This window comes from Labrus bergylta, chromosome 21 (genome assembly GCF_963930695.1).
Source record: "Labrus bergylta chromosome 21, fLabBer1.1, whole genome shotgun sequence".
In the NCBI taxonomy this organism is placed as follows: Eukaryota; Metazoa; Chordata; class Actinopteri; order Labriformes; family Labridae; genus Labrus; species Labrus bergylta.
The window spans coordinates 19,024,618-19,168,796 of record NC_089215.1 but is presented as its reverse complement, the minus strand read 5'-3'; the positions used below and the strand labels follow the sequence as shown (position 1 = coordinate 19,168,796).

Genomic DNA, 144,179 nt, shown 5'->3' with positions numbered 1-144,179 from the left:
CTCACTGAAGAAGCGCTGGCGGTACATGATGCGGACGTCAGCGTGGCAACCGCGGCTCAGGATGTCAGCAGAGTCGCTCATCAGCAGAGAGAAGCCGTCTGCGGCCATTGGACCCAGGTCAGCGTCATCGAGCAGAGAGAAGAGCTTCAAACACACAGATTAAGAAAAAAGTCAAATGAATGGTCTGAAAAGTCTACTTGTTCATTATCTCATCTCAAAAGGTATATATGTATTTCTTTAAAAGTCTGTAAAGCATATACTGTAGTATGAACATGTAGTTGCTCGAGTGCAGTTATAAATATGATTGTGTGTGTGTGTTGTTACCTTGTCAGTGAGGGCAGTAGACAGAGGGTGGTATCTGAGGAGTAGAGCCTTGGCAACCTGGAGACAAGAGCAACTTCACTGCATCATCAACTTCTTAAACCTACGTATACATTTTTATTTAGCTATAAAGCTCATAATTAAAGGTCACATATTAAGCAAAATACACTTTACATTGATTTTCTAACACTCGTGTCTCTAGTCTGTCGACAAACCCTCCAATTACAAGAGAAGTCCCTCCTTGAAAAGGAGGAGAATATGTGACCTTTAAACAATCATCAAATTAAAAACAGTGTAACTCTTACCCAGATCATGAGGGTGAAAGCCTGAATGCATACTGATGAAGATGCAGAGTCCAGCTCATTGCAAACTCTCTTCATCGTTCTCTGTATAAGACTGTCGAGATCATCGCCTGAAGGAGAAACAGAACAATCACGTCTGCTTTAAGATGACAAAGTGAGGCTCTCTGTTATTAAGAATTCATACATGTGACTGATTAAGAAACAAACTGACCCTGTGGTCTCTTATTAACCAGGCCAGCGAAGCATTTTGCAGCTGAGGTGTACGAGAGCTGGTGGCTGCAGGAGCAGCTCATCTCCTCCAGCTCTGACAGCAGCTGATCCATCTGAGGCACCTCCACCTGGATGACATGCACCACACTTAGCACAAAGCACCAGTAACAAGAGCGTGTTTTAAAGATTTACACATTTAAGTGTTGTAGCTGAGACTCACACTGCGAGGTAACGAACACACACATCCCATGAGCAGACAGACCATCTGAGACTGGCTCCATGAGTCTCCCTCATGCTACCAGGAAAACAGAATAAATACAACTTCAATAACTTTTCAAGGTACAAGGATGCATAATTTATACAAGCACGTCTTATCTCGACACTCATTTAGAAAAACGTCCATGTCCACAGATACCTTGAGCAGCTGGATGTTTGAAGGGAAGGAGTTGTCGGGCAGAAAGGAAACATCACCACTCAGAAAGAGAGACACAACCTTCAGCGCCGTCTGTTCCGCCAACCTGATGAGAGGAAACGCAGCGAAAAGGAAAACCACACAAACCTCATGAAAAATGTTCTGACAGATCTTTGCATAAACTAAAGGACCGACAAAACAAAGAGAGTGAAAGACAGACAGGAACGAGCAGCATGCTTTTAATGAATTCAAGAAATTATCTAAAACTTTAAGATGTGACAGCACGTTTTTACTGAACTTAAGTTAGTTAAACACGTGCTTCAACTTCAGCTATAAAAAGATGACTCAAGATACATATTCATGAAATAAAACTTAGTCTAGAAGAAAAAGGAAACTGATAACTTCAACATTAACCCCTTTCTCTCCGTTTTTTTTCTCCAATTTATTTAAACCTTGAAATATTTCAGCTGACTCTAACTGCTAAAACTATTTTCAGATTTTCTCCAAAGTTCACTTCCTGGTTGAAGTGTTCAAGGAAGAAAAGAGAGAAAAACTAAGAGGTGAAAGATTTGTACTGACATGGGCTGCAGCCTGGAGCAGGAAGTACTGATGACAGAGACCATGGCAGACAGGACGGACTCCTGAAGAAGAGGACTAAGATGACCAGATGACGTGTCACCTACAAGAACGGACAGAATATCAGAATTTTAGATGAAATGATATTCCTTTCATAGTTAGAAAGTGAGATTAATGTGATGAAGCAGGCATACAAATTGAGTTATTATGAGTCATGGGCTTAATACATGTTTATTCCTAATGTAAGTATTACACTGAGAGCAGAGGATTTCAAAATAAGACACTCTGTAGTTTGAACTTTAAGTAGAAGTTACTTGATGAGAAAGAAGAGATTGTATAAATGAAATAAAGCGGCTCCTCACCCTGCAGTGCTGCCTGGAGTGCCAGAGACAGCAGGCGCGGGATGATGATGTCATGGAAGCATCGTCCCGTCTCCTCAGTGTCCTTCACCTGCTCTGCTACCCTCTGCAAGCTGCGACACGCCAACACCACCTCCTCTATCGAGAAAGCAACACTTCCTGGAAAATCAAAGGACATAGCATTGTCATTCTTCTGGAGTTTTATGCTCTGATGTACGATTGAACTATGCTATCAAAGTGCAGCAACAGATGACACAGAGATAATCTAGACTTCTGTTCTTATTTTGGTCTTCCCAGACTTTTGCTTTAAATGTTATTAAACAAATTATTCTGCCAAAATATGTTGAGATTGTGATTGATGTTTCAAGGCAATTTATGAACAAATGTTCAATGATCAATAAAGATGAAAGTCTGTTGACTTCCACCAAATATTTAAAGTCCCAATGTAAAGAAAAACAGTTTTTCCTGGGTTTAATCCAGCGTTAAATGTTCTTTATCTGCCATTACCTGAGAGTCTTCACATCTAAATAATTGGAAATTCTCGTCCTGTAAAACATTTCTAATGTCTGATGACTCGTCCTGCACTCAGGGGAGTTCCATATTTCTATTTGTCGAAGCTAACAATCCAATCACATTCCTCCCAACATTAAGTCCCGCCTTCTATCATGTGATTGGTTATATCCTGGGAAATACATCATGACAGGGCAGTTAGATACTCTCCAAGTTCAGTTTTATGGGGACTTCATAAAAAAATAGTCTTCACCAGAATCCAGAAAAGGATCTCTCTGGACAGATTACCTGCGTGTGCTGAGCTGAGGACCTCCATGAGGACTGGTGTGCTCTCCTGGACCACACTGGGTTGAGTGGACACTGCAGCTAGGGCGGACAAACACCGCTGGCGCACTGCATGATGGGACTTCTGCTCAGAAGATACTCTGTTGTTGTCTTGATCCATTGGATCTGAAGTGAAGGAGAGGAAAAAGGTTTGTGAGGTATTTTCATGACATCCCCTGATGTTATGTTTAATTCTAAATTGAAGAAATATATTACAAGTTATTTTCCAGAGTGATAAAACAAGTGAGTGTGAAGGCCTATGACTTACCAGAGAACATCTCCTTCTTCAGTCTTGGGATCAGTTTGGTGATAAATGCTGCAGGGTGAAGCTCTGCTAAGGCTCCGGCACACTCCACCACAGCAAGACTGAAGACAAGGAGACAAAATGACTGTTACACTGCAACACAAGACCCTGACCCTTCATTTGATGGCGTCAATGACAGACAGACAGGTGGAAACTGACCTGACTCTTTCCTCCTCCTCCATCAGAAGCAGTCTGGTCAGGTGATCTACAGCGAGCTCTACATCGGAGTCCAACAGCAAACCTGAGAGAGACCGTAGATTAGTAATATTTGAAACCCTTCTGATGGAACCACTCTACTGTGAGCTTAGAGAGCTGATTGAAGCTCACCTGTTTGTTGTGCTAGTGAGGTGAGCACTGAGGTGGCTGTGATCTGCAGACTGGAATTACTCTCTGTCAGAGCTGAAAACACCATGCTGCACAGAGACGGACGGAAGGCTACGAACACACTCTCTTCTGGTGTGGAGGAAACACAGAAAAAAGACAAGTAAAGAATCTGGTGTGGTTTTAAACTTCCATCCATTTATTATCTATAATGCTTTTCCCTTACGGGGTCGCCGGTGGCAGGAGCCAATCCCAGCTGTCATTGAACAAGAGGCGGGCTACAACCTGTACTGTCCGCCAGCCAATCACAGGGCTGACATGTAGAGACAGACAACCAGCCACACACACACATACAGCTACAGATGAGTTGTGATTCTTCTTTGTTTGACGTAATTATATCCACACAATAACATCTGCCATGGTAATCAAATGCAGATATTTTATACTTTTTAGCTCATTCCTGTCATTGCGTTGCCAGTCACCAATTAAATAAAGCAGCATGTAAACTGGACTGTGGGAGGAAGATGGAGTACCTGGAGAGAAACACACATGCACAGGGGGGAATATGCTAACTCCACACAGAGAGGCTCCTGTCTGAAGGGGATTCAAACTAGGAACCTCCTCGCTATGACACAACAGCGCTAACCACTGCACCGCCATGCAGCCTGGTTCAACACTTGAGTAAAGCAAATTGTGCCATGAGCTCCAAGGCTTTATAGTGTTTCATCATGTTTAAGAAAGAGCAGAAAGAAAGTTCCTTAGAACACTGTCAGAGTACAAACACACAAAGACACTAAAAACTCATGATGTAAGATCAAGTGAAGTTTCATTAAGCTTTTGATTATCGTCAATGACAGAGTTTGAACTTGATTAAATTCAAACATGTGTCTCTGGTACAAGCAACGCAATGACAGGAATCAGATGAGCTATGGAACCCAAACAGTTTAAATATCTGTATTTCATTACCATGGCAGATGTTATTGTGTGGATGTGATTATTTCAAACGCAGAAAAATCATAACTCATGTGTAGTGCAATCTGAAGATGATTTTTATTGCTGTTCATTTGGTACAAGACACAGCTGTAAACAAGGTTGTGACCTCACTGAGTGAATACGATGACAGACTCAAACAGCACTTGCCTTTCTCTCTGGACTGGCTGCCTTTTACCGACTGGATGAATCGCTGCACAACCTCCAGTAGAGTGCGTCTGTGAGAGCACTTCACAAAGACAAACAGACACGTTTTCCACAGATTTTTAGAAACATGTAAATTCAAAAACTCAAAGTGAATGACCTCAGGAATTTGATCCAGATGTTAAGAGACAACATTCATCAAACTTCAACCTCATCAAAACTTCTTAAAATGAACACATACAGTTTATTTACCTCTGTTCTGCTGTTGTACTGCTCAAGTAGAGACGGCATGACAGCAGCTGTAATGATGTGGCTCGCCCTGTTGGAGGCGCTGCAGGCGGCCTGCAGGAGCTTAGCGCTTGGCCACACCAGTTTCAGGTCTGGCTCACACAGGTGATGTTTGCAGTCTGGAATGACATCACACTTTTTAAATACACTTGTTGTTTTAACATTGTACCGAGCAGGATACACACATTGTTCCACAGCGTTAAAAGCATTTTATGATGTAGTTTAAGTTCTTTGTGTTGTCAGGTGGGTTTCTTTATTGTCCTTGGTTGAGTGGAGTTAATTTCACTTTCATGTGGGACTTATAGCATCACATGATCTGTACAAGCAGTTCAGAAATAAAGACGTCAACCGTCACTGAGGCCTAATCTCAGGCCTATCAGCTCTACTTCTGTAGTAAACCCGCCCATTACCACAGCTAAGACATTATCACAACAGTTACATCAACAAAAAACTAAGATAGATATTCAAAAAGTTTTTTTTATTTTTATTTTTTACTGTTTTCTGTTATCCAATTTCAGGTGAACTAAAAACACCCTCTGGATGTGGTTTACCAGTATTTCTCTGGTCTTAATTTTTCCTTCAGTATGTGCATTTGTTAATAAACTCCTCGTGTTTATGTGCAGTCATTTGTCCGTTTTTCAGCATGCATGTGCACATCTGCTGGATTTGATGGCTATTCACCTTTAAGAACGAGTTCCAGGAAGGTGCAGAGCGAGTCTTCAGAGTCGGAGGTGAGGACTGAGCGAGACAGACAGGAAGTGATCGCGGTTAACGCGGCGAGGCCGGCAGCCTCGATCTTCTCACTAGACGTCTGAAACACCTTCGATGAAAACAGAAACAAGAGAGGAACATTGTCATTACATTATTGGATTGTTCATTTACTATTTACTATTTCATCTGATCTGAATAGTTCAACAAAAAGTCTTTTAAAGTCATTCTATGATTTATTTTGCATTTAAAAAGGTTAAATGCAAAAGGTTTTCAGCGCCTTGGGGACATCAGAGCATGAGGATTTGTTCTCTTTTATGAGGAGAACAAAAGAAAACACTGATTCATATCCGCATCAGTCCAGACTTCACTTTGCTTTTTTGCCTTTCCAAGTTTGAAAAACTGTTTGTGTTCCTTCCGCCGCTCAAAGAACTTAGCTGAGTGTCATTTCCTTTAGATTCTTCAATATCATTCTCAATTTAAAAAAAAAAAGATTTATTCTTGAGCTTTTTTTTTTTTTTACTGTATATGTATGGGAGTGGGGGACAGCGGTTGTTTGTTTATTTGTAACAAATGTTTAATGTCGTGTTTCATGTCTTTTGTAGCCTGCTACTGGATGCTTTGAATTTCCCTCGGGATCAATAAAGTATCTATCTATCTATCTATCTATCTATCTATCTATCTATCTACAGCCTCTGCACACTCCCCCAAACATTCTCACTTTTGATATCCATCAGTTCTATTGATAGAAAGTTATGACTCGTACTTTCAGAAGTCTGGAGTTCAAATAATGTGTCTACAATCAGAAAAACACAAGCTAACAGTTCTCAAGTTGTTGTTTTTTTCAAAGCAGCAAAGTAAAAGACTCAACTCAAACAAACTTAGTGATGCTCAATGCTTTCTACAAAGAGTCATTGACATTTTACCTCTCTGCGTAGAGACGCCCACAGACCCTCCAGGAATTCTGCCAGGTCCTTATGTTCATATCGTGACACACAGGCAGTCTGAAAAACACACAAGACCCTGCGTCACCTTCACGAGTTGTCCGTAACACACCTCTGCTCCGGGCCTCACAGCAGCAGCACAGTAGTTTTAATAAGTGACTGAGTTACTTAATAACAACAGATTTATATCACTCACATTTACAAACCTCTTGCAACAGGAAGAACTTTGGAATCAAATATTTAAACATCAGAGGAAATATACAGATATGGAAAAAGTTGATCTTTCTCACCAGAGTCTGCAGTGAGTCCAGCTTCGCACTCAGAACATCTGAATCCAGTTTCTCAATGATGAGAGGTAACAGAAACTTAAACAGGAGAGAAACAAACAGAACATGAATTCTATTTAGGCAAAATGGTGTCATAGGTTACGAGATCTCCATCTAACCCTTAAAAAAAAAAAAGCAAAATGTCAACGTAAACTGATCGTCCTACCTCAGCAAATTTTGGTGTCCCGGTGAGGACGTCCCTCAGAGTCTGGATGAGCTCCTCTTTGGTGATGCCGTGGGGGTCATTGGGAGGCTGATGTGGGTGAAAATGGGGAAATTAAAAAGTGAGGTTGGAATAGACAGTCAGGTTTTGGAAATGGATAGAAATCCTGCAAGCACTTACACATTTTGACAGGTGAAACCGAAGTATTGATTGATAATAACAACCAAAACATTTCTGTATGTTACAGAGCTGTCTCTCTAATGCCGACTTGATGATTTACATTTTCTAAAATGTTCTTTTCCATCATATTATGAGTCAAGACTTCAACTCTCTGATAGCTTCTCTGCAGCAGACACTCAAAAACCTCCAGAGTGCAGAAATACAGTCAGACACATTTCATAAGAGGAAGCCCGATTGCCAATTTCCACACAGTCTATGTGAGCTGCGGTCTGTCAGTGCCACAGTTTGTGTCGGACAGCGAGTGCCCTGCCCCACTGGATCTGTTTCTGGAGAGGGAGCACAGCCATGATCAGCTGTACACACATCACAGGTGAACTAGAAGATCACGCGGGAATCAAGAGAAAAAACATGCAAACAACATGTTGCTTTTGTCTTTCTGGAGGATGATGTATTGTTCGTTTGGAGCCTGTTCTGACCTAAATTTGATAAACTGATGGAAAATACGATCAGCAGTCTGTACATTGTGTTTTATTTTGAAATTGACCGGATGCTGTGATGATGTTGTTCTATTTTGTTCAGCTTGACACGTGCGTGCAGCTTACTCCGTCAAAAAATAGACTCGCAGCGTATTTAAAACAAAGCAAAGCGTGGTGGAGTGTTGCTGCTGGCACGCTCTGGAGACGGGCTGCGGCGCTTCCTGTGGAAACAGGAGCGTTGACTAGAGTGGCAGCGAACGCCGCTGACAGACTGTGGCGTGCACGGACTATGTGGAAACTGGCAATGAATGTATTTCTGCTCTTAAAGTGTCATGTCATCCTGTTTTATTGTTGGACATGATATATAAGAGAGAAGCTTTACTATAGAACAGGATGACACTTTAAATTACAAACCTAGTGTCTGTGATGTCTTTGGATATGTTGTCTAGTGAGGACATGATTGGTCATTATGTCATATAAATGGAAGTAATCATATCGCACGTTATATTGGTAGCATTTGGTGTCTGCTTTGTTCCAGAGAGCAGACAAACAATCACAGAGCCGTGATCCCGTCATGTGCATCATGGGAAATGTGCACATGCAGACAAAGAGACAGACTCTGTGTTATTGTTGTATCGAGGTCACAGGAAGTCAGTGATGACATTTCTGTCTGCTGCCCTCAGTGCTTTCGTCAGTTCTCAGACACAAGCAGCTGAGTAAACAGGGACTCACAGGGCTGAAGTCGATGGGGAAATAGCAGGACGTCACCTCAAACAGCTCCTCTGCGAATTTACCTGGGGCGACAGACAGGAAATGAAATCAGGGAGGACAAACAGACGCATGTTGAACTGTGTAATAATTAATGACAGAGTTCTAAGAAGAGGAGGAGACAACAAAGAGAAAGATGCTGTATGTGCGTCTGTGTGTGTGTGCACCCGTGTGTATTCTCACCTAGATCATAACCTCGATGGATGATGTTGTTGGCCACCTGGAAGGCCAATAGGAGATTGCGAGGATCTCTCTCTCCGTCCATTGATTGGACGAAGCCAAACACAAAGTCTGCACCCAAACCTTTCAGTTCTGATTACACATCAAACAGAAACACAAGGATTGGTTTCTAGCTCTAGTAATCGACTTTGCTCATTATTTTGAGAAAATATGACACCACAATCATTGGAACTTCTTCCCCTTATATCTCAATGAAGCCTGACTGAAAAGGAAATTATTTTTTTGCATAAAAACGGACAAAAAAAAAATCTATCACAAGCAGCAAGCAAATATTTGTCTGAAGGGGATTTATCAGTTGCATAGAGCCTTCATTTCCATTTAAATCTTTGTACATAAAAGGGACCATTGTTTAACACCCTCAAATGGAGAGACAGGGTAGTGGTCACACAAACACTTCATTGTCACTTCTCTATTTGCATCCTTCAGTTTGTCTGTGTAAAATCATTCCTCCCTCTCAAACAAAGCAGAAGGTGTGACAGCTCAGATGATACTACACAGCCAGAAGACCTCTGTGATTAGTCAGCCGACTGCTGAGATTTCAGCATCCAAAACTCACTCTCTATCTTCATTCTGCTATGTCTTACCGGCCTCTCTGCTCTCCATGAGGTTGATGAGCATGTTGTAAACGCACGCTCTCTCTGACAGCATCAAAGACTGGAAGAAAACAAACAGGCTGAGTCAGCTTTTTACCCACAATGGGAACGTTTGAGAAAGATTAAGATAAGTCAAGTTTACCAGCTAAGCATATTTTATAAAAGGGAACATATTTCTATATCATGAAGAAAACAAGAACAAGAATGCCTGTGTGTGTTCATATACAAGAATTCATGAGACAGTATGTCAGTTAATGATGCACTGCTGGTCTACTGATGTGCATTTTAACCTCTGGCCAATTACAGCAGATGAATATTAAGCAATCCTGTACAAAAACTACTTTTCTTTCAGCTGATTGGTTGTCTTTCTAGCTACAGAAAAAGTAAACAGCACTTTCAAGTGCTACACATAAGCTGCATGTTCATCTGACAATAACATACTTTCTAAGAAGTACATTAAAGGTCACATATTTCACTCCCTTTACAGAAGTTTAAACAGGTCTCAGAGGTCCCTAAAATATGTTCATGAAGTTTTTTGCTACAAATCCACTCCGATCCTGTATTTGATCATGCCTATGAACCCCTCTATTTCAGATTCACTCAGAACAGGCTGTTTTGTTTTTTAGCTTTAAATACAACACAATACAAGTGTTCGAACGCGCTCCTCTAGAAGGCTCTGGGTGGTTTGGGCTAACTTGTACCATGCCCTATTGTTTCCGAGGAGAAGGTAGACTCAGAGGACAGAACAAACACCTAGCTGTGGGAGTGTCACCCACCTGGGCGAGGGGTTACTAAATCTCCAAACGGCCTGTTTGAGCACGTTTTCTAAAAGGTGGATCAGGCAAAAGACGGAGAGGACAGACTTTTCTCATAGTTGGGGGGGTTTGTTGACAGACTAGTGACAAATATTAGTGTTCGAAAAACATAGAAAAATGTATTTTACATAATGTGACTCTTAAGGTTCAACTTTAACACTTTGCACTGAATCCTAAAAAGTCGATCATTACCTGGACATGAACATCCTGGAACAAAGACCTCAGCATTGACACCGCTGATCCAGGAGGCAACGCTGTACATTTTGTCTAAAAATAACAAACAAACAAACACACAATGATCATTAGTGCCATTGCAATCATGTTTGGAACTTTTTCAAAATGATTCCCAAACCTGCCAAACACAAACTACCGTGACACTTTGCCATTTGCCAATTTCATCAAGGAACTTTCTGATGTTGGCACTAAAACATAGATAACAGACATAAACACTAACCAGTGCTCTGAGCCCCTGTAAAACAGGGGGTGTGATGACGTAATGGTCCTTTAGACGGTTTTCATAGAAGGCAAGGAGAACTTCCACTGTGGAGAGCAGAGACACAAAGACATGTTGACAAAACATAACTCATGTATATACTACATGTGAACACCATCCTTTCTTAATGTCCTTAGTTCTTCCTATTATTAGACAGATATAGGGTTTTATAACCATAGTCAGGGAAGTAATATTTATGGCATTGAAAATCTGTCAATCTCTTAAAAACGGACAAAGACAAAGTGTACCTTCTCCCTCAGTTAGATTTCCATGGCACTCATGTAGAACTTCGGAGAGAAGCTGGACGCCTCTGGCCCGTGTGTGAGGCTGAGAGCTGGTCAGACTCAGGCTACAACAGGAAAAGACATGACAATCCTTATCAACTTTTTATTTAAGACTTGCTCACATTAATGGGTGCCATTAATAGAGGTCAGCAAAAAAAAAAAAAAAGAAAGTAGACATTTTCAAAATATTTGACCTGAGTGACACTGGCTAAAAGAAAAGCCTACTCACTTAGAGTGAGAGAGAAATGCATCTTTAATATTTAGTTTTGTTAATGTTATTGCTGAGTATATAGCAGAGTGTTGATATCTTACCCCAGAGCTTCAACCAGCTGCAGGACTGTGAAGAGTCCATCTCTTACACCTGAACAGAAAACTGAGTTTAGTGAATTGTAAATACAATCTCTGACAAGTTACAACTCATGATCAAAACTTAACTCTATCTAGTAGTTAACTACAGATTAACTAGCAGGGGCGGCGGAGTTCAAAGGTCCAGAGTTCAGTGACAGGATGCTACTCGGAAACAAATACAGCAGCTAGCAAGCTGCATGCAGGGACACCACACTGCATCAATATTCACTTTAATAGTCTACATGACAGTACCGTAAAACACTTGGGATGCATTAAATGTGTGGTGCTCTTGTGAAAATATGAGCAGACTATTGTCACAAAGCGTATCCGCATCTTATAATGAGGTTGTAACACCACACAGGATGTTGTGGCGCTAAGTTAGCTCGCTCACCATCATGCTGTGTTGCGCATCCTTTGAAGCGGCAGCTCAGCAGCCACTACGATGTTTTCTTTGCAACGAACTACTCTGAAAAAGTGTCAAGAAAAACACAAAGTCTTATTTACCTGTTGCAGTATCTTTGGCCTTGCTGTCCTGTAGTCCCGAGACATATTCTTCCACCAGAGACAGGAGCAAGGCACTGTCCGCAGCCATCGTGCCCATGTTTCACCAGAGCACGCATGCGCGAAAAGTTTATGGGTGAAACGTAAAAGTGCCTATTTTTACGTAAACCTTTTTATTAATAGGACGGCAAAGGGACATCGCAGTGTTAAATTAAGTATGTGTATGCTACATGATAGACAATATAATGCCAAAGTTTAGATTGAAAACTACATTTTTGTTGGAGTTTTTGGTGTTGCCTTCAGGTGCTGTCTGAATTCCCCAAAATTGGAAAGACTTCACGTAGCAGAAGTGGAATTATCTTATTATCTTTACGTGCGCTCTCTCTTTTTGCGCCATGTGTTGTTATATTGATGTTAACGACTAATATCCATGGTTGTAAATATACAACTATATGAAACCTTCTTCGGTGTCGAATTAATGTGTCGTCTCGTCCATTCATTATTGCTTTTCGCCTGACGTCAGAGAACCCAACACCTGACTGCTCGCTTGTGCGCAGGCGTGAAAAAAAAAAGTTCGGTGGCGCTAGCTTCACCGCTAGTTTACAAAGAGGGAAGTAACGTGTGGGGGGTTTAAAGAAAGGGGGTTGGGGAGCATTGTTACAGATTTGAGTTGGTGCCCCAATGGCTGCTGGAAACGGTATCTATCCACTACATAATGGAGAAACTCAACGCCAGAGAAATACCACGAGTGCGCGGAAGTTTGTGTTTATTGATGTGGTAGCTAGCTAGTGGCCCTGCTAGCCTGTTAGCGAGGTAGGTCCGCCGTGTCTCAGCTGCGGAACATCAACTTTTACAACTCGTTCATCTTAACTTACAAAGTAAGAGAGCTGACAAGCTGCCGGAGATCTCTTAACAGTTGAAAAAGTTCGGTAGATGTTGCACCGGCTTACTGGTTTGGCTATCCAACTCTTGTAAGGTTATTGCGGGCCACGGTGCTTCAGGTGATCAGCTCAGTGCCACTGTGTGCCTCTACAGATGATCAATCAGGTCGATCAGGACCCTTCCTACCCATCGGACCTAGTTAATCGCCTTCGTCAGTAATGGGCCCCCAGTTCAGCTAGTACAACGCGTGGAAACAATCAGCAGCCCTTTAACTATGGGAGGATGTGTGGGGAGATACTGGGAAGGCTGGGAGGACACACAGAGCAGAGGCTCGTCCAGGAACGGGGGACGAGGGGGTAAGTAAAGACTGTTCATTAAGTGTGTGTATATTTGACGTGCTTCACTTTATCTTAATTTTTATTTTATTTTAACACACACATATGCTGTTTTCTACATATATTCCATGCATTCATTTATTTAACTCTTACAATTTACAATAACTCTTTCCACAAGTGGAAGTGTAGATACCGTGTAATATTCTATTATTGTATTCTTATTTAACTGATGTAAATATGTTTGATTTTTTTAACTTCTATTTTTATTTTTAATAATTATATTCATGTTTCCTGTTTTCTTGAGCTGCTGTAACGCAAAAATTTCCCCCATGGGGGATCAATAAAGTTTATCTTTAGCATTTACACACCACATTGAAGTGTTAGTGCACATCGATGTGCAAAACAGCACTAGAGATGATAAAGACTCTCAATATCCACTCCTTCTTCTCTCCTTTGGACTCAAATGCATCTCAAGTGACACGTTGTGATTGGGTTTCACCTCCTTGTTTACCCTTGTTTGTCTGTATACTGCTGAACAGGTGAACTGAGGACTATTTTGGTACATCACTCCGGGTGGTCGTTGTTTAGGGATTCATCACAGTGCATACTATATATTCCCTGCATACATCTGCATATTAGCACGCTTGGAAAAATATGTATACAGACGTTTTTCTCATTTAGGTAGTGAGTCATGTTGTAAATCTGCAGTGTCTGCAGAAAGAACTGTCAACATCCAATACAGCAGAAGGACATAAACTGGTACAATATTGCCTTTTGGGGGAGTTTGGATAGCCAGTCTGTCTGATTGCTGGGGTCATATTCTTAGTGGTATGTGTAACCAAAATGCACTTTCAACTGTGTTCTGTTTGGTTTCAGCCAACCAGCACAGAGCGCGTGCGTGCGTGCGTGTGTGTGTGTGTGATAGCTGCAGGACAATACACTGGTCAGCTGCTTTTTCTCGCTGCTTGGGAGTATTTGCCGAACTTGCCAGCACACAGAATGTGTTACTTCCTTGTGTTTATTAAGTTGAGCACCAGGGCATATTCTGCAGACCCACTCTCACTGAATACTGCCAAATGCACCTCCCCTAAAAACAGCGTTTTCCATACATGTGTATAAAAGGTCAAGCAGTTTCCTCAACCCAGTCATTTCAAGCCTCACATCCAATTCTGCAAAGCTAAATTTGCTGTGCTGAATTCTATCTTAAATGTGATCGTAACCCTTTGATCACTTTACCACAGTGTGGTTTAAATGGGGAGTTAGCCACCAAGCAGAAGTTGAATAGCAACACTGAAGTTGAGGTTACATTGATTCCAAATATGACAGATATGTTCCTTGTTTACAAGAGGAACTTGAGGTCATGTCCAGTAATGACTTACCTTCCCAGAAGATAACATTCCTCTGAAGATAAACACGGGCAAACTGCCACGTTTTCTTCTTTTTACATTTGTCTCTGATAGAGACAGAGAGAATTTGGATCGCTGCTTCAGCACTTAGCAAGAATAAATGTTTCATTTACAGCCAGACTAAACTGAGTGACCGGGCGTCGCACAGCTGAGTTGGCAAATTTCTGCATAGTTTCGACACAAGACAACAATGTCAGTGATTTTCAGCATGACCTTTTTATAGGTTGAGTGATATATGGGGTCTTCACTTTCATCATATGACTACAGATTGGACATTAATTGATTTGCTTATGAAATAACTCAGGGTGGTGGGAAACTATTTGTGGGCTCTTCAGAGATTTGGTAAAATCTCTGCTGAGGTCAGATACTTGATCTATGTTACCAGACAGTTACACCAATACTTTTCAGCTTGTTTGCATTATTTTCACATTGAAGCTCCCTTTGAAGTGACTGTTAGGAGTCTTAAGGATCTGGTTTTTATTTGGATTCACGATTTGTCCTCTTTGTTTGCGCTGACTGTACTAATGGAAAATTTGTCAGCCTTTATTTCCCAGCAGAAATAGTCTCAAGTGTAAATCAGAACTATTGCAGAACATTTTAAGATGAAGTCCAGCTTTGTTCATTAGCTTCAGGGAAGTTTCGGGAGCCCCTTTCACCCCTGGCCATGGGGCCGCATTCCAAAATGAACATCTAGTTCAGATTTTGATATTCATAACCATTTGTCTGTCTCTGTTACCTGCCAGTGATGCCAATATTTGAAGTTAAGGCCATTACAGCAAAGAGTCCCAGGTTTCTGGCTCTGGTTGCAATTCCCCGCCCTGATTCGTAAGACACTACAAGCTAGGCCAGGCTTCGATCAGAAAGAACAAGTCCCATCATGTCCCACTGCGGCATTGACTGGCTTCTTTAATCAGACTGTATCTTCTCTGCCTGACACACCCTCGTTCTGACAGACCGCCATGTGAGATGAGGAGGACAAGTACAAAAGAATGCTCCTGAGATTTTAATCAGATCTTCACAATATGAAATACAGGTTTCCCTGCATAGAAAGATGTCCTTGCATTTGGATGACAGCAGCCGTCATAGTTTTGTATTGTCGTGTACATTGGATTACAGGCTGGAATATGATTTTATATATAGTGCGTCAAGCTGTACAGAATAGATGAAGTCGGACAAGGAAACGCTATGGTCAATTTCAAAATAAAACACAATATACAGACTCATGTTCTTATTTTTGATCACTTTATCAATATAACATCAAAACAGGCACCAAACTAACTGTTGTTTGAATGTTGTTACCGCTGCGCTCACGCTCCAGAAACTGACCCAGACGGGCGCTCGCCATACCAAACGCGATGGAACACAGTGCGCACAGACTCTGTGGAAATTGGCTTTAAGAGTCCGATTTTCCACTTTTTGAATGAGAAGAGAAATATACAGATTGGTCAGTAGATATACATCAAAGGTTGTTTGCCAGAAACTAAACCATTCCACTAATTTGCACATTCTCGCGTCCTCTCTCCTTGACTGACCCTGAAATCATTTTCCCTAATAAGGAACTATTTTCCAATTCCTTAAATGAGCGAGACGAGGTGAGTGGAGGCTCCTTGAGGAGCTCTGAGCGACTATACACTGATGTTTCTCCGGAAGTCTTTTGCAGTCTTTGTGTCAGACTGATGCTGTGAAGTGAAAGATTTCTCATTTGGCAGATTCCTCTCATCCCTCCCCGTGTCTCTTCCTGGCGTCAGTTTCTTTGCTGGGAGGCGTTAAGACTGGAGGGAGCGACACAAGTGAGGAACACATTAGTGAAATGAGTCAGACCCCTTGAGTGTTGGGTTTACCTGGAGAAAAAAACTTGTAATTGAACCGAACATTTAGCAAATGAGCTTACTTTGAAGACACATGTTCATAAGCCTCTATGGTGTCCAGCTTTATTTCCAATGTAATGCTGAAAAATTAAAGAAGCTCTGCAAAACATCAGCAGTCTGTAAGACAGGAAGTCTGGATGGTTGGAAGCTATGAAGCATGACATCCTCTGATTATAACAAAAGTCGTGTCTAACCACATCCCATTTATGGCAGCTGTAGCTCTTAGGACACACTCATAGCCAATCTGTACTGTGCCGAAGCACACGTCACCCCTAAAGTCCACCCCTAAAGAGTGCTCTGTTCCGTGCTCAAGCCTGTTACACTTCCTAGGCTCTGGCAAGGATGTCAGAGGTATGCTTCAGCACGGTACATTTTATGCACAAGCACGGGCAAGACATGAGGACGGCCTTCATTATCAAGGAATCCTTGAGTGTTATAGCTGTATCTGACTCAAAATAAGCCACAAAGTTAGTACAGTTCCTTTCTTGTTCTCTGATGTTCTCTGATGTGTGGACGCAGACTCGACCGCGCTTCCCTTTATTTTTCAGTCTGCTGTTTAGTAAACATAGCAAGCTTCATGATCACTTAAAGTGGTAAGTGTTTTGTACAAGAGGTAACCTTGCTGGTTTGCTGAGGCCCGGTTAGTCCTGGAGCAGTGTGACTGCAGGCCAGCGGGGGAATGCGAAGGGGGGGGGGGGGGGGGCAATCTGCGCTCTATATTCACTAAACCCAATGGAGAATTTAAAGGTCTTTTTAGTCCATCAAAGGTTAACAGTTGTATCAGTTCTTTGAAACATTTTGTGCAGTGATGGTTGGCGGAAATTAGCGAAAGGACACATTCCATTTTCATCTTGTCTGGTGAAAAAGTTCTAGAAGTAACATTATGTATACTACAAAAGTCTGTCTGTGTGTAGAGTACCTTATCTGTAGGTGCAGAAAGCTGAATGGACATTGTTGTGATAAGATAACCACCAACAAGGATGAGACTGCATGTGTTTGGTTGAGCTTACATCCTGAGTATGAAGTCAGCCTGTGTCTGGTAAAGAGTGCATTTCCCCTTCATTGATATGCTCCAGACGTGTTCTTTTATGTCTGCTTTTAAGAGGGAAAGTTGAACACACCCCAAATGTTTGACGTGCGTCATGTTTGGAGAATGTTGGAGGCTGTGAAATGTCTTCACAGAGCCAAAGCAATATTATCACAGCTGAGGATGGTTTCCCCAGGAGCAGGTCATTCTTGAACAACTCTGAGATTTTCTTGTTTATGACACACTTTATCAACACATATATAATGAACGGGATATATGATAGCCCCATCACATGGCACCTGCTTTTATGAGCCCAGCTGGAGGGAAACACCCTCATATTGCTTCATGTTTTCAAAGTGCATTGCCTGAATATCTGTGTCAGTGTTTTCTCATAACCTCGAGTTTGTAAGTCGGGGGTTTTGGTCAGTCATTTTCTCTCGTTGAAGAGTTCGGTTCACTTCCAGCTCTCGGCGTCTTGCTCTAGCTCTACCTCACCCTTTCTTCTGATGAATTCTGTCAAAAGTCCTGAGCTATGCATTTCAGCTCTTCAGAACACATAATATTCATAATAAACATAATAAACAAGTTTCAGGTTACATAATTTACATATTAAGCAATACTACAGGTCTGTTGGGCAGTGGGCCCACCAGAGAATAAACCTTCATAGAGGCAAATAAGGTGGTGAACAAACACATCTGGAATGACCGACACAAACACGACAATATTCACATAAATGTGTCGCTGAGAGATAACCAGTCGGAGCTCTCGGGAGGCATTGAAAGATTGAGGCTGAAATTGTAGGATTGCTAATAGAGCTGGGAATCACAGGGTAACTCTCGATAGGATATGATATGCAATACGTGGCTTGATAACAATAACATCACAATACAGCCATTCTGCAGTGATTGATATAATCAGAGATGTGATTCTTCCTGGTTTATCCGGAATTCTTAATTTTCCAACCTGAAAAGTTGATTTATGAGACTTTAAGTATCCATGAAAGTGATTCCCGAACATCATCTACTTGGGCAGGCCGCCCAGGGATATTTACGTCTGACTAGGTATACTTGCACTCTATTTTGCTTTTGTATACCTCTCTGATCACCATCAAAGTTCAATAAACTAATGAGCAAGCTTCATTGTACGGCTCAAATCCATTTTGCGAGTAGCGTCAGTGTGCTCTGTGGGTGATCAGATAGAGAGAGAGACATCTGCTGTTGGGTCTCTCCATTGATTGTGGTGCCACGTGTCTTGTTATGAACCTTCTAATGTCATTGTTTTAATTGTTTCAAGAAGCTTGTTGCTGCTGATGTTATTCTGCACTCTTTGTTATGCGATATCATCACAAGAAACCTCCCTTCACAAGCTCCCCCCTCTCACCTGCTCTGATATAGAAAAAAATACCTGATTCAATTTGAAATCTCCTGCACTCTGATCTACAGAGAAGAATCTGAAATAGGGAAATTATATCAAGATTTAATGCTAACCTGTAAGTTAGAGCTCGACCGATTATTCGGCCGCTGATAATGTCGGCCGATATTAGCATATGAAGTGGCTTGGTATCGTTATCACAGATTTGTGCTGATACTACTAGATTTAGCACTCTTTTAGTCTTCACCCATAGAAACCATATTCACAAACTAATGGCAGAAGCTGCTACTACATGAAGTGTCAAACTGCCCAACATTACTTTTCCATCCGCTTGCATTGACATGCTGATTGTGTATTTGGGGTTCAGCGTCTTTGACATATATGACTGCAGGATCAGGGGATTGAACTACCAAAATTTCAGTTGCGAGACAACAGGCTCTGCCGACCGAGCCACAGAAGTGCCTGCTAATAGGTGGAAGCAGCATGGCAAACTGTACAAATGTAACAAAGCCCAACATGCAGCACCTGGAAACTTTAGTATTTTACATCTCTGCTATAAAAGAAAGAGTCACTTCTGCTTCTGTGTTGCAATAGAACATATTGCAAAACTGGTACCAGTGTATTTCAAGGGATTGCATCACAATTAAAGGCAACAAATGTCACGTACCAAAGCTGAGGAGCCTACAGTGTGGGTTCCCTTTGAGACAAAACACACTTATGGCACTACACAGCGCTCCATAATTACAATATTTAAGTAAAGTGAGGACATTTTGGGTTTGGAGTTTTATTGATTGTACCCAAAAAGATATTTGATGATGTCATCTTGGACTCCATGTGAATATATTTCTCTAGTTAAGATCCATATTAGAACAAACAATTACACTAGACTGTCTTATACTATAGAGTAGATGTTGCCCTCTAACCTCGGTGTCCACCTGGGTTGTGGCGAGGAGTCCCCTTTGATCTACTGAAGGATTCACTCCCCTTCAAGTGATAATCCTACACCACCTCACATCCTTCAAGTTACTCCTCCTAAGCTCCTGCTCTATAAATAATTAGCCTGAAAGAAATGCAACCCTGTGGATGTTTGCTGTCTCCTCTTGTGCTGCTCTTCGTTTACATCAATGACTGGTGCCTCTCAGACTTTTGTAAATATAAGCTCAGACTAAACTTTTTCTTAAAAGTACTTGGCAAGCGTCTGTAAATATAAACTAAAGTGGCGGTAATTGGCAGCCGTGACGTTAGCATGTTGTTAAACTGGATTCACAGCGTTTCCTGTTAAAGAACTACTGGGAAGAAGATCTGCTGCTGATGGTTTTTGGTTGCCTACAAGTTGCAGATTTGAAATGTTTTGATATTTTACTCCTGACCTATGTTCAGATGTGTTAGTTTTCTCATCTGGTTCTAGCGTATTGTCTTTGTGCGTGACCCTCTTTCCGCCACTTGTATAAGTGCTCTCCTGGCCAAGGTGTGATGTTAATATTGAATGTCAGGAAACACAGGTAAAGTTACAAGACAGATTTAGGCTACACATGCTTCATGCATATTGCAAACTCTGAATGACCTCCTAATTTTAGATCTGGATAAGAGAGTGGGGTGAGGTGGGATTTCTGTCTCTGGTAACGGTTAACGTTTCTCTCTGCGGCTTGTTTATGAGTTTCAAGAGGTATGGTCCAGTCAGGTATGATTCATATGGGAACATCATGAGATTCATCAATCAATAATTTGCTGATACTTTATATTCTGATGTACACAAGAATCCACTGGTGACACTGAAAATGGAGACCTAAGCAAGCTAAGACATATCGCTTTTGAAAAAATACATTTCTGCCAACATTTAAGAAATATAGAGCTTTAGATTTAGAATGGTACAACAATTGTTGTTGTCCGTCCCAACCAGAAGAAACCCCAGGCCTGATCTTCCCTCTCTGCTCCTTCTCGTCACAGGACGGAACGAACCTCTGAAGAAAGAACGTCCCAAGTGGAAGAGCGACTATCCCATGACGGAGGGCCAGCTGCGGAGCAAGCGGGATGAATTCTGGGACACGGCCCCGGCCTTCGAGGGCCGCAAGGAGATCTGGGACGCCCTGAAAGCTGCAGCTGTAGCCCTGGAGTGTAACGACCATGAGCTGGCCCAAGCCATAGTGGACGGAGCCAGCATCACACTGCCACATGGTGGGGACAGAACACACTGACTAATCATTATTAGCAATTATTTTCTCTATTAGAAGATTTTAAATGGTAACTTTGTCCGTATTTCTTTAACACCCTTCTCCAGGTACTCTCGCAGAGTGTTATGATGAACTTGGGAACCGCTACCAGTTGCCCGTCTACTGTCTGGCTCCACCCGTCAACCTCATCTCAGAGCGCAGCGACGAAGATCCAAGTGACAGCCCCGAACCCCCTGTGGCCCCCAAAAAGGAATTCCAACTTAAGGTACAGCAAAAATATAGCTCTTCATGTTTTTTTTATTTTATTTTATTTTTATTGACTTTGCTCATTGTTTGTGTGTGAATTAAAGCATTCTGCCAAAACAGTCTTTGTTGGTGTTTTCCCCAGCAATATTCTGTGTTAGACTCGACTGTTAAAAGAAAGGATGAGATCTTTTTAAAATCACGAAAAACAATACGAGCACATACAGGGCAAGATCAGCAGCACAAAATGTGACGCTTTGTCCACAGGGGGCGCCAAAATCATAACAACCTTACACAGGGGTTGACATTAAGTTAAATTTGCCCTCCGGGCCACTGGTTTTCTTAGATCACTGGCCCGACCATTGTAGCCGCTGGCCCAGGAATGTTACTTTTGATTCGAAAAATAATAGTCACCAATTTACTCTTGAACCATTCTGATGCAAGATTAAATTACAACTTTTATTTAATTAATTGAGCTCTAATGATAAAAATATTTAGTATTTTTCATATATTTATGTTCATAAACATCCTTAGATCTTAGAGCTCTCTTAAGGGCTATTATGCTTTGTGAATAACTTTTATCTTTACCAGAATCTAGTCTTAAACTTTAACATGTTCCAGCTGTCTGTCATTGTGGCTCAAACTTTTCTCCGTTCTGTTTTCGTCATGCCCTGCTGTCACTCTCAACTCTTCCGGTGATTGTTTTCCTTTGAACGCTGATTTAAGCTCGACTTTTGTTGGGATCTGATGGTTTTAAGACCTGCGCTAAAATCTGTGTGCGAGTGCACAATTCGAGAGTAGCGAGCGCGTTTGCGGTAGGCTGCCTTTGTGACACACAAGCGCGTGCACGAGCGCTTATGATATGTTGATGCTGTAGCAGTTATTAGCGCAACGTTTAAAAGAAATGACTGACAAAACACCGGTATGACAGGAAAGCGCTGTGAAATTGAGTCTATTTTTCTTTTCAGGCAGTATTTTAACTGTCCCGAGCGGGCCAGCTGAACGTGCAATCAGCTGGCCCGGACTCTGTCAATCATTCATCCGGGCCAGCGGGCCGGTTATAATGTCCAGACCTGCCCTACACATACATGTTCTTTAAGTTTATTTTGAAATAGTTTGTTGTTGTGTTATATAAGTCATATCAGTCTGAATGCTACTAGTCAGTACTAAAGGTTAAAGTTCATATTTTCCACCAGAGATACACTTTGCCTGCGACTCTTACTGCTTTCAAACTGTTATAATATTTCTTCTTCTTTTAGGTGCGGCTCTCCACGGGTAAAGACCTGCGCCTCAGCGCCAGCATGGCCGACACCATAGGGCAGCTGAAGAAGCAGCTCCAGGCTCAGGAGGACTTCGACGCCACTCACCAGCGCTGGTTCTTTTCTGGGAAGTTGCTGACGGACAAGACACGGCTGCAGGACACCAAGATCCAGAAGGACTTTGTCATCCAGGTCATCGTCAACCCGCAGGCCCTCCAAACCCCCAAGCAGTCGCCGACCACCACCGCTGCCTCCACTCCCGCCTCTGAATAATCGAAAGATAAGAGGATAGAGGGAGGGAAACGTGCAGTGTGTTGTGAGTAGAATGGCAGAGATAAAAAAAACAAAGACCAGAGGTGCCTCCAATTGCTGGATTTTTTTACACCGCTACTTTTATTGAAATGAATCAAACTGCGAAGGTACGGAACTCATCTGGAATGAAAACATGAGGGAGAAACTTAGAAGTGCTGCTTTCTTTCATCTACCACATGTCATGTACCTTTTCTCTGTGTGAGTCTGCTGGGTTTGTTGTTCTAGTGAATCCAGTCTCCACACGATCTCTGAAAACAGCCGTCCTCTTTCTCTCTGAACCATCTCCCAACAGAAGCTCATCATGAAGCTGTGCAGCCTTCCAATCACACACATCATGCTGCACATCATGCTGCACATCCAGGCCTCTGACTCTCACCTGTATCTGCACTGACACTAACCAAGTGCCAAGGGAAGTATTCCTGGGTGGGTGTCTGTGTTGGTTCTAAAGCACATCACTACTATGATGCCCATGGACTCGGCACTGCAATCTTTTTATCCACAGAAACAGAAGAAGGGGGAGCAGAGAGGGAGAAACTGAACTCTTTTTGTCTCTCTTTTATTGAGGAAATATTATAAACTGAGCTTTTTTTGCACATTCGAATATTACTATACTTTTGTGGTAGTTTGTGTGCCTTTTTACAAGACAAAAAAAAAGGGTTAATGTCCAGAAAGACGCTGGTTTAGACTAAGACTTCTGTATTTTTTCAATTCAGGAACTTTGAAATGGATCCAAGCTATTATTGCTGCCTTTTTTTAATGATTTCATGACTCTTGCAGAGAAGAGAATTATTGTGTGGATGCTTGTTAGTGTGTATTGTGTTGTGTGACTGTGTGTGTGTTGTGTGACTGTGTGTGTGTCTGTTTTTGGGCAAAAAGAATATATATTCGGCCCACGTGATACATTTCAGTTTGACGTAGCTTACATAGACAAGACTGTTTCCTTGGTCATAGCTCTGCATTCAATCATATCATACACTCTAGGAAAATGCAAAAAACGATGGTATTAAAAGCTGCATTGTTGACCACTTTATAATCACTAGACCACTAGGGGGCAGCAACACAGTTCTGATAGATGTAGTTCAGGGCTGGGTCTCCCCCTTTTCTTTTGTCTCCAGCTGATAAATGTCAATCCAGCATTCATTCTCATGTCATGTTAATATCGAAACATTTCTGTTACATTTGTTGAGATAATGTTTGACTTTCTTCACCAGCAGGCGGATGACACGTGTTTAACAACTACATGTTTTTTCTTTTCATTTTTGGGGGATGGTCGATGAACCAGAACAATGAGCTGAAGACTGTAAAAGTTGTAAGATTCTCAGTGGGATGAGCAGAAAACTGAGACTCCTACCAGATATATTGTTGTTTCTCTAGTTCCTGAAAACATAACTCTGATGATGTGATGTTGATGTCATTAAAGACACATGTACACATTTGAAGCTAACATCTGCAGCCAGGGAGGCTCTGACTCTATCCCGTCCCAGCATGCCCTCATAAGGGGTTAACTGTCAGCATATTTTGGCCTCTGCAGGGTCTTATTTCCCCGTACTTGTTTTGATCATTTTCTCAAAATGAACCCAACTTTTTAAAAGTGAAAAACTTCACTCCTATAGTGCCCCTTTAATTAGCTGGAAGTCAGTCAAAGCAACAGTTTCAGATGTGAGTGGAGAGTGAGGTGGATTTGTGATAGCCTTTTCTGATAACAAGCAACGTTATTAATGTATCTGAAGATCTTAACTTTAAGTTCTAGTATATGTTTTAACCTGTAAAGGAAAGGCTGTGGTTTGTAGCTGCTCTCAAGACTAAAAGCATGGTGAAGCAACAATAAAACACCCTGCTTTTAAAGTGTTTAAATAGTTCTTAGGTGAATTCTTTAGGTAGAATATAGGACTAGATAAATTAAATAATGATTATATATATAAAGATTTACCTTTCAAAAGTCAAGTTACTACCCACAGTTACTCTTTGCACAAGCTATGTTATGTGTTTCTCAGTTTGACACTGGCCTTCTAGCTGAACGTAATACATAGATGGAGAGCTTGTCACCAACCACAGCTTCTGCCTGCGGACTCAAACATGTCAGCCACCTTCAAAATTACCTCGAATTGACCCAGGGTGAAGATCCCATGGAGCCAGACAGATATATATATAATCCCCACTCTCTCTCCCAGACTTCTAAATCAATCTATTGTCCTATCTCTAAAATATAGGCATGAAAGGCCCAAAATAAACCTGTTAATAAAATCCTCAGCTGTACTTTAATTCATACTAAAATGTTAGCATGCTAACACACTAAACTGAAATGATGAACACATCAGCAACATGTTTACATCTTCCGTGTAAACACATTAGAGGCATTTACATTTCAGATATTGGTCGTTTAAAGGTCACATTGTGCTAAATACACTTTACCATTGTATTCAAAAACTTGTGTGTCCCCAGTCTGTCTGCAAACCCCCCAAATAAGAGAAAAGTCTATTCTCTCCATCTTTTCCCTGCTCCTCTTCTCAGAAAATGTGTGCTCAAACAGGCTGCTTGGAGATTTTCCCTTTGTGGCATCACAAAGGGCAGTAACCCCTCCCCCAGGTGGGTGACACTCCCACAGCTAGGTGTTTGTTCTGCCCTCTGAGTCCGCCTTGTCACTGTAAACAATTGGGCAAGCCCCTCTAGAGGGGCGTGGTCAAATACAGCTCACTAACATTTAAAGCTACAGTCACAGAAACAGTCTGTTCTGAACAGGGCTGAAATAGAGAGGTTTATTGGCATGATGAAATACAGGATCAGAGTGGAAACTTCACACACATGTTATGGGGAGCTTTGAGACTTCTTTACACTTGTTGAAGAGGAGGATAATATGTGACCTTTAAATTAGAAAATATGAAAGAGTCATGTAAGTTTCAGATCTGGGTTACATCCCATAATATTCACATTCAGGTGAGAATCGAGAGCTGATTTGTAAATGAAGCCAGCATCGTCCCTTGCAAAGTTTGGATATTCTGTGTTTTCCCCGACTTTCTGGACAATACTTCAGCGTGCATTGTTTTCATCCACCGCTCCTGTCCTTCATATCAAAGCAGTTCTGTTCATGGAGGGAATGAAAAGCAGCCATCAGTGTGAAACCTAACTGAGCCACAGCTCATCACATCAAGGACATGTTTAAGTTTCTATACACTTTTCAGTCTTTGGGCTTTTTTCCACTCTGTTCTAGCTAATCACAATCTTCCGGTTATTTCTGGGCCTGTTCTCGTTTTTTTGTGTGTTCGATGGTTCTTCTGGGGACGTTTCTAAATCATTGTATGCAAACTTGAAAAAAAAAAAGCCTTTTTCTCTGTATGTGCAATACAATAGACCTAGACCTCATATCATTGTTTTGTTCGTCTAACTCTACAGACTTCATGGAGCACCAGCTTTGAGTATTGTTTAAGAAATGTCAAAGTGCAGGTGAAAGCCTGCTCTGCTCTGACACCTGTGTCAGATAATCAACTGTTTCAAATGTTCATGTTTGTCACTTTGAAAATGTATTTTCTGTCGTTGTATTGATCTTTACATTGACTGTCACCTTTCACAGAGTAATTATCTACACATTAAAATGCCTATACAAGTTTAATTTCCCCTCTGTGTTCATTAAGCACTCCACCCTCTAGTGTGAAGCTTACTGTGTCATTAATGTCGTTTCTAAGCTTTGTTGACAACTTTATTGACAACTTTATCGATAACGTCTCCTGTTACAGCTGAGGTGAGCAATGGGATGGTGTGTGTCGTCATTTCTTTCTCTGCCTTTCCTGGAAAAGTCATTAATGACCTTTGTTGAATTATAACTTTAGTGTGCAGCATACTAGAGCAATGTGAAACAAAAGGGTTTGGCACATTCAAAACACTTCATGAGGAATCTTCACATAAAGAGGTGTAGCCGTTAAGAAAACAGACCAACAAAACCATCCCTTTCCAATCAATGCAGCACCATCCACTTTATAGTGTCCTGGGGGGAAATAGTCTTGGACTCCAGTGCTGCACACATTGTTCACAGTAGAATCATTACATTAAAAGAATAGATCAAGCAACAATCCACATGTAAACAGGGAAGCACATACTGGTGTACCAGTATGAGGTAATGCGAAAAACACTTTTTTTTTCTCTGAATGTTTTTGTTCCTGAAATCTTCGTTTGTTTACTTAAAGAAGACTTCAGTAAAATGGGTGCCAGTAGCGTAGTGTTTAGTGCACGCACACCACGTACAGAGGCTGTAGTTCTCTAAGCAGGCGGCTTGGGCTTCAATAAAGAAACCAAAAGCCCAAAGATAAATCTTTAAAAAAAAAGAAAACTTCAGGGAAACATTTATCACCAAGATCATACGTTATGTACTCCCCTCACTGTCAACAGGCTCCATCCTGCCTAAATATGAAGCTGCTTATAAAAGCCATTATAAGCCAGATGTATTTTTACTGACTCTAAAAAAGGCAGTAAAAAGTTTACATGTATCCCTTCTCACCTTTATGATCTGAAATTCCAAATTCCAAAACAACATCAGTAACATAATCAATCAGTTCCTAACCAGCGTTTATGTTACACGTTTACTGCTGGTGTCATTTTCAATTATGTTTTTAAATTGTAAAAATTGAAAGAGAAGAACCATTAGCCTGTTATACTTTATCTTCCTACTCTTTTGATGTAACACAGACTGAAGCACTGAAACAAATAAAAACAAGCCATCAACTGGTTGTCCTGACTCTCAAGCAAGTCTCAATAAGTGTAACATTTATTTTTCACCAGAAGATGGCGCTGCACTCTTTAGCAAATATCACATTGAGCTGAGGCTTCCTGTATGGTGGTAGGAATGAAGGCAGAGAGAATGAACACACACACACACACACACACACACACACACACACACACACACACAGCTTTGTTTGTTTTTGCCTCTTATATAAATATGAATGGATCAGATGATTTACAGTATTTGTGTTCCTTGAAAGCACCACTCTCACACCTGAAAGGTTGGAAATGTGAGCCGTGGAAAAGTTGCATCTTCAACTAATGGAAAGAGGGAAAGTAGTGCTCGAAAAATTTCCCAAAGTGCATTTGGACCCCTTCAACCCTAGTGAGTGTGGGCAGGGCAGTTGCAATCAAAGGTCCCTTTATGGTCTATTAAATGATTTGGAAGGGCTCAGCTATTGACTGAATGTGTATCCCTAACATCTCACACAACTCTTATCTCATGTCCTGGATGATCTGCTGAGGTATCCAGTTACTGTAACATGCAGTAATCTTTCCTTTTGTTCTTTGTCTTTCCAGCCACCACCTTCCCATCATACAGAATGGTTAACTTACTGGTCTCTCTAGATGTTACTCTTCATGACGCTTCAGTTTCTGTTGCTGGCACTCTTTCCAACTACACACATGTGACTGTGAGCATCCGTGGTTATCATGATTACAACTTCTATCAATATTTCCCTCTCCTGTTTATAGCAAGCACTCTAGAACTGTAACATCCAACATTTCCTGCCCCTTAAAAGGCTTTATGTTGCTTTAATCGTTTGTTTACATGTACAGGATTTTCTCATCCTTACTTACTATAAGGTGAAAATGTCTGATCATTATTACTCTCATGCATGCAGCACATTTTGCGGCCACTAACATCCTTTTCTCGAGACACAGAATAGGAACATTTCAAGCAGTACAAATCTGTCTCAGTCTCTGCAAATACTGTCAACACAAGGTCTTCAGCGGGTTGTGGTACGCCGGGCCTGGAAAAAGCCCCTATTGACGGTGGAATTTCACAGGGAGAGCTGTGTTTGTGGTCACTCGGCCAGTGAGCCTTCATCTAAACTCTGTATGTTCTCCGACAGACCCAGGATGACCCGGACGCCACGACACCGCCCCACACTGGGTTGTTAATTGACTTAAGATCTCAATTTTGTTTGTGTAATTAAACACCCCACATCAAAATGTTTTGAATATTCATTTGTCTACCTCTTTTTTTTGTGTGCAGTGAAACCTCCCAAGTCGACAACATGAGGAACACACTAATCCTCCTGGGTGATGTGCAAAGTCCTGACTGAAATTTTAGAGGATTATTTGGAAATCCATGGCTAAAATGCACCAACTGAAACAGTAAGGCCAAGATTTAGCCCCTTTTCAATCAAGTAAAGTATTTCAACCCTGGCTGGCCCTTTGCAGCCTGTCATCATTGCACTCTCTCTCTCTCTCTCTCTCTCTCTCTCTCTCCCATGTTTCCCCCTCTCTTCAAAGGACGCTGACCAATGAATGCAAAATGGTGAAAAAAACACTTAAACCAATTTTTACACAAACAGAACAAACAAATCCAGCTCTTCACCCTGAACCACAAAACAAAGCTTCTTAAGCACTTTTCATTCTTCCTAAGTGAAATGTACTTGTCAGTATGGCGGTAAGTCTGCTATGTGGTAAATAAAAAGAGAGTACTCTAACATCCAAAGAAAGCAGGAATTGTCAGTATATGTCCTGCATCTGCACCTCCTCTGAACATATAGCTTTAATACTAAAGCTAACTCTGTTTCCAGTAAGGCGTCTAGTTTAACGGTCTGAAAGCTTCTAACTTCAGATGGCATGATTAAAGCAAATGCCATCACAGCTACCATCTTGCAGTTTTGCCATTACATGTGCTTCCTTGATTGGCCATTTTGGGCTTGTTCCAATAGTGAGTAAGTCCCCACTGAGGCTTAAATCAAAATGCCCAACGTTCAGCAGAAATGACCTCGTTATCCATTACTTAGTTCCCAATTGAAACAACTTTACAGAGGCTGAATTTTTTATACAACTCCTCAAATTGAATTAAGGGTTTAAGTCATGCAAAGCTAATCTAAGTGACAGGTGGCTGGCACCAACTGTGATTCCTCATCTTGGCTGTTTTTGTCTTGTTGGGGCGTCTTTGAGTCCAAGAAGACTGTGCTCCATTTGTGGTGTTTGAAAGTCAATTACTTGTTGACCTGTTCTGGGTTTCACATGTTAGAGAAAAGAACAGTTGTTTTAGGTTACCTAGAACATTCAGTATGTGAGAGAGCTTAACAAACTCTAGCCAGCTGCAACTACAATGACTTCCACTCAAAAAACTCTGTGTTAAAATATCAAATTAGCAAGCTAACATACTAGCGGGATACACTAGATGAACAGCTTTGATGAATTGGCTTTGTCCACTCTGCTAATCTCAAGCTTTGCCCTCTTTTTCCAGAATGGTCAACCCTGTCTCGTCAGAAAAAAGAAGATACTATGGTCACAATGCTAACCTCAAATCATAAAGCCAACCAACAGTCTGTAACCAATCCTCTACGATGCTACATCCACTTGTATGTTCAGACCCTGTAGCAGGTCTCCTATGTAAATGTTCTTTGAGACTTCTGTGTTGTTATTGGGGGGACCAATGTATGTGTTATTATTATTATACAGTCTATCGTTATAATTAGTGAGGGAGGCCTGACCCCTGACCCCCCAATCTACACCATGCTGTTATGTGTTGTATCATTCTCAAAACTTTCAATGTATAGCAGGAGTTTCAAAAAAGTCCAATCAACTCTTTATGAATCAAATTTCCGATAATCAACCAACAAAAGCTCTAAAAGTCAAAGTATTTGTTAGTGTATTGACAATTCTGTATGATTTCAAAGTATTGACAATCTTTTGTCAAACTTCCTTTTGAGTTTGACATCATACCTAATTCTACTTTCTACTTACACTTTTTATTGACTCACAATGTTCCAGCTTCATCATTTAGGAGATAGTTGCTCTTTTTTCCAAATTTAAATTCTCGACAAATCAAAGAAGAAACATTACCTGTGGATGACATCGGCTGTTTGGTGGATTTTCCATTTCCAAATCTGCTTTGTTTCTTGGTAGTGTTGAACACTTCGGAGGTGGAAACATTTCACTTGTTATCTTAATAACATTTTCACTGGGTAAAATACTTTTTTCTTCTCATTTATGGTTCCCATAGCAACTCCTGGAAAAGTGTCACGCTGGCTTTCTTTGTAACAAATCCCGGCATTAATTCTGCTGATCCCGTTTGGTTGTGTTGTGTACTGGATGTTAGTGAACCTGCAGTAATCCTCTGCCATGATTTACAAAAAACAGGAGGTCATTCATGAGTCATCAGGATGTTTATGAAAGGAGTGTGTGTGTGTGTGTGTGCGTGCACTCTTTGGGATAAATACAGAGGATTGTTATGCAAAGCAGACTTTTGTCCAGAATAACAGAGGCCTTAACCAGAATAGATGAAGAAGTAAAATCCTCTCAGCACAGGGATAGTTGTCTGGAGGGTGTGTACACGTGTGTGTTGGTGTGTGTGTGTGTGTGTGTGTGTGTGTGTGTGTGTGTGTGTGTGTGTGTGTGTGTGTGTGTGTGTGTGCGCGCGCTCGTAGGGGCTAGTTATGGCGGCTTTAAAGCTAATCCATGGACTCCTGCTTTCACCAGACTCTCATCCACTTACCTAAAGCTCAACTGGAGCACACCTAAACCTCACCTAATGCTATGTTATGTGTGTGTGTGTGTGTGTGTGTGTGTGTGTGTGTGTGTGTTTGTGTGCAGGACATGTAATACCTCCTACTGTAAACTGTAACTCTGAACCTAGTCACCCCATGGCCTGACTAACCACGTCACAGCACCAAGTGGGAGCATAGCCAATGACAGGTTACGAGATGTGGCAGGTGTCCAAGCTTTGTGTGGCGGGAAGGTGAGTGTGGGTGTGAGGGACAGGGACAGGTTAGAGGTCTGAGCGTTAATCTGAGACAACCTCTCATGTGGAAGACAAAGAGAATATGTAATGGAGTTGGAATAGATGACCCTGACAGGACTGCTCTGTTGGTCTTTCCTGGATTTGTCAGCATGTCACATGCGTCCACTTGACTGGGCAGGATTATTAACACTGAGTCTGAAACCCAATTATAAGCACTTTATCCAGGAACAATGCACTAACAAGGCAGCCTCTCCCTCTACCAGAGGGTAGACACACACACTCACTTTCTTCTCTTGCAGGAGAGACATACAGTACTTGTTAAATCCAGCGGAGCCAAAGTAACAATCTCCTCATTTCCAGTCCCTTACCTGCAAGGAGTCAGGGGGGCCCCCCAGCTGCTCTCTGGGCTTTTGCTGTACCAGACTGTGACTAAGAAGAATCTACCGGTCTTACAAGATATCAGACACTGATTTAGCTCTATCAAAAGCAGATACAAAGTCATAGAAGAGTCATGAATGGTGTGAGGAGTCAACTGTGATACGTATATATGAATATCCATAGTCCGTCCAAATTTGGACATGTGGGGCTCCAAAAATTGAAGAAGGCAATGTGGGGAAATGCCAGACACAAAGCTCTGACATGGGTTTCCACGAAACAAGTCATACTGAAGTTGACTTCATCAAATTTTTACTTACATTTTATGATTTGCAGCGAGGACCAGCCAGTCACAAGATATCGATATCTATTTTATATTTGAAGAAAACAAGCCTGGCATTTTCTTACCTAGAGAGTCCAATAAGTAAATAAATAAATAAATAAGTAAAAATAAATAAACCTCTCTACTTTAAAGCTACACTTTATTTATTTGATTTGTCAGGAAGTCTCTCATTCCAGTGTGGTCTACATGCAGAGAACAGAAACATGCTGAAGAAAAGCAATCCATCATATTCAACATCAGATCTGGTTTTCCTTTTTTTTCTTTTTTTTTAAACAGCTACATTATTATTGAATGATATTACAGATGCAAGTATGGAAACAATCCCAGTGTGGTACATTTTTGTGCTTGGGGGGGGTTTCAACTAGACCGAGACTCTGTTTGGCTTTACTACAAGAATCTTTCAAATGTAAAAAATAAAAATAAAAAAAAGAACTAAACCATAACCCTGAGGATGTCAAATGTTTGTACCAGCTTTTTAAGAAAGTAAAGAAAAATCAAATCTACGGTGTGCTAATCACTGAAAATGAACCGTGTCAAAAATAATTTAATTCAGAACATAAACTTTGATTTATTTGTTTATTTTCTACTTCCTCTCTTTTCTTTTTTGTAAAACTTTGTTTGCTGTGCTCTCTTATTGTCTTATTGATGGATTTTATAATTCCAGTTCATAAAAGTGCCATATAAATAAGGCTTTTTATTGTTGTAGTGTAATGACATGGATAAAGTGTACTAAGTCAACCCGGCCTCCCTGTTGGTGAACCAGACAAAGATGACTACAGCCATTTTCTTCCTCATATGAATCACTTGATTTTGACAGAAAAGGGGCAATTTCCTTCATTACCGCTGCACACACACACGCACACACACACAAAGGCATAATTGCCGCTGGCCTACATAATATGCTATCCAAACCGCATGACTTGTCAGGATAGTGGAAAAATGACAATTTATGTCACTAGCTTTTTTTTCCTATCAGGTTGCGCTGCTGTTTGTTTTCTCTCTGTGGTTGGTGATGACATCTGACATCTCTGAGGGGAAATTTGTGCTCATGAAGTTCAATTTACTTGGTTTCATGCTAAGTTATGATAGTTATACTAAAAGGGGAACGGTAAAATTGAGTTTGAGTGAGAATGCGTGCAGCGTTTGGTCATTGCCTGAGACTTCTCTAAATATTTAAGTCAGGAGAGACGAGTGAATTAAGAAAATTATTTATTACAATGAATAACATTGAAATGTGTCTTGACAGAAATACTTTGGCGCTTGGACTGTATGGGGTGAGTGATGTGTTTGGAGAATTACAATTCTGAGCGTCAACAGAATAAATCTCCCCCCCCCTGGAGTCCAGACCCTGGTGGTGGTGAAGCTGATGACTTGATGAGACAGGATGGGTGAAGATTTGACGGGCGATGATTCTGCGGTGTTGATGGGGAGGTGGAGGGGCGCACGAAACATCAGCATGAAGGAACTGAGGCAGAGAAAGAATCATATTTAAAAAGGGGAGCAGAAAAATAGGCTAACAATGAGGGAGGAACGCCATGATTGGTTAGATGAGTACCGCTGATGAGACAGCTGATTATCCAATGACAGCCCCAGAAAATGACAGCTCGAGAAAGACAGCGGAAACCTGAGTGAGCGTGCAAAAAGGGATGAATGAGAAAGACCTGATCATGAAGGCAATTATATAGTCCTCCTGACTGAACTTACACTACAGCTTCATATCAAAACTTTTCACCCAGTGTGTGCTGTAAAAACATGACCTGTGTCCTGCACAAGCATATATCTCGAGTGTTTTACAAATCACCAGCCTGATTGGACATGGTGCAGACACAGCTGACAGATTGTCAGAACAAGGTATATGACTTAGCACCAGTTGAGTTAAAAAAAAAAAAGGACAGGACACCACCACAAATTTAAAGTTTGAATTCTTACTATTCACACTGTTCCTGAGAGTTGATAGAGAATCAATACTAGTGTCAGATCTGATCTGTTCATCTAAAGCTACATCAACTTCAACTTATTAAAGATAATATTGGCATTAATTATGTAACTGGTTGATTGTGAAACTGAAAGTGGTTATATGACTGAAAGAAGTCACTACAATACCACAATAAATAACCCAGCACAAAACACAGAAGAAGCCAAATGTGTTGTTTCAAAGATTTGTTATTTATCATGGATTCAGCTGGCATCAGTACTGTATGAACAAAGCCTTTTCTTTATGCTAAAGTATTCTAACAGGCTCAAGACAAATGAGAGAGTATCAATCATCCTGTTATCAGTTCATTAATAGTCATCGGTGGCTCTGGCTTACAGCACAGCACGGTGACAGAATCTAGCTGCGTGCCCTGTAAAAAATATGCCCTCTATTTATTTCTACACTTCTGACCTCATAGTATTTCACCAAACTGAAAGCACGAACAGCAAGTCAGATGAAGGTTTCTCCACCCATGAATAAAAAGACATTTATTATAAGTGTTATTACAGTCTTCGTTTTATTACAATTTTTCTTGGTGTTTTAAGATTTATGTCTGATGAAACATTATTATTATTCACAGTGCACTGGCTGATGTGGGGTTTTACATCATTTGTTCTGCATGAGCCTGCTGTATTTTCCATGCAGTCATACCACACCTACATTTCTGCTTCAGTGTTTATTTTTTCTCACATTATAAATATGAACTCGGTCACAGCAATCTAGTGCTCTCTGTCACTCACTCTGCTCTCATTTTTATGACGGAGGATTAGGGCCAGGTTACATTTTTTTAATTTTTTTTATTTCGAGATTAAAGTCATAAATTTGCAAGATTAAACTTGTAAATTTACGACTTCATTCTCGTAAATTTACGGGTTAAATTATTATTATTATTTTTTAACTTGCCCCTAATCCTCTGTCGTACATTTTTGCTAAGAAATTAACTAAAATGGGAACTAGATAAGACACTATTGTTTCCTTTAATCATTACTTTGGCCCTGTCCAAAAAAATGCTGTGATGCTTTTTCAGCAGAACCTTTATACTTACATTTTTTCTCAACAACACAAGAGGTAATTGAAACAAAAAAAAAGAATTAGAAATGGCTGATGCACTCACTTGAATCCTGGGTTTTAATTACGTCAGTGTGGGATAGAGCAGTTTAATGCCTGATGAAGCTTCATGAGGCATACAGTTCTCCTCCATTTAAACTCTATTAGAATTATATAAACCTGGTAATGGGATTCATTCAAAGCAAGTCAGTACCTTCAGATTTGGGGAAATACATTTTGCACATGAGCAACTTTGGGGCACGGAAACCAGTCATAGTGTAGTGCTGCAGTCTGTGGGTGTCCTGGCTGCTCTGCTGGCTAATGTGCCCAACATGTAAATGTGAGACTGGTTTCCCGTCCTCTGGTTACATCATGCCCTCCATGACTCTGGTGGAGTCTCCTGTGTCTTTACTTAGGTCGACCATGTTTCCTTGTGAAAGTCTGGGTCTTTTTTCATGAAATTGATCTCAAGTGGAAAAGCCTATCAACTTTTATTTGGGAGGGGGTGCAGGGCAGGAAACAGTAAAGGCTATCTGTAACTGACTCATTTTTAATCCTTAGCCTAGGTTTATGTAATATTTCAGCCTAAGCTTGCAAGGATTTCTGTAAGAAAAATGCAACCAAACCAATCTGCATTAACATCAGCTGGCTGCAAATTCATGTACAATGTGCTTGTGTGCTTGTAGGCAAATTCCTACTGCTGAAGTCTCTAATACTGGAGGGTACCGGGTCCAGTTGCATCACCTTCATGAAAGCCCCATAAGTCCAAAATCCCGACAGTCCAACATCCCAAATGTCGACTACAGGAGGATGGGTTAGCAATAGAGATAAAGATAGCCCTGCAGTGACGGTAGCGGTTGATCCATGCATCCCAGACTTTCCCCGACAGAACCCCCAGAAGAATATATTTTTATTAGAAATATTGCACACTATTGTTGCTTTTCATTTGAATGCATAGCTGTATCTCGATTTTCTGCTTGTTTAAAAAAAAAAATCCTTTAAACATCACTTTTACCAGCCCATCCTTGTTTCTCTTGATAACCTCACAAATCAACTCCATATGTATGTGTGTGTGTGTGTGTGTGTGTGTGTGTGTGTGTGTGTGTGTGTGTCTTGGAACAAGCAGTGATCTGAGTGTATCTTTATTGTTCTTCCCACTCCCCACTCAGGGGGTTGCAGAGTAATAAAAGTTGAAGGTACATAAGTGCTGACTGGAGACAGTCTGGGTGGAGCTAAACATAACCTGGATGAACTTTAATGTTGCTTCTCAAAAGATTCTAGTAACTTACCATGTGGCAACACAGCTTGATCAAGAGCTCAATGTTGTTTTCCCAGTTTTGTGCAGCGGGGGACCAATTTAGAAAATCTGCACGGTTACGTTGTTGTCACATGAGCTGCACAGATTATCAAATAAGATTAGAAAGTAAAGAATTAAATGTGTCTGACTGTGCTTCACTGTGTAGGGCGGGGGGGAAACAGGAGAAGAAGAGGTAGAGGAGGGGATTCTGTGCCACACAAGTTGCCCCTGAGGCCTGAGTGGTCGTGTTGGCTTTGGCAGGAAGAGGGAGTAAAGAGAGAGGAGGGTGTGTGTGTGTGTGTGTGTGTGTGTGTGTGTGTGTGTGTGTGTGTGTGTGTGTGTGTGTGTGTGTGTGTGTGTGTGTGTGTGTGTGTGTGTGTGTGTGTGATGTGTTGTGGGGTATGTATGAGTGCAGGGGGGCTGTTGAAGTTGGCTCCTGGTGCCACGTTTACATCACAGAACTGTAATTCCTTTCAGTGCTGAGCAAAGCAGAGCATGGCACTGTGGCTGCTTCACTTCATTAACCCTTTTGACCTCTGTCTTTCCTGTTCATGCCCACAGAGTAACTTGATAACAGAAGTATTAAACCTTTTGGATCTTCTTTGAAATATCTTTTAAGCCCCGACCTCCTGAGTTGTTCTTGCTTTGCTGCTCAAACTTCCTGTTCTCACATGACACTTTCAATTTAAAGTAATTTACCTTTTTTTAGGTTAAAAAGAACATTACATATGATCTTGGTGAAAAGTTTTTTTTAAAGATTTTATTTTTTTATGCCTTAATTTAGAGACAGGACAGTGGATAGAGTCAGAAATCAGGGAGAAAGAGAGTAAGGAATGACAAGCGGGAAAGGAGCCACAGGTTGGATTTGAGCCTGGGCTGCCCGCCTGGAGGACCGCAGCCTCCGCACATGGGGCACGCACACCAACCACTGCGCCACCAGCACCCCAGGAATTTACCTTTTAAATACTTGGCTAGTTTGAAAAAAAATGGTTCCCTGATTAACTAAGAAGTTGAATAAAGCTGACAACAGTTGGTTAGTTTCTCTAATATAAGATATCTGAGCATTGTTAGCAACTAGTTTTTGAAAACCTTGATTGTTGCATTTTGACAACATTTCAGTATTTTCATATATTGTACAAGTTTATTGTGACATACACTTGTCTAAACAACATGCTCGCACACAAACATACTCATGTACTCACTCAAAACAAACAGACCACAAACTGAAGTCTACATCTCAGCTCTGTAATGACCCTCTTGGTGAATCCTTGTGAGATGAGGAAATTGCATGACATTAAGTGTAACAGGCTCCTTGTAGACACAGCTCACAAAATGTCTGTTATTGTCAAGTTTGAGTGACTGAGGAATGTTTCTGTGTTTTTCATCTTGTTTTTTTTACTGCCTTGTAAATAATGAAGGATTAACTGGAGGGTCAGAGCTTTAACATCCTTGCATGCAAAGAGAGTGTGATGTCACTGTACATAAAAGACAATTCAAAGCAAATATAGATGGATTTAAGAAAGTGTAAATTAATGAAAATGCTTCATAATTAAGCCTTGTGCAAACTGCTACTTTGTGGCATGTTTAAATGACATAAATTATAAATCCAACGTCACATGAACGTACAAATATCATAAACACCAACATTCAAAGACACACACACACACGCACACACACGCACGCACGCACGCACGCACGCACACACGCACGCGCGCACACACACACACACACACACACACACACACACACACACACACACACATTATCAGTGTTGGAGAAGAGCTGACAAGCAGCACATAGTTTGGTTTAGTTGACAGCCAGGTGTTATCAGTTCTGTGGAAAGGCTTGTTTTCAACATGAGATGTGTTAACCTCAACTCCCATCTGACCAAAAGATAAACAAAAACCCCCTGACATTGGTTTCTTCAGTGCATTAGATGACTGTTCAAAAAAACAACTTAGACGAGTGTTTTCTTATCTACCAGATCTGCAGTTAAAGCAAGGTTCCCTTTTTTAATGACAACATTATCCAGGTTTTAAATAGGGAAAGCGTTTTTGGGCCACTTAACCGTCTTATTTTCACCTTATAAATCTAATTTGGCAAACCTGTTAGCAAATGGTTTCCTATTTACACACAAAGTACTGTGTTAGAGTGTTGTATTTACCTGACTATGTCTAGCATTTATTCTCCTCCTTGTTTGAAAAAATAGAACAACAACATCTCATGAAGGCAATATTTAGCTATTCATTTACTTCACTCAGTTTGCTAGCTGTAGCTTTCATTAGCTGCAGCTTGTTGCTGGACAGGAAGCTTAGTCAGGTTACTCAGACATTTCATGTCAAAAACAAAAACCTGGTACAGGTAACCCCTTATTATTTGTGAGACTGAACCAAAACCATAATTTCATAAACAGTGAACCTAGCTGAAAGATAGAAAAAGTAAGCTAAAGAAATACTGAATTAGCTAAATGTTGCTGATACTCCATTCAAACAAGGGTGTAGTTCCAGTTCTGTTTTACCAGCCACTCCTACCACTCCTGAGGGTAACATTTCACTATTAGCTGGCTTTTTTTGTTGTTGCTAGCTATAGTCGCTATTTTGTACACAGTTTGTTGCTGGACATGTAGATTATATTAGGCTAATAAGACAACCTGGACCTCTTATACACTGAAGACAGAAACCATCATGAGCACTGTGACAGTTGCCTTTGTTGGAAGAAAACACATTTTTTACAGTATTTTGAATGTGCAGAGTGAAAACAGCGTTACAAGTTTTCCCAGTGTAGCAGCGGATAGAGGACCAGAAATGACGAATATGGTCATATAAGCTTTTTTTAACTGCCAAAAAAACCACCACGGCGCTTTCAGGATAGCTTTCCATCTTTCCAGCCTGCTGTTTGCACTCATAGCCGTAACCCTGGATACAAGGGGCATCAAAATACAGGCACAATGACAAATACCAGCATCTGTGTGTGTGTGTGTGTGTGTGTGTGTGTGTGTGTGTGTGTGTGTGTGTGTGTGTGTGTGTGTGTGTGCGTGTGTGCGCGTGTGTGTGCGTGGGTGTGTGTGTGGGTGTGTGTGTGTGTGTGTGTGTGTGTGTGTTGTGTGTTGGGTCAGTGAGGTTCAGTCTGGGCGGTAATGTGAGACCAAGATGAAACACTCAGCCATCAGCACATTCCTATGGGCCTCGGTTTTCTTCACTTTGGAAGGAGCGCAAAAAAGTGAGAAAGAGGGTAAAAAAAGAAAAGAGGAGACATAGCTTAAGAAAACAAAAAAAGAAAAGGGATCGTCGACAAAAAGAAGCTTAGAAAAAGAAGAAGAAAGAAAGAAGGGGATATTACAGAGTAAGAAAACCAAGCAGCAGTAAACATGTCAGCTGTAATAAAGGATGCAGATTACCTCCTCAGCCCACTTAGTAACAGTCATAATCACACAGCCATAACTCATCTACCTCTCGTTACAACAGCTTGCATAAGCCTGTGTATTGTTGTAGTCCTTATAGAATTATATGCTTTATGGAGGCTTTGCATAAATCCGCCTGCAGCCTCGCCTGCTTCACGACGGTGGTTGACAGAGGAATTTGCTTCCCACAAATATTGTCTGGATATCTGTGAACCAGACTAGGAGCAGAGAGCTGGCTTAGTGTGATTGTTGTGATGTGGCTGCATAACCGTTTCATAGTCCAGACTTTGGTTTGTTGAAACAAATTAGGCTAAAGAGAACTTTAAAAATCCTGCCACTCTCGCCTGGACACAACTCTGGAAATGCATGCAAAACTTTCAGTTTATTTTTATTTTTAGTTGTCATTTATTTAAAGTATCCTTTTAGTACCGTAGAAATTCTATACCATCATGTTGTAGTTGCTCCATACACAGTTTAATACATTTTGAGGGGCTTACTTACTATTACTGTTTTGGTGCTTCCAAAATAGATTGCACTTTAAGAGTTGTGGTATTCTGTGATTCATTAAGCTAAATATATATTTTGGCTCACATATGCCTTCTAAATGCATCAGAGTATTTATTTAGCTACTGAACAGCCTTAATGCCCTCATTTTGCAATAACAGAAATATTGCCAAATTTCTCAAGAACTTGTGTCATAGTCTTATAAGTCATGAGTATAAAAACAATGAGCATGTGATTGTTCCCCCGGCCTGCTGTTCCCTATTCCACTTGGTTCCTCAATCATGTTTCCTTAGCCCTAAGTCAGTATTCCCTTAGCCCCATGTTCCCTAACCAAAGTTTCCTTGGCCCTTTATTCCCTCAACTCAAGTTTTCTCAGTTCCATAATACCTCAGCCCTTTGTTCCCTTAGCCTCTGGTTCCCTCAGCCCAATATTCCCTTAACCCTTTGTTCCAACCCAATGTTTACTCAGTCCAATATTCCCTCAACACAATGTCTACTCAGCTCTATGTTTCCTTAGCATCATGTGTCCTTAGCCCTATGTTTCCTCATCCACTTATTCCATCAGCCCTGTGTTTCCTCAGCTCTATGTTTGTAGATTTGCTAGAGGTCCATTCAGTTAAAGTTTGATTATCTCTCCTTGCTGTGACATCCCCTAAATTGTTTTACATCTCTTCTTTTAAAACAGCAACGTTCTGAAAACTGTGAATAGATGATCGCATGCAAAGCCATTTTGTAGACAATAGAGCCCAGAAAGAATGTGATGGGCAGTGAAAAATTAAATGAGTTCAATCTGTGGCCTGAATATACTGACAAATACAACTCTATGTTTGCAATAATAATAATTAAATGTTCTTTTAACAGTGTGGGACATCGATTGTAACCACAAGGCGAACCCTTTAAATCATTTTGTCTCATGATGCACTTGGAAAACCCCTTTCCTCTTTGCTTGTGGTATTTCAACTTGTTGTACCTTGTTGTCCATTGGAAACCATTGGTAACCATTAAAAAAATACTGGGACTTCCTTCCCTTTATCCACAATGTTATTCGTTCTTTTGGTGACACAATCCAAGAATACCACTTTAGAGATCCACGATTTTGAATGGTCAGATACATATGTTGTTCTGTAGCAAATAAACAGTTTGTCTTGAATCTCTTGAATATTCAACAGTTAAATATTCTTTGGACACATTATGTGCATTATGTCATACAGTCACACGACACTGAGGCAGCATAAAAAAGACAAAGCGTTTGTTGAGAAGTCCTAGCTGCTGTTATTTTTGTGTTGTTCAGCTCTCCCTCCATCAGCATGTCTGTTTGGAGGACTCACTGCCCGTCTGCCTCATTTTCTCCATTTTTCTGATTCAGCCCATCCCTTTCAACATCCCACATCCTCCTCTCCTCTGCATGCAGAGGGGAAAAACGCAGACTCCACAGTAATTATCCAGCTGGAACTGCTCACCGGGCTTCTCTAGCTATATTAAATTCATTACCAGCCACAGAAACACGCTTTGAATACTCTTTTGGCAGAGAGTGTGATTTTGAACCATTTGACAACTTGATTGTTGGATACACAATGGCGTCCTCCAAGCAGAAATGGGAAGCTCAGATACACTTAGGTAAACTTCCATCAGGGCCCAACAGTGACATTATCTCTCAACTATTTGCTGTGCTCTTAGACAGTATGGGAGGTAGAGGTCGAAAGGTTAGCATTAAGCTTGTGACCGGAAGGTAGCCAGTGGTGAACCCAGTGGTGGAAAGAAGTATTTGGGGGAATTCAATGGAAAGCACCCTTTGCCTTCATCAGCAAAGAAGCCTCAGCAGGATTTAAAGATGAGAATACATGTCTCAAGCGAAACCACTTTCCCAGTTCTCTCGTCCAACTGGTTATGTAAACCTTGCTTAAGATGACTTAATATAGACGTACATGTATTCCTATGCTGGTAAACCTGTAAATTTATTTTCATTGGCCACTGTGGGCCAGTGGAAACAAACTTTGACTCATAAGAGCATCACAAATCAAAGCTGGGCATATCAGTTACCACTGTGGCTGTTTTCATCTCCACCAACTCCTAATTGGCTGGTTGCTAGCTTTGTGTGTTTGCTGTTTGGTGCTGAGCAGGTAGTGTGTGATCCTTTATCAAAACATCTTATTTTTTTCCTGGTTATGAAACTGATGGAAACAATGAGACGGAACTAACAGTAAGTTGTGTAACAAAAAGCAAAGCGACCAGTTGAGAGATTCTAAAACGCCAAGTTAAATTGAGAAGAACTGCAGAACTGGTTTTGAATTCTCTTTCTCCCTATCTAGGACAATTTTCAAATTGCAGTTAGTCATCTAATTGTTTGTTCAGAATACAACATTTGAATACTGCAGCTTTAAGAACAGATGTGCCAGCTGTTCCCTGACACTCTTGATGATAACAATACCATGACCTCCAGGAGGTTATATGCATGTTTCTATATTTTCATAGTTTAATTAAAATCCAGTTGTAAGTCAACATTCTTGTGGCACAGAGGACCAGACTCATTGTTAACATTAACAATGGCTCTGTTATATTTAAGTGTCCCATAGCCCTGTGTACAGAGGTTCTGGTTCTGTAAGGAAGTTTGTTGTTTTGTTGGCTTTGTCTTTTCTTTTTTTCACTGAACAAAACAACAACACCATATTGTGCCCTAATGTAATTTTAGATAGCTTGCCGCCAATCTGTATGCAAACGTGGCTTGATGTTTAAAGAAAACAGACATAACACTTTCCTGTCTGGCTGGTGTGTGTCAGAGTGGCAGTGGGCCGTGCTCAATACCACACTCTGACACTGAAGCAGTGGAATGAAATCTAGCCATAATTGACTTTAATTTTCACGCCTGATGTGCCCTCCCATTGTTCCTGTCTTAATGTGTCCCATAAAAAAAGCCGGTTAGTGCCGGAATTCTCACAGCAGATCATTTGAAGAGTCAAACCCAGTTGTAAGTGATCACATTGTTTATGGCTGCTTTACATTAAACTGTTCCACTCCAGGGATCTATTAAACATTTTATTATGGACATATTATGGAAAATCCACTTTTACATTGTTTCTTGAACATATATTTGGGTAACCTGAGTGTCTACTGACCCACAAAATGTGAAATAAACCCACCCAGTCCTTTGTTTGTAGTCTGCACAAGTCTTACAACACAGAGAAAAATGTTCCTTTTAAAATGTGCTCTCCTTGTGATGTCACAGTGGGATTCTGATAAACTAAATCCCCTCCCCTCCCCTGGTATCTCCACCCATGGACTCCATCCACAGCCTAGAACAAAACTTTTGTGCAGGTCCACCATTTTCATTCTCGCTACAGAGGAGTAATGTCTACCAGGAAAACTCAGGGGGGCGGGCTCATTTCATTTAAAGAGACACACACACCAAAACGGAGCGTACTGAGGGAGCTGGTTTATACAGGGTCACAAACCTCCTCTGCTGCTTGATTCATGTTGTATTTTGACCAAAGCACAGCACAGATGTCTCATTTAGACCACAGGAGACTGTTTGAAAAGGTGGAGAAGATGGGATGATATGTCCTCTTTAAGAGTATGCTAATTTTGTTGTTAGCGTTGGTGAAACCTAATGTTAAATATTGTTACTGTTATATGTTACACATTTGCTTTCATGTTATGCGTTAATGTTGCACTGGGCTTATTTTAAGGACTTGATTGAGGAGGCTTTCGCATCATAAGTGACTGCAATGGTTCTCAAACTTTTTCTACATAGCACCCCTTTGGCAGATGAAAATATTTTCAAGCCTTCCCCCCACCCTCACCATTCACATCGACACATAAAAATATATACGCTAATCACACTGTCAGTCATGCTCTATCCTAACTAATTCCTAAATTTTAGAATTGATCTCAAACATTGTCTGTAAAAATGAGAGAATTGAAACTTTAGAGTGAAAACAAAGTGAAAACAAATGGTTTAAGATGTAACAAAAGCAGTTATAGCTTTGAACAGTTTAAAAAAAATAAACCTGACGAACCTCCTGCAGTGATTTGAATAACTAGTTTTTGCTTGTTCTGTGCTACAGAGCTTCTCATGTCCTGGGTACAGCTGTGAGTTTGCTACTCTCACTTCATTGTCAATGTCCAGCTTTGATCAGTATTTTGTGTTGGTTGAGGCAACTTTAGACAAACGTTCGCATAGGAGGAATGTGGCAAAAGGACAAAACTATCCAATCTTTGTCCAGGTGAAGCCTAGGGCAGGACATCATATTTTCTTGTCTTTGTTTTGGTAGTTGTGATGTCTGGTGTAGATTCATTGTCATCCTTACATTTACCTGGAAGTCCTCTAAAATGTGCCATGCTATGCTAACAGTGCTCAAACATTGTTTTTTTTAGCCTTGTAGGCCAGACTTTGGGAATCACTGAGTTAAAGAATCATTTTCATATGAATATGTTAACAGAAAAAGAACCTAACTTGTCTAAAGCCAGGTATGCTGTACTTCTGACGTAGCCAAATGTGCATGTGAGCAGTACACAGAGCTAACTGTGAATGGTACAGTTATTCACTGTCCAAACCTGCAGGGGTGGAGCTGCAGGGAGGAAATTAGACAAGCGAAACACTGAGGTCTGTATTCCACATGGGTCAAACAGAAATCACACACTCTCCGGTAGAAGCTTTGAAGTCAACCTTTATTGATACTGTTAAAAAGATCATGTCAACCAACAAGTGAAAATCATATGTCTTTGATATCTGCTTCAGCACTGCTGGTGATTTGTGTCAAAACACTGATTAACATAACGTAGCTCATCTGATAGCTATAGAAACTTGGGAATGTCACTGACCATGCATCCATAATGCCTTTATTCTGAAACTCTGTGGTAAACTCATAGGCCAACAATGTCACAATCAGAACCATACATGTCTCTCCAATTATTATTCTTACAACCCTATAGGGTAAGCAAAGGTTAAGTAGTAATATCTTGTATGTAATGTGGTGATCAATAATGCTACACTGATGTGTGAAATCTGTTTCGGCTACTTTTTTTCCACATGACAAGAGGAGATAAAAAGAAAGTCTAACACAGGTGCAGTAACCTAAAACTGCAAATTACAACCAAAAAAAAGGTACTGTGTTTCTGTGTATTGTAATTGGAAAACAGTTTTCTAGCTGTTTCCTATTTAAAGGTCAAAAACAAACAAACAGGTATTCTGCCTGGATTTAAAAAACTTTATCTGTTACTCACGCAACAGAGCTGTTTAAGGACTTATGGGTCATTCTTTTTGTGAAAAATACAAAGTTAAAGGCAGGGTTGGTCATTTTTGAAATCTAGCATGATTTTGAAAGTAGCATTCCCTCAGTGCTCCGTCTACACCATAGGTCTACACCCGCCCCCTTCCCTCTGTGTTCCCTCATAAGCCACGCTCCTGGATTACATGCACGAGTGCCGTTGCTCCAGAAACCGACCTCATCTCATCGCTTGCATTGTGTAGGAACTACGTTGTCTTATGTCTCGTTCAGCGGTAAGTAAACACTAAACTTTATCATAATTCATGTTAAAAAAACTTTTTTACTACTCAAAACGGCCAACCACAAACTCACAGAATAAACAGCATCATCTGTGACGTGCTTTGAGTGTGGGCTAGTGTACGCAAGGGTTAGAGAACGAGCAGAGAGACAGGGAGGTTCATGATTGGTTCATCAGATTGGTACCTCGTGGCAGACATTGGTCAAAGTTTTTATAGACTTAAAACTGCTACAGATGACAGATTGTCTTCATTCCTTTTTCAGAGCACATTAATTACTAATTTCTGTCAGGACCTAAAGACAATTACAAACAAAATCTTAAAAAGTTTATCTGGAGAAAATGACCCACCCTGCCTTTAATGTGGAGTATTTAACAAATGAGTGAAGCAACCTTTCCACCTTCATTTGCTCTGCTTTAAGGCATTGAGATATGCACAAGGCAACACAAAGGTACATGACACAGTTAAAAAAAGATGTAAAAAAAATCACACAAGAATAAAATACCAGAAGGCACAGGATATAAATGGAGTACCAGCATTTTTCAACCTGATTTATACAACCCCCCATGAAAAAAAATTCATTGATCCAATCAATTCACCTGCTTGTTAGAAAGTGTAGAAAGCAAAATGCCCAGCAGCTTTTGCAATATTTAGGATTTTTGTTTCGATACACACAGCATCGATTCTTTGTAAGTTTAGCTGAGCGCTTTAAAGAAGCTGGTGTCCTTGACTTGTAACTGACTAGCTGTTCTTTCTAAATTCTGCGCACAGTGTCCGTCTTTGTAGTTGGACACCTTGTCGATATTCAAGTACTCTCCTCTGTTTCTCTCGGGGAGTCAAATAAATTAGATGCTCTTTGAACTGCCCTGCAGTTGCAATGTGACCGGTGATGATAAAACTGAAGACATAAAACACACACACATTGGTATCAAAGTACAGTATCATATCATATCGAGTATAAAGGTCTTAAACGAGGAGTTAACCTGATTACTTGTTGCTTGATTTCATGACTTTCATTGTCCAAATGCTAATAAAATACATACTGTAGTTGCCCAGCAGTCTATGTGCGCAAAAACAAATGACACAAAAATATATATATTGCTGTATTCTAAATACAACTACATGTAAAAGTTGGTAAGGACAACATCCAAAGCCTCAAAGACATCAACCACTGTAACATTCAAAAGCTCATCTCAAACACTTCCATAAAACATCTGTACACGTCCCCGTCACTTAAAGCTACAAACCACCACAACATTAGGTAACTGTAAATGTTTTGTATTTAAGGCTGGAATTTGTTGCTAGAAAAAAGAAATATCACAAAAAGGGATGAAAAAAAAACACTTTGGCAAAGAGAACAAATGGAACAATATAAGAAATTACACATTATCATGTCCTGTTTAGTAACACCATCTCATTGAAATCCCCAAATCTCTCATTCAGCGTCGTCACAGCAACGGAGGAATAAGCCAATCCATTCTGCTCAACGTCTGAACTCAGATTTTTCTTTTAAAACCTAATTTTCACCCCATATCTTGCCACCTTACACCTAACTCAGTAGTTGATAAAGACAACAAAGACATTTCATCCACTGCACTATTTTTTCTATGGACTCCATGTCCCAACATGCTTTGCTGTCCAGCAACAATCCTCCCTGATCTTACAACACCAACACTTTGTAAAAAATATTTCCCCGGATCCCCTCATTCTCCATCTGTTTGGGCCTGAACGTCAAGTCAAACTGCTTCGCAAAGTAACTTCTGTTGCTCATCAGCAAGTACTCAAACCTTTAAGAAACATATTCTCTCCCATGTGCATTGAGATCAGAAAAAAAAGCTTTATTGTGTGTTTTTGTAGTATTCCTGCTTCCCCCCCTAGAATTGGTGATGCTACGTAGTGGCATAATTGAAACATCGGAAAACCTTCCAAGCTACAGTTTGATTTGACTTTTCCCCAAACAAGAGACAAGAAATTAGAAGGACAGGTTGAATACTGCTGATCTTTGGCTTTAAGAGTTTCTTTGGCAGTGAGGACCAAAACCTTCCAACTGAAAGACCTGGTCTGAGCGCTGAGTCTTTGGTATCAAAGCTGGTGCATTGGGGGTGGGAGGGGCTTGTCTGTATGATTCAGGGTCGTAGGGTGGGTGGGGGACGTGATGGCGGTGGACAGGGTAGTCCCGGAGGTGTGCGGGCTGGTGGCGGTCCTGGGAGTGGCTGTCCTGACGGGGGGGATCTAGGAGGAGGGCTGGAGGAGGTGGGAGAAGAGGAGGGGGTAATGGAGGGGTAGTCGGGAGGCGGGGTCGAAGGGGTGTGGATCGGGCTGCGAGGTTTGGCCTTGGCTGCTGCTGATTCGTCTTTCACTCTCGTGAAGTTGATGCATCGACCCTGAAGGGAAGTGAAGAGACCAAACATTAAAATAAGTATAACATTGTTATTGTGACTTTATTGTCATGATGACGTCACCACTTAGCTTAGAGCACCAATACATCAAATAGTTGTCAGTGTGGACTGACCAAACAAGACCATCCAAACAAACAAATCCATTTTTACAGTTTGACACCCTGCTGTTGAACATGCTACACACACATAGACTGAAATACACAGACATGTACAAACAGGAGAGATGTCAGAGTGAGGGGGCCGCTCGCACAGGCGCTCTCCTGACCAGGAGGGAGTTCAGACCCTTGCTTGGCACAGTGCTCAGGAAATGATCTGGCACCTCTCCAGGTACCAGATACATTTCCAGACTTGGTCCACACCAGGACTTGAACCGGCAACCCAATTCCCTACAGACTGAGCTACTGCGGCCCCGATCATTCAAAAGAGTATAAGAAAAAACATCAGAAAGTATACACGTTGTGCATGTCATGAAACTTCACTGAAAATAAACAAATATCATTACATAGAAAATGTCAGTATGTGGTCTGAGAGGGACAACATAAACAACATAAAACGAGTTTTGTTGTATTGATGTTGAACCGGGTTGGTTGGACATGCAAGTAAAGATGTACACACCTCAACACACTTCCAGGTCCAGACACACACTGGTTTCTAACCTAAAGCACATCTGGGCTAAGATGGTATCAGATGACAATGTTAGATGCAGAATGTTTCAGTGTCTGTATCTTTCTTTTTGTTTGAGTGTGTTTTTTGTGTTTATGACCTCCTCCACCCTCATCATCAAACCATCGAACATTACCTCATGTAGGAAAAAAAGAGGGAAGGTTTTGGCTTCAGAGGGATTCTAGTGTGTGTAGTGTGTGTAGAAGGTGTAAGTGTGTTTAAGTAGATGGGGTGTGTTGGGGGGGGTAAAGGTTATAGTATATTTGAAAAATGTACCATTTTACAGTTAACTTATCAGACTGTTAAATAAATGGATTTGTTCCGGCAGAAATCAAATTTCACTCCTGAACTTCTCGTAAAAGTTTATACATCCCACAAGCTTCGCTGGAGTTCACAGCGGTCACTGTTACCATAGTAACGTGACCTGCCTCTATAACTGCATGTGGTAGGCAGCCAGATCGAAGTGAAGTAATGTTAATCTGCTGATGATGGTATCAGTGTTTGGAGCCGTGGGACCTTAGCTTACAGAGTGAATTAGAGTTTTGTTGAATGAGCTTCAACACAGACTACGGACAAACTCTCGGACCTGTGTTTAATAAAAAGAAGCTGTTGTCTTAAAAGCTTTTTACTAACGATAACCCCGGATAAAATGTTGAATGTACATAAACGAAAAGCTACACCAGACCACATTTTGTTTTGATTGATTTATAGTCACACTTGTGCAGATAAAGCTCTTTAGGTTTAAAGATAATACAGATGGGGAGAGAATAATTAAAGACCAAAGAGAAAACAATACCATAAAGAAAAGAATAATGATACACCTCACAGAGCAATTCTCCAATGCCACTCTTAAAACTTTGCCTCTTTTTCTGCAAGCCTCTTGTCTGTCTCCATTTAGCCGAATATCTTTACATCTACCACAGACAGACAGTCACAACCTATGGCACAACATCAAAACATGACAGTAACAATGGACAAATCCCAGTCATCTGGACTAGTACATAAACTGCTACAAGCCAAAACACAGCGTGAATCAACAGCTAAGAGAAGGCCAAGAATCTAGCAGCAACTACTAGCTTGTGGTCTGTCGACACTTTTCAAGTCTGGCATTCCTAGACATCGCTTACAAAAATGCTAGGAGGAGGATCTTTAAAAAGTTGGAAAAACAAGCAGAGAGGAGATGTGTTGAAGCTTCTTCCTTTGGACAGAAAACACAAATACTCTAAACTAACGCAGCACTCCATCCAAAATACACTCATGGAGAAACAAAAGAATAAACCATTTCTTACTTTCCAGCTATCGGAGATTACAGTTGGTCGAGTAGTCGTACCAAAGTTTGAGTTTAATGTTCTTTTTTTTAATTATCAGTAATGAGAATAATATAAAGGGACAATTCTTCTTGTTAATATTGAGGACCTCAAATATTCATGTATGAGTTTGCATCTGTCATCCTCTAAAAATGAATGAAAGAAGGTGCTAAAAAAGAGTGGACTGCAGATTGTCTCATCCCTTTAGTGGTGACATATTTTAATGTAAAAGTCTGAGGCGTCTCAAACAGCTACAATGATTTTACATCCAAATCGATGTAATTTGCCATTTGAAAAGCGAGGTGCGTCACTTTCTGACGTGAACGAGTACCGTCTGAGTCGCAGAGGGGTGATGACAAATGGTCGGTATGTGATGAGGTGGAAATGAGTTGGGCTGGTTTGTAGAGGTGACTGTGACAAACAGCACAACACAGGAGTGTGAAGTCATTTAGAGGATTTGAAGAAGCAGAAACCTGTTTGACTGAACATCTGCTTCTGATGCAGTTAAAAAGTAACTAATACTCTGAGTGGTTTTTGAGAAGAATACTTTCTACTTCTACTCTAGTATTTTCTTACACTAATAATTTTACTTGTAATTGAATAAGATTTGAGTAATGTAGCAGTACTTGTACTTGAGTACAGAGTTTCAGTATTATTGGTGTCACAGTGTGTGATTTCACAGTGTTTGGAGTTGTGGAAGCGCAAAATGCAAACGGGGTGTAAACACAGAGTGGGAGCTTCACATACACACACACTCAGATATGCACACACACAGCACTGTTCCTCCCTGCCAGCTGTTATATGATACATTACCAACATCCCTTCCCATCATGCCTCTGTTACTTCCTCTGATGGTGCATTGAGGTGTAAGACTTTGACCCGCTAATCCCCCTTTGTCTATTCCACATACACACAAGTGGTGACAGGGGCGTAAACTTTCGTCTATTCGGCAATATGTGAGCACCACAAGTTAGATAAGTACAACAGCTGGAAACAGAGGCACCAGTTAACCCTTTAAGCTCTCATCAACCTAACAAATCGTATCTGTAGCATTAAAGAGCTTTATGAAAAGGTTAAGAAAGGCTAGATTTTTACTGTGTTTTGATCACTGTGCTAAGCTAAGCAAACTAGCTATACGCCCTTTAGTGTATAATTGTGTGAGTGGTATGAGTCTTGTTGTCTGATTCCTTAAGAAAAGGTGAAATAAGAATTTGGCAAACTTGTCTTGTAAAAGTGTAGGCAGTGTTGCTCTTAGCCCTTACACGTTTATTAAAGAAAGATATATGGTGCCCTTTTAAAACAAAACCTCATCAGGGATTCAAAACCAATCAGAAGACATGACATGTTTGTCAGCTTTGTGCACTTTGGACTGTTAGCACCCAGCCGTAGTTTGAACCTCTGAACATTTTCTTGGGACTAAAAAAAGCAAAAACGGAAGTTCTCTACCGCTGACCTCCTTCATGTCTACAGTCTCACCAAGGTCATAAAATTGTCTCAGCCTGGCGTAACGTGTGTGTGAGACAAGGTCGGTCAGTTGGTGGAGACAGAGCTGGCAGTCATGTGCTTAGGTATTACCTCATGTCCTTTAGCCTGCTAAACGCTTCCCTTGGGAGGTTTGTGTTTATGTGAATGTGTGTGTGTGTGTGTGTGTGTGTGTGTGTGTGTGTGTGTGTGTGTGTGTGTGTGTGTGTGAGAGAGAGAGAGAGAGAGAGGGAGAGAGACAGAGAGAGAGAGCGAGCTCTGACGTCAGTATAATTGGATGTGGTTTGGTGACACACTCTTATAATGGATAACTGCTGTATCAAATGTAGATACCTTCATCCTTGTGAGGCTAACTGTGGTCAGTCACTGGTGAATTATATGGTTATACATACATGCAATGTGCACACACACACACACGCACACACACGCACGCACGCACGCACGCACGCACGCACGCACGCACGCACGCACGCACGCACGCACGCACACACACACACACACGCTCAGCGCTGCATCATACCAAAAGGAGCCTATGTTATGCAAACATGATGAAGGGTTACTGGGTTCACTGAAAGGAGAAAGATGAAGGGTGTGTGTGTGTGTGTGTGTGTGTGTGTGTGTGTGTGTGTGTGTCGTCAGTACAGTATATAAACATTTCAGGAGAGGCAATCAGAAATCAGGGCGATCATGGCTACACTGTACAGGATTGTGGCCAAGTTGGTCTCGAGGGTGACATCTGTCTGAAAGCCCAATGGAGAATCCAGATTAAACGGGACAAACTCTGCGTCAAGTAAAGTAAAGAGTGAGATTTCTATACGTTTGAAAGTCTAGCAGCCTTTGGGTGTGAGACTTTTCTCGACACACTTTGTTATGGTTGGGTTTGTGACAACAGATCTTTTTTCAGGTAACCCTCCTGAGAGGTGTTCAGAACATTACACCACATGGAAATGAGCTTCCCTGTTGACCTGCCGCTTCATTACTAACCACTAATGGTTTGAGGAGACGACATTATTTCAGCAGAAAGACAGACATGATTTCTTCTTAACTCTAAGCTTTGCGTCATGATGGGCTGATGTATGCAGACATCACTAAAAGCTTCACTGGAGAAAAGAAATGTGAGGACTCTAAATAGAACAGAAACCTTTTTTTCAGACTTTGGTAAAGATTGAATCTAAAGCTGATGGAGTCTTTTTTTTTGGTCTCATTTATCCAAAGGAAAGCTGTAAGCACAAACTTGTCTCTGTTCCTGTGTTGATGCCAAGACACAGTCTTAAATGTGGAATTCCTGTTAAAAGACATCATTGGAAATTTTCAGCTAATAGGGCATGGTTTTAACTAGAGCTTGGGACGGGTCTGATCAGCGGGACAGTTAGACGTGCAAAGAACAGGAATAGGAAAGCAGAAACTGCTGCTAACAAAAGAAACATAAATTGAGGGAGGGCGGGGAAAAGAGGAGAGGTGGAAGGTGATGAAGAGCAGATGAAGATGTGGATGATAAGGAAGAAAAGATGGTCAAGATGAATGTGTTGTTTGATTGTTTATCGACTACCTCTGCAAGGTTTTACTTGCTAAACGCTAAGGTCAGCATGCTAACCTGCTTACAGTGAGGACTCTCACATGCTGATGAGTATAATGTCTACTACTGTATAATGGTGTTATTTCAATGTTTCAGAGTGCTGAAACAGTCCTCTAAGTCATCAACAGTGTTGATGAGAGAAGAGTGGGAATAAATCACAAGAGCAAATTCACACATTAAACAGACTTTGCTAAATGTTACAGAGGGAGTTTGAAACATCACTGGGGATCTTTTTGTACTCGATGAACTCCCAATCCTCACCCCACATTTAACTCTCATCGCTGGTTTATTGCTAAAAAGGCTCTGAACATTAAAACTAAACCATGTGGCTGATCTGAGATGAAGAGAGATTTTTTTACCAGCTCACACGACGAAAAGAAAACCCTCCTATCGAGCTAAAAGGATGTGTCCGGGGGTGAGCTGTGGTTCTGCTTTCTATCCGATTTATGGCGTCTAATCCGAAGCAGGTGTGAGCGCGAGGCTGGCTCACAGGGATGGAGAGCGGCCAGCGGAGGTGTTAGCCAGCCCAGAAACACCAGGAGTGAACGAGATGGAAAGACAGGCGGAGGAAAGGAAGATGGGATGAGTAATGGGTTTAGATGACTGAAGCATTTTCAGACTGTAGACGTACAGGAAGTCTTTTAAATCTGAGACAGTTAGGAACATAGTGTTGGGTTTCTGAGGCCCTTTTAATTTTCACCAAAGGATTTGGACTATCAAATAAAACAGGGAAGGAATTTGACAGAGGCATGGCAGTCATCGCTTCAGTTTGGCTGTTTGCCCCCCCCCCTGCAACCACAGTGGCCCTGATGCCCTGTCTGCACTAACCCAGCTGATGTCGTCATTTTTTCTTCTGCTTTGTTTCTCTTTATTCAAGCTGAGACACCAGACTCAGCTGTGCAGATTCTAAATTCTTTTCAGGCAGCATCAAGTGAAATGTGTGGCACATCGCTCAAACAGCCGGAGTTAAAGCCCTGCATGAGCAACATGAAAAACACAAGTATAGTCTTCTACAAATCCCTGTACCCATGTTCCTGTACCCCAGTTTAATTCACTCTGTGGATTGTTTTACAGTCTTGGGACTTTGGATGCACCAAAGGCCAACTGTGCCTTCTATGCAAGGCTCTTAAGGGTGGTGTCTTATTTTTCTCTAAATCCCAAAAGCCTAACACAATTTCAAACTCTCTTTTAAGAAATCATTTTAACCATGTCAGACTAATCGTTTAAACTAACCCACTGTTTACAGCAGGCTCTTGTAAATGAGATTCTTAATCTCAGTGAGATCTTCTTTGTTACATTTTTTTTTTTCTTTAAGGCCTATGAATATTCTTCTGACAGGCTACAGGTGAAGAAAAAAAAAAAAATCTTCATGATGGCTCAAGATGTGTGAGCTGGTCTCAAATCCAGCTACAATGTAGTGTGAAGGGTAACAAAGGAAGCTCAGAAAGTCAAAAATCAAACAAAGTTACAGATTAAAGTATGTTGTAAGATGGTTTAAAGAACGAGAGGAGAAAGAGAGAAGGCACCTGAGGGTCATCACAAACGTAAAACCCTGCAGGAGGGATGACGTGGATCCATGAACATGTGGAGCAGTGAATGAGAAAGGGTGTGGATAAAAGATCAAATTCAATTCTATATTTTCATGATGCACTGCTAAGGAACTCACATGATCGCCGGGCTGGGGTCTCATCAGGGAGACCTGGTCGTACCCTCTGCGAAACAGAGCCCAGATAGCATCCAGTTTACCCTGAACACAAGAGAGGAGAGAGAGGGAGGGAGAGGTTAAACAGCTGGACACATCTGGACACCACACTCCTCAGCACCCGCTGTCCATAACTTAATAAAATCCTATTAATACGGAGTCTACTGTATCAGCAGACTTTTGGCCTGTGGTCCTTCAAAGCTGAGAGTCTGCAGGTTTGAATCCCAGACTAACACTGCAGCAGCTGATCCGCTGATTAGTTCCTTCCTCTCTGGTTGAGTCTGATTAGACACTCAGGTTTTTGGTGAGATTAATTTAAGACACGCAAAGTTTCAAAAGTGTCTGCCGCCAAGAGCAAAACAATGTGCTTTTACAAAGAAAAACAACCTGCAACGGAAGATGATCAAACTTTTTACAGGAACCGAGCAGCAGACTACTTAATTGCTACTTAGTAAATATTCCGTCATTTTCTGATGTAATGTTCATGTATTACGAGAAACTGTTTGAAAAACATTCAGAACTCATTATTTATAGACATGGTTACCCAAGAAGAGGAGAATTCTACTGAAATGTATCAGTCACGGGCTCTTGAGTCTTTGTGACACATCATTTAGCTAAAACTTCACTTTGAATCACTGCACTTCTGTTTGCAGGCCTTCCTTCGCCTCATTTAAAATACAGCATTTTGGTTGTAGTGCCTAAAGATAACATTAAGTCCTGCTACTGTATGAAAGGCCAGTGCTGCTGCACAGAGCTGTATTGTAGTGTACACTAAAAGCACAAACAGTCGTGACGCCAGGTTGAATACTGACTCTCTGTCTGGAGAAAATGTAATATATTTTTGGTCAAGTAGTTGGGAGTATTTTGTACTTTTTAAAAACTAATGATACACAAACGTTGCCAGATCAGGCGTTATCCGTCCCCGCTGTCTTGTGAAAACTTTGAAACTCCACTTTGTGATTGCTTTTATTTTTGAACCTCACTTGGAGGAGTGTGGGCCTCTCTGCGGGTTGAGAAAAGTCTGCAGACCACAGTTATTTGAAACTCACTGTGCAAGAGCTCAAAAAATGCACAGCGGTCAAACTGTAAATAGGGAAGATTTTAGAGTTCCTCAAAAGCAGATATTTTGTTACGGGACAGCACTTCTGCTGTCTGCTGTAGCTTCTCGATGTGTACAAAGTCAACTGAAAGCCAGCATTTTAAAGCCCCGCTGTCTGTTAGTCCTGAGAGGAAAAATGAGTGTGTGTTTACCCGAATGGGTGTGTACCACTTCCGGTTCTGAGGAGCCTTCTTGTTGTGAGATTTCTTAGGTTTGGGCTCGAAGGGCTCGTACTCCTGCTCAGGCATCTTCACCACGGCGTTCTTTGGCTTCTCCAGCTTGGCCCCCTCCTCTGTGGAGCCCTTCCCTCCCCAACGCACCTGCAGACGACATGGACATGCATCAATGAACAACTGAGTATAAGCAGTGAAAGTCATCTGAATTGTTCTCTTTTTGTTTGTTTCTTGTAGATTCAATCATATAAGTCAGGTTTCTGTCTTCTTGTCACCTCCATCCTCTTGATCCCTCCGATTCCTCGTCCTCCGTAATAAGAAGCATCCACAGTGGGCCACTTCTTCTTGGGCAGGCCGTCTTCATCATCTGACTCCTGAAGCACAAATAATGATGCATAAAGGACTCATTTTGACAAACTACTTCAGAGGCTGCTATCTGATACTGAGTACAAGTACAAATTGTCTACATTTGGTAAGTACTGATGAAAGCTGTTATGGGCTGTGTTGTGTGTACATGCGGATGATAATTACGAGAGTTGCTTTTATGAGTTGAAGCACTCAACAGGTAGCTCATTATTGTGATACTGATGGTGTTTTGGATTTCTTACCACAAAGAACTTTTATTCGATCTTAAAGACAACATTTTAATCTAATTTATAGATTTTATTTTGTGTTTTTTAAAGTTTGATATCGTATAAATATCAGGCTAACATCTCCGCCAGATTGTGTTTAAGTTATATTTTGACTCACAGGCTCAGGAGGAGGTGGAGGAGGGGGTTCTTTGATCACCTGTAGAAGAAAAGGAGATTCAGATTGTTATGTTTTCAAAAAAGACATAAATCACATCAGCGCTGCATGTCTCAGAGGACCCTCTTGAGGGCTGCTCTGTTTTTCTTCAGTTAAGACCCATTAGGTGCTTACTGGTCCTTTTGGAGTTCAGACAAACCCACTTGAACTCTGAACAATTTTAATTCAAGTGTTGTTTTTTTAAATTGCCCACTTCCTGAATGTAGTTGGAGTTTCTTACCACAGTGCAGCAGAGAGGCCAGAACCACCACATGAAGAGCATGGACAACAGGAGGAACAACACCAGCAGGGTGATCAGGAGGATGGTGCCATCGAACTGGAGAGAACACACCGAGGACAACACGGTCATTTCATGGCACATGCACAATAATATGTAACTAACAAGTGATGCCTGAGAGCACCTTCAACATCATTTAGACCCTGTGTCCACCTAGCATTTTTTTTTTACTGATCCCCAGCTTCTTTTTTCAATTGTTATCAATGAGGAGAGAGCGTTTGCAGCAGACAGCTGCAGTTTGGAGAAAAAGAGCAGCGCCTAACGTCTTTCACACGAGCGCTGCGCTTTTTTTGTGCAGCCGCTCCGAGCGCTCAAGTTGAACATTTTTCCAACTTTTCAGAAAGGTGATGTTGACGTCACCGGCGCTCACTTCTAAATGTATGATATTCCCCGTAGTTTTGCCGTGTACGCATTGTGTCTTTTACCCACATCCTCTTTGCTCTGAGTCTGATCAGGTAAAAAAAGATCTCAAATATAAAACATACAGTAAAGAGTAACGGAGCCGTGTCACTCATACAGCGGCTGTTTTCAACAGACTGTTGTCATAGAGACAGGCAGGAAGTGCAGTGCTTCTTCTCAGAGTACAAACGCTTCATGCAGGGACTCCCGAACGCCAGGTCAGCGCTTTTCTGCCCGGAAATTATGCTAGGTAGAAAAGAGGCCCCGAGTGTATTGAAAACTAGTTTCTCTATGTTGTCCCCTGAGCGCGATTAATGAAAGTAACAGAAGTAGTAAAACACTAAAAAAGAGCAGTTCTAGTATAAGAAACAGAAGAGGAAACAAAATGACAATAAAAGTAGCAATAAAAGTATAATCATTATTGTATGAGTGATTTTTCAGGGACTTATTTCCTTTCCTTTTTTCATACTGTCACTATTAAAATTCATGTTTTGTTTTTCTCGATGACAGAGTTTAGTATGATGTCTAACTGATGATTCTTAAATGAATCCATCAATTGCTCTGCCCACTTTAATCCAGGCAGTCCTCCATGAGCCAAACATGGTTCCCATTACAGACGACAAGGGGAGGATCATGTGGCCAGACTTTCCCTGATCTATCTTCCGGTAAAGACAAGGGGGGGTGGGTTTATCTGATCCCAGCAGCAGGGTCCGCCACAGAGAGAGAACCAAATGACCAAATCAGCAATTTTTTATTTTTAACTTCAACAAGCTGATGAGCAAACAATAACAAAAATACCATCACTGACCACATCTGCGTTTTGTTGAATATGTAATGCGTGTTGTTTTCTCATGCTATATGTGCACATTTTGTACACGGACCACAAAGGATAAAACGTTCTCAAGAGGCACTTTGGGAGGATTGAGCAGGGGGCTCAGGGGTTTGTGGATTTTGCATCATTTTTTTAATGGCTGCACGTTGTTTATAGCTCCACGCCTTCCCATCACTTGTCGTGCCTCCTTAATCTTGAGATGACTTCAGCCTATATGTTTCAGTTTAGTGGTAAGAAAGCATCTAATTGCAATGGTGTGTCTAATTGAACTCTGTACATCACGGACCACAACACAGTTGTTAGGATCCACAGTGTTACCGTGGAAATGAAGTCACACGGACTGAGGCAGAGCAGCTTCAAAGAGCATGTTTTCTTTGGGCTGGGTGGCGGTCTGCTGTGGCTTTGCTTCATACGTTCCAACATACTTGTTTTATTTCGCCATAAATTGACTTAAATTGTGTCTTCAATCTCAGTTTGGCGGGAACGACGCTCCACCCTGCTTCACACTGACACACTGTCTACATTTACACACCTGGGAGCTACGAAGCAGCTCCAACCCGGACGATTCTCTTTCCCTTTTCACATCCAACATGTTGAGATTGAACCATCAGCTTCAGGGTCATGAACCTGCTTCTTTAACCTCTCATCTCCTGCCACCCATGGGGGGGTTCAGAGGATCTTTTTTTGGGTGGATTGCTACTACACACTCCTGTGGTTTTGCTCTCAATAGAGGGGGGAAATAACAAAATTGAGAAAGGGAAGATGAAAGGTAGTCAGGAAACTTACTGCAGAGAACAAAACAACAGACTTTTAGGAAAAGGGTGAAAGAGAGGAGGTGGGAGAAGACGGAAGAAGAAGCTGGAAGGGAGGAACCATGCAATTCAAGAAGGAATGGAAAACCTCTTTTATTAAATTACAAACCAGCAAAATCGATCATTCTGTTTTTTAATTTGAGAAGCTTGAAGATATTCACTTCTAACATGAACAGTCTTCATCAGATGTACAATCTGCTCCGGTCCTTAAGAGTTTATGTTCTAATAGTTTATACTGAAGTACTGCTGCAGGTTAACTACATGAAGGAGGGCTTCTACTTACACACTCTGTAGTTGTGATGTGCACGTTGCTGCTGATGAAGGACAAGCCGTCGTTCATGCTCACCTGGAGATAGATAACCCTGAAAAAAAAACAACACAGACACAGAGGAAAAGTAAGATCATACTGAGATGAAACATTAAAGCATTGAGCGTATCAGGAGCATTTGATTTAGTCTGAGCATTTCCTCCTTTAGCTCTTTTTGTTTGATTAGAATGATGTCATTTGAACTTCAGTTAACTCCAAACAACGTCATTGAACCGCCTGCAAACTGTGAGTGGGTTTGTTAGAAGCGGATATATAATTTAAACCAACAGGCAACAACCACAGAACACAAGGGAGTATGAGCTGGAGGAGGTTTATTCAAGCTAAGAATAAAGTGATGCCTTAAACCGATGCTCACAATCAGTTTTTTTCCTTTCTAAAGTAACATTTTCCTGACTTTTAGCAGCTACCTAACCAGTAAAGGAGCTGATGAACCAAATACAAAAGTTTTCCACTGTGGTTAGAAAAGAAGAAGAAGAAGAAGAAGAGAAAAACAAACAGTAGGTATGATCTTGTTACCGACTGAGCTGCACAGCATCAAGGAGGTCAACTTGGGATAAATCAACGGATGGAAACAAAAAAGAAAAGGAAAGGAAATTTGTTTTTATGATTCTAGGCAAGTTGTGTATTTTTCCAAGACATGACAGCATACTAATGGCACTCTCAGGAATGAGAACAATCTTCAACATGAGCCCATTTTGAAAGCGGTCTGTGATCGGTACTGGGAGCTACTAAGTTCTAATTTCCTTTAATGAACGCATAATGCAACAAATGAAAACGTCTGTGTTCTCTCTTCAGTGAATAATCTCTGTGAAAGCCTGCTTTTGCCAATCCTCTGGTCACCCATGACAGAACTCTCAGGAGCTCTTAGCCTGTTAGGGTTTTTGGAACTGCTGAGAGGGTCTTGATGGTCTGAATAGTTTCCTCCTCGGAGTGTGGAAAAACAATTCTGAGAATTTCATGTGACCTCCAGTGGCCTCCTTGGAGCCAGTTCTCATCCAGAGCTTCAAAACATGTTGATGACAGGTATTCACTTAGCAGAAAAACACTCAAGTTCTTTTTAGGTAAAGGGCCATGACCTTCAGGTCTGGAAGATGAAAAGCAGACTGATAAAGCTGGCTTCACTCTGACTCAGAGAGCTGTCTGTCTGGTTTTCAGGAATACGAGCTCGGGATGGGGGGGGGGTGAAGTTCATTAACAACAACATACGAACCTTACAGACAACCACAGATATAGACAAAGGGACTGAACGTCCAAACAAGACTAACAGGAAGGAACAGATCATCTTCATATAAAAGCCATAAATACAGCAACAGTGAAATAACGAGAGAGGAACCACAATGCATGTAAATATTGTTGATCTCTACATGGCTGCTGTTTTAAGCCAAAACCAACAAAATGTTATTATGTCTGTTATGTTATGTGACAGCGAACATTATACACAAGAGGAGTAGGGTTGTTTTTGAGTGAGGTCACAACTATAGTTGAGTTTCATTTATTAAGTGATTTTCTAAAACAGTAGAGCACTTTATTTTAGAGTAACTGAACAGAAGTAAATATAATTTCTCTGATGATGATATTCTTGTGCAATTTATAGATATAAAGTAACATCCCTGTGCCAATGAGCTGCACACTGTAAGGCTTCAGGAATAATAAGTCAAATCACTTCTTTGTTGGTTTTGGGGTTTTTTTGTGGATAGAGCCACAGGTGTGCCACAGGTGTGATTGGAACTCGGGCTGCCCACCCCAAGGACCACAGCCTCCGTACATGGGGCGCACGCTACAACCGCTATGCTAACGGCACCCCACAAGACAAACTTTTACTAAATATTTCCATCAGAAGAAAGATGAGATTTGTGGACCGTCATTTCAGTTTGCTTTAATACGAACACTGAAAAGTATATGACTGAAAATTCAACGAGGAGATTCCTATGAGTCCACCTGTTGAATTGGTCTGATGTCTTGGGTTTGAATCCCTGAATTTAACTGATGATTAAAAAGTGGAAGAGTTTGAGACTGGTAAGAAAAATGTTAAGAAGAGATTAAATAACCTCAGTGAACTGACCAGTGTGAATTTGAGGATGTGGGGAGGAAATACTGGTTTGTAGAGCTCTCTGTCTGACAAATGTTAATAAAGGAAATAAACCAGACAGACGCTCCGAGCATGAGCACACATACGCACTTGAACTGGACACGCACTGGAGTTAGTCTGCTGCACACTAGGTGGTGTGTCTGCCTTCAAAGAGAACGCTACATTAAAAACTTGAACAGGAAGTGTGACATAACCTGCTTTACTTCTTCCTCTATATAACTGGCTAAACTTAGACGACATGATGTAACGTCTAGATTGACAGATAAACCGAGTGAGTACTAACGGAAAATAGACCAGAGTGCAATGCAGCAGTGATGACGGTTGGGTTGTGAATTTTGCATTGAAATGTTTTCACAAGCTACTCAAGTAGAATGAGTTTCAAGATATGAACATCGGCCAGTTAATCAAAAAGTGATTCCAATGGTGGGGGGCTTTTACCGAGCAGTTTAAGCACTTTCAGTCTGAAGGTTTTCCACCCTGCTGAGAATCAAGCTGCATGCAAACACGTGGCCACCAGGCTGGCTGCTGCATGGCTTTGATCAGCCGAAAGCTGGACAAGAAGATTGTTGAAAGAAAATAGAAGACTGACACGGGATGAAATATGGAGTTTGTGTGTGACAGAGACAAATACAGATACAGAGAAAAGGTGAACAGATGGGCAGACTGAGGAGGTTGGGTGGGTTTGAAAACAACCGCAACTGCAGAACAGTGGGGGGAAAAAAGAGCCACCGTGGCACAGAAAGTCAAGGCAGAGGTGGAGAGAGTGGACGGGGGGGGGGGGAGGGGGGAGGGGAAATAAGATAAGTGAGGGATCGGGGAGTCAGGGGTTTGCGGGGATGGGATGGAAAGTTTGGGGAGCTAAGGCAAAGAGCAGAACAAATATACACAGGCGGAGTTGACCTGGCTTAAAGGGAAGTTTAAGAGCAGCAGCAGGACAGCATGTACCCTCAGTTATACGACCCTTCTGTCAAACGATCGATTAAAGCGTCTAATCAACAAATCTTTCCTCAAAGTAGCTAAACTCAAATCCTCTCTTTCCACCCCACTGCCAGGGTAAATATGAACTGTCAAGTAGATTTATAACTTCAGTGGGTTTTTAAAGCGAGGGAATCCGTCTGTACATTTCAAAAGAAAGCCTTCACCAACACAGTTATCATTAAAGGTGAGGAGTGAGGACATTGTGTTAACATGGTCATCCCCTCCCTTCTTTTGTCTCCATACAGTACAGTAAGTTGAAAACCACTGTCCACTGAACCTCCTCCTCTTGTGGCCTGTTGTACTTTTCTCCTCATAAAGACTCTGGTCAGAGAGGTTTGTGGATTGTTGATTTTGGAACCTGGTGTGGCTCTAAAAAGAGAACCCAGCTTATACACAGGGACCCCGGCCAGAGCCAGAAAGTGAATGTTTGAATAAAATCACCTCAGAAGTTTTCTTGTTCTCATCCTGTCACCACCCTCTTCCCCTCCAGTGAGCCGGAGAACAAAGAACAGACTGAAACATTTCTAATGTGTATGTCAATAAACCTGATCCTGAACAGCAAATACTATTCAACATAATCCCATCTTCTTTTTACGGGTATATAATGAAGAACGACAGCTGGTTTTGCTCTCAAGAGATACGACCTGACCATTTTATCTAAGTGTGGAAAAATCAAAGACCTGATTAGAGCTTTAACATGGATGCAGATTCTCCAGAAGTATGCAGCCTCATCTTTCCAACATGAAACACAGAGTTCAGGCGACTCAACACAGGGGCTTGTTACTTGTAATTGGCACTTTTTAATTTGATTTTAATTTAACATACTTATTGGTTCTGTATTTTTCTACTCTGTTATTAAGAGACATTCACAACAAAGGCCTGAATCACACACATGCACAAACAGGCAAGTGGACATGCATTAGTGAAGAGATGTCAGAGTGGGGCTGCTACACAGAGAGCATGCCAGAGCTGTTGGGGGTTCGGTGTTTTGCTCAAGGGCACCTCAGCAGTACTCAGTAAGTGACCTGACACCTCTCCAGCAACCAAACCAATTTCCATACTTTGGTCCCCACCAGGACTTGAACGGGACACACTCTGGTTTCCAACCCAAATCCTTACAGACTGAGCTAATGCATGTATTAAACGATGGTTTAAAACCGTTAAAGATGCTTTATTTAAAGTTACTAGGACAACAGTCACCATCAATTAATGCTTAAACAACTTATTATTTCAAAGTGTATATAGTAACATGCTGGCTTACAGTTTTCTATGCACACACTGCAGATGTTGTTTGAAATAACCTGACAAATGTCATGTAATGCTCACTCTGCTATTTGACACAAACTCCTGGCTGATGTACAGCACAGGGGCTGTTTAGCTCCTAAATGTTTCATTTTATTCACCAGCCAGCCGTTCACTTTGTCTGCCATTTGGTGCTGGCAGCTATTTCTGTGTTTAGACCCGCATGCTTTGGCTGCAATTTAAAAAGAAAAACTGAACCCATAAGTCATTATGGGTTAGTTCCCAACCAATGGGGAGGCGTCTGAGACTTCAGTGGGGAGCGTGAGGCTCTGTCTGCTCTGAGGTTGTCAAAATATTTAATGCACACATTAAATATAATCATTTGAAAAGAAAAGTGGGAAATGTAAACAGAGGTGTATTGAGTTGAGATATTTTGTTAGATACAAGACCAAGTAAAAATGGTTAGCACTACCCCTGAACATTAGAGATACAATTATATCCATTATTAAAACAGAACACTTTGATAAGTGCAGCTCCTCTGAACGTATGGCCTACTTTTGCTCAACAGCTCTAAGATAGAGGAGTCAATGAAAAACAAAACAACAAAACATTTACTCTCTTTTGTAATGAGCATTAAAAAAAAAGGGAACAATCGGATGAGTCCCTTTAGATTTGTGAATTTCTTCTCTTGGCCCACTGGTGTCTATAAATGTCAAAACCCAATTGCTTCCAGTTGTTTTCACTGCTCTGCTTTAATTCAGGACAGAAGAAGGACAAATGCATAAATGGTGTACCACTGCATGTGCTGGCACAGCTTTAGAGCCCCTTATATTTGGCTAAGCTGTACTGGGATGTAGAAAAGAGGAATGTGGCCTCCGATAGGGATCATAAAAAGAGCTAATGTATGGCAGGCTTCTTTCACACGTGTATGCAAACATGTGTTCCTCCAGGTTTGAAGTAAAGAATATGATTAAAGATTCACGCGGACACCAGAGGATGTCAAATACATGTGCGGCTCTTTGACAAAACCTAAATACAAATGAAGTTGTAAACTAGAGGCACTTACTTCCCCACTTCATCGATGACAGGAGCTGGACACAGTAAAAATGTGTCCTCTACTTTGGCTGGCTTCTGATCTACAAGGGGGAAAGAAAACATTCTGGTAAACGTTCCTTCCTCCAAAGTAGGCTCATCAGTTAGCGCCTTAATATGTGATTGTCAGAGTATCATTGTAAACTACAGACACTCAATAGAAAGTTTTGTATAAGCGTGAAAGAGCTGCAGTCTGATCACATATGATTTAGAAGATCAGACAGATGTTTCTGGACTGAAGATTAGAATTTGACTTTATTTTCACTACATTTGAATTTATCTGCCATAAATGAAAATAACAAGGAAATGTTCTTCTTAAAGATATGGACTCTAAAGGATTTGTATTGAAAATGAACAACATTCCTGTATATTGTAACTCTCATGTTACACACTGAAAACAAGACAAAAAATGACTTAAACAGAGACTGGTGTAAACTTTGTTACAGAACACATGAGCTGTATTAAAGAGACAGAAACAAGCAGAGTGTAGATGCACTCACTGATTGTAATGGTGTCGTTGACCTTGAAGCTGCAGAGCACCTGGTTGATGTTCCTGGCATGGAGGAAACCGTTTCCTCTCACTACGACTTGGAAAGACTCTGGTTTCACAAAATGACAATTTGACGGTGTAAGTAGTCTGTGTTAAACTAAAATAATGATTTATTAGCTTTGTATCGTTAAGGAGACTTATTTCCAAGATGAAGAACATTACATTTCATACTATAATGAAACTCTAGATGACATGGATGGATAGAGCAGTAGCAGCTTATGAAATGAAACATCTGTCTGCCCAACCCCCTCCAGGATATACAATTTAACCCCTAAAAAAATAACACACAATATTGTTTAGTAATATTCACACAAAAACCAGAGACGTGAATAGAAGAGTTTATCTTCTCTGGAGTGGAAAAACATTTTTCAATTTGAGCCCACTAGCCATTCAAACAACTTAGTCATATGACTTTAATTTATGAATCCTAATTTGCTTGAAGTTTAGCTCGAGGAATCTGTACAAACAAAATACAACTTAGTGAGCTCTTCCTTCTGACTAACTCAGAGTGACTATGCTGACTGTAAATCAGGGAGAATACTCAGCTGTTGATGTATGAAAATGAGACTGAACCTGCAGGACTGCGCTGAATCGTACATCTCTCACTGCAGCTCTAACAGGAGACATATCTTCTGTTTCAAGTGAAATATTTTTCCTCCTGAAGAGTGAAAGTAATTTACTGCTTAATAAAAGGCAAACGCAGATGTGAAGAGCTGTAAAAGTTCCCTCTGCTTTTGCCAAAAGTATTCAATCAAGCCCTGCTTTTATCTGTTCATCGTCTTTTTTTAATGTCCTTTTAATGCTGCTATAGCTGTAATCATCTTTCTCTTGGCAGGACACTAAAGAGTGTTGTCCACTTGACTTTTCAGCCGTCGCAAAATTTCACCACTGCCAATCTCTCACAGCCAATCCCTTTAATGGCGCCCTAAAATATGATTCCCACTGCTGTTCCCTGTCCCAGTAGATTTCCTGTAAATGACCTGGATGCCCATATAAGGTCGTTCTTCAACCTGGGATTGTCATTACTGAAGTGAGAGACGGGGAAACTGGGCACCCAGTAATGAAATGAACACAGCTGAGGAATTGATGGGTGGCAGGTCCTCCTGGATGAGTCAGGAGAGACCCACTTCATTGTTTATGTGATAGTGTGTGTGTGTGTGTGTGTGTGTGTGTGTGTGTGTGTGGGTGTGTGGATGTGTGTGTATATGTGTGTGTGTGTGTGTGTGTGTGTGTGTGTGTGTGTGTGTGTGTGTGTGTGTGTGTGTGTCTTTAGTTCTGCACCTCCTGCACACACACTGGAAGGCTCCGCTGCCAATATTTCGATGCAGGATTTCTTGATGATCTGGAGGGGAAGACAAAAGACAAAAGACAGGGGTCAGACAGGTTTTTTTTTTACATTGATAGGGACGTAAAAGGGATTTTAAAAAAAAAATGTTATGAAAAGGAAATACAGGGTTTAATAAAGAAGGTCTAAAAGCTCTGTAAAATAAATACATTGAGTAGTATAATCTGCACATTTCTGAACTCCCCCTCATGAAATGTCTACTTGGAACACACCAACATCCCACCAGTAAACTTTCAACTATACTTCATCAGACCTGCTGAAGACTCCCTCGACTTCTCTCGGGACAGTTCTGCCTGGTTTGCATTAAAACAATCTGTGTAGGTTTGTTTTAGCTGATCCTTTCCTTTCCTTTGAATTCTTACATAGTGAAAACCAAAACAGCGACTGGATTCAACGACTGATGAAGGCTTGGGAGGTACTTCTTAAATGCACTTTCATTACAGTCACTTTTCTGTGTTTGTTTTGTCTATTTCTTCCTAAGTCATTGCTGGCGTCCAATGTAGAAATAAAGGGTATTTGTACTAATGCAGAACAGATTGTCGGTATATGCGCACATCTGTATTGCCTGCTTGTGTCCTTAAACTACAGAAAGGCTTGACTGCCCAGAAAAGAGTTTATTTACCGAATCAATGACTCCTCTGAGGGCGTGGAAGCCGCCCAACACAGGAAACACGTGCTCGATGGTGTCTGCGATAGTGGCAAGCTACAGGGAGAGAGGTAGAGACAAAGCACAATGAATGGATAATGAATTTATTGAATAATTATTTGGTGACAATTTCAGGGAAACCTTTCTACAGTAATAATCTCATAGCATCCACCATCGGGCAATGGGCCCATTTACAATCAGTCAAATGAGGCATTAACTTAGCTTCCATCCTGGTTTCAAACAGCCCTAACCAGAGGAAAACACTGAGCTCTCAAATTTCTTTCATGCGGAACCTGAATCAACCTCCTCATCCTGTTGTAGCCAATTGTTGAGTTTTATTCAAGTTTTAGACATTTCTCCAGTCCAGACTTGTGTGGTGGCCTTGGAGGGATTCAGGTCTAACAATCACTTCTTGCAGGAAATTTCAAATTAGGAGTCAAACAAATTGCACAAAGCACACACTGTAACACATGGAGGGAAAGCATTCTGGGTATTTCCCCAACTCTGGATTTCCTCAGCTCATGTGGTATGCCTGTAAAATGTAACATGTCGATTATAAGGAGAGTTGATCTTCAGAGAATTGTCGAGTCAGTTACCTGTGTCTCGTTGAAATCTTTCACACCAACACAGTACACAATAGCTCCAAGAGTCCTGGCTCTCTCTGCCTGTTGGAAGAAGAGAACATAAATGCGCTATTTCCTGAGAACTTGTACTCTCTCAATGCGAGTACATTTGCCTTTAAATGAGCCGTGTTGCTATAGAGCTAAGTCAGTGCAGCAGTTTCCAGGAAATCAGCCTCAGTGTGAGTGTACCTCTTGCTGTGCAGTGATGAGCTGATGTTCCTGCAGCTCTCCATCTGTCAGCGCGATAATCACACTGGCCGTGCCTGGAAGAAACCAACCCATACAGATATGCTTTACCCTTGACATGATTCAACTCTGGCATGAAGTAAGGTTTTAATTCAAATAAGGTTTTTTTATGCTTACCCAAGTTCTCCTGGTTAATCTGCTCATTTGCCTTTAAATGAAAAGACACATTGTAAGGTAACAGTTTTCATTGATATAACTCTGCAAAAAAAAAACCCAACAAAAACAAACTGGTCAATTTCTCACCCGCTGCAATCCAAGATGCATGAATGTGTCTCCACCAGGAATCTCTCTTTTCAGAGCATTGAGCCCTTTTCTAATGTCCACTCTGCAGAGAAGAGAGGCAGAGGTGTTTGTTTGGCACTGTTGTATTGTTTTTCATATCTGCTATTGAAGAAACTCACCCATCTCCCCTTTTTTCAACTTTGTAGATTATTAATTATTAATCCTTTACAGCTGTGTTTAAATTGTTTATTTAAAAACTAATGCAAACTTAAGACATCTCGATTGAAAATGGAAACCCAGTTTTAAAGGAAGAATGTGCAACATTTTACATAAATACAGCAGAAATTGAATCCTCTGTAAATGTCTCTCTGAGTCATGACTGTCTACAATGAGTGAGAAGCGTGAGGCCCGCTGGCTGTGTTGTTGTCTAAGTTGTGTTTACATCATGTTTACATGGAAGGGACGGCCTTGTGCATTAATCTGTTTAGTCAGGGACTAGAGAAAAGAAGAATAACTCGGACTACTCACTGCTTATTTTAATGTCAAGTAAGCGTTTTAAGATCACAGTCGTTCAGTGCCAATTTACATGCAGTGTGAAGCTAAGGGCTAACTAAAGCGTGCTAACATTAGCCTGCTAACACAACAATACAGACCACAGGCAATTGCAGCTCGAGCAAAGGACTATTTTGTCTATGGTGTTTAATTATGGTGCGTTCTAATGGGTAGCTCCTTCATGTGAACGCAAGTAGAGAGGGGCTGGTGGTGTGTCACTGGATGAGAGCGGAGGCTTCAGAATAGCGGACTTGTTGCCAACTGCAGTTTGGCTCGTTTTCATGCTGGTCCTCAAGGGCGACATCTACTGGATCAAAAAGTTGCACATTCTTCCTTTGACATTACTGGTCAATGGTGGGCTTTACCTTTCATAAACAAAACTTACACAAAAAATAGAGAATTATTCAAGGACAGAGAAGGCAGCAAGAACATCTGCTTTCACTCTCGTTCAAGTAGTTTATTTCACAACGGATTGTTTCTTTGGTTTCAGAGTTTCCATGCTAGAATAACACTTGCTGAGTTGAGTTCAGGTCAGACAGTCATTTAGAGTACATGTTATTCATTTAGTTTCATCAGCAGACGGTTTCAGTCAGGACATTTGTTTACCTGTTCTCTGTCAGTTTCATGATGGTGGAGGCTCTGGAGGAGAATGTTATAAAGGACATCCTCAGCATGGGACTGGAACAGAAAATAAAACTCTGTCATTCAGCGGACCACATTTTGGCTAGTTTGATTTAAATAGTGTGCAGCAATAAGATCCCAACAGATGGACCCAAAAACTGATGCTACCCTGCCAAACAATGATTCACAACATGTATCAGAACAAATATGGTGTGTGTATCTGAAGTTTCAGTGAAACGGCAACATGTTGTTCTCCTCAGAAACATTAAAATGTTGGCAGTCTCCATAATGAGCTTTAGTCTAATGCCAGAATTTAAATGGACATAATTTATTAAACGATGAATAGCTCATTGTGAACAATTTTTTTCACGTTTTTTCAGTTCACTCCAAATTGCTTTGAGTTCCTTTTCTTCTTGGAATAAGCAGCACAACACAGAAAGACAACAGCAGAGGACATCATGCATGAATTTATGCTGGTATGCAGGCTTTGAGCTCTGTTTGCGTGACAATGACCCAAATGTTGACACTCAAACTACGTCAACAATCCACAGATGTGGGAAACTTTGTTATCTCTGTTTACTGGTGAAAAATTATATTTAGGAAGGAATTAAATGCATGTAAACATACACAGCTATCCAAGAAGAATGTGTTGAACTGTTTACGAGACAAGTAAGTAAACGCAGATTTACACTGCTCAAGACTTTCTCATGTTTGTTGAAAACAGAGAGAATAAAGAGGATACGTTTTCTGTTATGACTGAACCACAAAGATCCAGGTGTTGTTGTCGCCTTCAAGCACTATAAAAAAAAAACCCGAAACCACCCACGAGCAGAAGGCCATTTTTGTATTTGTTTAATTATAAACTGCACTCTTACTTTTCTAAAGCTGCATTGTGTTAAAACTCAGTGGATATTTAAGCGTGCAGAAGATGCATATTATTGAAATCATATAATACAACACTACATTTTTCAGTTTTCACAAACATTTCTAACTCTGTAACAACCACATAAAGCTTCATGAACACAAATAGGGTCATGCTACACATGAACTTCTACTACTTGGATTAAGATTGAGGTATTAAAGTATTCCTTGTGTTTCTGGAAACACTGGTGCAAACGTCTCTTGTGTATTTCAATTACTGACAAATTGTGAACTGTAGTGATTTTATCCCTTTGTTGATGTCCTGTTTTTATATTTATTGTGCTTTTTCATGATGAATGTGTGTGCGTGTGTTTGGGGGAGGGGGAGGTAAATGTCCTTTTAGTAGAGGAGATCAGTGCCTACAGAAAGAAACAAAGAAACTGGGATGAGAAAGTGGGCAATGACACGAGGGAGCGGAGTCTGCTCCAAGGACTATGGCATCTTTACATTAGGAGCGTTATAAAGGCTATACTATCTTTTGCCTCGTTACTGTGATTTTGTCTACCGCCTCTACTGATAGCATCAGCAAACTCTTTCCTTTTTTAAAGTCATAGAAGGCTTTGAAAATTCAGACTACTAAAGAAACTTCAGCCTGGAGTTTGTGCTGGTAACCACATAGCGATCAGATATCCGCTAAGCTACTACAGAGACAGAGGGAAAATCCGCCTGGATGTTGAATGACTTAGCACATGGCCAGTTGTATCTGCAGGGACATATTTGACTTTACTTTACCAGGGTGACTGCTGCCTGAAGTGTGTGTTTCTCTTCAGTGATCTACAACCCGGGACTCCAGGAAGTCGAGTACAGAAGCAACAAGGCTGTTTAGTGTCTAAAGGGTTTCAAATGTTACAGTGTCCACTTCCATGTTTTTCTTTCATATCTGATGGCTTAACTGTGTTGTAAACGTGTTACTGGTGCCTCTTACCTTTTGAATTTCTCTGCTAAATTCTCCACAAAGTAGTAGATTTCTTCCCAGTGATTTTTCACACTTCCAGACCTAAAGACAAGGATAAGAGAAACATTCAAACAAAAATCACTAATGTAAGAAATGTGTAGCTAATGTGATTAAAAATAACCCAACATCCAAGAGACAACATAGAGGAATTCCAATAGAGTAATTTAAAAAATGTCTCTGAAGAACATAATTCTGAATGCAATAAAAACAAAAAGCCAAAGGTTCAGTACTTTGTGATACTGCTATTTAAGAAATGCTTAAATAACTGTAGACGGTTATTCTACAGAACAAGAACACAAAACACCAAGACATAAGCTATGATCAGACACAGACTAACTTCCATATGGTGGAACAGTCCAATAAGGACAAACAACAGCTGTGTTAGCCAGAAACAACAGGGGGTAAAATCATTAGCTACACAACATAAAAAACAAGCTGTTCTTGGCAAAACACAAATGTTCAGCCTGTAAGAGTATTGTTTGTATTTAACAGAACGAACGTGGCTTTAATTTCAGAGTTTATACCATAGCTAACAGGCAATTTAGATGGATAGATTAATAAAACACAGGCTAATGGATGGATGGATGGATGAATGGATCCCAAACTGCTGAATTATGGCGCATCAGGTTATCAAAACAATACAGCACCAATGAAATAAAAACACAATAAATATACCCTACAAGAAGATGACATACTTCTTTAATACTACTAAACTGTCAAGAAATGACAGCGCCAACATACTTAATATAAATAAAATATAAAACTATAATATATCTATAAGATGTAAACATATTTTTCAGGGAGGTACCACTCTCTATACGCTGCTAAACCTTGTATATTAAAGGATTTAAACGTTCATTTCACTAAGAATATGTACCATTCTGTTAATGTATCACAAACACTATCTGGGGAATCACTTTATATAATTAGTTTCAACCGTACTTTAGGGGTGAGTAAGCAAGCCTGCTGAGATTAGATTTTATAGAGCCAGGGGCATGGCCTGGTCTGCAATTTAGCACCCTGAAGGATGAGGAAAGAGGTCCTGCTCTTCCCAGGGGAATTCATAAAACAGGCCCAACTCCCCATGGAGTTACATTCATTTCATCAAGGCAGACTGTTTATGTTTTTGTGTGTGTGCCTCTGTGCGCGTTTGTGGTCATTTTAAAGTGTGACCATTAGAGGAGGGGGCTTCCGGCAAGATGTGGCCAGTCAGCAGGTCAACAATTAGGTAACGAGTGGGCCAGAAAGATGACGCATTGGAAGTGAGCTAACTGACTGTGGTAAAATTGAAAACCTGAAGCTTACTCAGAATAAAGTCCAAGGCTGACTGAATGTTATTCTAGGTGCTATAACTAACTGTTGCGTCAGTATTAGACACACATGAATTGGCTAGCACTTCTGAGTTGCAGATTTTCTGTTCAAGGCAGAAGGTCCCATCGCATTTTTATCCACAGAGATTACACAGATTTTAATTTATTGAACAATTTTAATTTAAATGAAGTTCCTTGTTTCTGTTAGATCTTAAAGCAGGAGCTAGGTTGAATAATATTATGCTCTAACAGTAGCAAAAAGCCCTGAATGTGGAGGGGAAGCATGTCAGGCTCTGAAACCAGTTTGAAAAACTGCCCAAACTATGAAATTACAACTAACATGTGGTTAAATGATGCACACTGGCTCCAAAGGACAGTTTCCAACTTTCAAGTTTCACAGTTGTACAATTCACAAAGCTGAATGTTTCTTTGGCATTTTATGACAGAGAAAGGCAGATAAACAAGACAAAGATTTTTGGCTTGATGTGGCATTGATAGGAATGAAAAGACATGGCCAATGGGGTTCTCCCCAAACAAAAGTTTTCCCTGGATGAAAATAACTACAGGGAACATTTCGGCCTCAGAACCAAACCTTGTGGAACTCCTTTGCTTAGCATTCATAGATATAGATATTGTTGTCTGTCAACTTAGATTGATCTTCTAAATCTGGCTTAATCATCTTTCTTTATTGATCTCTTACTTTATCCCACTTTCTTGAAACAGCTAACTGAGGCAGATGGCTGTTTACCTATGGGTCTGGTTCTGCTTGAGGTTGTTGCCTGTTCAAAGGACATTTTTCCACTGTTGTCAAGGGAATGCTCTTGTACAGAAACTTTTGTATTACCATGGCACTTTAACAGGTTCATTTAATAATTTCTATTCATACACCGATAGGAAGTACATTATGTGTTTGAAGTGGAAAAAACATAAAAAGGAAGTGAAAAGGGATTAACTGGATATAAATTGGTGTATAACCCTGGGTGCAGGATGAGATTTAAACTGTGTCTCAATTTGGGGTTGAAATTATAAGCCTTTGATGCAGTGCTGTGTGACATAATCAGACTTCATATGCATACATCCAATGATGCAACCCTTTATTTGGGACAAAGCCGTACTTTTTTATGTTTTCCAGGTAATGGCAAACACAAAAAACACCAATACCTACAAAAAATGTTGTTTAGAGGTGACTGTGACAGTCAGCACAGGACATGAAGAAATAACTTAAACATGAAATTTAATGTAATAAGGGCTTTAACAACACACCTTGAAATCAGTTGGGAACAGGCTGTATGGGAACCAGACTAAACACTGACTCTGTTTTCCTAGCTTACCTTTCAGTTGAATTAGTGTCTAGAACACTCTCAAATCTTTTTGAGTCAAGTTTCGAAATAGCAAACAGAAATAACAAATTACACTCTCATGGGATTTTCTTTCCCTGACCGGATAAGAAAACATTTGTTCAGTAAGTAAAGAACAAAACTTTGAATAGAAAGGAATTGTGACTAATGCTTAATGCATACAACTGTCTGCCAGAGGGGTTAAACCCCACTGTGTTTTGTCTTCTTGCCTGGCAGTGGAGCGGTAACGATTTGGCCAAGCTAAGGGGAAAACATAGCCAGGGAATACCCAGGACTTCCCCATCATGCATCAGACACTTAAAACTCTTTATCCTAACAAAACAGAAATCTTAATTTTCTGTTTGGTAGACTGGACAATGCATGATTAATACCGATGATTTGTATTCTCCTTCTTATGGAGAAGCATTGATATAGCTGTTGACCAGAACCAGCCATTTTTTTTGGGCAATTATAACTCAAAACAAACAAAATCTTTGCAGTCGGAAGCATGTTTTAGGAGAATCAGCACCAAGAATAGTAGCTGTCATAACAAAAATGAGAGCCAGCTCACACTCAAACTTCATCAACCCTAAATCCAAGGAAAACAAACACAAAAGGAAGGCAACTTCCTAAGGAAAAACAAGAGTCTTCCACAGCATCTCTGCCAAAGCTACAGATTCACAATGGACTCCCTCTGGCCACACGTGCTGGTAATATACAAACCTTCTCTAAATACAAAAGCATCAAAATAACATACACGTTATGTAAGCTTCAATGTTTTGGGCAGCTAAACACCCTACCTAAGCGATTTCTCTGTGTTTTTTAAATCTGACAACATGACTTATTCTCCCACATCAAGGCTGTACATTCCTGTGAGGCTGACTATGCAAAAAACAAAAGAGGACAAGATCTTACAAGCAATACAAAATTTCCCCAAAAAATAAAAGCATGAGGTGGAAGATGAGAGATTTTTTGTATATTCAACAAAATGTGCAGCGCAAACAGAAATAGTCACACACACACACACACACACACACACACACACACACACAAACACACACACACACACACACACACACACACACACACACAGTCTGACCTGAAGGAACAGCAGGAGCCAATTTCTTTTGCAAATGGTTCCATTAAGGCAACAGAGGAGGGGGAAAATACTTTTTCAGCTTTCCATCAGCTAAAAGTCCTCTAGCGTTGTTGGGATAATTCTTGAGTATTTATTTAACATCAGGGTGAATCTGAGGACTCCCACCTTTGGTTTTAAGCTGCTTATCTTAATAACCGAACCACAATGGCTCTTGTTTGCCTTGGACAGGTTCAGTTGTCTGAGGTGGCTGCAGTCGTGGGATCGAGGCCTAGCTTGCAGTTTCACTCACCTGTCCAAACAGCGTTGGGAAAGGAAGTGGTCGATTTCTTTCTATGATCCTTGGTGAAACTATTTTATGGGGCGCCTTGACCTCCTCTAAATCCTTTGATCTATTTTTAATGATCTGTGTTGATCGCTGAGGTTAAGTGGTTTTGGGTTTGGACTCAGAAAATACAGTTATTTGACAGGTGAGGGATGTTGAGTTTGCGACAAAGTGACTAAGCCAAACAGAAGTTTGAAGTTAAGCCATAACAAAAACTCTGAAGCCAATGACAGTGTTTTCCTCGATTGGACCAGTTCTTAGCAAAATGAAGTGCATGTGTCTGGCTGAAAGCCATTTGAGGGCAGAGAGTACAAGAACAAATAAAAGAGAAGAGAAAGGGAAAGAAAAAGAAAAAGAAAAAGAAAAAAAGCCTTATCATCAAGATTTCCTTAAATTCTGCTGACTGGGAGTGAGATTATGTAAAAGAATCTGTTGGCTCAAGTGCTAACTTATCTTCCAAGAGGAAACATGTCAATGATTTGACGACAACTCCAAGAGTAAGGCCAAGTTTCTCTCCTCCAACTTGCTTCAGTTTTCTTCAACCATCACAGCTGGCAAATATGAAAAAGAAAACAGTAAAACACCATCACCAATACCAGCAGACCACCAAAGCAAGAGGTTAACAACGGATTCAGTCACTGACTAGAACATTTGGCGTTTGTTGACCAGGGTCACAATGTTTATAGTTTGTTTTTATCTGTTTCATCAACCAATTGGTTAAAAAACAGGTAGAGTCCCTAACAGCAAGGACAGGAAATGAATAGCCTAAAGAATGGTTTGCATGTATCCTCCATAGGCTGAGTCTAAAACCTTAACAGATACCCACTACAGTGATATCTGAAAAACAGATGTGCCAATGCAGTTGAGGGGATTATGAAACCGATTATTTCCTTTCCTAACATCTTTAATCTTTAACCATTTTTAAAAATGTTTTTTCTGTCTGCATGGTGAGATTTCAATGGATGGATCTGTTGAAAATGAGTCAGTGTGTGTATGACTGAGTGTGTTCTGAGAGACAGAGAGAGAGAGAGAGAGAGAGAGAGAGAGAGAGAGAGAGAGTGATACATGAATGTGTGTGCGCTGAGGAGACAATAAAGTTCAGCTGAAGGAACAGAAGAGTTTACACAGAGACACAGAATACAAACAAACAGAGAAGAAATACCCAGAACAGAACAAAGTACAAAATAAAGTGGAGACACTCCAACAGACCACAATAAATCATCATTCTGCTGTGGAGGCTGGACAGCACTGAAGCAGAACAGTCCTTTTAAGGACTATTAAAGTTGACTTTGAGGTCACAAACTAAAAGTGATGAGATTGCAAAAATCTAAAAACAACACTGACAAAGCCATGGCTTTGGCTGCTTTAAGAAAATGCTAATGTCATTTTGCAATAAGAAATCACAATAAATGAATGCAAACATTCTGATAATCATCAATAATTTAAGCCTCTTTGACTGCCAACATGTCAAGTGTTTGTTAAGATATTGTTGAGATTTGAAAGGCGGGCCGACATGTCGTCCCTCCAGACTGGCAGTTAAAATCAGGCTCGGGCAACACTTAATAATGGTAATGGTCCTTTCTCCTTCTACTTTAAAGCAGCTTTGGTCTATATTTTATACGAACAGTAGTTCAGAGGCATATGTGAAAATAATGATCAAAGAATCAAAACTTCTTAATGTTCGACCTCAACTGCTTGGACCCCTTTGTCATATGTCAGCTCATTGTTTAGGTTGAATTATTTCAGTCAGGTTGAGTCTCATCACTCAATAATATCCTTTAAAAAACCTCACTGTAAGCTAATGAAACATTATGCAGCTCAAGAGTCAAATGTTTTTTTTTAGCAGATGGTGTAAACCTAAAAGAGCTCAACCAAAAATGTATTTATTCTTGTTGGTATTTCATACAACAGAGACACCACTGCAAAAGAACACTGTCAGGTGTGTGTTATGAAGACTCATATAAATGTGTGAGAATTGAACCAAAGTGTATCCCTGTTGTGTTTTATAGCCAGTTGTGTTGCCCCCATACAACCAAGGATTTAAATAACAAGTAGAAAGTCTCTTCAAATGAGTTCAAACAGTCAAAGTTAAAAACAAAAGTGGTTGTAAAAAGGGACCTATACGTTGACTTTCTTTTTTGCAATCCTGTAACATCAGCAAAGGTATTACAGCTGAAGCATATGTTTTTCATATTAAGCCTTTTCAAAATATTCTCTAAAACAAATGTTTTTTTTAAGTTATGTCTCATACAAGTCAACTCTAAAATTCCCAGCAAGCACTTCTGCCTCAGAGGCTGATGGTATGACGCCATGTGGGAAAAAGCTCCGTTGGTCTGAGGGCTTAGCGGCTCTCAGCTTCATTCTCACGGTTCAAAGTGTCGAAGAAGGAACACAAAAGGAGAAGAAAAAAAAATCCCAAACTCTGCTAAGGAGAGTGTCTGCAATTCCAGCTGGAGCAACCCACACCACCCCAGCCTACAGCCAATGATGGTGCTCCAATTTAACTGACTGGGCACAAGGATCTGTTTGTTTAAAACCACTAACCTACTTTTACAGCCTTTGCAGAAGTCAAAGTCTTTACTGGGTGATTGCTGAGCTAATGCTGTACACCTATTCCAAAACCAAGAGGAATTCTTTGGAAAAAAAATAGATAAATTGATAGCTGGAAGACAGGCACTCAGGATTTATGTCACAAGACACAAGGTTTTCCTTTACAGACTTTTTCTGAACAGCTTCAATATATTTTTCTCTGTGCAATCAATCAATCAGATAGACCAAGTCCTTACTGTGCACTTTGTTATAGTATTTACAAAGACCCAACATTCATCAATCTGCCATTAGCAAAGAACTTGGTAACATTTAGCAGACTTATGTTGAACAGTCATCTGCCGCAACTGTGTACAGACAAAGTAAGAGTTTCATTCATAACCAGAAGGTTGGATTAGAGTAGGAGCAGAATTCATCAACTTCAAAACCGCTGGTATTGTTTTATTCCTGAGGGACTTAGGACAGCATGATGTCATTTAAAAACACATTTCTTCCTGTTGAAAACACTAAAGCAGCATGCTGTAAAAGACAAAATGACAAGAGCAAGTGCCATTCCAAAGCAACAACGTATTCCCAAAGCCAGCAAATCTCAAATATTTATGGACTGCAGCTGCAGTTAAGTTTTTCCGCTGAGTGGCAAGGATTCAAGCAGCATGACCCAACAACGCCCAACCGGTGTGCCAATTTGTGACTTCATCAGCAACAACAAAAACATTTTGCAGCTGTGATTAGTGTTTTAAATTGTGAAGACAAGACAGAAATGGCTCGCTTTAACCAGAGAAAGAGTATGATTCAAAGAAGGAGTGCAGTGTGGAGAGAATTGTTTCTTCGTGTTACAGCTTCGATATGCTGTAACACGAAGTACGGGAATGAGAAGAAGTCTGTGGAAAGAGGAGGCAATGGAAGTCTGTTGAAACAACACACACAGAGAGAAATTAAACATCTTTAGGACTCAGACTTTGTCACAGAAAACAAGAGGAAGACAGCTTTTAAAAGTATGCTTGTCCATTCCAGCTGCTTCATTTGTATTTCAAAAACACTACAAGGGTTTTTTTATTGCAAACAATTTCCTTGATTAAAAAAGAAAAAATGCCCCATGTCAACCTCAAAAACAGATTGTTTAATTCTGTCTAAATAAAGAGTTTAACATCTGCATTTGGCCTACACAGAAGGTGAATTCCTCTCTGCCATATGAACACACCCAAATCCCTCCTCCAGCACTGTGTTCCATATAAAACAGCAAGCTGCAGCCCGCCTGCTCTGAACCAGCAAAAATACATCCTTTTTGTGAACATAAGTAGCTATAGGGCTGAAAGGAATACATCAAATGATTACAGTAAGGCTGATAGCGTCACAACTCGAAAGCTAAACAACAAGACAATCTCCTCAAAACATGGCTGCCCAGAAGTCCTTTATTCATTCAGACCTCATGCGTCTGGATTTCGGGTTGGAAAACTACGTCAGCTACTGGCCATCCTCGTTTGGTTTTATATATATTCGGCCAAGCAAGCTATGTTGCTCTGGGGACTGAAGTGTTGATCTCTCTCTCTGAAAGTTGGTTGGTAAAGCGTTGGTCCAGACAGACTTTTAAGAAAAATAATTGCTAGAATATGTTGCACAGACAATTATGGTTCCCAAACGCTGAATTTGAACAACTTTGATAATCTTTGGACTTGTTATACGAGGTGAAATGTTTAAACTGGCCGGTCAGACACGTCATCGAACATGCCTGGAAGACAAACGACATTCCACTGCACATTTTGTGTTCATAAGCAAGTGTTAGCATGCTAACGCGCTAAACTCAAATGGCATTCATAGTAAAAAATTATAAACTTTACAGGGTAAATACTTCACTCTAAGGCTGAGGGGTGTACATTTTTCCTGACTATTGTAAAAGTAATTCTGCTTAAACAGTCTTTTTATTGTTCAACATGAATGCCTGTGCTACTTTTCTGTATCTAAAATAATTAAATATAGCAACAGGGATGAATTTAAAGCCTCTGGTTAGATTTATCCAACTTGCTAACAAGCTGATATTTAAGTAAAACATTAAAGGGAGTCATCATTTCTTTTTTGACCCACCAGGAGAATATGACATGAACTAGTACTAAATATAGAAAGTGAGAACATTAATACAGTAAAACAATGAGTGAAGTGCTACGGTACCTCTGAGCAGAATATGATGATGCCTGTAACACACAAGCTGCGAGAATACACGACCCCTTTGAATTTGACTGATACTGTGAATCTCCCTGAGCTGAGCACAGACTTGAAATATCTCCTGTTGACAAGAGGAAAGCCAAGATCTGTCTATTTAATAGAGCAGTTATACATGTTTCCATTGCAGTTAATGATGGTTTTAATTTTCGGGAGCATTAGTTAATTTGTCAGACATTACCAGGGACACAGAGTTGCAGCTTTTTGAAAAAGTTTGATTTTGATGGCAACACGCGTGAAAACTGACAACGGTGAATGTAGTACAATTATCTGAGGGTGTCTATTGTGAATGTGAAAACCTGATCATGCTACAGCTTGTGATTTTAAGTACAACCTCACTTTGTCCCTAACACAGTCACAGAGTTGTCATATAATTTCTGTGTTGATTTATTTAGGTAACAGTGGTGGAGAAATCTTTCTATGTCTATCAGAGAACCACATACCAATACACAAGGACATGATGTCACATAGGTCAATGTGGGTGAGGTGGTGAAGTGAGGAGCTCTTTGTTTTTTTTCCCCATTTCTTTCAGTTTCATTTGGTGACACTAGTTGGTTTAGTCATGTTCCTGTTTTTTCTTCTTCTGACTAACAGCTCTACCAACATCTGAATGATCTGTTTTAAGTGCATGTGTATTAAAGACAGAGGTCAACATATTTATTTAGCTGATTAACCTTTTAGTTCTGTAACTTGAAGTGTTGTTGTTGTTGTTTCTCACCCCTTTAACAACAAGCAGGTCAACCATACTTTCCTTTAGGTAATCACATGTAGACCTGCAAGGCACTGGGGCTAGTGTGTATCACAACAGCCCAAATTTTCCAAACCCAGTCCCAGATGTCCCAGATAGAAACTGGCAACCATTCAGTCATTAGCCTGCTCAACCCTACAGACTGGAGCCACCCTTATGTGTCACTGTCCTTCATGTGAGAGCCATGACGTGACATCACAAGTTATTTTCCTCATTACTGTGAAACTCCTGACTCTCTGCTCCTAAATGTTTCTCATTCTCAATCAAACAGACCAATTCCAGCCCCATCAGGTTAACCATGAGTTTACAGTTTCTTTCCAGCTAAACACTGTTTTTTGTCATGTTCAGTGCCAATGTTTTCAGCAACGCTAGCACCATGACTCAAGGGGACGGTAAAATCAGTCGGTTGGTCTAACACTTCGGTTCATGCTGAAACACCTCATATAAACTAATGACATTCCCATCAGCCTCAGCTGTACTTTCAGTTAAGTGCTAATAAGCAATGTTATAAACCAACAAGCTAAATTCAGATGATAAACATTGAACACAACACTATGCCTGCTAAACACTCCAGATTCTTTCCTCATGGAGTTCATGTTCTCCAAAAACTTTGAGAGTGCATTGAGAAATTACGAAAAAAAGTTACAGTTTAACCATTGACCTACCAATTTGGAAATACCCAAACCAGAGACATGCTATTTTATCATTAATTAAAAGTGCTCTATCCTATCATAGTTTTTCCCGACTTCCCAAACAATCAATCTGTTATTAATCCTGTCAGAATTATTTATATTTCTGTTGAAATGATTGTTTTTTGAAAATGCCAATGAACTGCAGTGAACACTGTCAAATGTTGTTTTCTTTCTAGGTTAAATTAAACACACAACAAGTGATGTTTGAAGAAAAATCAGTCATCAAATTTCTATCATGGTTGGTCCTTCAAGTAGCCTATATCATGGTTGGAGTTATCAGGGACCCCCGTTGGTAGTTGCATGCTGGAGTATGTTGGAAGGCTTGATGGTTAAGAATTTATGAAAATCTTTTATATTATTCAGTGTTAGACCTCTTTGTGAATGAACCCTTGGGAGATTTTCTTGTTGAACACTGTCACACTTCCTGCTTGTCTCTCCATTGCTTAAACTGAAAGGCTTCTTTTTTTACTCCAGTAAGACTAGTGAACCAATACCAATTGTCTGTGTGGTTTAAACACACCAGTGTCCCCACAGAAAACATTACTGAGAGTGGCAATATGTGGAACCAGAAACTTTCAGTATTGTCATCTGTTTCTAATGAAGCTATTTTAGATGCTGAACACTAACACGCCTTGACATCGTGAGCATGCTGACGGTAGAATTCAAACCATTCTGTTTCTACTATCTCACATACTGTAGCTGCCACTGTGTTGATTATTGCTTCTTTTTTTATCACACAACTGGTATTGCCTGAATGTGTTAGAAAAGCTGACACTGGATTGAATTTGTGTGCTAACACAGAGTCTAATATCGACGTAATAGAAAGACTGGGATGAATTAAAAGCAGCTATTTCTGATAACCACAGCTTATGTAACATCAAAACTCTCAGCTTTGTATCCCCCTCTGCTCAAAAGCAGTGCTCAATCCAGTCTGCTGCCACTCACGCTGAATTCAAATCAATTCAAAGTGTGGTCCTTTGTACCCTCAAATTTTTCCAAAAGACTTGACTGAAATCTAAATCACCATGTTGTGCACCATTTGTCCGTTTGGGGGGGGGGGATGGGAGAATAGAAGCAGCAGGTTTATGTCTGGATTTTTCCAACAACACAACAATGGAGAATTGGAGTCTAGAGAACAAGCAATGATGTAAACTAAGAAAAATGTATTATTGTCTCACAATGATTAAGGAATGAGTGTCAGCATTCAAGTATCCTCTCCCTTCTGCTGTTGTTTGTACTAAAAATCCCCTTCCTCTCACACACTTCACGTCTTCCATATGGACCAACCCGGGCAGAGTTCAGACCATTCTCATAAAACCAGCTCAGGCCTGAGGGATGGGGCCGAGGGTTAGCTTAGAGAGCTCTCTAACAAGCCTCTTCTTCTTGTTTGAAGTCCACAACCCATGGCTAAACCTTGTTAGTCACCCAGAGAGTGGGCACCAAAAGCACGCAGACAAGCTAACAATAGAATCTGACATTGGAGAAAAAAAAAAGATGTTGTTGCCTAATTTACAGCATGTGTCGGTGTTTACCTCATAGCACAAGCCAAATGCGGCCCTCCACATCTGTGAAGCAGTCTCATGTTTTGTCTCCACTTCAGCCAATGTGAAGTCCAGTGATTACATCAAAGCAGCAGGCACTGATCCCCGCTGCGGGCCATCAGTGTGAAAAATGTAAGCCCTTTGGTTAAAGCCATCCACACAGTGTGAGATGTTCATCAGTGATGCTAATTTGCATTATAGACTTCTTATTCCTCTATCTTTCAACCTCATATAAAATGTGGCAAAAGGCCTTTAAAGGTGGTGCGTGCAACATCTTGTTTGCCAAATTAAGACCACATTTTCCATAAATGTTGCTGCTTCCTGTCCTCCCTTGTTCCCCCTCCCCATTCCTGGCATTGCTCCATCAGCGCAAGATGAAGGATAAAAAGGCTGAAACAGCAACACGCTTTAAATCCAGGTTATTTCAGATACACTTTGTAGATATAGTTGAACTTCAAAAGAAGGTTCTTTGTTCTCACAATGAATGTTCTTTATTCTTTTAGTGGCCGTTGAGTCACAACATGCGAGTGGGATTTGCATTGAAATGTGTTTCTAAATGTACAGCATTGACACTGTAAGTGAAGCAGTCACTCTGAAAGTTTCTCCTGCTTCTCTCTGACTTTTTTTTTTCTTCTCTCTCCCCGGCTTAAGTCCAGCGCCAAGATGTCACATAACCACATCATTTTTCCTATGTGGGCGTATGGAGAGTGGAAATGTAAGAGGGAACGGTGAGCAGTCACTAAGCAAAAAAGCAAAAAAAAAAAAAAAAAAAAAAAAAGCCCCTTCAGCATGGCTCTGAAGACAAGAAAAGCTTTATTTTCTTTAGTTATTTTATATTTATTATTTTAATTTTAAGGAGAATAACTTATTGATGAGTTGAATGAAGCAAATCATGCTTTACTTGTCGAGAAGAGATAGAAAGGTAACATATTTGTAACATCAATGCGGTCTGCCCTCTTTCTGCTTATTCAGCACACTGGAGCCGACTCTGCAAGTCAGCCTCCTTCACAGCGTCATCAGATGGATGCAGCTTCGCTAATGAGCAACCCCGATAGCCACAATGTTTTTTATAAAACAATTATTTCAAAAGCTATAATTTCGGTGTCACTCGTGTCATGTTCTAAAAATAGGGTTCACATTTTGTCCCGCATTACAGTATGACAAAACGAAGGAAAATTACCCACAATAAAACCTTAAAAGTAACGAATAGTAGCTAAAATGCAGATGTTAAGCTACATTGTTAAGTTTTTTTTTTTTTTTTTCTCCAGGGAAACTGCTGCAAATTAGCATCAAAAAGTTATTCCCGTTATGTCTTTATGAATAGATAACGGTGTTTCCACTTACTTATCAAGCACAAAGTACAGGTCAAACGCCCCCTGACAGGAACTTTCCTCTTCCTCTTCGTCCTGCAGCTCCGGCTCGGGTTCGGGCTCGGCTCTTGTTGATGGAGAAGACACCAAAAATAATCCGAATAAAACCAGGACAACATGCATGTTCAACCAGAACATCGCCATAATTTTCCTCGGTGAAAAAAATTAAAGTCCTTCAGTGGAAAAGTAGAAAACATAAAGCAAAACGTTGTCGTGTCTCTTTACAGTCCAGAGGCAGAGTATTGTTCAGGGCAGGGATGCAACTGAGACAAAAGAGAGGATGCAGGCGATGCGTTCACTTCACTCTGTAGCTGGAGCTCACTTCGTAATCATGACCACCCGCATCCCAGTCAAAACAGGCAACTGGGGAGAAGCTTTCTCTCACTGGGAATGTTTGAAAAAAGAAAAATCGGATATTTTGAAAATACAGTTGCAGGTAGCTGAGGAAAATGGTTTACAAAAAAAAAAAAATCTTTGCAGACACGATTCGCAAAAGGCTGAAACAGTTAAAATGATGGAATGGAGGTCGCAAAAAGCCAAGTGAAGCTGAGTAATGCAGAGCAGCGTTGGCGCTGGAGGAACTGGGAGCCAGGGGGACAGACTTGGCTGAGATTGACCAGGTTTCATATTACAAACTGAGGAGAGAGAAAGAGGGAAAATGGGTCAAGATCCCATTTTGCGCCTCCCTCACGTGGAAGACTGGAGCATTTATTGGAGACCCAGCGCAGAGGAGGATATGGGATGATGAATGTGACATAAGCATCTGCCCCTAACCACTTTAACAAATTTGTCTTTTTTAAAATTGTCTCCTTATTAATTAGTACAAGTTTGTTTGCTTACTCTGTGCTGTAAACACAAGTTAATTACAAGGGGCATGAGCAGTGCAATCCTTTGTAATTACACCATCATTAATGCAGAAAGTTAAAGGAGAGTGTGACAAATATATGCTTATTAGCACTTTAACAGGATTCAACAAATACACAATTACACAAAATGTGTTTTGTTTTCATCAAACATATGGAGTTGATCCACATACTATCATTTGTTATGCACATAATTTATTATTGAGAGGCTGGAGGGGAAGTATTACATCTTGGAAATTTAGTTTGACTGTTTATTTAACCTGCTTCCTATACATGAACTTATCTTAGGCTATTGGTCCCAGCTGCGGCACATGAACAGGGATGAACAGGAGGGGAAAGGGGGTTGGCATACCTATGATTTATGAGTTGGGTTGATAATATTTTTTTGTTTGTTTGATTGTTTTGTTTGGATAGTCTGCTCTATATATGTCCTTTTAAAAGTGGTTTACTCTTTTATTTACCACATTGGTGTTTCACATTTGGAAAAATGACAAAAATAAAGCTTTTTAGAAAGTTCCCTTTATAGAGGGAACTGTTGGTATTATAGCGGTGAGAAGGGCTTACTTATGCATCTTCAGTAACACTTGCTAAGGAGTTTTAGGTTGTTGTCAAAGAACTGTTAAGCTTTATGAAAGGCATATTTTATTGACACTGAGGGTGTTAGTTTAGAATTCAAGGTTTAGAATAATATAAATGTGGACATTTCATTGTTTGCATGTTTTTCTTTTGAATACCTCTGTATAGTGGGGTAAAATTGCCAAATGGGCCTTAACTCTGTGATACATTTTCTTTTACAATATCATGGTGAAATGGACTACCACATGAAATGGGTTCAAGTCTGTTGTTTTCACAATATTGTGATGTGTTTTTGAAACGTGTATTAATGTATCCGTGTTATGGAATGTATTGTTCACTTACTAAAACCGGTTTCTGATCTGAGCTTAGAGCTGCAGCAACAAAGCTTTTTTTTCTACAGTAGATCAAACAGGGAATTCATTATTTTCTCTATATATGACAAATATTTGCGGTAACAAAACTTGTATGTATTATTTAGCCTCTATTATGCTAAGTAACAAACACGGGCTTAGGTTATTCTACTGTCTGCTGTCAAAGACAAACATGATCCTCCAGTAATTGATATGATTGCCGTTAAAGGCAGAGTGTGCAACATTTTACACATACAGTATATAAAGCAAAGATCAAGTATATCCTGTGTAAATGTCTCTATGACTGTCCACAATGAGTGAGAAGCGTGAGGCCCGCTGGCTGTGTTGTTGTCTGAGCCGTGTTTCCATCATGTTTACATGGACGGGACAGCCTTACGTATAAAGCTGTTTTAGTCAAGGACTAGAAAAAAGAAGAGTATAATATAGCCTACTCACTGCTTATTTGGATGTAGATGCAAGTCATTCTGTGTCAATTTATGTGCAATATGAAGCTACAAGTTTACCAAAGTGTGCTAACATTAGCCTGCTAACACAAGAATGCAGGACACAGGCAGCTCGAGTAAAGGACAATTTTGCGCTTAATGGTGCTTTATTATGGTGCAGTCTAACTGATAACTCCTTCATGCGAACATGAGTGGAGAGGGGTTGGAGCTGTGTCGCTGGAGGAGAGCAGAGGCTTCAGAATAGAGGAGGTGTCGCTAAACAGCAGTTTGTTTTGGTTTCTTGATGGTGCTCAAGGGCGACATCTACTGGATCAAAAAGTCACACATTCTTCCTTTAAACACAGTGGGATCTTTACTTTTGTCCTGTCATTGTACAGAACAAGTTCTGGAAGCTGCATAGCATTGTCTTAAGTCAATTGGATTGAGCATACTGTATATATTACTTACCTTTAGTCTATTAAAGTCTCTTACAGTACATTTGTGTTGCTTGACTGATGGATTTTCCCCCCCAGGTGTTTGGAATCTATTCTAGGTTGAATCTGTTTCAGTTGAAAGAGGAACTGTCTGCACAAATGATTATAGGAAAGACGCACAACAAACACACTTCTTGTTTTTGATTTGTCTTTTTTATTGTGTATCACCACTGAAATAGCCCAAGTAATCCCACATAGCGTAGTGGACACACAATGTTTCCAACTTACACAACGTCATCATTTGCCAACAAGTGGATTACATCAAAAAGGTCCCAATCAAAAAAATCAAATCATATATTTGTGACTTCTCAAAAATTACTCTTTTGATGTTACTGATTGTTGCACGAAACTTCCTTAAAGAGACAGCTCCTTAGTAGCACTCATATTAAAAACCTTTAACATTTTGTGTTAGATTCAACAGCATTTTAAAACTTGAAGTAAATCCTCCTGGTGAACCTTTGCTCTACATTATTAGCAGGCTTAAAAGGCCTAGGTTCTGAGATGACGAATAGCAGATTAAACTTTGTACTTAATCTACATTCCTCTCTCCATCAACGTTTCTAAATTCTAAATCTTGTAACCATTTGGCTGCCAGAGCAAAATTGACTGTTTAAAAGACCCCTGACTTTGTTCAGGTAGTGATTTTTACTTCTGGCCTGCAAAGTGCTTGTTGAAAATGGCCTTGGCTGTGCCGAGAGCAGCGTCAGCTGCCACGGGTATGTGCGGTGTGATTCCAACTCCCTCCCATGCTGGCCCGGTCGAAGTGTCGGAGTGGATTGTGGGGATGCTGAGGAAGACGCCGGTCTCGCCAACACTAAAGGTCAGGGGTGGGTGGGAGGACCCGGCGGTGGTCTCTCCAACAATCATTGCACGGCCGAGCTTCTTCAGAATGTAAACAAACTCTTCTGCAGCTCCAGCAGTCACTCCACTGGTCAGGATGATCAGGCTCTTCTTTGAGCCGTACCTTGTGCCTGAGGAAGAGAATGAAGGATGTGGGGTTGAAAATGTAAGACAAACCAAGGACTATAAACATGAGTCATGGATACAGAAAGATGAAGGATACACAGAAGATAGGAACCTAACCCAAATATATGATGTTTTATTCATCAAGAAACTTCTTTTCATTAATTCATTAAGAACCTGTATGTAAGTTTACATGTAAATCAAATCAGGCCACTGGGAGCAATGGAACCAAGCTGTTATATTGACATTATTCAAATTTTAAGATGCCATAGCATCATTTTACAAGTGTGCAGCAAAGTCAGCAATTATGTGTTGCGCTACCCAGTGAATTAATTTGAATATAATCTTTCTTTTTGCTCTGTTTTTGGTCTCTACTGCCCAATTTCTTGGGAAATTGTCAGGAAATGTCTCCACCTCCTCTTGTGAAACTGTTTGACTTCCTACAGTAGCTGCACCTGCAAACGTTGTTTACAGAAGTTCACTGAACCTCACAATGAGTGAAATGCTTTGATTTTTCTTTATTTACCAGTGAGCTCAGGCAGACTCAGGAGCTCTGTTGTGCTGCCGGATGGTCTGTCGTACAGCTTGTCAAGCACAATCTGCTTGTCAGCATCAAAGAAGTAAGAGCAGAACCCTGAGATGGCTGTAGTGGGACCTCCAACATTGTTCCTGCAAAATCAGTTAAACAACAAAAATGAAATTCAGTGATAACATGTTTACTTTTTATTTATGCAGGCAATAAGGTTAAAAATAGCCAGATCCTTAAAATACAACACTAAACTTATCCGGACTAAGACAGACAGTCTAAGTCCTTTATTTAAAGATGTGGATTGACAAGCTTGAAAAGCTTTAGCAGATGATTTGTTTCCAAAACTGGACACACTGAATTTGCACCGTGAGCAGGATTACCCACCTGAGGTCAATGATCATGGCATCAGTGTTGACCACTTTGTTCCAGACATGCTCAACAATAATCTGGGCGATGGCCTTGACCTCCTCAAAGTCTCCGAACATGTCGAAACGCAGGTAGCCAATGTTGTTTTCAAAAACGTCAGTTTGAAACGAGACTTTGATCAACTCAATGTACATCTCTGGAGAATAATCCTGTGGGATAGCAACATACAGGCCAACAATTGTAATGTAATCAAAACCATTTTCCTTACTCAAAATAGGTTAAGAGGGTTTTCTTTACAGCAAATTCACATGAATCAAACATATTCTATAATGCTTTTGATTTCAAAAGCGTCTCACCACGGGGGGCAGGGCTGGGATGTTGCTGGTAGTCTTCAGGCTCTTGTCCCCAGACAGGGTCTTCAGGTCAGCAGACAGCTTGGCCTCCAGAGCGGCCTTGGAGAGAACCATGCTGTACTCGCCGTTTGCAAGGAGCCCTTTCAATTTTTCTGCCACTTCAGCCCCGACATCTTCAAAGGCGTAGTTGTCAACAATCAGGGTTGCCGATCCCTCGATGATTGCTGGAACACTGGCACGGAGGTTGACGATTTTAATGGCAGTTGCAAGGGCATCCTCAGCATTGACCTCCACTTCCGGAGTCACACCTGAAACCTCCCAGCTGGAGCCAGTGATGGGATTGATGGACTTTGCGGTTGGAATGGTAACGTAGAAGTCAGTGTCGCCTACTTTGAATTTCTCTACTTTCACAGAGCCCCCGGCGGTCTTCTCACCCACAATGGTGGCCCTCTTCAGATTCTGAAGGCAGTAGGCGACGTCCTCAGCAATGCCTTTGGTGTTTTTGCTGGTGAGTATAATGAGGGGTTTGATGACACCATATCTCTCCCCCAGCAGTGTGGTCATAGAAAGCAGCTTAGTGGTGGTGTCTGAGGGACGGTCATACACGCTGTCAATGTGAATCTGAGGCTCGGCTTCGGTAAAGTAAGACACAATATAGGGGATCCCTGAGATGTCCCCACTGCCAGTGTAGCGCAAGTCAAAAATAAGAGCTGAGGTTGGCAAGATTTTATTCCATACCAGGTCTAGGAGCAAAGGGCCAACCTTTTCAGCCACCTCCTCTCCAAGAATATTATCGATTCTTAAGTAGCCGATATTCCCCTCCAGGATGTCAAGCTTGATTGAGGTCTGGAGGACGGCAATGAGCTGCTCAGGGGGCAAAGGAGGCATCTGAGGGTGCACAGCTGGGATGTAGTTCGGCTCATAGGAGACCATCAAGCGTGGGTCACTGATTGTTAGCTGAAATCCAGCACTGAGGACATTAGCCAAGGATTCACCATCTGGGATGTTGAGAACCTCTGTGTTGCTGCCAGCTGCTTCAATTGCCTCCTTCATGCCCGCCAGCTTCTCTGGTGAGCAGTAATTGTCCATGACAATCTTAGCCATATCGACGATGACGTTGGGGGGAAATGCAGCATGGATAAAGATGGCATTTCCCAACAATAACAAAGATGCTACCAAAAACACAGCCTTTGCCATGTTTGTCACTTCAGTCAGAAAAAAGTGAGTTGATGGAAAGTGGAGGATGTTGAGCCAAGCCTCCTGCTCCGAGGAGGTTCTTTGTCAAGTGGCTCTGTTTTGTCTGGAAGGATTCTGTTAACACACAGTTAAGAGGATTTAACCCGCAATAAACCTCTAATCGTATTATCCTGAGTGCCTCTGTATGGCAATAATAACCTAGCCAAGTGGGTGTAACAACAAGGCGTTCTTGCCAAAGATACTCTCCTTAAATTAACACAAAGTGTTTTAAACACCTATTTAGATCAACCCTTGTCATGAATGTTTTCTTACTCCCAAATAACTATTTAATTATATTGCTCTTTGGTGTTGGTATTTAAATTGCAAGTAATTTGACTGTGTATTTTTTTAAGGTAGAAAATACAAGAACAGTTTAAGTATAGCATGTGGTTTCTTACAAATACTTGTCCAATGGTCAGACACAAAAAATAAATTGATGTTTTATTTACTCATTATTCTTGATGGTGAAGGAGAAACATTTTGGTTAATGTCTGAAGGATAAATCAGAGATAATATAAAACATGACATGTTATTGATTCACAAATGGTACACATTAAAAAGCAGTTGCTCAGTTGTTGGTGGATGCCCCCCCCCTTTAGTTAAGGATTACAATGTACTTGCTCCCTCTGCTGTAAGGTTTTAGAAAAGGAGAGTTGAAGAAAACCCACAGTCAGAATACTTACAGAAACAAAGTTTATTGAACAGAAAAATCTAAAAATGAGGAAAGAAAATACTAAACGTTCTTCAGAAATAAAAACATTAACATTCATATGTATACATTTTTTATTCATGCATTCATTTAGTTCAGTATTATATTTACTTAAGAAATACTTTAAATTGAATCAACAGAAATTATTAAACAGAGGAGGAAAAATCTGTTTTAAATGATGGAAAAATAAAACATAGAGGTTGGGATATATAAGGTAATTGATAAATACAAAGAGTGTATTATAGCTTACTTAACAGAGCATAATAATTAGTTTACAATACATATATACAATTATGTCTATAATGTTTTAATGTTGATGTGTTGTTTAACATTGAAATCTCTTTTAACAGTTTGCAGAGTGGATGTTGGTGGATTTGAGATTTGATCCACAGCTTATAAATTCCCCACTGTAATGACATGTGTCATTATTAAATATTCAGTACAATTCTGTGTGGATGAAAACATCATACAATCGGCATTGTTAAGGAACTCTTGTATTTATGTATTCAATGTTGTTCATGGTGTATGTTGTTTCTGTTACCTGAGTCTATGTGCCTGGGTTTCTAAATGTTTTTTATATTGTTTTCACCTGGCTGCATACCAACATTTCCCCTCTGGGACAATAAAGTTGAAAGTTGGAAAACTGTAGGAAAATATTTGCAAACAACAATGCCTTAAATAGCATTACTAGATAACTAGATGACAGGGCAAGACAGCTTTATGAACATTAGCCATTTGAAGTGAACGGCTTGACCAGTTCATCAACTACGAGGACGCAACTACTGCCACGCATGAAACAATGATCCGACATTACTGTACATCGGCTAAATAATCGCTCTACGTAAAATCATAACACAAAATAAGGAACTACTTTCTCTGCTCTCTGCTCTGCAGTCTTGCTGCTATCATTCTTTGAGCTGCAGGAAGGGCGTCTTTGGCTTGGACAATGACATGAGGCTCAACCCCTGAAGTACTCCACATTTTACCAGTAATCGCACTTAGCACAACCTGATTAGGGATGGAAGCGTATAGGACGCTGTCTCCGATCTGATAGGTTCCACTTGATAAAGACCCTCCAATCGTTGGCTCCCCAATGATTGTGGCCCTATTAAGCTCCTTCATTGCTTGCATGAACACTTCTGCTGCTGACCCTGTCATATGACTGGTGAGAATGTAGACGTCCTTGGACGGTGGATACCTTTGGCCCATCACTTGAGGCAATGTCATTACCTCTGTCATGGTGTTTGTGGTACGGTCGAAGACTGTGTAAATATGCTGCAAAGGTTCAACATCAAAGAAATAGGTGCACAAGAGAGGAATTGCTGTTGAATATCCACCAGTGTTGTACCTCATGTCAATAATGAGGGCGTCTGTGTTTACTATCTTACTCCAAACTAATTTTATCAGCTGAGGCCCGATGGCTTTCACCACCTCTACATCTGCCATCATGTCAAACCTTAGAAAGCCAACATTACCTGGTAGGAGATCAAGTTTTAACAAAGCATCAATCATGTAACCCACTTCTTCAGCAGTAGGAATCTTTGGGACATTATGAGGCACCTCGGGCTCGACATTGCAGTGAAAAACATGAATGCGGTGATCACCTGAAGTCTCTTGGATGTCGACCGACAACTGAGAGGCCAAAGATTCAAAGTCGACCACAGACCAGTATAATCCCTCATCCCATTTGCTCAACAGTTCTTTGCCGACAGTAAGTGCAACCTCATGGATTGCATAATATTTTTCAAACATTTCTCCAGTTCTCTCTAGGAGGAACCTGAGTCCTTGGTGAAAATCAGCAATCTCATAAACATTGGCCACAGCTTCCTCAGCTAGCACAATGGCATCTGGGACAACACCACCTCCAAGCCAACATTCACCATTGTTGTCTAAAAAGTTAATGAAAGGGATAGTGATGGCTATATCTGTGCCATCTATTGGGAATGTCTTTGAGTGCATCAGGTTACCAGATGTAATTTCCCCAACAACTGTGCCACGATGTAGGGACTGTATCAGGTAGGCAAACTCTTCGCCAACACCTGCTGTGTGGTAGCTGGTCAAAACATAAACCCCACGTGTGGAGCCATAGGTTGGGCCTGTTATTAGAGGCAAAGAGTCATATTCTGTGGATATGTTCTGAATTCTGTCATATATCGTGAAAAAGTGATGTTTCTTAGATCTGTCTTGCAAGTAGGACAGTATTAGTGACAGAGAGGTTGAGGACCCACCTGTGTTAAAGCGAAGGTCAATAATCAGATTGTTAGTGTCCTTGAGGGGTTCCCATACCTTTTTAGCCATGAGCTCTTCTAGTTCACCCGAAGAAGACGACTTGACAAACTTGTCAAAGCAAAGATAGCCAGTGTTATGTGAGAGAATTTCCACTTTGAATGTTGTGTCTACCAGCTCTGTCAATAACGCTACATGACTGAGTCCATTGTAGAGTTCAGGGTCCTCTTCTTCTATAGGAGCATCGTCTTGGTTATATTTGATGTTGAGTCTTGGATCTTCACACACCATCTGGAGCTCCTCGTTGAGTCGGGCAGCTAGGTCCTCTTTGGATACCACAGAAAATAAGTCTGTTAATTGAAGACGTTGCTGAAGACTCGGAACCCTATCAGTGAAAGCGTAGAACCTCCCGATTACGTCTGAGATATTCTGCACAACTTTTGGAATGGCTTTCCTTATAGCTAGAAGGGACTTTGCTTTTACCACAGCTTCCTTGGCGTTGACTTTGACAGTTGGGGAAACTCCACGAACTTCCCAGCTCTGGCCTGTGATTGGACTTATTGATCTGGCCACAGGAACTGTTATGTAGAACTCTGTCTGAGCGATTCTTATCTTTTGGACACTTACTGACCCCCCAGCAGTCCTCTCCCCGACAACAATGGCCCTCTTGAGATTTTTTAACGCATATGCCACTGCCTCAGCAGCACCGATTGTGCGTTTACTGGTCAAAAGGATTACATCTTTCTTCCTTCCATACCTTTTACCCATTACTGATGGCATTGTCCATAGTTCCCTGGTGGTATTTGAGGGCCTGTCATACACAGTGTCAATATGAATGAGGATCTCAGGGTCTGAGAAAAAGGAGATTATAATGGGAACCCCAGACGATTCTCCAGCTGTGCAATACCTGAGGTCGAAGATCAATGAGGATGTTTCAGCAACTCTGTCCCAGATGTTGTCCCTCAGCCGAGAGCCAAGCTTTGCTGTTGTCTCTTTTCCAATGATCCAATCCATCCGCAAATATCCAACATTGTTGTCAAGAGTGTCCAGCTTGACAGAGTTTCTTATCAGCCGGGACAGCTGTTCTTTTGGTAGAGATGGTAGCATTGGTGGCATGAAATTTGGCTCGTATGAGACAACCAACCTTTGATCGTTCAGTGCCCCTTGTACTCCAACTGTAAGCACAGCGGCTAGAGTCTTCCTGTCTGAAATCCTCAGGATTTCTCCGCTGTTTATGGCTTGTTGAATGGCCTCGTGCATCCCAACCAGGTTTTCAGGAAAGCAATAGTTATCCAGTAGAATCTTTGCCAATTCTAACACCAGGGCAGGCTGGAAAGTTGAGCTCACAGGACATAGAAGGAGCAGCAATAGCAGGGGAGGTGCGGACTGTATCATTTTCAATTTCTAAAATCATTAACCCTGGAAAGAGAAATACTCTGTCTTCTTTCTCACTGAGCTGTGTTAGTCCATTTATTTCTGTCGAGAGGTTCTGTTTTATTGTGGGAGGGAACGATGTCATTGTCAGTTTGGTTGGTAAAATCAAACTAAGAGGCTTTTGTCCCAAATAAACCTTTAATCGTATTATCTGCTATGCTTCAACGTGCAGACAATAACAGACAATAAAAAATGTTCAACAAGAGCCTATGCAGTCACTTGCTTTTTTCTCACATATACATCACTTCTGTTTAGGTTCTCATTGTTTATATTCTTATGCAGTTCTTTTGTCTTATTCTAAGGGGTATAGTTTACATACCTCATTTTACATAAACTTGTAATATTTAGGCAAACATTTCCATACCTCAGTTTTTTGGGAGCCAACCACATGTTATCTCATTTATAGTGGACCCACTTAATGTTTCTTTTAAATAATAAGATGGTTCAAGGAAGAGGCAAAACTTGTTTTGTAGACTGACTGATGTGAAAGCGGGATCACACACTCTCTCTCTCCCTCTCGCTCTCTCTCTCTCTCTCTCTCTCTCTCTCTCTCTCTCTCTCTCTCTCTCTCTCTCACTCTCTCTCTCTCTCCTGTGTCTGTTATGAAAGCTGATGTTGGTGTATTTTGGTACTGTTGGCTTTAGAGCTCATGTCTGGGTTGATCCACTGGTGAAATTATTACACAGTTTATAGACACGTGGTGGAGCATTTTAAAACTCATGCCTAATAGAATTTCTTTATTTGAATTTAAGGTTGGATTATCTGCTCACTTACTTTTGGCCTGTCTTGCTTTCCCCCCCAGAAATGCTTCATGTGGTTATTATTATTATTATTTTTAAAATATATTTTAATTTGATGCATAATAGAACATACTGTAACTTCCTGTGCCATTTTGGATCCTATCCTTTAAATAAAATGGTGTATCTCCTAAACTCTTTTATTTTCACATTTAGCTTAAACCTATATTTTGAATGAAATTATTACTTAAGACAATGATTAACAAAGTCATTGAAACTTAAAATTACTCGTCATTTGTCATCTCCTTTGCAATGCCAGACATTGCTCAGCTAATCCTAACGTCTTAACCATTAATATCTCCTTAGTGTTACATAATACTATCCCCCTTGTCAATTCCCAGGACACTATAACTTCTTAACACTGTATACTGCTTTTAAGAGTCATTGCCCCTATGTGTTCTAAATATAACACTAGTTAGACAGCAGTGGTTTTAAACTCCTGGCACAATTAAGTTAGAATACAACACTGAGGAAAACTTTTAAGCATGACATTTATTTTGCCCACCATTTGAACGCAAGACTGCTTGGACTTGTATCCATCAGGTGAACCGGCATGGAATAAAAAATGCTATGTTATGCTAATTCAAATTTGCAGAGTTTACGAAGTATAATCTTCACAAAAAACCCCAACACATATGAATAAGTAGGCAAATAATTTATTGGCCATGTTTTTATCCAGTAACTTAAAAGAATACAAACATCTTTCATTTCCTCAAACATTTCCTCAAACAAGCAAACTGAAATTTTAATGTGAAAGTAAAGTTACTTTATATTGCTTTCAACACCATGCCATGGGTGTGATTGGTACTGTGCTGCAATTGTAAATCCATTCCTTGTCAACAGTTTACTGGTATGATTTTGCTGCTTTTAATCCTGTCACTCTGCAAAGGATGATGAAAGAAATGACTCCCCCTGGCTGCATCTTGGAGCTGTCACACCCCATGTCATATCGGTTTATAGGTGTAGTTGGGATGCAGGCTTCTGTTTGGTGTATTTAGAGATATAATTATTTTTCACTGCTGTGAAAAAGGCTTTTTCTTGCAATCAACAACTAACACTGCAAACTAGTCCATGATGTTTTATCAGTGTTTTATACCTTTTAGTAGCCTACAGTCAGCACCTGAAGTTAAAAGAGACAGGAACGAGGGTTAGAAGCTTTATTACAGATTTGGCAGACTGAGTCCATCAATTTCTCATTTACCTTATTTAGAAAAGTATGAACTTTATATAATGTAACAATTGTATGAAATGTCACTTTAAGAATCGCTTGTAGTGGAGGTAACAAACAAAATTTAACAAGTAATGTAAGCTGAACAAGTAAATGTATGAATCCTGATTATTCACATTATACAGTATTCCTGTTATCAGCAGATGAACAGATGGGATTACATGTTATCTTACTGTCGTCAATTAGCTTCATCACTATGGACAGCTTTAGAAATACTTTTGAATTCTTTCAGAAAAAAAGTATTGTTGATTTGTTGTACTAGTAATAAAATAAGACCATAGACCAATTTTTTACTTTACACATTTATTTTCACTTTACTTTTTACATATTTACGTTCACTTTTACATTATTTGCCCTTTAATAATATAATTAATTAGTTTTATTGAAGCACATTGGACCAAGATGTATGTACATGTATTAAATAAACAGTTAAAAGACGTCTATGTCCTTTAGTTTTCTGCTGAGTAATGTTAAAATGCGAACAAAAAAAAAGATTACATTTTTATTGTAGCATTGCATGACCTTTATGATCTCCTTCCCCATGCAAGGGGCATACCTCAAGCGAATGGCTATGTCATTTGTCCATCACCTTGGTCTGTAATATGTAACCAGTCAGCCATTAAGATTTGTACACAGAGAAGAACATCTTTGCCTTTGGAGCAGCTTCTCATCCAGCCCAAATCATCAGACTGATAATCTTTGCATCTTGTCTAATATCCTGCAAAGCTAAAGATATTTCCATACTATTTTTTTTAGAAGTGATTAGCTAATGCTAACATGTTAACACGCTTACATAAGATCAATGTTGATGTGATTACCATTTTACCTGTAAAAAATTGCAGCATGTTTTCATTATCATTGTGTGCATGGCAAGGACACCAAGTAGCTCAAAAATAAGATGCTAACAACCTTGTCAGGGTGTCAGAAAACTCGCTAACACGTAAGAGGTCATGAAGCTGACATAGACCTTTATTATACCTGCAAAATATCATTATGATTTATTATCATTGTGAGCATGCTCATCAAATCATGAAGCTCAAAACTAACAAACTTACATGTGTTTCAGGCTAGCTCAAGTGCTAACACATTTGGATAAGATAATGAATATGATCAGTAGGTTTTTTAATAGCCTAACACTGTGGGTGTGTAGATGATACTGTTTAGCTTAATGCTAACATGCCAACACTTGGCGTTAACATGTTGACAGGTCAAATACAATATCATAAATAGGCTATTATAAACATGTTTTTGTAATTCTGGTAATAACACTAATTATCTCTGTCACAGAGCTGTTGGCATGACTGTAGACTTTTTGGATTATCATGGTGTAATAGGCCTACATGTGGTTTGCAAAGGGGGTAATATTAAATTTTTCTTATTGACCTAGGACCTAAGTAGTAGCTGGTGTTCATGTTTCTTCGTGGACCTTGTTCCTTTAACTGGATCCAAGGAGGGACATGCGAGTGACATGAATGAATCCATTTAAGTCGCATCAGGAAACCAACTCTCACTGACTACCTGCAACCACACTCTGCCACCCTCATCTCTTCGTAAAGATATCTTATAGTGAGGCGTCCATTCTCCTTATACATCACTGTGATGGGGTCCAGTTTGATTGGGACGCAGCAAGCCATGTTGGCCTTTTTGGGATCCCTGATGTTGATCAGCGTCTGGATGAGGGCGTGTTTCGATGGGGTCGATTCGTCCGTCAGCGGGTGGTAGCACAGGCCTCGACATTCGTAGGCGTCATATTCTGGAGGCGCAACAATCCAGCTGTCCCATCCGATGTCTTTGAAGTTGACCTTGAGCGAGGTCCGCTGGCAGTATTGCCTCTCGGCCTTTCTTTTCTTTCTCCGTGGATGTTCCGCTTCAGGGATCTCGTTTGAAAGTTGATCTCCTTTGTTCCAGTCAGCTCCCGAGTGAAAGATGGTCTCTTCTTCATGGAGAATCATCTCTCTTAACTCCTTCTTCTTCTCCCTTCTCCTGCTGCCCAGGTCATCAGAGAAGACTATCAAAGCAGCTGAAGTGTTATCTCCGACAGAGGTGCTCATATTGATGCAGCGTACTCCTTCCTCTCCACTTTTAGGAGTTTTGCAGTCCTTCCTATCAACCACTACATCAAAAACGGTTGCTCCATGGCTAAACTTGATCCAGCTCTGAATGGCTGTAGTAACATCAAAGGTCTCCCATGTGCCCTGCGAGCCTTTCACCTCTTTGCCCACCAGTAGTTGGTTTGTGGATGTGGAATTGTTGTAATCCACTTCATAGACTTTCACTGTGGTCCTGAAACTGTTTGAGTTGACCGTTGACCTGGGCTCCGGGGTGAAGAACAGCTGTAGTTCAGCAGTAGTGATCTTTTCGTGGTTGGGAATGCTGATGTTGAACTGCAGCCTGTGTTTGGACTTTGTGCCATTTGTCACAGAGAGAGTGATATCTGTTGATGAGATACAAAGAGGACAAAGGTTTAAAAAATGAATAACAAATGGCAGTCAGATGTGTGATCTACCCAGCCCCATTCCTTTCTGTAATGCAGGTTGAATACCATTGGTGTGCAAGAGCTGCTAACAGATCAGCTAAACCAAATGTATTTTTTAAGTGGAAATGTTAGCAAGTTTGGCTTATCAATTTAAAACAAAATGCCAGTTTTTACAGCAGAAATCAACATGTTTACAGCCAGGTTCAGATAACGCAATTGTCTCTATATGCACAGACTGTACAGGGGATGGATTTTTGTATGACTGATCAGTTTTGATTTGATGAAGGATAAGAGTTTTCATAAAAAGGCGCATAGCTGGATGTGGTGTGAAGGTTTGTCGGGGGGCTTATGACCTGCCTCCCCTAGTTTGAGACATCATTTCCAGCATGGCAAGAACCATTGACGGGCTTCCAAAGCCAACTTCAGTAACCAATGGCTTGTATTTACAGTCAATGATAAATACTCACTTTAATTGTGGAAAGTAAGGAAGCCGTAATGGGACATGGATTTACATATTTCAATATTCTCTGTTTTTGCACAATAACGAGTGAACTTTGGTTGTTTTCTCATATCTTGAGTTTTTTATGTCTTCATAAACAAGGATACCAACAATGGTTTTCTCATTGTTGTCTCAATGTTTATTTTCATTTAAATTTTTAGGAGTTTCTAATTTTCATTTTAAGTTTTCCATTTCTTATTTTCCATTACCCATTGGTAAAAGCAAATAACTCAACTATGTCTAACATGGATAACATTGGCAAGTGATATAAAAGTGATAGCCTAAACTAAGTGGAAAGGGATTTCCAAATATTTATACCAAGGTTGTGTTAAATAACTGAGATGACTAAGAAGGTTAAAAGCCGTCATTGGCATGTCAACGTCTCATTAGATTGACAGATGATAATTACACATTGGACCTATGTTGTTCTAAGTGTTACCTCTTCACTTACCTTGCACAGTGAAGCTTCGTATGACATCAGACTGAGGGATTGAGCTGTCAGAAGCATACTTATTGTAGAGCTCCATCATGAACTGAGGAGGGTAGATCTTGCTTTGCTCCTGAGGAACATCCGACAGGTTGAGTTTCCTTAAAAAGCTCTCCTTCATGCTTCCCAGGAGGTTCGCCATCCTGGCGTCAGTGTCTTCCTCCTCCAGAAGGTCCTGCTCTGACAGCTGAGAGTAGAATTCCTCCCCATAGTCACTCTGGATGTCATTATGGAGAGGTTTACATGTGCCGGAGCAGACAGAAACCACCAGACTCAAACACACCTGAAACAGGAATGATCTTGAGCTCTGCATTTTAAAGTTTGACTCTTTCTAAGCCACTAATCTGGAACAAACATCACCTTCTTCCCAGCTTGAAAACAGACTTTGCGATTGCAAAAGTTGAAAATGGAGATCCCAAACACAAGGACCACTGTCCTGATGTCCGCTCCCATGCTCCCAGAGTAAACACGGGGACTTGTGTCAACCAAAATAGTAGCTTGGCCATGCTTATCACTACCATTGATGCCTTCCTTCAAACTTTGTTATCATTATGGGGCTGGCTGCTAATGAAGACACTGTAAACACTTGACGGCGATAATTAGGGAGGCACTGGAAACTGTGAGGATATGACAAGCAGACATTTCCATGAAATGGTTTTTCCCAGCTTGAGGGTGAAACTTTTTGTCTGATTCTGTGGAAATAACGCATTTAGAAGAAACAAAGAAATTCTTAGCATTCTTCACAATCTTTATTCTTAAGTATTTGTGACGGGCTAGTGATTTTTCTCACTTGTAACCAATCACTGTACATCAAGGATCACACACATGTTTCAGATACAGACAGTTATAGGAATGTTCAAGAGGAATAATCAGTCAGTGACATAGAGCAGAGGGCAGAGCCAAAAATAGAACACATTGCACAGTAACAAAAAAATCCAATAACATGCACTAGGCACACTTAATTACAGGGTAGTCGATGGGTCACTGACTAAATATAATTTGTAAATTAAAAGATGTAAAGGCTAAAAAATGATTGAAAAACCGCTTTGCTCATATTGCTTGTGATGTGGTGCACATATGTTTAGGGGTTGTAGAAAAGGAAAGCAACAGTTCATTTTGTTAACCTCTGACCCAAGCTTAGCCGACCTTTGATGGTAAAATCCAAGGTAACCAGAGCTTGAAATGAAAGATGCATAAACAACTACTCATGGTTCTTAATTTCCAGGACAACCAATTTCCAAACAGCCTCAAATTGATAGACCAAAAAGATAATGTCATGGTAAAATGCTTGGTATGCAGATGCAGCTGGGTGTGTTCCAAGATATATCAAGTCATGAGCCAGGCATTCATTAAAACAACAGACTGCATGCTTATATCAGAAGCTAAAGTGTGAACACTTGTATTGCTATATTAAGCAGCTGTAATATTAGGTAGGTTCTTTTTTATTGCACTAAAAATTCAACTCAATGCATGAATATGAAAAAACAGAAAAGAACACTTCAGAGAGACCACCTTGGGGGTCAGGCATTATGGGTGGTATTCTCACATTCTCTCCCTGTCATGTTTGTAGGTTCATTTCTTTCAGTGTCCTCCTCAACATAGGGGTGACCACCAACTTATTTTTCCTATCGAAAATGTTCATGAACTGATAGCATTATTGTGGGAATGTAGAAATTCAGAGACACATGAGATCAGAATGTTACAAAGCACAGTCAATTGGAACTAAGACATGGTGGTGGTTCCTTCACCATTACATCCTGTGTGTCATTGATGGATGATGGGATCTGCTTCTTGTTCCTGCGGGGGGGTTTGAGCCCGAACCAAAGCCAATGTTTCTGGGGACATTGGCCCGAGTCCTGCATGTCTTCGAATTTTTGTCTCACACCCATACAGTCACTCAGTGCTTGATTCATACAGAGTTTCATAAAAATGCATTCAATGGGCTAATTTTAAGGGTTCCTCTCTGTGGAGTCAATCAGCGATGAAAGTGGAAGACAAAATCTACTGACATGGTTTTTTCTTAAAAATGATGCATCAAACTACTAATATTCTGTAGTTTCAAAGATAGTGCAGTCATGGTAACAGAATCATGCAATCGATAATTAAATTGTGCCAAGTCGAATACTGTTTGAACAGTTATATTGTTTCTCTGTGGGAGGAAAGTACTTTTAAACAAAAGAAAACCTGAAAACTGTACAAGAAATATGTGAATCTTTCCCTTATATTTGTCATATGTAAATAAATCTAGGGTTCTATTTTATTGACTGCTTTGTCAATGTTGTATTCCTCTTTGCTTGAACAGAATGTAATGGTAGGGAGAATGAAATGAGAACATTCTCAAATGTCAATTTAGCACACATTTGGCTGAGCTCTTACTCCAAGATGAGTGTTAACCAACACATCGTTCCTGATGGTTACCCTGACTGAGGTCTTGTAGTCACAATATTTAAAGGCCTTAATTTGCTGCTTAACAAAGTTTAATATTTTAAGATGTTTGTTACCATGTGATTCTATGTGAATATATAGAGAGCTCTTTTTAAGTTAAAATCATCAAATCATAAAAAAAAAATCAAAACTCATTTGTACAGGAGTTTCTTTTTTAAATGTATGTCATTCCCATAAAGGCATTAGCCAAACAAGGTATTAGCCAAACAAGGGACATTTTCCAACATAGTCAAAAAAAAGAAGAAGAAGCAGAGGCAAACATATTTTGAATTCAAGTCTTACTTGCTATTTTTATTATGTCATGTACATATCATAAGGATTAAAATACTTTGGAACTGTTCCACATGTAGAGGCAGTTGGAGGTTGTTGAGGTCGGAGAGGATGATTTGGCCTACAGCTGTGAGAATTTGCAGGTGGGGGTGAAAACTGATAATTGCTGACAGAGGCTCCAGTTAGTGGTAGTGGCTGTTGGTGTTTGGCTGAAGTTTGTGTTTATGACATGAGATACAACTGTTAGTTTCCAGTAATGAAAAAAAGTTGAGGAATGAACTGTATACGCCCCAAACTGCAATAATTTCTGATGTGAACTGCTGCAGGTTGCTGGCAGAGGCTTCAGTTGGAGTCATTTGAAGCAGTTGTCCTGCATATTCCACAGATGAAGGTAGAGGTCGATGTTTTCGGGTTGGGGCTAAAAGTTAGTCAAGGTTGCATGGAGAGGCATCTTGTTTTAATTTTAGAGGTTGCAGGTGGAGGAAGAGGCTACAGATATGCATCAGAGGCGGAAGTTGGTGGCTACTGGCGTTTGGCCGAGGTTGGAGTATACAAGGCAAGAACAGTTGTCACCCTTAAACTGCAGGTGGAGCTGGCTGCATGTTGCTGGCGGAGGCTTGAGTTTGAGACGATTTAGGCAACAGTCTTTAACATTGTGCTGAACAAGACAGTGACTGATGGATAAGTAAAAAGGCTGGAGATAGAGATTGACAGATGCTAAAAAAAAAAAGACAAGATAATGGCTTGGAGTTTGAGGTCTTCAGCTCAGTCACAAATTGTCACAAACTGAATGAGCTGAGGCTGAGGCAGCTCAATTTTGATGGCAGAGGCTTCATTAAGAGGCACTGAAGCCAACTGTCTTTTATGTTGTGAAAGTGGAGATATATACCTATGTTTTCCGACAGGTGGAGTCGGCAGCGCAACAGGTGGAGTAACTTAATTTGCTATTGGAGGCTGCAGGTGGGAACACTAGACGCAGATTTGTGGCAAAGGCTGTAGTTTGAAGCCACTGGCTGTTGTTGATTGGCTGAGGTTGAAGTCGAAGGCCTGCAAGTGTGTGCCTTACACTGCAGGCGGAGGCAGCTTCAGTTCCTGGCAGAGGCTTAAGTTGGAGGTTGGAGATGTAGGATGAAGATATCGGCTGCAATAGGTGGTGGCAGGTGTTGGTGTGGCAGAGATAAAAGCTAATCGTTGTCTTCCGAGGTTGTAGTTGAAGGTGTTGGCAGCTGGGTTTTGGAAGAGACTTAAGTATGATCCATTGAAGGCAGCAGCCTTTTAAATAGTAATTATGAAGGCATAGGCGTATGTTATCTGGCAGAAGCTTCAGGTGGAGACATGGAGCTGTCAGACACAATCTGCAGGTAAAGGCTGCTGCTGGTGCTGGAGAAAGGTTGGGGTTGAAGGTATTGGAAGTTTAGATGGCAGGTTGAGGAAGCAGCTGCAGGTTGCTGGCGATGAAAAAGGCTGAGTTAACGAAACTGCTTGTGGAGGCTACAGATGGAGACAACAGCTGCTGGTTTAAAGCAGAGGTTAAATATGGAGCCTATGTCTCTAAGAGTTTGACAGGTTGGAGTAAGGGCAAAAAAATATGCAGGTGGACCTAGCTGAAAGTTGCAATAATATACTGTTTTGGGAACTTACCAAATGTGCAGTTTGTGGTAGGGGTGATTTCTTGGCAGAGGCTTCTGTTAGTGTTTGGCTTTCAGCAACACAGAGCAGGGGGAGGCAGTGGACACATTGCAACTGTCTTTAATACTGTGCAGAACGTAGTCGAGGCTTATGTTTTTGGATGAGCCTTCACTTGAAGTCTTGGCTCTTGGTGTTTGGCAGAGGTTAGACAAGGAGCAAGAAAATGCAGATGACGGTGGCTGCTGGTTCACAACAGTTGCTTGAGATGTAAGGCAGTCGTCTGACATAGAGCACAGGTGGAGGTACAGGTGGATTTTGTTTTCTGTTGGAGGCTGCAGTTAGAGGTGACTGGCTGTTGGTGTTTTGCAGATGTTGGAGTAAGAGTCATGGGCTGCAGCTTTCTGAAACATTCTACAGGTGGATTTGGCTAAAGATTCCTGCTGCTGAGAGGTCAGGCTTCAGTTTGAGGCAGGGGCTACAGCTTTAAGCCAAAATCTGCAGGTTGAGGTAGTTGCAGGTTGCTTGCAGAGGCTTGAGTTTAAAGCTTTTGAGGCAGCTGTCATTCATATGACACATGTGAGGGTAGAGGATGTTGTTTTTTTGTAGAGGCTGCATGGGAAGGCAGCAACTGAAGATGTTGGCAGAGGCAGCAGATGCAGTCAGCAGCTTGGTTTGCTATTAGAGGTTGCAGATGGTGAAAGATACGACTGATTTGGATCAGATGCTGCAGTTGGAGGTGGGTGCTGCTGGCGTTTTGCTGAGGCTGGAGTATGTCACCCTCGTTCTGCTGGTGAAGGTGGCTGCTGGTTGTTTTGGAGGCAGACGTCTTTAACATTACGCAGGTGGTGGCAGAGGTTGATCTATTCATGCAGAGGCTGGAGATGGAGCTGAAATGATGTTTTCATGTGCAGCAGTTTGGTGGTAATAGTCACTGGCACATGTTGGAAATTGCTGATTTTTTTTTAGGTTGAAGGCAGGTTGGAAGTTTGACAGGCTGGCTGTTTGGTTTGCAGACGTTTTGTGGTTGGAGGCAGGAGGACTAACAGTTGAGGACTATGCAGGTACTAAAAGTTTTTCAGAGTTTTTTTGACTCCTACTTAAAATGACAATATTTACAGAACTTAAAACTACAATATTTACAAATCTTAACTTATCGACTAATGTAAAGACTTTCATATCAGTTCTTTACTCTCTTTCTTGGTGAAGCCTCAGGCTGTGGTTCCCCGCATATATATTCACATTATGGAGGGGAGGATAAACTCCAACCCCGTATGAAACGTCCACATGAACGAGTCCTGTCTCATCCAGTGAACATGGGACGATCCATACACTCCCACAGCTTCTGCTTCAAACGAGATCTAGGCTGTAAGGACGTGGACGGCCGCTCTTGAACCTGTGGAGGGGACATATCTTATATCATGATTGTGCATATGATTAAAAAATATGATTAATGGGAATATAGATAGTGGCATGTTCCTGATGGTGACATGAACATACCTTAGCATGTCATCCACCACAGCATGGTAGAGCTGCTGGTACTCAGACACTGAATAGTTGTTGATTTTCAGTGGGCTGTTATCTAGCAGAGGAGCGGTGGGAGGCTGGAGACCGGGGACCACTTTCCAGGAGACAGGCAGCTGAGCAGGTGGTATGGTAGACTGAGGCCTTTGGACCCAAGTTGGAATGTTAGCATTGTGGGTGGAGGGCTGTGGAACAGGATCCTGGGTCAGCTCTGCTGCTCGTGCAGAAGGGTTGGAAGGACGGGCTACAAAGGTCCGCTTCCTCTTACGAGACCAGTGGTGGTGAGTTGAATCCTGGGAAACAATACCAAATGAGAAAATGTCAGACTCAGCAGCAGACTTTAAAAATCTTCCAAGCAACTTAAGAGTATGTTATAGTACATTTCTTTGCGTTATGTGAAAACTAATGTGAAGTCTGCAGAAGGGGGAGGTAGTTATACACCCATCACTTAGGCAGTGCAAAATATGCAAAAAGTATGCGGGCCTATCTTCAACTTAAGTCTGCAGAAGGGGCCTGCAGACTTTGTTGCAAGATGTAAGTAAGGGTGAAATTCAATCCAATTCATTAAGACATTCTTAGAGCAGAAATGTTGAAATGAATTGTGAAAAATATGTGGCTGTCCGTCATTGAAAGAACATAAGCTTGAGGTGTTTAGACTTTTAGTCTTGTAATAAGCCAGTGTAATCAATCATTTGAATTTTTTGTTGTTGCATTAACTGAATCAGAACTCCAGATTTTGCATATCAAACTAATATGACTCCATGAAGTGGATTAAAAGATAGACTTGTTTGGCACCACCTGGTGGCAGAATCACTCTTAAACGTGTAGAGAGTAGTATGTATGTAAAACTGAACTTAAAGAGATGGTTTTAGAATGTTTCATTTAAAAACAGATTTAGGTATCATTATATGAACAACTTTAGATCAACTACGTCTGGAGATAACCTGACAAAGTTTACGTTTAATGGTTTCCAAGAATTGAATTCAGAATAACTTGACATGAGTTCACAAATGTCACATTTTTAAGGAATGCGACTTTTGGAGATCAAGTGTAGATGACATTGAGATTAATAATATGAAAGGCTTGTTTAAGTCTGTGCAATATACTTCCCCATTTAAAACCAATATTGCAAATATAGTCCCCTTTGTGTTTATTATTATCCTAACACTATCAGTTGATATCTGCTAAGGGTTATATTTATAACATCAGGGACTTTTTGTTCCAAAATATGAAAATCAAAAGTGTGATTGACTGATCATGGGCGTGGTCCTGAAGGTGAGGCGCACCACACTGCAACAAAACAGACACACAAAGGCTTCACATACAGTAAATGCAAACACTGAATGATGAACAATCTTCTACAAAACATAAGCCTCCTGTAGAAAATGAATATTTTCAGCAGTCTGTCAGTTCTTTGAATTCCTCCTCAGAATAACACACCAAGCATGAGCTGCTGGACCATCACTTACCTCCAGTGTGTTCAGGTTTTAATGTGTGGGAATAACTAGCTCCATAGAAATCTATATAAACACAAAATGGGTATAATGAATGTTCACAGCAACTATTTTAAAGGGACATTATCTTAGGATTTCTAGATCTGAGATGAGTGTTGTGTTATTGTTGTAAAATTATTGTGTTCAATATTTGAAAAAGACTGCAGGAGCCTAAAGAAATCTTTGTTGAAAGATTATATTGTCAAAGTTAATCATTTGTGTTTAAACTGTGTTTTAAGTTAAGATGATATATTACTTTGCTTATAGCCTATGAATCAAAATGTTAAGCGAAAAATGTGTAATAATTTTACTCTCACTTTATTAAAAAATAAATAGCTAGGCCTATCTTTTAAATGCAACACTTCAATTATGTTTTATAGCCTATGTTTAATATTAAAATCAGGAGACTTGCAGATACTGTTTTCTTAAGATATTTAAGGTTTTATTAAAGATTACTTTGTTAATTGGACTATAAAAAATACTGTGTTTAAAGCATCATTTTAGAATACCATAGGCTATTATTTCAGGATTCATCATCAACCGAACAGAGTTATGAATTTGACTTAAAGGTCTATCTAAGGTATATTGATGTATGTATTGAAGCCTTCGTTTTTTCATAAAGGGGGTTATTTGCACTCAGATTTATTCTAGATAGCCGATGGGTTTTACACAAAATGAAGTAAGCTATGTTTTGATTGCTAATTGGCTAATTTGTGAATAACTCTGTTCGCCTCCAACACAGCTTGAATGTTTTAAACAAATGATTTATATTAGAGGCCTTTTCATATTTGATAATTTGATATAGGAACAGACCGGATAGGCTACAGTCCAGTTTTAGCTAGTCATTAAGATTAAGATTAAGATTTACTTTATTGTAAATTCAGTTTTTACACTCTGTAAGTCATGCAACACACACATAGGCTGAAATACACACATGCACAAACAGGATCCTATGGACATGCACTAATGGAGAGATGTCAGCGTTCCTGAGCTGATGGTGGTGGGGAGGTTTTTTTTTGCCTTGCTCAAGGGCACTTCAGCAGTGCTCAGGAAGTGATCTGGCATCTCTCCAAGCTACCAGACCAACTTCCAGATTTGATCAATTTAGGACTTGAACCGGTGATCCTCTGGATCCCAACCCAAGTCCCTACAGACTGAGCTACTGCATCATTAACACCAGAGCTCGTCAAACAGTTCAATTCTTACGTTTTCATTTCGGAACTTGGTTCTTTGGATCTTGTGTGTTTCAGGGAGTCTTTAATTTTTATCAAGGTGATAAAAGTCCTCAGCTGAAGCATGCATTTAGCAAAGTACGTAACTTAAAACTTGTTGGATACTTTTCTGTGTCACTTTCACTCCAGAGATTAATCCAAATTAACCTAGAGTGTAGCACAGAAAACCAATAACATTGTTTGAACAACTTAATAACTATTCATTCTCATTCGACTTAAATATTTGTCCATCTACCTAAGAAGTATTCTTTGTCAAATACGTCTCTTCATAGAAATCCAAAGACAGTAAACATCTGAAAGTCCCAAAAGGATAATTCCAGTCAGAATGTTGAGGAGACAGCAACAGTGGGGATTTTCTGTTGATCCTGGTGAGCTCAGCTTCCCGTTCATCAGGAGTCCTGTGGTTGTGTTCACATGGCCAGTCACTGTCACTGCTGATTTAAGCACCACCCACCTACAGTTAAGTCATATTTCTCAACAGCCACTATGCGGTCGCCTTAAAGGAGCAGGACGTATGTTATGTTTAGTGTCCAGTGAGCTTTGTTGGTTTGGAGATTTAAGGAAGGATAGAATAAATCATTGTGTTTTTAATATTGTTCTTTATGTAAGACACTTTGTCCTTGCTGCAGCAAAGTTTTTGTAGAGCATGACTGTCACCATTTTTCTCATCCAGCCTGCAACTCATGGGATTGTGATTTTCACAACTTTAACTCTTATATTGTTGTCCTCTGACAAAATCCTGCTCAAACAAAAAGTGTAATAAAGGACAGACACAATTACAAGACACTTTCATAAGGATGACTTTTCATAATTCCAATAACTTTTCATGTATTACCCAATATGTTTTGGAAATAACTGTAATAAACAAAACAAACTCAAACTTTCATAGTACAATAAAGAGTGGACTGTTCATGAGTCACATCCTACAGGCCATGATCAATAGCAGATGTGCTGTATGCAAAAACAAAAACACCTTAACTCAAATTCTATGAAGTGTAGGAAGTTGTGACCAAGTGTGTCATGACAATCCCCACAGTCCAGGATTCACATAGTATGAAAACAAAACATTGAAATTTGAAATGGGTGATACATCATTAAGAGCACAAACATCATGTGTAAAATACACTAAGACAACATGAGGATGTTTTTTCACTCAGTCCACGCCATGTTTTTTGCAGCTCATATCAAACAAGCTTTGAGAACCATCAGACCATCATCCAGCCAGGGATGCTTAATTTTGTATTCCCGAATTTCCACTCTGGGGATCAATAAAGTATTATCCTTAATCAGGCTCAATGGTGGGAAGCTAGAGGAAATGTTATTTTTCTTTATACAGGGGACAACTGCATGTACCAAAACATTTCTATGCAATAACATTTGAATATAATACATGTTTGAAATAAAGAATTTCACTGATTTGTGATGATTCCTCTGAACTGTTGATTTGTTTCTATGCTTTCATTCTGTGCAGTAATGATTTAAATAGATGTGTTCAGAGTTCTACAGAGTGATCGAGATGACTCTGTGTAACTTCTTGTTGAAAAGAAGCTCCTGATAACATGTTTTTTTAGGAGTAGTTTAACCACTACACATTTTTGTAACACTTTCAACTTATTACATTTAGAAAATCTTCCACCAGCCAAACATCCCTCGAGGGAAATCAATTCACCAAATACCAATTCTCCTTAAGATGTGTGAGTGCTTTATTGAATTCAAAACAAACCAGTTAGGTTTAGAAAGAATGATGACATTCATGCTTTGTGTAGTTCGGTTGACGTCCAGGATCAAGTCCAGATCTATGAAATAGAAGAAAACAAGAAATACATATTTCTTAGCCATTTGTATTCAACAATAAGTTAATATAAAATAATTTATACTAATGGACTATTAATTTACAGAATCCAGAAAAAAATGATCTGCAATTTCTATTGTTTTTGAGGGACAGCGCAGTGGATAGAAATCAGGGAGAGAAAAAGATGTGGGAATGACATGCGGGAGAGGAGCCACAGGCAGGATATGAACCTGTGCCGTGTGGTTCCAGGATAACAGCCTCTGTACATTGGGCGCGCAAACAAATGACTCAGGCCTTATATTTTGCACTGACGATTGGAGCAATCACATGTCCAGAGGGAAGTTAGGTATTAGAAAAATCATCAGCATACTACTCCTGCAGGTCGGAGGTCATTGCTTTATCTTTGCCGTCAAGCAAATCATGGATGTGCTGAATTTGCTGTCCTTGTATTCCATCCTGTTTTACTGTTTTGACCACCACAAGGGAACTGCAGGCGCTCTGGCTGTGATGGAGTAAGATGAGAAAAAAAATGTGATTGATTAAATTTACTTTTACATGAATACACAAGTTTGTCTTTATAATTAAACTTACAGTGAGAGCTAAATCAGGAGCTAGTACTGGTCCGCTGCTCATGAGGTCGAGTAAGACAAAAGGATAGAAAAATAAATGATGATTAGTCAGATTTATAATCTCTGAGTTTGTAAATCAGTCATATCACATAAATAACAGGCTTTGCTGGTTTAAAGTATTCTGCGTTACTTTTTTCTTTACAAAGTAGTAGCTCATTCTTCCTGTATGTATCACTTACACAGTGAATGGCAGCAGCATGGTGGTGGAGTAAGAAAACAATGCTAGAATGATGAACAAGCACCAGATTAAAATACAATAATATTATAGGGTGAAAGTTGAAAAGAAGTATTTCACTAGTGATGAAATCCACTCAAACACGATTAGCATTTGGAGCACTTCATTTTTTATTTCAGTCAGAAACTCATACTCATCTTTTTTCAACCACAGTGAGTGACAATCAGCAGCTCTGACTTTGGTCTGCAGGGTCTCTTCCACGGGGGTCCAGCCGGTGAGTTTAGCTGTGTAGGCCTATAGCTTTTCAGTCAGGTGGTCTTCTTCTCTTCAGGGGTTTGAGATTTTGTCTTGCAGACAAAGTTCTAGATAAGGATTTCCAATTTCTTCGCTGAGAGGTTTTTGAAATCTTGAAATTTGGGTCAAGTTCGAGAGCAAATGAGAAATTTGGAAAGGCCTGAGGCTCTCATTCTGTTGCCATAATTATTACTGAAGCAGGTGTGTGAGAGATTGGTTAAGATGTGTTGTCTAATACTTGACCATTTTCTTTGGCTGTCATTTTGTACTTTATTTTAACACCATTCTTAATGAGAAATAGAAGTTTTGACTTCTCAAAACATCTTCAAGACAGAATATTAATAACACAGAATACTTAAATAAAGTAGGACGCAGTAACCCCGTGTTCTAGAATAAAATGTTTTTACACGAATAATAAGATTATGTTTTCCCAGACTTATTTGCTCAATATGTGTTTCTTTTACTTTTCTTATGTATTTTAGAGTAACTTGAAGATGTTGCTCTTATGATAAGTTTTTCTTCACCATCCTTAATTTCTGTGAAGGTTCTGAATCTTTTCTCAACATCTGATAACAGCTACAACTGGTCATTAAAGGAGGAGATGTAGGGTATGTGGATGTATAAAGTCACAGAGAAGGAAATGGTAAATGGACTTGAGCTTGTATTGTGCTTTTCTAGTCTTTTAAACCACAGGTCATAGTCTCTCAAGTGGAACGATTGAGGGTTCCATCCCCAGCTCCTGCAGCAACATGTCCAATGTGTCCTTAGGCAGGACACTTTCCTGCGGCGTATGAATGTGTATGAATGGGATTAGTTACTTCTGATGATCTCGCTACATAGCAACCTCTGCCATCAGCGTGTGTATGGGTAGGTGTGACATGCGGTGTAGAAGCCCTTGGAGTAGTCAGAAGACTAGAAAAGAGCTATACAACTCAAGCCCATTTCCCATTTTTACCATTTGGGCTTTAAAATAAAGACACAGTCACCACAGGTGTTTTTTCTTGTTTAAGGAAAAATGTGTGTATTTGTGTTTAGTAGTCCAATGCACAGATGAGGGCCACTCCCCGTTTGATCCAATGTCCCTGACTCTGATCTGTAGGCAGCTCCACTGCAATCACATAGTTGGTTGAATGACCGGTTGTAGACAGAGTCCCTACAAAGCAAACAAAGCCATTTAGTGAGAAAATTCAGATAGTAAGTTATTTTTCCATTACTGCACTGAGTTCTCTGCCGGTCCAATGTGCCAACATGAAGGTGTTAGCTTCATGCAGTGGGTGGAAAAAACAGAGCTGCACCTTTAGACGCTTCATGAAACAGGACACTAACTGGAGTCTATTTTTGGAGAGTAATAAAACCACCAAGAGGAGATACACACAAACACAAGAGCGAGAAGCCTGAGACTAAGTCATGCTAAAGAAAGTGTTAATGATGCAGCAAAAGTTTTAGTTGCCTATTTCCCTACCAAAAAGGAAAATACATTGAATACATTTTTAAATCGGACATTGCGCAGACTAACCAGCACGTGTGAGGGTCTTATAGATGGGGCACACGTAGACCCCAGTGGGTGGAGGTTTGCGGTTAGGTTCCGGGATGAGCCGGATGACCGACATTTCTGTGTAGAGCTCCTTGGGCCTGGAATCCGTGAGTTGACATTCCTGCTTATCCCAGCGAGCACCCTCCAGGAATAGACCGTGGATATAGCAGCCTGAGCTTGGTTTCTCTGTTATCTCTGACACTGGCTTCTCTACAACCTGAGGTAGCAAAGAAACAAAAAGACAAGGGAAAACAAGAAAAGTCAGTGTAAATCATAAAAATTACATTTTTAAATACACAAAACCTGGCAGTTTCCTTTACAGTATTTGATATACTCAGTCAGAGTGGTAAATATGTGTGTGCAGAGTTAATACACGTACTACAGAAAGTGAGCAGTTTTTTTGTCAATGAGACAGAAACAGTAGAAATGACAGACTTCAGACGTCTGATAAACAGCTTACGTCTCACCTCAAAGTCAAATCCAATAGTGTCGATGGAGAAGCCCGAGCGACGGGCATAATTCTGGAGGGTTCCGGTGAGAAAAGCCTGGGGGAAAAAGAAGCCACTAATCCAGAAGACAGGTGGAATGCCATTATAGATCCATCTGTGCAGGAAATTGATCCTCTGGAGCAGATCTGACACCCAGGAGGCCAGAGGCTTCAGAGACGGGTAGGCCTAGGGTGAGAGAGACACACCACCAGAGGTATTTATTGTTAGAAAGAAGATCCTGCATTGGAAACAGAATTAAAGAACTTTTATCAAAATGTTTATCATAAAGCTTCTTAAGGTAGAATATCTGAGTAATATCTCCAACATGATACAAATAAACAAAGATGGAGATCATATTTAAGTTTCAGTTCCAGACAAGCAGCTGTACTTTGTCATTTTGTGTTTTTATTTCTTTTTAAATAAAACAAATAAAAAAAAAGTTGTAAGATTTCAAATTCTGAAGTGTGTTTGTTAAACAGTGATTATAAGCCCACTGGTATCACCAAGAGCATCGTAAAAGTGGTGTGCGTCTTGCCTTAGCTTTCCACATATCAGGCACCAGGTTGTTAAACAGACTGTTGGCCATAAGCTCCAGTTCTGATGACATCACCACTAAACCATTCAGAGCCTTCACAATATCACCCAGACTCTGCAAGATGACCTCCAGCAACTTGTTATATCTGAAAGAAAAAAAAGATACAAGCACCACTTTAGTACTGACATTTTCATGATTTATGTTATTCATGTTTTCATGAATGAGAGAGGGATTTATAATGAGTGATGAACCTCAGAGCTCCATATTACACAGTATCAATCGTATGTTAGCTTTGTGAGGAGGCGTGCATGTATAAAACATCAGTGTAGTCTAGCACAGACATTTCATTTCAAACCTTGATTGAAGCCTTGAAAATTATTGAGGTTTTCCCTCATTTGCAATGATGTCGAGATAGAAAGAAACAATCACACACTGTGGTAAAGTGGATTGAGATCATTGTCTTAATTTGTCCAAGAGAAACAAGAGAGTAGGATGTAAATTATTCCAGATTTTTGGAGCAAAATAGCTAAAAGCGGATTTTCCAAGTTCAGAGTTAACCCACAGGACTTGAAGCAATAGACAGTGCAGCAAACAACCTCTTCTTAGATTGAAAAGAGGGGCAAATTTTGATTCTAAAGTAGAATCCCGGTTTCAGCTTTAACCTGTTTACCAGCTGCTGAATGTGAGGAGTAAAAGAAAGAGACTCATTAATTAAAATACCAAGATATCTGTCGCTCCACACAGACTCAATTTGTGTACCATGAGAGGTGGAGATCGAAGGGAGGTTAGATGGTTTAGATTTTTTAGAAAACATCATGACTTTGGTTTTGTCTGCATTTAAAACAATCATACTATTTTAAATCATTGAAAATGTGTTGAACAGTGTTAAAAGAAAGTTATAAAAGCATGGTCTTAAGTGGGTGCAGAGCATCAATGTGTGTTTTATGTTGTTATCTAATAGTACAGCCTGTTGTGTTACCTGATGACCTCCTGCATGAGCACTGTGTTCATGGACTCTTCATAGAGGACCGGGTACTTTTCCATCACCTCCTGAACACTGAAAGGCTGGGGGATCTTTACAACGATGTCTGCCACTATCTCCTCCACTATCTAGAGAACAAAAGAGGACGATCATCCATGAAGCACAACATGTCAGTTTAATTATGCAAGTTGTACTAAAACTCCTTCATCAATGTATTTTTGTACCTCCTCATGAGATTTTCCCCCAGCAGAGGCCGTTCTAGGCTGGAGACGAACCACGGTTCCCAGCAGGGCAAAAGTCTCATTCTGGGCAAAACTGATGTTAGCGTTGTCATGGAGACCAAAGATCTCCGGTGAATCGTTGATGGGCAAACCACGGATGTATGACAAGTAACCCTAGGGTAAGATTTCCCATGTGAGGTCACATACTGATAGTAACTGCTGATAGTAATTGTCATCAATTTGTTTGAGGTTCAGCAGTACAGACGTTTTGTGCTTGAATACTTCACATACTACAGCATGTGATTTTCAGTCAAAGTGATCTATCCTTACCAGTGAGCCAATCAGGGGTGCAACAAACTGATGCTAGACAAAGGAGAAGTCAAATGCATGTCTTGTATTACAATCTTTTGAGGTCTTAGGCCTTTATCTGACCTTGATATCCAGATTTGTGTCAATCTGCCTGTAGACTCCAGATGAAGAGTAGTTGTGTTCTTCAACAAGCACATTGGGAGAGTAGAAATCCTCCAACACACTGAGCAAACATCGTCTGTCCCAGTCATCTGTCACACGGCCGCCATAGTTGATCTCTCCAGCAGTGTATCTTAGTACCTGGACAGGCAGTAGACAAAAAAGAGAAGACAGACATATAAACAAGCAGTAACACACATTCTCTGGTTAAAACAAAAACTTCTGAAACTTACAAAGGACTGTGTTTCTGTAAGCTCACACATCAGTTCTCCACAGTGATCAGAAGAAAAAAAGTACATTAGCAATTAAAGCTACAGTGGGAAACATTATTCCACATTTTGATCTTTGCACATTGTTAACAATATTAAATCAAAAGTTTCCTTTAAATAAATGCTGATCTGATCTGAGTCTGTGAGCTCCTGCCCCTTTGTATTATTGCTTTTTAAATAAACTGATCGGAACAACAGAAAACGTTCAGGATTAGCTTGCACAACACTAGCCAGTCACAGTCCCCGAGCAAAAACTGCATCATCAAGCTTCCATGTGTGACATAACTAGCAGAGTGGATAAGACAGTTTTGTTGTGACAGTGACTGGAGTGCAATTTAGGTTGTACATTTGGTGGGAGTTGCTTAGTCAGTTAATATGAAGTAGCAGAGGGTGAGCCAGAAGGTTATTTTCATTGGAATGTTCATGATGCCTACTGCCAGAACAGCAATGGATATGTCGTGAAAATTAAGAATTACTGGGACAGGATTAAAGTGAAGACGATAAAACAGAAAGAGGGACAAAAAAAAAAAAGACAAAGAAAATATAAACACTATTTAAAACGTGTGGCTTTAGATTTGTTATTGATTGGTTCTAATGAAATATAAACTTTCCCCCACCTTGAATGGGGTGTCCTGGTACTCGTCCAAGAACATTTTGAGTTGGCTGATGCAGATATTCAGGTCTCCATCTGTGAACTCGTAGGGAATGTTAAAGCCTAATGGACCAAACTTCCTTCTCTCAAGAGAAATTCCATGGAAGAGACACAGAGAAAGGAGCAAAGACTTCAAGTGTGTCACCTGAAAAGAACAGAGAGGAATACAGAAGACATAATTGGACATAGTTTTCATAGCAGGGCGTGTAATAAAAAGTCAATTTAAAAAGTAGGACTGTGAGTCAGGACTTTGGTTGAAGAGGTGATAAAGTCATTGGTGAGTCTCAGGTAGGTTTTCTGCAGATTGGCCTTGATTCCCCTTGGAGGCTCGATGGTCATCTTTGATCCATTTTGGAGAATGGAGACGGGGAACTTGTTGCTGGGGAGACTTGTGAGCCACAGGCGGAAGTCCTTGTGCACCTGTTTAATAGTTTAAGATAAATGTGGTGCCCATCAGTAAAGTCAATAAAGGTTTGTCTAACATACTGTATTACCTGGGTGTGCATTATACATATGCAGATGTTCTGACCTTTGTTGGGTCGATGTTCTCGATGAGTCTCTCCAGGGAGGGCATCCAGCTGGGAGCCAGGTGACAGTTCTGGAAGAAGACCCAATGACCTTGTTTCATTGCAGCGTGCATCATGACCTCAGCCCAGGGGCCCTAAGTCACACAAGCAGCAGAAGAAGAGAGAAGGTAGACGTGAAGACAACAACAAGAGCTGTGCTAAAAACTACAAAGTAAGGCGTAAGCCTCTAATATGATAAGTAAAATCCGAGTTCCTTAAAGTGTGATCCTTATTTAAGGAGCAGGCAGCATAGATTCAGCTCATCTAACGATAACCAGTTTGATCTTCTAAGAAACTTTCAGGAAGTTGGTGTGCTTAGTTTGATGCAGACAGAAATTTTGGACAGGGTATTGCAAGTGCCAAGTGTGAAACAGCAATTTGGGCTCAAATAATTGGAAGACATGTAACAAACACAATGACATGTATTAAACAGTCACAGGGACAGCGTGTTGCTGTGAAAATGTTTGGCTGGTTCCTACGCTTCAGGTTTGGCAGGTGAGTCAGCAATTATCAGAAAAACTGCACAAGTTGTAGTGGGGTGATGAAATCTACCATGTGTAAGAAGAACATTACAGTGTCCCTGGCTATTGTCACAAATAGGGGAAACAATTAGCACCAGTGTGGCCATTCTTAACAAGACAAAGGAGAACGGCCTGGTTCTGTGAGAAAGTGATTTCCTCCAGGGTCAGACAGAGAAGAGTGTCAGAGAAAGAGAAAGAAATCCAAGGCATCCCCCCTGGCACTGACCTGGCCCTGACCCAGAGAGATGGCACTCATTTTCTTTGAGAACTGCATGACGTCGGCAAACTTGTAAAGATCAGCTGCAGGATCAGTGCCAGGGGACAACACAAAGATGAGGGGAGTGGAGAGGGAGGAATCCTTGAAGACCACAGCCAGGTCTGAAGTCTGTTGGAGAGAGACGGGAAAATATAAAGTTACAAGCCATAAAGCCAGCTATCATTTTTAGACCAGCCAGGTTTGCAAAGTAAATTCTTTACTTATTAAACAAAGTTTACACCACAGCAAACTCTTACAAAATTGAACTTTACAACACTTCTGGGTGTTCAATGTCAAATGTATGAAAATAGATGTGTGTTTCAGCAAACATTGGAAATATTTTTTTTACATAAAAGTAAGGAAGGCAGGAAGAGTAAGGACAGGTGTTCTACCTGAGGTTCTATGAAGCGTTGTCCCAGCTGAGCTGATACATAGTCCTGCAGGCCTTGAACGAGACAGTCAGCCCTCAGACAGCGGAGGACCAACAGCCTCTGGAATGAGTCCAGCTCTGTGTCCCACTCGCCTGGCAGGGGCTCCCTTTGTCAAAAACAAAGTTACATGCACACCATGTTAGAGACAGTATGACAGCTTCTGCACAGAACAAATGAGGGTAACAAGCGAGCACCTGTGAGGGTGGTTGCTATCAAAAATTCTCTTGAAACCCTGAAGATGTTCGGGGAAGCTCTCTGCCAGGTTGCTGAAGTTGTCCAGAGCACTGAGGCCAAGAATGTCCCGCCAGGCTCGATCTGACAGCCAACTCACTGCAGGGTTAGTCAGCTCTTGCATCGGCATCCCTCCTGATAGCAAGTAGCGCCACTCAGCCTGCCACAGGGAGACGAACCACACTCATCAAATTTCCTTACAATAAACTGACTAATGTGTTGCATGGGTTCTTACAGGAAATGAAGGAGAGGAGTGAGAGACAGCAAATTATTCTGTGACTCACCATATTAATTTTGTTATCATTCATCATGATGCGAGTGCAAAGGAGGAAAGCAAACATAAGTTTGTGCTTCTCAAACAAGCTGCGGCACACGTTGCTGTACAGGCTGAAGGTGAAAAATTCATTGATGTTTTCGATTCTCTTCTCCACCGTGTCTGTGAAAGACATGTTGAGACAAAGTCAGTTTTAGCTGGTGAGACCACTTCTGTTTTTTTTTACCTGCAAATTCTTGTTTCAGAATGATTCATTACTTCTCCAAGTAAAGTGTACTATAATAATATCTCACTACCTGCTCTTTCAGAGTTTGCAATGCCAGCCATGAAGATCCGAAGGAACCACTCCAGCGAGTACTGGTACATGGGGTCTACATTGGACAGGTCAGATACACAGAAGAAGAGGATCTGTGTGCGCACAGCCACTGGCACATACTCCAAACGTGTGGCATCAATGTCCTTCTCTGTCTGCTCTGCTGCTATCACTTTAGCCTGCCCAAATAATCGTGTAAAAAGAAAATACAAGAAAAGTGGATTATTTATTTGATGGCAAAGGTATCATACATGAGGTTGTTTTGGGATAGCACTGAAATTAAAAACAAAAGGTTTGAACGACGAACTGACCTTGATCTCTCCTGCTTTAATCTTGGAAGCCTCCAAGACTTGGATGAGCTCTTCATTGTCCACAGGGTTTCCTTCTGTGGAGCTCAGACGGAACAGAATCTCATCCTCAATTTCTTTTAGCTCCTGTTTCATCTGAGCATTGCTGACAATCAGCTGGTTCTTAGCCTCCTCAAGGTCTGGACGTTCCTCAGCCACAACCTGACCCAGCAGCTGGTCCTCTAGACCACTGTAAATATACAAAAAAACTTAAACTTGGATCTGAAAAAACAAGGGTTTTCTGTCCCGAAAACAGTCACAACCATTGTTCTTGATCTACCAAATCTTTTATCAAGCATTAATACATAAGCACAAATTTAGGCAGCTTGTTTAAATAGCATCATCACAAATACATACATGTGGCACAGACAGAAGTACCTACCAAAATAAGATCAATATTATGAAGAAATACATTTAGCTTTTGTCTGAAAATGCATACCTGGGTGATAGAGTGAAGTTTATAAGGGTGACGTTGGTGGAAACTTCTGGAGTGTAGTGTGGGTTAGGTAGCTTGGTGGTAATGTACATCTTGAAGTCTTCATGGTAAGGGATGACTGAGTCGCCCAGCTTCAGCACTGTATTGCCCTGCTGCTTAAATGTCTACAGGCCCAAAATGGGCATAACAGATCAGTATATGGTAGATATTTGCATAATGCTAACATACAATACGGGTAATGATTATTTGGAACATATGTGTGTGTATTTACCTGTTGCAACAAGACAGGTTCTAGGGCTGGATCCAACTCCTCTCCTACATTCTCCAGGAGGCAGGGTTTCCCAAAGCTGATGGCGTTCTCCAGACTGCGTAGGAAGTCCTGGTCACTAAGCTTCATAGCCTCCAATCCATTGTCTCGCTCCTGCATCATGAAAGGAAGCAAGAATGAATGAACAGAGCATAAAACAAAACTTCAGATATAAAGAGGCTTTCCATAGCAGTTGTGGATGATGTGAGTAAGAGACAAAAAAACAACAATACACAACCAAAGCAGGCACCCGTGTTTGTACTGAACCTTCTTTATCATATTTAGCATCTACATAGTCTGCTTTTTCATTTGTTGATAGTGGTGAATATGGTTCACATGTGGTGGGAAGGGATGAATTAAAATCTTGATGTGGTGTCTTTGATGAGTTTTTTTGTCTCACTGGCACCCTCTGTAGTCTCGGTATGATCAACAGAAAAGTGTTCTCACCATAGTTTTGATCCATGTGTTTGCTTGTCCCTGAGGATCAATGAAGAGTGCCCAGCGCAGAGAATACTGCGTAATCACACCATTCTCCACTGAATGGTTGTCTTTTGGCAATCCTGATATCTATGCACATAGAAATGACAGTGTTCAAAAGCGTGATAAAAGAAAATAGCCTAGTTAATTAGGGTCTAAAAGCACATACCAGTCAGCCTGATGGTCTGACTATTCTTATTCTCATGTAACAGTTAAGATCGGTCTTAAGAAGTGTAGACCCTGAAAGTCAGATCATGAAAGCTTGTTTCTAACCTGCCAGGAACGGATCTTGACTGGATCTCCAAGAGTGCTGATCAGGTTTGGTTCTTCAGTGTGCGGGACACTTAGCTCTTTGAAACAAATAAGCCACTCCTCTGCCATGGCTGCCCTGTACTCGCCCTAAACACACACAAATGAACCTTTATGAAATCATGCAATAATGCTGAACTGTTGAACACAAACACATGTACTGCAAGTCAAGGGCCACACAGAGACAGTCACACACAAGGCCTTTCCAACAAAAATCTACACTTGTACTTTTGTCTCCAACAGTATCAAACAGTAAGGTTCAGATTTCTGGTTTAATCAAGTTTTAGTTTGAGTTATATCAACAGGCAGAAAGGAACTTATCAAAACTTACTTTTGACTAGTCAACAATCACTGAATTAAATGAATCATATTCAGTCATTTATGATACGATACATGCAACTATAAAGTAAATGCAACTTTCAACTTTCTAATCACTGAGGTACAACCAACTTACAGTGAAGGGTCCCAGGTATGCTATATATCCTGCAGACAGCAGCACGTCACCTGCCAAATTATTAACCATGTAATCCAGATGTTGTACTGTTTCCTTCCAACGCACCTTCTCATCTGCAAGACCACCTATAAGCTGGAGAAAAAATAAACATGAAGAAAAATGAAAAAACATATTCAGTAATATATTTCCTAAAACACATTGGCACTGTACTCTTGATTGCACTGATTATCCACAGAAAATAGTCTACATATATTCCTACATTTAATGTATCTTATGGCACTTCATTATTGGTTTTCCCTGAAATGTTATTTTTCATTTATTTTCTACCTATGTGTACTCTGTTCACCATCACTCTGTTTCTTGTGCCACAAAAATGCTTACATTTCTTCCTTTAAATTAAGAGAGTTTTATCTTATCTTGTCTTATCCATAGCCCTGACCTTGTCTGCTCGGACGAGGCGGGCTCCACACAACTGAAACTTATTGTCCAGCTCGTCCTTCTTTGCCAAACAGGCTTGGTACTTGGCCTGCAGGGTGGCAATGCCTCCCTCCACTACTGCCAGCTTTTCATTGGCATCATCCAGGATGAGCTGGGTAGCCGCTAAGTCTTCCTGAGCCTCCTTGAGAGCTTGCTGTGAAAATATTTAGAAATTTAGTGACAAACTGACTCTCTTATTTGAACACATTTAGGAAAAATGTGTTTTAAACAAGATATTGAACAATGTAGATATTTGTATTTACCCTTTTAGGTTCCACAGCCCTAGCCACAAAATGATAAACATGCATGGCCCGCACCCACTGGCAAATGGAGGTACAGGCTTTGGAAACCTTGGCAATGGAGGCTGGCTGGAATTCCTCATTATCTATGTAGGGCTGGACTAAGTTTATCACACTATCCGGGATATTCTCCTGCAGAATTGATAATTGGGGAAAAAAACCTGCTCTTAATACAACTCAAGCAGGAAATGATGCAACAAACACTGGATGTAATATAATTCAAGAGTATAAAACCAAATTAAAAGAGGCATAACTCTTTTTCCTGAAAAAAAAGTTAAAAATTCCCCATTAATAGTAAAACATGTCAATAATAAATCAACCTGATGTGTGCTTTACCTTATCATACTTGAAGAGGCTCTCCAGGAACTTGCCAGGGTCTTGCAGCAGACCCTTGCCAGGTTCCCAGTAGTCATCAATCTTAGTACCAGGCTTCTCTCCAGGAACTCTTTTGGGTTTGATACCTTTCATAATGCACATCGCCTCGATAACCAGCCTCACCCCCTGTGGAGGTCGCTGCATCGCTCGTAACTATAAGAAAAAAAACAACAATTATCGGTAATTCATATCTTTTACATGCAAACAGTATCCCATTTGAAGAATGTAAAACCAATCATCATCAAACTCTCTGACCTCGGTGACATCACCCTTGTTGAGGGACTTGAGGCTCGTGAGAGCAGCATCCAGGGCTGGCAGAGCCTCATCCAAGTCTCTCTGGGCATCTGCAGCGATGGCTCCTGCAAAACGGGCTTTCTCTGAAGCTTTGGCTTCCTCGGCTTGTACTGACTTACGGGTTTCCTCTGCAACCACTGTGTCTACCTGGCAGTGTACAGAAGAAATGACAATCAAGGACCACAGATGAACATACATGGGAGAAACGCTTTATAGTGTCCAGTGCTGCCCACTCTTTTGTTCCATTTTGGTCATGAAAACAAAGAGTTTCAGTTCATTCACATTTCAGAAATGTTTCTTTTTATTTCTTACTTTGATGGTCTCCATAGTGACTTCGGTGTCCTTGGCAGCCTCCTCCAAAAGAGGTCTCATCGCCTCCAGTTCCTCCTGCATATTACTCACGTCCTCAGCTGTGCTAAGAAGCTACAAGACAGCAGGTAGTCAGATAAGAATGCTTACAACTCATGCACTACACATGATAAATCGAACTTCTAGGTCTTTTGTTTATTTTATGTTTATTTTGTATAATCATCATTAAGATGCCTTGCCTTGTCCAGGCCAGTCTTCATGCGCAGACGAGCACCACACAACTCTTGCTTCTTACGTCCAATGAGATCTGAGAATATTTTGAGCAGTTCCAGGTAACTCTTGGGAGTGACGTAGTTGTGCCGCGAAAGCTCAGCCAGGTACTGTTCACACTTAATGGCTACTGTCTGGTGGATCTTAACACACATCAGTGTCTGGAAGAAGGGAATCCATCAGGAGAAGACAACGCTTTATGATCATTTTTATTTTGGGAGTTATTTTTCCTTTTGTAAGCAGCCAATAGTTTGTATTTATTTAACAAGATAATATTTTGTTTTCAGTGGTTTGAAAGTTGCTTGAGAATGTTTTGCATCACTGTGCGCTTACTGCTTCAACTGTTTGCAAACTCTTGTTTCTGTTACTTGGCCTGAATTACTCCAGAGTCAACACAAACTATAAATCTGGCTCAAACTAACAGTGCAGATTATTCTCTGTCATATCATATTCACCTTGTTGTTTTGTTTAATGGAATGATTAAGTTGGTTTCTATACAATATTATTTAAATGATGTAAATATTTCAATGTAAAGTACCTCCCTGCTGAGAACTTCCTGCCAGTAAAGCTTTCTAACATCCACACACAAATAAACACACAAACATCACCCTCACCAGTCCTCTTGTAGCTGTCGGGCTTAATTCAAGCTCAGGCAACTCATTAAGAAATGATGTGGCAACAGCCTGAAGAGCCTCTTCTGGCCAGGCGCTGAACCAGTCTATGGTACAACATGTCACCAGAGAGGGAAACTGCCTGAGCCGGGCACGAAACACCTCACCAATAGGACTGTGGAGGAAAAAGTGAAGGTGAAGGGCAGGGGGGCGGGGGGGGGGGGGGGGGGGATAGGGAGGAGGGTGATGGACAAGCTCAAAGGAATTATCTTGGTTAACGTTTGATCATGTATGTTTTGAACAATTGCTAACCTCATGCAAAGCACAGTGTGGATGTTGGTGCGGACTCTCCTGATGTAAGCAGCCATGAGGTTGGATTTAGTTGGCTGTTGGCCCAGATCTTGCACCACTGGCTTCATGGCTGCTAGGATGCGTTCCTGCTCGTCTGACGCGTACAGGTTGGGAACATCTCCAGAGTTCAAAATGTTGTTGATATCCTCCAGGAATGACTCACTCTTAATCTGGGAGAATAACACAAACGCAATGATAAGCCTTCTGTCCTGGTGCGAACAGACAAACATTACTGCGTAGATGATCAACTTTAATTTAAGTTCATACTCTCAAACAAACTGACCCCAAATAAGTGCAGTCAGTATAACCACTGTGTAGGATTGCTGTTTGTGTAGTTCATACTGTAAAATAACAGTGCAGTCTAAAGGACTGTGTGGTTGTATAGAGTATAATGTAGAAGGTGATAAGACACAGATTGTGTTTACCTGTGTGTCAACAAAGAGGAAGGTGATCTGCTGGTCCTGGAGGCCGGCCTTCAGCATGATGCTTTTAATATCTTCTCTCCACTCTGTCTGACCGTAGTTTTTGGCCAACTCAATCTGGAAACACTCATACTCTGACCTGATTGTAGAAAACAAGGCTCCATAAATTGGCTACAAGATGTTTAAGTCCAATACTTATGCATGAAGAATATTTATATATATCCATAAATTCATTGTTTTCAGTTGATCAAAAACTTTATACAAAATATTTTTCAACACTTTTTGAGTCTTCTCTTAGCTTGTATATGAACTTTAACTACACTGTCATGAAATACCACTCTGAACAAAAACAGAGGCAACCCTGTGATGATTGATCTAATTCGATGTTTTTCCAGATTTCATAGTATGCTGAAATTGATGGAATCATACAGCTGCCTGTGGAGAGGTACATCAATCTTAAAAGCCGAACATGCTTTGGAAAAAAAAAGCTGTAACCTAACCTTAGAAAAGACAATATTAAAAAAACAGCAATGGGATCCTTACAGCAGCAGTAATCTGGAGACACAGATTAAATGATAATTGTATTTTGGTATAAGTGTTGCAAAGAGAGTGTGAATCTCACATATATGAGGCCATCTTAGTAAGGGACTGGCGTCCACTGCCGCCCACTCCAAGCAGCAGGGCGTTGCCCAGGGGCTGGCGCAGGATGCGGCTGATACGACACACATGCTCAATAGCATCCATGAAGAGCACCAGCTTCATCTTGGTGGTACTGATCTGGTTGTAGTCCTCCATGTATTCCTCCATCACTTTCACCAACTAATACATAAATCATTTAAAAATGTTTTTAAAAAGCAACCATTTTGTTGTGAAATATAGTTGGTGTGGAACAAAAACATTGAGTGGAACAAAAACATTGACGATGGGTAGAAAGAACAATGGAACTACCCTTGAACAAGCTGGTCAGCTGTTTGGCAAAAATAAAAATAAATCTTAAAATAAGACCATATCAAACCGGTTGTAACCAATCACCTTTTCCTTGTCTTCTATGAGTGTGTAGACTTTGTTGTCAGCTCCAGGAATCATGAAATCTCCATATAAAACAGGTTGGACTGGCACAACCTCGTCAAAGCTGCAGTCAAACTTCTGAATGCAGTCCTTTAGGAGCAGGTTAAACCAGTCCCTGTCTTCAGTACACACCAGGCGGTCCTGGAATACCCGGCAGCTTTCATGGTACCACAGCCGCAGTAGCTGCAGTTTGTCCTAAAATCATCCAAATAATGTTACTTTTACAATTGAAATGTGAAGATGAACCCTTTCAATTCTTCCAACATTTCCCTTTAACCCACACTTCCTCATACATCATATTTCTAGGGTTCCAATAAGATCAGTTGCATGTATCCTCTAGGTGACATAAGCCATACAATATCAATGCTTTTCGTAGTTGCTTCACTTGTAGTTGTAGTTGGCTCAGATTGTTTGTACCTATTGATCAAGAGGCTAAACCTGAAAGTAAATTTAAATAATCTATATCATAAAAGTCATCTGTTTGTGGCATATGAAATTGAGTCTGTGGGATAAGACAACCTCCATCATTCCAGCCTCAGCCATCAGGATGCCCTGGAAGACTTTGGACAGGTCTCTGAGGTTGAAGGTGTAATGGGATTTGGCTGGTGTTGGGAGGAGCTGAGATGTAATGGTAGCGTAGACTCTGATAGTAGCGTCTACCAGGGACTCATTCAGCGGCTGGATTTCTGGCACGGGTCCTGGTGAAAGCAGCAGCAAATAGGAGAGAACTAAAAAATCTACTAACATGTGGAAAATTGAAACAGTTACATGAGAGAACAGAACGTATGCTCCAGCAATAAAAATACTTTTATTGACAATTATTTTATTATAATAACAATATTATGTGTTTTATATGTTTTATACCATGTGTGCTATACAAAGCAGCTAAAGACCCATCTGTTCAGACTTGCCTTAGTTTGAACTGTCTGTATTAGATTTTATGTGACTGTCTGTTTGTATGTTCTCTGTTCAATTCTTTATTGTGAAGCACTTTGTGACGTCTGTTCTTGAAAGGTGCTATAAAAATAAACTTTACTTACTTACTTACTTACTTACTTACTTACTATACCAACTTATTCTTATTATCAAACTGCATTTTCTCATTAATTTCTGTCTGTTTGTTATCTCTTAGTCCCTGACTTACTTCCTGGCTCTTTTTTACTCATATTTCCATCTGAAAAAGAGCAAAGATTCAGTTAAAAGCTGTTGTTGGTTTCTTTTTCACAGGCTAATGACAGTACTTTCTACCCTGAAACACCTGTCCTGCATGTAAATCCAAACAGACGAGCGTCCATAACTGACCCATCCAACTGCCCAAAATGGTGGAAAAAATCCTTTTCTTGCTGGCATCCTCCATTTCAGTGAAGGACAGGAAGTTGAAGTGGCGTGTAAAGCGCTGGGTGATGGGGTTCCTGCCTCCCCCTGGGGGTCCCATTGCACAGGCAAAATTGATGTCCACTATGTGTTTGAAAGTCCCTGTGGGGGTTAATGAGATATTTCACATTCAGGAATGAAAACCAAAATCCGGATCTATCTCTAATAGTGATGAGGAATATGTTTTTAGGCATAAAGATGCACTCTAGAGCCACACATACTGGTAGGTAAATAAGACGCTAAATACCAACCTATCTGTTTCCTGTCATACCAGCCTCTGTGGTCCATCCACTGCCTCAGCAGTTCAATAGGAGGTTGAGCACCATAGGTCTCCAACATTGGCATGTTTAGGTCATCGATGAAGAAGATAAAGTACTTCCCTAATGGAGGTCCATACACACCTTTCCGCCTGACAAACAGACACATAAAGGATTGAAATGGTTGGTCACAAGTATATTATTTTTGTAGATGATGTGTAGCGGGCTAGACAAAGTCTAGCAGTAAAAGCCCACCTTTTATCTAGTTTACTGTCAATGTAATCCTGAGTCTGGTTGGCTGAGGAGCGGGCAGAGAACATGAGGAAGTGTGTGATGTATTCAGCAGGCATGTTTTTCAGCAGCTTGTCAGACATGGTCAGGGTCTTTCCTGTGCCTGTGGGCCCAATACAGAGCACCTGGAACACACACACATTGAATTGTAAAAGTAATGTAATGGTCTGTGAAGGTTCCTCATTCTGGAAGTCGTAATTCTAAATTTTTGTCCAAAGGGCATACTTTAGGCTCTGTCCAGCAGTACGTTTATTGAAAGCCAAATGAAATGAAAGCCAAGAACTTCAACCAGTCTGGTTTTATGGTGACTTCTCAAGGGAAATAAATCATTTCAATATTTATGTAAGTATTCAAAATTGTTTGTAGACCAATGTGTGTTATCGCAGTACTCACAGGTTTCTTATTGGCCAAAAGCATATCCATGAGGAAAGCCATTCTCACAGTGTCAGCAGTGGGAACGATGATGTCAGCATAGCTTGTGTTCGGGGTGATAACAACACTCTTTGCAGATTTCATCCAGCTTGCCCACTGGACCTACAGTACAGGAAAATATATAAAAGAAACTATACATCCTATGGTGTTAGTTTTGTGAAACACCTGTATGCATCGTCGACTTACTTTTCGGTCCTCATCTTCATCGTCATCCTCAAAATTACTTATCTCTGCATCATCAAGCCTGTAGTCATACACCAGTTCCTCCTCTGGAAAACAAAGCTGAATCTAAAGGACAAACACATTGTGTTAAAAAAAACATATATTCCTTCGTTATGATAAATCAATCTGTAAAAGGTGGCTAGAGACATTTCCCTTTTTTTACAGGTGGCTAGAAATTAAAACTAATAATGTATTTGGATGTTAAAGCACAGATGCTGATATGACCTGAGACTGACCTCTTCTTCTGCCATCTTGTTTTTGAGCCAGGCACTGAAGCGCCTACAGCTAGCTCCATCTCCTGTCGCTCCTACACTCCACACCAGAGAGAAGAAGAACCAGGGCTCGATCAGCTCCTTGAGGCGGTCCAATTTCTTTTTTGGAGGAGGCTTTTCTCCCTACAGAACAGTAAGGTGTTAAAGAGGGGATCACAGATACTCACATAAGCAACAGGTCTTTCCTCAACTTCAGGGTGATTTCAGTAGCTCGCTGCATGTTGGTCTTAATGTGGGAAGTTTGTTAAATTACAGTGATATGTTGAAGAAATATCAGAGCATGAACAACATGTACTGAAACAGAGTAGAGGCAAGAAAACACTACATCATTTTCAATAACAGAGCAGCGTCTGTATTTAAAAAAAATAGTTCAGCACAGGATGGGTATTTCAATAACAAATAAGACACATCAAACCTTTAGTTTTAAAGAAGTAAAGAAGAATATTTGTACAGAAATCAATATACTGTATTTTCAATAATGGGTGATTGTAACATAAATATGATTCCAAACCTCTTTAACTTTAAAGGGATTGAAGAAGCAGTCCATTAGTTTAAGAAGACTACATGTCAGGTTGCTGTCCAAAGATGTAATGACCTCCTTTACTGATGTTCGGACACATTTGATGGAGTCCTGTGTAAAAAAAGACAAAAGTATAACAATCATTAGACCCCCTGTGAGGAGTATTTAAGTAGTTATAAAACGACCGGAAATAATAATGATGCTTCTTTATGAGCTTCAAAAGCAAACAAGAAACACCAGCAATAAGTATGAGTATTAGTATAGAGTCATTTCTAGAGTTTGTAATCACAGAAAAACATGCACAGTGAGTGATAAGGATGACTTTTGTCAGAAACTACACTACATTTAGTGGACAAAATCAACAGAGAAAAATCAAACCACTTTGAACACAGGGCTCATCAAAATCTACAACAGATGAAAGTTGCTGTCAGGAGCCTTTTTTACCTATCATAATAAACTTGGTTAAAAACATATTTAAATATCTTGCTAGTCTCCCCTCTGACCTGCAGGAACCTGGCAAACAGGGAGTTCAGCTGCTCTGTGAAAGGTTTCATGGCTTCAGGGATCCGCCTCAGCCAGCACTCTGTGAAAGGGACAAGGCCCAAAATACTTGGCTCCAGGTAGACCATACCACAGCGAGACACTGTGGCTGGAGATGCAACTGCCAAGTCTTGTACTTCAAACATCATGGTCATCACCTACAGAAGTAAGGACACAGAATGCCTGGGTATACATTTGTCAGAATCAGCACAAGAGAAATAAACAAAGAATGTGAAAGCTTAACCTTACATCTGTCAGTTTAATGATTTCTCCTGAGCTGAGGCACAGTTTTTTGTTGTCATCCAGCACTGTGTTCATGTTCTCAATCCATACAGCATCCACTGGCCCATCAAACATGTACCACTTTTTCTCTTCGTCCATCGATGATGCACCTCCACGGATAAGAGATGAGAGGATACCATCGGTCCTATAGGGATGGACAAAAAAGCAAAGCGAGTGTTAAGTCAATCTCAGAGTTTTTGTCTTTGTACTGTAGTTTGCTATTTGTAGTTCTTACCACTCGTGTGTGAGCAAGTCATACTCTCCATAGAGCTGTCCCATTGTGATAGACTTGGGATTGAGGACATACATCTGAACAGATTCATACATGCCTCCACTCACAGAGGGCTCGCCCTTCAGAGCTGTTACTGCAGCACCTAGTATCTCATAACACTAACAAATGTAACATTAAACTTACATGAAGAACTATACACTGAAAAAGTAATGTCATTGTTTTCTTTTGGAAAAAGTGAATTAAGCTGGGAAAAGTCAAAGACTCACCTTGGTTTTCCCTGATCCAGAGGGCCCCACCAACATCAGTCCATGCCTCACCACTGTGGTCTCATACAGCTGAATACATTTACTGATATATCCTACAATCAACAAAATACTGTGACCTCCTCTTCATGAGAAAACAGGTGCATCAAAATATATTTTCTGTACCCAAAATCACTTACCATCAACATCTTTGAGGTTTTTCTTGATGCAGACGTTACGCATAGATTCTTCGAGTGTGCCATAGTTGATCGGTTCCTGCTTAGTCTTTGGGAAAAGATCGGACACGATACCGTTGAAGAGCTTCAGGTCATCCTGTAAGAACTTAGGCACATTGACATCTTGTATTGCCCGCAGGCAGATCAACTCCTGGGAGACAGCAAGCAATCACATACATAAGCAATCATAGGACAGGTAGAGTTTAGAAAGAAACTTACAATTTGGGTCAGTATTTCTTATACTTTCATATTTCTAACCTCATTCATGTCAGGATTCTCTCTCTTCAGATTGCCAGCAGCTGAGATCACAGTCTTTACAGCTCTCATTCCAAAATCATAATGATCCTTTATTAAAACAAGAAAATACACAACATTTTTAAAGGTTTGTTATCTTATGTACATACTCACTTCATCTTTTACCAATATCTATGTAACTATGCGCTGTAGGCCAGATTTTTTTAAGTCTAAAGTTGTACAAGGTGAAAAAAGTCAGAGGTCTGTATCAATTTACAAGATTTTACAATATGTGAGTTTAATTTGCTTTCTGTTTCATGTATACTCACTTCATTGGACCCATAGCACATTTTCTTGGCGTACATAAAGTACATTGAGTTTAAACAAGTCCCATTTCTGACATCCTCTGAACCCATACAGTACCTGAGAGCTCAGCTGTTCAGAGGAGAGTTTGAATGTGGTGGTGATCTTCTTGGAGAGGACTTTGGCATCACTAAAGCCAAATGAGTACAAAGAGATCTCAGCAATCATAGCGTAGTTAGGGACCATCATGGCCACGGGGCGAAACAGGGCCTGTAGAAAATAGAAACTCCTGTATTGTAAACCTCATCTGTTCGCCCTCAGGGATAAACAGTTATTCAATTTCAGATGGCATTTTCAAACCTTGAGATTGTCAGGAAGTTCAGTGCGCCCAGCATATCCAGGATTCATAGTGATGAACACAGCGCAAGAAGGAACAAGAGGGATCTCTGACCCTTCAAACATAAACCGTTCTGCCTAAAGACACATCACAAACAAACTGATTTTGAAAATTGTAAACACTTGTAAAAAAAATTGTAAACATTTGAAACTTCCTTTTGCACAAAAAAATTAAAATCACTTGCATATATGCAATTAAAATACAATTCTTGTAAGAGTTGTATATTAGGTTCATATTACATTATTCTGTAGTCCTACAATACTAAAACACAACATGATGTTAAACTTTCTACTTGCATTGTCATAGTTCTGTTTTATTAAGCATCACTATAGAAGTATGCTTCTATAGTGTTGCATAAAAAAGTCTTTATGCTTCCTCCATAAGCCGACCTGACCATTATTCAACTTAACATTATGCACAAGTACAATTGTCAAATAGAAAACATTCTCCCTGTAAATACAGAGAGTACATGTATAACTATAGTTTTCTTTTAATAAGTGCAGTCAGTCCCAGAGTGTGAATTCTTAGTTAAACAGCATCTCACCCTTTGCTGCTGGGCCTTTTGTATGGTGGTGATCTGCTGTGCCACCACAGACAGCACTTCCACATCAATACGATTAAACTCATCAAAGCAAGCCCAGGCCCCTGAGCTAAAACAAAAAGCATAAATATGATTAAAAGAAGATTTGTATTATTGAACAGCAAAAAAAACTCAAGCTACTTGGTACTGATACATTTTTCCCACTTTATTAACTCACGTTGCCAGTCCTTTGAGAAACTTGCCCATTGCAATGAAGTCCAGCTGATCAGAGCAGTTGAAAACAACGGTCTGGATAGCCAGAGCCTTTCCCAGGTCTTTAGTCGTTTCTGTTTTTCCTGTACCTGCTGGGCCTGCAGGAGCCCCTCCAAATTTCAGGTGTAGAGCTCCTGTTAGGGTCAAGTAGCACCTGAAGGATGCAGGAAATGGTGTATTTAAAATGCTGTGTGGCATTGAGCTAAAGCTGAGTGGATAACTAAGACTAAACAACTACCTGTCAGTGAGCTGGGTGATGACCAGACGTCCAGAGTTACCAAGGTACTCGTATCCATACAAAAACTCTGCATTTACTGCACGGATGTAAAGGTCATCTTTTGCCCAGTAATATCTACAAACAGAGCAGTATCCAACTTATTCTGCGCACAGAATTGCAAAAAGGTGTGAAAGGAGTGATACAACTAAAAGCCAAAAAAAGACAGGCCAAAAACATCAAAAGATAACCTGAGTTGGCTGATCCACTCAAAATCATTGACGCTTGAGACCTCCTGCTCCACCAGCTTGGCTGCAACATCCTTAGCATGCACTTCTATGACAATAAGTGCAGAGAGCACAGATCGCTGCATCTTTGACAGACCTCCTCTCACTAGCTGCACCAAGTCCCCGAGCTTCAGAAACAGATGTGAAAATGTTAAGAATATCAACATAAAGTTTGGGGTAAACTGCCATGTGCATGATGTTTGGTGTAAATGTTAATAAAATAAAACAGAAATTGTTTATACCTGTGTCTGTAGTTGTGGATAAAGGCGGCTGGCCATGTCTCCCTGCTCCAAGGCCTCAGACACCTCAGTGGTCCAGAAGACCTGACAGCCAGCGATGACTACTTGGCCAGGCCATGATAAGACCCACTCTGTACGAGGTTGCTGAAGGGTCAAGAGAGAAAGTACAGATCAAACATAAACTGCACATATTAAATATGCCTCAGCTTGAAATTGCACAAAAATGTTATACAAGAGGAGGGTTTCAGACCTCAGGATAGACTTTGAGAGAGTGGTCAATATTATCCCTCAATGTGGCCTTCATAGATTTCTCAACATCCTTAAGCCAGTCCTCCACATTTCCAGTCGGCCACACAGGCAGGAACAGCTTCACTTCCTCACCTTCTCCTGAGTACATGTGAGTGATCTGTAGATCTGACTGGAATTTAAGCTGAAAACCGACAGAAGAGGTTTATCACAGGCAGCATGCGTATTGCATTTTAAGTAATATCTAAAAGAAAATCAGAAAAAAAGTAAAGGAAGAACCAGCCAGAACAAACCCTTGCAATGTTCTCAAAGCATTTGCGTAAGTGTGGCTGCACAGCATTAGGATCTTTGGTCTGGGACAGAATCTCGAGGAGCTCATCATCCGACAGGAAGTAAAACCTACAAACAAATATTCACTAAGTCTGCATAATCAATAGTGTTTCATCATTTAACCAATTCTCGCTTGAAGTAACCATTATTGTTTGTTTCTTGGTGTCATAGCTTCCCATTTTATAAGAATTTAAAGCATATTTATTTTGCTGATTAGTGTTGACGATGAGGTGGCAATATAATATGAAAAAGTGACATAAATGCATAAACTCTTTAAGTAATGCTAAGTGGAATCAAGGAGTCATAGTCAGGGTACTTTCATAGTAGTTGTGGTGATGCCTACCTGGGAAAGGAACTTCGTTTAGTCTCCAAGTACTCACTGAGACCCTTCTGTACCTGTTCTAACAACGTGTTGCAGTATTTCAGTTTGTCTAATAGGAGAGCATCTGGACAAATCTCTATCACCTGCAGAAAAATCCAGAAACATTCATCTAAAGGTTTTCACAAGGAAATCAACAGTTTCATTCTTTAGCTCTAGAGTAACTTTTTTCAAAACATTTTGATTAAGCATCCTCCTATCTAAGGTGTCTTTAGGAGAATCTGACCTTTGGATTATTAAAGGCACTTTTCATTGTTCTCCTCCAAGCTTGTTCCATTTTCTGGTATCTTTTTCCTTCAACGGGCAGCTGCTGGTTGATATCATCAGAGCTGAAAATTGGCTCCAAGTAGAGCCAGGAACGCTGGCATGTAAGCCACTCCTCTAGCACATCCTACAAGCAACAGACGAGGGCAGTAGCACAGCATAAGACACGGCATTTTAATAATACAAGACAACTAAACTTGAAGTGAGTCTGTGAGTACTTGAGTCATTCTGAGCTTGCTCTCCCAGGTGTTGATGTGGGCTTCAAAGGTCTTTTTGAAGGGAGAGAAGGACATGCTCTGGGTCATGACTATGTGGTCATCCAGCAACTGGGAAACTTCATCTGGGCTCTTTAAGATGTAGGTGCCTGTCTCCTTGTAAGGCAACACATCAAAGAATACATTCGCCCACTCTTGCTCCATCTTTTCCAGGGCCTACAAGCCAGGTTTGGAAAAAAAAGCAGCCCGTTAATTTAAAGTTGACATTCCCACAATGACTTATTGATCAAAAGAAAAGTGAGTTGGGTTGTATTCATTTAAAAAAGCTTACTCATTAGCAAGCATTGGTGTAACTCCCCCTGAACTGCTCCTACTGTGTTGACATGCATAACTACTTCCAATATTTTGTTCACAAAGGAGATTATAGTGTTTTAACAGAATCCTATTCAATCTTTTCAGATCCAACTTCACAATGAATTGATCAGACATCTTTTACAATACACGTCTTAACAATGAATAAAACACTGCCCTTAAAGTGCTGCTCAAAAGTACCTGTTCGATGGTGTACTCTTTTCCTGCCACCTCAGCAACATGTGCTATGTCATCCACATGGTTCTGTAGGCCAAGCGCCAGGCAACGTGAGAATGTCAGGTTAGCTTTGGGCTTGACTTTCATCTGAATCCGTTCTGAAAGCATGTCCCAGTGGCGGTTTTTCATCCCATGGTGCCTCAAGCCCTGAATCAGAGGAATATAAGGACGGAAGTCCTCAATCTTGCTGCGGATCACAGTTGCCACCAGCTGGCTGTCTATTGTGGGGTAACACAAGAAAGTGTAAAAGGTAAAATACACATCAAACAAACAAATTGTTGTACTTCACTTTTTTTTCTTTTTTTTTTAAAGGTTTATTTTTGGGCTAGAAAAAGAGAGGAGCCACAGGTCAGATTCGATCCTGGGCTGCCCGCTTGGAGGACTTAACTGTGATTTTTGATGGAAGTGTGACGTACCAGGAATGTCCTTGAATTGTTTAATACATTTGTGCATGGTCCTGTGTGCATCTGAAACATTGCGCTCAAGCTGCTCAGGGTCGATGGAGGACAGTGGGTCATTGAGCCAGCTCTCATACCAACGCAGCCAATCAGACGTGGTGATCCAAAGGTCTTTAAAAGGCTGGAAGTCCTTTACCAACTTTTGCAGACGATCATACTGTAATACACATTTGCAAAGGAAAGGCACAACAAAAGTACATCAGTTCCCATTTCAATGGAATGACAATATTTATCTAAAGATAACTTTGGTTTCTCTTTTACTCACATTGGTGACAGGACTACCAAACAAACGTTCTCTGGTGTTGTAGGTCTGAACCATTGTCTGGCACTCCTTAAGTTGCTTGCTTGTATGCCTCATCTTATTGGCCACCTCATGGGCATGATCAATGTCCGAGTGGCCCGCAAACCCAGCAACCAACATCTATAAACAAAGTTGTGGTGATTTCAGAATCAGAATAAGAATCAGAAATACTATATTAATCCCAGGGGGAAATTCGGTTGGAACAAATTTAGGAACAAATTATATCATCTTTAGGTGAGGAATTAGAAATAATTTCAAATTTCAATACAAATTAAACCAAGGTCTGAGCATGTGAATTTTTAAATTGTTGACACGAGGTCAGATATTACAGCTCACCTGTAGAGAATCCAGATGCTCCTCAAAGTTGTTCTGGTCAACCACCTGGATTTTACGGAAGACCTCCTCATCCTCTTCATTTTGAATCCCTGCTACTTCCACCTGGCTGATAATCCTTTGTGGCCATCCAATAGCTGACCACCTGCACAGATAAATTACTTAAGCATCACATTGATAACTCTCCACGTCCCTCTACTCACTATCAACCAAACAAATCGCTCTTGATCCCAAATGACACTAAACAGATTTGTTTTTAAATTATCCTGAAGAAGTAACACTTACTTTTTGTTTAAATCGTCGTTTGAAATTCTTACAGATTCTTCAAGTAGATCATAATCTGTCAGGGTTTTGTCAATGAGTTCCTGTTGAACATTTTAATTAAAAATTAAGCAGATTTGTTCGAAAATAAATTATTCAGATTTAACAGAACTGGAATAGACAGTTTCTGTCTTTGAACCTTGTAAATCTTGAGCTGTTCAGGGATTTGCTTCATCCAGTCCCTCTTTTCAGTCAGTTCCTCAATGCTGTTGGGCTTCTCACGCAGCTTTCTAATCATTACATTATACTCTTCACACACCTGTACACACACAGACAAGATACAAACGTCATGCAAGCTAATAAGCAGGTGAGGGTCACTTTCAAGATGAAGTTAATTGATGTGTTTTGTTTACATTTACTGAACATAAATCCCCTACATTATACATTTTTTTAAATAAATAACTTACATCATCAACCTGCTTGCGTAACTTGTGAGCAAGCTGTTCCAACATAGCGTTGGCCAAAGACTTTTTTTTGTTTGCGAGAGCCTGACGCACAGCTTCGACACGGACTACAAATGGGCCGATGACAATCGAGGCTGGCAGGGTGTATTTGATTAATTCCTGGTCTTTTAGATGCTGTTCCACCTCTCTCTTCACTATTTGGGATGTGATTTCTGCATTTGTATTCAATCTGGAAAAGAAGACGAAATGAGGACTAATAGAGGACTAATAGAGGAAAACTAGAAGAGTAGAACATAAACCAGAATGACTACCTCTATACACCTGTAGGAGAAATGACCAAAGTAATATAAACAGACTTACTTGAGATGAGTTTCTATGTCCAGGTTGTGTAGCTCCAAGTGTTTCTCATATTCAGCAGCGTAAGCCCTGAGCGGAATGGCTGCTTGTTTCACGACACTGCGGACCTTCTCTCTTAGCTCAGTTACTTCTGATTCCCGCAAACTCACCGAGTCAAGCAACAGATCATCGGTGAATACCAAATTTTTCATCACAAACTGTCATGGACAAGAGAGGTCAAATTGAATCCTCAACATCATCGCCACTTTGAGCATATTCTGTATATGATTGTTATCATCAATCGATAAGGAGCTCCCAGTTAACAAGTTTCACATCCTCATATTCACATCTTTAATTCAACTATCTGTATCTCGTGTGATTGCAGATTTTAGTTTACCTTTTCAAGCTGTGGTACATTTTTTGTGACCAAAATACCCTTATCAAAAAGGTTAATGATGGATGGCTCAAAACCTTCCAGAGGAGGGCTGTAATGGACCCCAGTCTGATCAAGTACCAAGTCCACCAGGAACAGAGGGTTCTTCTTTGGCCTTGTTTTTGGGAATGATTTATAATTACCAACACAAAACTGAGTATTCTGAAAGTAACTTGTTATGTCTTACTCACATCAAACACTCATTACAATTGCAGAGCATACAAAATATAAAACAGGCTCAAAGGTATACTCATGAAATACAATGGAAGAGGAGTGCAAAGGGGTGCTTAGCTGTTTATCTGATTGCAAATGTGCTGTCATTTTATTAATTGATGTGCATACTATCTTACTTGTAGGGGCTTGTGATAAGGTCGTTTCCCCAGACCAGTTCCTGAGGACATGTCAGCACATCGTGGCAGGCATCTAAAAGCAGCTGAGTCAGGCTGGCCAATGAATCCTGCACAAGGAAGCGCAGGGAGTCCTGCATGTTGAAGCGCACCCTAGCCATCAGGCTGGGCATCTTGGAAAACTTGTACATGTCCCAGCGGGACTCATTGACGTTATAAGAGCCCCTGCCCAGGACCCCAAGCTTGGAACAGATGCTGTTGCTCAGCGTGGTTATCCACGTTTCTCTTAGAAACAAGTTTATCTGCAGAGGGAGAAATAGATCCACTGCTTCTAAAGATCTGTATTTATCCCAGTATGATATATATAAAAGATCCCCTTTACCAAAATACCTGAGTGTGTACTTGAAACTGCATGACTTCAAACTCGTCGAGTTGCAGAGGTTTGTCTGAAGTGACATTGAACAGTTTCATGGTTGCTACTTTGTGGCACTCCAGACATGTTGTAGATAACAAACAGATCACCTCTGGCTTTGTTAGCAGGGAATGGAAGACAAAAGCAGCTTGTTTTCTCTTATTGTCAAAGTAAGGTACTGGAACGCAACCTGTGCAAAGAAAAATACAAAACAATGTTAACAATTGTATTTGGTGGTAATTCATTCGTTTAATATTAACTAAAAGTAATGGATTCAAGACTAACAGCCTTACCACTTTGGGGTACAGACTCGGGTACAGACTCCTTCTCTGGCAAGTTGATGTGTGAAAAATCCTCTGATTGGCTCTGAACAACTTTGTCAAAGATCATGCGATTCATTGTTCGGTCATAATCTAGCTTGACCTCCATCTCCAGGTCCCCTAAACACTTTTCTACACTGCACACATGATATCTCAATTATTCAACCAAGTAGTTGGTTTACATTTCAACTCAGATGGACTGATATTAAACTGAATAAGGAGAGAATGACTGCAGAAGCACTTAAACACTTATACTCACATTTCTTGCCTGAGCCCAGGAGTTGAAAGGGTATGCATTTTGATACGCTGTAGACTGACAGTATCAAGAGATGGTGTTCCACTCCAGATGGGCATGCAGTCCACAGTCAAGTGATAGAAAATCAGAGCCTCTACGTTATCTCTCAAACGCAGGGCAAACTGGATCCGTTCGACAAATACACGTGGGTCCTCAGCAATGAATAACACTCTAATCCTGGGTACCCAATGCCCAGTGTCTGTTTGCAGTGTGTTTACCTCTAAGCAACCGAATGAGATTGAAAGCATGAATACATGGTAAAAAATAAAATAAAAATCAAAGTGTTTAGAAGACAAAAAAAGAAAAGAAATATTGTCATTTTTTTTTACCTGTCAGCTTAGTGTTTTGGTGAACCTTCTGTACAAGATACTGGCATTTCTCCTTACTGAATTCAAGAACTGCAACTAAATGCCAGCTGTACTCCAGCAGGGAGCTTTCTGGACCATCTTAATGAGAGATATGAAAGTAAAACTCAGAGAACAGAATTCTGATCATCAGTGTTAAAAAAAAAAAGATGTACATCTGAGGAAATCTTACCAGAAGGAATGTTGTTCTCTGTAGGCAGCAGGGCTTTTCCATAAACAGTTTTTCCATCAGCATTGCAGGCCAGCCAGTCTTCTGGAGTCCGACAGTCATACTCCTCATTGTCAAAAATCTAAGTGAAGGATGTAGGAAAGATGAGAGATGTGCTCCAGAATGTAATGGCTCAGACGGGTTGCAGCAGTTACAGACTGACCTCTAGTGGGAGGTAAGGTGACACAGAATGGTCTGGTGTAGTCGCAGGCTCGTCGCTGACCATGAGGTGACTGGAACATATGCCTTTTTCTTCCAGAAGCTGTTCCAAGTCCAACTTCAAGTACTCTCTTCGGCATCTATGCAAACAATAAAAAGCACTTTAAGTTAAACATTCACAAATAAACTAATTCACACACAACACTTTATCAGCTAACCATACTAAATAAGTAGGCTAAGTTAATGTATGATAGAGTGTCAGTAACATTAACATTACACATCTTAATCTGCCCTGTATGTACACCACATCACATGTTTAAAATGGAAAGCTCAAACACCACTAAACTAAATGCCCTCTTCTATAATACATGTTAAACACAAACAGTACATACCTCTCTATCTTTAACTTGCGGGGGATCTGCCCAGGAGTTGTTTGGTAGGGCAGCTGAACCTTGGATGTATCTTCATTCCAGAAGTCAGAAAAAAAAGTGAGGAAAACAGTGCAAAAGATCAAGTTTTTACACAGAAATGTGTTTTATTAAAAATCAATTGACTATCAGTTAAATGAGGACTTATGTGCTCAATCTCACAGTGTGTTTTTTTGTGATCCCTGAACTTCAGGATGGGTTGGGGCTGTGACCTCTTCTGGATCTCAGGTCCAACACTATTAGACTAATAAATAAACAGTTAGCCTAAAACCGATAGCATATAGCAGCAGTGAATTAAATTACTTATAAAACGTCAGAATTTGAAGTTTCAAAAGCAAATGCTTGTGTTCTTTTACCTGAACATGGATTGTACTGATGCCACCTGAGTAGAGGCCCTTCTGTTCAGTCACAGAGGAATTTCTGATTGGAGGAAGTTTTGGTCTGTTACTCAGGGCTGGAGGTTTGGGCTGCGCAGGTTTGGTCGGAGGATGAGGCACCAGAACACCGAAACGAGGGAAGTTTCTCCTCTCCATCATCTGCAAGTAGAACACGATCGATACGTAATAATTCCTCAATCAACTTTAGGTAGTTACACAATGTAGGCATGACTTAATGAGTAACTAAACCCTAAAACCACTTTTTTCAACTATAAACCTCTGTATTTGAGTATTAAGTAGTGTTATGGATCAATTCAAGTCCAAATCTCAACATTTGAGTACAAATTATTGAAATTCAAAATATTGTATTAGAAATGTGCATAGTGTCTGCCCTTCCGTTTGAAAAAGTCTAACGGCACCAGGGCCACAGCCCGAGGAGACGGTGAGGTCCCATACAGACGCACTACATTCAGACAAACTGTTCTGTCAGGCAAAGGAGCTAAATATTGGAATATTCTCCCACTCACAGTAAGAGACTCACAAACATATGCAACCTTCAAAACACACCTCAGACTGTGGATAAAAGAAAACCAAGTCTGTGACCACCTTTAACCTTTAACCTCTAGTATTGTCTTGTGTCACTTTGTATTTGTATTTTATCTTTCTCTGTTACCTGCCTAGGGACAACAGATGGAAACTAGCACTTCTGCTATAATCTGGCATTTTCACAGCTGTAATTGTTACAGCTGTTCATTAATATGCACTGTCCCAAATAAATAAATAAATAAATAAATAAATAAATAAATAAATAAAATAAAATAAAATAAAATAAAATAATAAATCTGTATTTCCTTCTGATACTGTCATCTACTGTAGCTATAAGATTCACCCACAAATAACCCAAATACTTTTAGACAAGTCAACTTTACAACAGTTTTTCACCTTTTTTAACCGAGTGCTACAGTCAAATAACTAGGGAAATAGCAAAATAAGCCATAGCCTTCATAACATTAGCATGCTGTTGCTCGCGTTTATCGCTTCCTGCAGCTAAAAGTGTTTGTAGCTATGCTACCAAACTCAACACGTTTACTTTGAAAACAACTTAAAACTATACTTGAAGTACCTTATTTCATTGCAGGTGGTGACTGTTCTTTAAAGTATTATCAACATAGCGTAGCATAGACAGCTGGACGAGTTTAAATCTCAGTTTCCAAGTAGAAGTTAATGTGTAGGCTACGCGGCAACGGTTGTCATGGAGACGAATCTCTCCACCCTGGTGCCAGACTATACAGACCGAGGGGGTGTTTGTGTTTCAATGATGATTTGATATAAATGATGCACCATGGAATGACTGTACATATCACAGGCTATTATTTACAGTCTATGCTTTAATCAGTCAACATTAGGCTACAAAAAGCGCAAAAGTAATTCAAGCACACAAATCCAAACAAAACAAAATGCAAAAACACAACTTATGATTGGACCTACTGTCAACAATAAGGTTCTGTTTGATAACATCATATACGTACTTGTATTTCTTTTAAGCGTAGGGATAGCCTATTGGTATGCGCGTTTGCAAATCGAGAGAGGTTCTGTGCGCATTTTACGCACTTGGCACAGCCCCTTTATTTTCAGTTCATTAAATATCCTGACACGACAACAGCATCAGACGAGATGTGACGGTACTGACCAATAGTTGTACTGTTAGCAGGTGTGCTGTTATAGTAGGTTTTAATAATAAATAAATAAAGTAATAAAACCTGCAGGACAGATTTCGTCCTCATCTGGCAACCATCGGAGATAGGCCAAGAAGGAACAGTATTTACGCCTACTTATTATCCTGTGATAAGGCAATATGCTGTTTAACTAGCCTACATTAAATATTTGCAAGCAAATTAAAGAGAGGCAACCAACAATAGGATTTAAAGTCGGGTAACAAAGCGTGGATCATGGTTAGACCTTCATGTGTCTTTTGGTCTTATAACTTAAAATACTATTTTGGCATTTACTGACATGTGGCTTACAGTATAATGGCACTTATCAGCTGAATATGAACTTTTGTGAAAATAGGCCTATATTATATTTACTTACTGATTATTTAAAAAAAAAAAAAACCTTTGAATAAACTACATTTAGATTTAACTTTGCATTAATAAAATTCTATTCAGTAATCAAGAGCTTTGGTCTTGTTTTAATA

General features: G+C 40.4%; 6 protein-coding genes and 1 pseudogene across 7 annotated transcripts in view; 1 reads left to right on the top strand and 6 right to left on the bottom strand.

Annotated features, from left to right (window-relative positions):
* mms19 (MMS19 homolog, cytosolic iron-sulfur assembly component) overlaps positions 1-12,039 on the bottom strand; it is a 15,693-nt gene extending 3,654 nt beyond the window's left edge. Inside the window, exons 1-26 of the mRNA XM_020644803.3 lie at positions 11,904-12,039; positions 11,364-11,412; positions 11,016-11,116; positions 10,729-10,814; positions 10,467-10,541; positions 9,451-9,520; positions 8,810-8,938; positions 8,591-8,652; positions 7,206-7,292; positions 7,004-7,078; positions 6,696-6,773; positions 5,743-5,881; positions 5,026-5,180; positions 4,780-4,858; positions 3,646-3,771; positions 3,478-3,559; positions 3,283-3,380; positions 2,979-3,140; positions 2,184-2,339; positions 1,825-1,924; positions 1,249-1,351; positions 1,054-1,128; positions 835-961; positions 627-733; positions 325-381; positions 1-144 (exon numbers count right to left, since the gene is read on the bottom strand). The exon at positions 1-144 is cut by the window's left edge and continues 43 nt beyond it. Of these exons, the coding sequence (XP_020500459.2) occupies positions 1-144; positions 325-381; positions 627-733; positions 835-961; positions 1,054-1,128; positions 1,249-1,351; positions 1,825-1,924; positions 2,184-2,339; positions 2,979-3,140; positions 3,283-3,380; positions 3,478-3,559; positions 3,646-3,771; positions 4,780-4,858; positions 5,026-5,180; positions 5,743-5,881; positions 6,696-6,773; positions 7,004-7,078; positions 7,206-7,292; positions 8,591-8,652; positions 8,810-8,938; positions 9,451-9,520; positions 10,467-10,541; positions 10,729-10,814; positions 11,016-11,116; positions 11,364-11,412; positions 11,904-12,000 (2,619 nt within the window). The 5' untranslated portion in view covers positions 12,001-12,039. The remainder of the gene's footprint in view (positions 145-324; positions 382-626; positions 734-834; positions 962-1,053; positions 1,129-1,248; positions 1,352-1,824; positions 1,925-2,183; positions 2,340-2,978; positions 3,141-3,282; positions 3,381-3,477; positions 3,560-3,645; positions 3,772-4,779; positions 4,859-5,025; positions 5,181-5,742; positions 5,882-6,695; positions 6,774-7,003; positions 7,079-7,205; positions 7,293-8,590; positions 8,653-8,809; positions 8,939-9,450; positions 9,521-10,466; positions 10,542-10,728; positions 10,815-11,015; positions 11,117-11,363; positions 11,413-11,903) is intronic.
* A 479-nt stretch (positions 12,040-12,518) lies between these two features.
* Positions 12,519-26,381, top strand: ubtd1b (ubiquitin domain containing 1b). 2 transcript variants are annotated; one of them, XM_020644826.3, is made up of 5 exons: positions 12,519-12,713; positions 12,936-13,138; positions 20,737-20,964; positions 21,068-21,225; positions 22,463-26,381. In XM_020644826.3, exons 2-5 carry the CDS (start codon positions 13,057-13,059, stop codon positions 22,733-22,735), a joined length of 741 nt encoding a protein of 246 aa, XP_020500482.1. In that variant the 5' UTR covers positions 12,519-12,713; positions 12,936-13,056; the 3' UTR covers positions 22,736-26,381. The 2 variants fall into 2 exon arrangements, with proteins under 2 accessions (XP_020500482.1, XP_020500481.1); XM_020644825.3 differs by having other exon boundaries at positions 12,519-13,138.
* Positions 26,382-45,065: 18,684 nt separating this feature from the next.
* On the bottom strand, positions 45,066-85,656 carry antxr1c (ANTXR cell adhesion molecule 1c). Its single transcript, XM_020644847.2, has 18 exons — positions 85,015-85,656; positions 71,828-71,899; positions 69,967-70,038; positions 68,830-68,911; positions 68,704-68,734; positions 68,530-68,603; positions 68,314-68,382; positions 67,694-67,774; positions 67,008-67,068; positions 65,677-65,775; positions 65,151-65,220; positions 59,731-59,809; positions 57,348-57,443; positions 57,071-57,109; positions 56,596-56,694; positions 56,300-56,467; positions 55,013-55,093; positions 45,066-48,303 (listed from the first exon to the last, which is right to left on the bottom strand). Exons 1-18 carry the CDS (start codon positions 85,182-85,184, stop codon positions 48,046-48,048), a joined length of 1,701 nt encoding a protein of 566 aa, XP_020500503.2. The 5' UTR covers positions 85,185-85,656; the 3' UTR covers positions 45,066-48,045.
* Positions 85,657-87,897: 2,241 nt separating this feature from the next.
* Positions 87,898-91,270, bottom strand: rbp3 (retinol binding protein 3). Its single transcript, XM_020644836.3, has 4 exons — positions 89,981-91,270; positions 89,643-89,833; positions 89,256-89,398; positions 87,898-88,737 (listed from the first exon to the last, which is right to left on the bottom strand). The coding sequence occupies exons 1-4, from the start codon at positions 91,172-91,174 to the stop codon at positions 88,412-88,414; spliced, it is 1,854 nt and encodes a 617-aa protein (XP_020500492.1). The 5' UTR covers positions 91,175-91,270; the 3' UTR covers positions 87,898-88,411.
* A 694-nt stretch (positions 91,271-91,964) lies between these two features.
* Positions 91,965-95,640, bottom strand: LOC109992277 (retinol-binding protein 3). The gene has a single exon (XM_020644821.2). It carries the CDS (start codon positions 95,541-95,543, stop codon positions 92,790-92,792), a length of 2,754 nt encoding a protein of 917 aa, XP_020500477.2. The 5' UTR covers positions 95,544-95,640; the 3' UTR covers positions 91,965-92,789.
* Positions 95,641-97,070: 1,430 nt separating this feature from the next.
* Positions 97,071-101,522, bottom strand: gdf2 (growth differentiation factor 2). The gene is made up of 3 exons (XM_020644779.2): positions 101,430-101,522; positions 101,034-101,352; positions 97,071-100,041 (listed from the first exon to the last, which is right to left on the bottom strand). The coding sequence occupies exons 1-3, from the start codon at positions 101,520-101,522 to the stop codon at positions 99,122-99,124; spliced, it is 1,332 nt and encodes a 443-aa protein (XP_020500435.2). The 3' UTR covers positions 97,071-99,121.
* A 10,761-nt stretch (positions 101,523-112,283) lies between these two features.
* On the bottom strand, positions 112,284-142,138 carry LOC109992284 (dynein axonemal heavy chain 1-like; annotated as a pseudogene).
* Positions 142,139-144,179: the final 2,041 nt, after the last annotated feature.

Bases quoted from the DNA above. Each gene is read 5' to 3' on its own strand.
- ubtd1b (XM_020644826.3), top strand. From the start codon at position 13,057: ATGGGAGGATGTGTGGGGAGATACTGGGAAGGCTGGGAGGACACACAG. The intron at 13,139-20,736 runs GTAAGTAAAGAC...TTCTCGTCACAG, and splicing joins CAGGAACGGGGGACGAGGGG to GACGGAACGAACCTCTGAAG. The intron at 20,965-21,067 runs GTGGGGACAGAA...ACCCTTCTCCAG, and splicing joins CAGCATCACACTGCCACATG to GTACTCTCGCAGAGTGTTAT.
- antxr1c (XM_020644847.2), bottom strand. From the start codon at position 85,184: ATGGCGATGTTCTGGTTGAACATGCATGTTGTCCTGGTTTTATTCGGA. The intron at 67,069-67,693 runs GTAAATAAACTC...CTTCCCCTCCAG, and splicing joins TCAGAGGAGTCATTGATTCG to ATCATCAAGAAATCCTGCAT. The intron at 65,221-65,676 runs GTGAGTGCATCT...TCCCCCTTGTAG, and splicing joins CAACGACACCATTACAATCA to ATCAGAAGCCAGCCAAAGTA.
- rbp3 (XM_020644836.3), bottom strand. From the start codon at position 91,174: ATGGCAAAGGCTGTGTTTTTGGTAGCATCTTTGTTATTGTTGGGAAAT. The intron at 89,834-89,980 runs GTGAGACGCTTT...GCTATCCCACAG, and splicing joins TCCCAGCCCTGCCCCCCGTG to GATTATTCTCCAGAGATGTA. The intron at 89,399-89,642 runs GTGGGTAATCCT...CTGATTTTGCAG, and splicing joins GCCATGATCATTGACCTCAG to GAACAATGTTGGAGGTCCCA.
- LOC109992277 (XM_020644821.2), bottom strand. From the start codon at position 95,543: ATGATACAGTCCGCACCTCCCCTGCTATTGCTGCTCCTTCTATGTCCT.
- gdf2 (XM_020644779.2), bottom strand. From the start codon at position 101,522: ATGGGAGCGGACATCAGGACAGTGGTCCTTGTGTTTGGGATCTCCATT. The intron at 101,353-101,429 runs GTGATGTTTGTT...TTCCTGTTTCAG, and splicing joins GTTTTCAAGCTGGGAAGAAG to GTGTGTTTGAGTCTGGTGGT. The intron at 100,042-101,033 runs GTAAGTGAAGAG...TCTCATCAACAG, and splicing joins ACGAAGCTTCACTGTGCAAG to ATATCACTCTCTCTGTGACA.